This window comes from Amblyraja radiata, chromosome 23 (assembly GCF_010909765.2).
Source record: "Amblyraja radiata isolate CabotCenter1 chromosome 23, sAmbRad1.1.pri, whole genome shotgun sequence".
NCBI lineage: Eukaryota > Metazoa > Chordata > Chondrichthyes > Rajiformes > Rajidae > Amblyraja > Amblyraja radiata.
The window spans coordinates 25,640,416-25,784,594 of NC_045978.1; the positions used below are offsets into that span (position 1 = coordinate 25,640,416).

Sequence of the window (144,179 nt, forward strand, 5' to 3'; positions counted from 1 at the left end):
TGAGTTACTCCAGCACTTTGTGTCTATCTTCGGTTTAAACCAGCATTTGCGCATTTCGCTGCAATTTTTTGCGGTCTTGGGCTGTGCAGCTGCCATTATCAAGCTGTGGTTATTCTGATGATGCTTTCTCAGGGAAAGAGTAGAAATTGGTAAGGGTGATTGGGGACATGCTTTCTCCTCCCATGGAATGAAGATGAGGCACAGGAGAATGAGAGACAATGCTAGCAATGCATGGTCAATTAAAACGGTGAATTGCTCTCATTTTGTGTGTCCAGATGTGTCCATGTTGTCCGTCTCATTATGTTACTAAGACGGAGCAGGCTTGAAGGACTAGAAAGACTATCCCTACTTCTATTTCTGATGGAGACACAAAGAACAGCAGATGCTGAAAGCTGGAGTGAAACATACAGTGTTGGAGTAACTCAGTGGGTCAGGCAGCATCTCTGGACAGGTGGCATTTTGGGTTGAGACCCTTCTTCAGACTTAAGGCAATAAATGGGGTAAAATAGGGTTGGTTGTAGAAACATAGAAAGTAGGTGCGAGAGTAGACCACCAGGTCCGTCGAGCCCGCACCGCCATTCGCTCATGGCTAAACACTAAACAGACACACTTACCCACAAACAGTAGACACAAGACACAGAACTCAAGACACTACCCTCCCCTTTATACCGCTATCACCCCTCTCCACCCCAAGAACCGCGTGATCTCCTGGGGGAGGCAAAAAAACGGATAAAAACCCAGGTCCAATTCGGGAAAAAAATCCGGGAAATTCCTCTCCGACCCCAATCCAGGCGATCGACACTTGTCCAGGAGATCACTCAGGTCTTACTATACTAACCATACCTAGGTCCATATCCCTGCCCTCTCCCCGTAGCCCCTTATCCCCTTGGCAGCTAAAAAACCATCTATTTTAGACTTTAGGTTGTGTAGAATTCAGAGCTGTATTCCTGTCAGGACCTCAGTGATGGACGTGTGTGTACATCACTGCCAACAGCACCCCCTAGAGGAAATGGCATCTTCCACCAGGAATCCCCTGCTGTGAATTCCATAGACTATTACTTTCACAAAGGCACAAGGAACTGCAGGTGCTGGAATCCCTCTCTAAACAAAAAGTACTGGAGGGACTCAGCCGATCAGGCAGCACCTGTGAAGGGAATGGATAGGCGATGATTCTTCGGTCTAAAGAAGGGTCCCAACCCGAAGAATCGCCGCTAATTCCCTCCAGCATTTCGTGTTTTGCTGTTACTTTCACAGCATTTGCTGGCTAGGTTCAATGTTATTCCAAATGTGCCTACAAGATATTAAACACACTGGATGCCTTAACTTCTGCTGTCAAGCATCACACCACTTGTACCTTATAACGCAAGAGTTGGTATTTCAGTAGGGAGAACCAGCTGGTCCGATACACTTAGAGAAATAAGACCATTAAGATATATATAGCCCCAGATAGATGTGTTTACAACATCCTTTTCAGAACATAGGAAATGGGGGAGGGAGAAATTGGATCCCAAATTAGTTCAGCACAAGAAGCAAAGGGTGCCTTTATGTGAAGTGCAAACGCACAGTGACATTCTTGGCTTAGAAACATTCCAGTAGAGTATTGCCATACCCAAGCACTTCCCTGATTAGCAATACAGAAGTAATCCACTGAGCCCGCATGCAAGAGGCGCCATGTTTTGCCACCATTTTCAAAGACCAGTCCACGCTCTAGTTGTTATGAGCGGTGCCCATTCCAGGCGAGCCCCAGGCTGCTGCGGGCCTCCAGCCGTCACCTTCCTTGTGCGTGTGGATCGACCAGTGAACTCACGTCCCTCTCCTCGCCCATTCACCTTTGTTCGAAGGGTGGCTTTGTCACAGGTAGGTTGTCACCTCTGGTCCTCTACAGTATTTAGTACTTGGATTCTTGATGTATGTTCATTACTATGAAGGTTCCAGCATCTGCAGTTCATTGAAAGTCCACATCACTGCAGCAGTTCCTCAAGGCAGTGTCTCAAGTTCACCCATATTCAGTGTTTCGTCAATGAGTTTCCTTCCATCATAAGGTCAGAAATGGGTTTTCCCCCACATCTCTCAAATGAAGCAATCCGTGCCAGTGTACAGCATGACCTGTACAACAATAGACACAAAATGCTGGAGCAACTCAGCAGGTCAGGCAGCATCTTTGGAGAACATGGACAGGTAAACTGTCAGGTTGGGACCCTTCTTCAGACTGATTGTAGTAAGGAGATTGGGGGGAAAAAACTGGAAGCAAAAGAAACCAGGGCAAATCAAGGCCGGCCACAGATGACCCCAGGCAAGGAGGCTCCCTGATAGACCAGTGGTTGGATAGTGAGAAGTGTGGAGCCCAAGAGCAGTATATAGTTGTGAACTGTGGAACTGGTTTACAGACAGTAGAGGAGTGGGCAGGAAGAGGGAAGGGAATTGGGAGGGAGGTGTTTGTAAAAGTTAGAGAATTAACCAGGACAATACTAAGGCATACATTGATATGTGGTATAGATATTTGTGTCATGAAAGTACAGGTCCACCACTGATTTTCCAGCACCCTTGGTTCCAGAGCCTTTCTGGATTATCCATTTTGCTGGAAGAACAGAGGTCACGGCCGAGATACTGACCGCAAAGTTGGCCGCGGGAGTCGACTATGTGGACGGATCTGCTGGCTCCGGCTGGGCTGGAGTTCCAGACCCCCGGCCACAGGGGACAAATTCAACCCGCCGATTGGCCGCGGAAGTCCCAATGAGGTAGAGATTAGCCGCCTCACTCGGCCTAGGCGCCACATTTTTGGGGAACATCGGGGGTGGGAATGGATTTTGTCTGGATTAAAGGGGAGGGGGGGGGGACCACCTGTTGCAGGAAAGTTGGTGGTGGACCTCCATCAAGCAATGGCAACCTCCAACAAGAGAGAGTCTGACCATCGATTCTTGACCATCAATGACACAATATCCCTGAGTGTCCCATCACCCACATCATGGGATTCACCCTTGACTAGAAACTAAAGCGGACCAGCCATAAATACCATGGTTACAAAAGCAGTAATGAGATTGGGCATCATGTGGTGTGTGACTCACTACTGACACCCCAAGGCCTTTCCTGCAACCACAAGCACATCAGGAGTATAATGTCCCACTGTACGAGGTAATTCACGAGTTCTCCCGAGTTTCTCCCCGATTCGAACTTGGAGAATGTCCGTAGCTGATCCGTAGGAATTCGAGGATGTCTCGTAGCGGCTCGTAATGCTAATGGTAGGTATAAAAAGTAACCATTTTTTTCATCACGAGGATTTTTTTGCTCGGGAACATTTTTTGCAGAGATGAAAAAACTTCACGAGTTACTGGATGTCCCGAGAACCTACCGTTAGCATTACGAGCCGCTACGAGACAGCCACGAACTCCTACGGACCCACTACGGACATTCTCCGAGTTTGAATCAGGGGAAAACTCGTGAGAACTCGTGAATTACCTCGTACAGTGGGACAGGGGTAAGAAGACAGACACAAAATGCTGGAGTAACTCAGCGGGATAGGTAGCATCTCTGGAGAGAAGGATTGGGTGATGTTTCAGGATGAGACCCTTCCGCAGAGTATAATCGGTCTGCAGGGTTCCAGTCCGAAACATCACCGATCCACAGTTGTCCAGAGGTCTCCATCTCAGAACATAGATACAAGGCTATTTATGCCTCCAATAATTTTATATACTTTTATCAGATCTTCCCACACCCTCGTGTTCCAGAGATTTGGATGCACTTATCCAAGAAGCTGTAGAATATTCTTGTATGTCAGAAAGACACAACGTTGCCCCTCAGCTCCCTTAAGTCTTTCCCCTCCTACCTCCAATCTACGCCATTTAATTTTAGATTCCCTTACTTTGGGAAAATGACTAACCATTCACCTTTTCTATGCCCCTGATGATTTGTATGCACCTCTACAAGGTCACCAGTCAGCCTCTTACAGTCCAGGGAAAAAAGACCCAGGTCCCCCATTTACAGTGTAAGTCCTGCCCTTGTCTAACTTACCAAAATGCAACACCTTGCACTTGTCAGAGTTAAATTCCATCTGCCATTTCTTATAATAAAAAAACATTTGACTGACATTGCTATAGCAACTTATTAGTTTAAAAAGATGAACGTCATCCTTTAAGTGATCAGGAGTCAGTTATTGGCAACAGCTGTAAACTTTGAAACATAGAATAGGTGCAGGAGTTGGCCATTCGAGCCACTACTGCCATTCAATATGACCTAGGCTGATCATCTAAAATCAGTACCCCGTTCCTGCTTTTCCCCTATATCCCTTAATTCCTTTAGCCCTAAAAGCCCCGAACACTGACCATACTGACCTGTGCATTCCAACCAACAGTGGAGGAGATGAATGTTCTGAGTTGGGGAACTAGGCAAGCTGACATCAGTTCTACAGGTATCATCGGTGTTGGCTTTGATTTGTCCTTTTCATACCTTTCATTCATTTGTTATTTGTACCTTTTCATACCTTTAGTTTCCCTCTCCCCTGACTCGTATCTGAAGAAGGATCTCATAGAAACATAGAAAATAGGTGCAGGAGTAGGCCATTCGGCCCTTCGAGCCTGCACCGCCATTCAATATGATCATGGCTGATCATCCAACTCAGTATCCTGTACCTGCCTTCTCTCCATACCCCCTGATCCCTTTAGCCACAAGGGCCACATCTAACTCCCTCTTAAATATAGCCAATGAACTGGCCTCAACTACCTTCTGCGGGAGAGAATTCCACAGATTCACCACTCTCTGTGTGAAAAAAGTTTTCCTCATCTCGGTCCTAAAAGATTTCCCCTTTATCCTTAAACTGTGACCCCTTGTTCTGGACTTCCCCAACATCGGGAACAATCTTCCTGCATCTAGCCTGTCCAACCCCTTAAGAATTTTGTACATTTCTATAAGATCCCCCCTCAATCTTCTAAATTCTAGCGAGTACAAACCAAGTCTATCCAGTCTTTCTTCATATGAAAGTCCTGACATCCCAGGAATCAGTCTGGTGAACCTTCTCTGTACTCCCTCTATGGCAAGAATGTATTTCCTCAGATTAGGAGACCAAAACTGTATGCAATACTCCAGGTGTGGTCTCACCAAGACCCTGTACAACTGCAGTAGAACCTCCCTGCTCCTATACTCAAATCCTTTTGCTATGACCCGAAGCATCACCTATTCCTTTTCTCCAGATATGCTGCCTGACCCGCTGAGTTACTCCAGCATTTTGTGTCCAACATCACACCAGAGATAAGGCAGGAATGTAGAAATCCTTTTGAACATGGAAGTTAATCCAAATGAAAGGAAGGGAAGGACTTCCCCCAGTGGCTGCATTGGCAATAACATTCTTGGGTGTCAACAAACAATGCAGATAACACAATCCCGAAAGCCTGCTCCTTCATAGAACATAGTGGGACGGCACTGTGGCACACTGGGTATAGTTGCTGCCTTACAGTGCCAGAGACCCAGGTTCAATCCTGACTACGGGTCTGTATGGAGTTTGTACATTCTCATCAGACTTGCAGTGAGGAAACAGGCTCTTCGGCCCACCGAATCTGCACCAACCTGCAATCACTCCATACACACGATAGACAATGTACAATTTTTACTGAAGCTAATTCACCTACAAACCTGTGTCTTCGGAGTGTGGGAGGAAACGGAAGAACCCGGAGGATACCCACGCACAGAGTGAATGTAGAAACTCCAAACAGACAGCAGCCTTCGTTGGTATCGAACCTGTGTCTCTGGCGCTGTAAGGCAGCACCCTTAGTCGGTATCAAACCCATAGGGTTAGTTACGTAAAATTGGAGAATTCAACTTTCATACTGTTGCATTGTATTCTACCCAAGAGGAATATGAGAATATCTTACCAAATTACTTGTACCACTTGAAAGGCCTTTGTGACAATCTCGCCGCTGTATCTGTTGCCCTTTGTTGAGGAAAGGATTCACTGACTCCACTAGTAATCTTGACCAAACCCATTGTACAGGTAAATGTAGCATTTTCACATAGCGTCAAGATGGACACAGAAATGCTTGTGCATTTCAAACATTTCAAAAATCTAAACATTTCATATTAATAACATTAACAAACACACAATTGCTGCATTCAGAGTGTCTAACGTGTTTATTTAAAAATGTGTGGTAAGGTGTGGAAATAGCCACAAAACGCAGCAGGCACAGACACGAGTAGAGCCAGAATCAATGAACGGTTTCAAGGTTATGGCACACTTCATGCTACTTGTGGATTTGACATTTCAGATGTTTTCTGGCCAAATGCAGTCTCGCACTCGTACAACATGTTCAGTGTTTCAATCTCATGGCACTTGGGAGTTTATACCCACATTCCAATTACATGTGGACATATAGACACAAAGTGCAGGAGTAACTTACGGATCAGGTAGCATCTCTGGGGGAAAAGGACGGGTGATATACTTCAGGATGAAGAAGGGTCCCCACCTGAAATGCCACCTATCCTTTTTCTCCAGAGATGCTGCCTGACCTATTGAGTTACTCCAGCATTTTGTGTTTATCTTTGGTATAAGCCAGCATCTGCAGTTCTTTGTTTCCACACGTGGAAATGTTGACCTTCTTTTAGTACCTCTAGATAAGATTATTCCGATGTTTCTTTTGGCCAACTTCCAACCTGTTATGCTAGATTTGTTCATCCAAACCTCTCCCACTTCCCAAACTCAATATAATAACATTGTCTTCATGCAAGGTGGCGCATCAGTTATTTCTGCGGTTTCACAACTCTGGGGACTGTCCGTGTGGAGTTTGCATTCTCACCGTGACCTTGTCTTCCACACAGGCGCTCCACCTTCTTTCCACATTCCAAAGACACGCGGGCAAATTATCTACTGTAAATTAGCCCTAGTGTAGGTAAGTGGCAAAGATAGAAGACAAATTCATAAGGCTGTGCATGGAAGATTAAGCAATGGGGAGGTGGATTAAGACTGAGAGGACTTTTTTCTCTCAAAACCAGCATGGAATTGATGTACCAAATGGTAACTGTCTATTTAATAGTCAGGTTGTTTCCCAAATGTTGAGCATTTATGATGAACAATACCCTTCCTCTTCATCGTGCATTCCATTTAGACTAGGCTCTCAAAGGTGATGTATATTTTGGGCATTTTTGTAGTTTTGGTGGTCTTGTAGATACCACTTGGCTTGCTTCAGTCAGTACTTTACTCCGATACTGCAAAGGAATGAGGAGTGTCAAGGGCAAGTCACAGTGGTAGAGTTGCTGCCTTACAGCACCAGAGACACGGATTCAATCGTGACTACAGATGTTGTATGTACGGAGTTTGTATGTTCTCCCTATGACTGCGTGGGTTTTCTCTGGTTTTCTCCCGCATTCCAAAGACATGCAGGTTTGTAGGTCGATTGGCTTCTGTCAATTGGCTCTGGTGAGTAGGATAAAGCTAGTGAATGGATGTTTGCTGGTCTGCGTGAACTTGGTGGGCCGAAGGGCCTGTTTCCACGTTGTATCTCTAAACGACAGTCTTGACAACACTATCATGTCATTCACATGCAGCGTGTAGCTTCTTCACATTAAGATTACAAGATGGGTGCAGTAATCGTTGTGTTTCAAAAATCTAAACATTTCATTCCAAAAACACGTTAACACTCTCGATTGCTGCATTCATAGTGTACAATGTCTTTATTTAAAAATACAAATGAGCACAGTTCATCGCAGTATGTTAAATTTACAGAAATAATCTGTAAAAAAAAACCTGGTGCACATCAGTCTGTGAATACTAGCTCATCGGTTAAAGCACACACTAAAGAGAATTCTAGGCAAGAGGAAAAAAGAAAAATGTAAAATTTCCTCAATACAATTCAGACTGAATAAGCATCTTTTAATATATATTTATATATATGTTGGCCAGTTTCACAAGTACATGATAAATGTGCTACAACAATGATTCATAGACAGGGAACAGGAAAACCTAACTGGATAGCTGTAACACAGGAACATGCTAAAATTGGTGCCCAGATAAAATCACCAGCACAGTGGCATACTGTGTAAATGCTAAAAAAGAACTCCAGTTTAAATTATAAATTAAAAAAGCCTGCAATTCAAAACCAAGCAGCTCGATTCATACATGGCTCAACAACCTATCGGGTAAGGTCCAAGGGTCAACTCATTTCCCACCCACCCTCCCAACATTGAATTGCAAAAATATTTCCTCTCCTAAAATGAGTGTGTTTTTATAACACCCTTTTTTCCAAGGCAACAAAGAGATTTTGTTTTGGAGGATGGAGAGGGGATTCGGGGGTGGGCTGAAGGAAAAGGGAAGGGGGGTGGGTGGGGAAATAAGGGTTCAAGAGTTCAAAAGGGAAGCAAGGGGAAGGATGGACAAGAGCATGGCATGTTCAATGCAAGGTTCTATTTGATAACCACCCCGATTCCCATGTTCAGCTAGGACATAGAGAGTCTTGGAGGTTGGTTGAAGAGCAGCACTTGCCAGATTCATTGAATTTGTAAATGGAGGTTGTCCTAACAGTTATCTACACCTTTTTTGGAAAGTGTGGGCTCGGCCCGTTGGTAATTTCAAACAGCAGATTCTATTCTGTATCTACAATGAGGCAACAGGGTTAAAACAAAAAGCAATTTACTTAGCGTGGTGGATCAAATTTAAATATTGGCGCTGCTTATGGTATAATTTGAAGTCCCAATGGTCGATATTTTAGACTTGGATTGATTTCCCACCCGCCACGCTATGATGTGCCACACTGGGCAAAGTAGAAAGATATGCACCAATTGTTACCAAGGTTCCCTGTGGCATAAGTCAAATGTGAAGAATGGACAGGATGGTGGGAAAAGGAGATCTGGATCTCAGCCAGTCCCACTCCGTACCTGTAATTTCACTATCTAGATTTTAATTAATTCTAGGTTACATGATAAGCAAAGAATTGGCTTTCAAACCAGATGGGCAATAATGGTGTGCGTTAGCCAGCCACACATATTTCTCACCATTCGACAAGGTTCCTCACTGCATGCTTATGCGGCGCTGGTCCTGAGCAATTAACACTTTCTCATCCAGTGTCAGCTTCAAGTAATGTCAGTTCACATGTAGCACAAGCCAAAATGCAAACAAAAGCTTTCTCTACAAGGCCCGAATGAAATGCACGGCTTTATCCCCAAAGCCAAAAGATCGGCCCCCTTTCCAGCCACCCCACTCCCGAGTCAGGCTACCTCTTAATGTCGAATTGTGTGTTTGGCATCTGTGGGTGTATTATCAACCGAGAAGTCACTGCAATCTACCCCAAACTTACTCTACAGGTGACTCTTCATGGTTAACATTGCAGGGCAGATTTGAGTTCGAGTCTGAACAGCAAAGGCATTCCAGTCACTATGCTTGCTCTGCTCCCATTCCTTAGTTTCCCATATCAGACAAATTCAAGTCCCAACTCAAATCCATTCCCCTAATTATCATCAGGTAGAATTCTGGGTGGCTATTGCAGTGGTCAACACCCCACCCCCTGCTTTGTATTGGTCTGACATTTTTTATCCTGCATTATACCCTCTTGAAATGACTCTTCCCTAATAATTCCCCAACACTTAAAACAAAGAAAGTCAATTTCCAAAGAAGTGTTCTTAACAATGGACGCATCAAAATTTGATTTTAAAATGGCTCGGAAATTGATACGGCATCTGTCAAAAATCCATTATTTACTTAAGAACAGGGCAACAGACTCTATACTATGAATGTCAGGAAAGCTCTGATAGGGAGAGGGTGAACTCGTGCCAATGACATCAGCATCAAGTGAGTTGGGTGGCCACGTCAACAAAAATTGTCAGGCAGTGTGGCGAAGGGTGTGTGCATGTACTTGGGTTCGGGGATCCGGGAGAAATGTTTTCTCACCAGGCGATCTCTTAAGCTGAATGCTCTCTTAACTGAACAAGCACCACCTTATAATAGACCCCTTCCTAATTACAGCAAATGTTTACAGCATCTAAAATTGAGAGAGAGAGAGAGAGATAGAGAAAAAATAAATAATGACGACACTTCTGTTTCAGGTTTCTGGGCCAGCTGTCCAGTTAGGCTAAAATGATGTGGAGTTTTAATGGGAAAAAAATGTCACAAATACTGGAATTGTAGGCAAGTTCATTCAGGTACCCTTTCTCACTCGCACGTGCACTCTCTAACCTGAGTTGAAGCATTAAAAAGTTGCATGTCTCATAAAACAAAAAGGAAAACCATTCACAGTTAAAAAAAAAAAAGAAAAAAAAAAATCACCTTAAACCAGTGGACACATTTAAATCAAGTCCCCTTACTCTTTGGTGACAGGGCCTCTGAATGAGTTAACTTGTCTACTTCTGTTTTCCCCAAGTCAAGCTGAAATGTTTTTTTTTATTTTATAAATACAACAAAATACATATTCACAGCAATAAAGGCCTCTTAAGATGTCCTTTTCTCAAAATGGTTCAAAATATCGGGGAATAATTATTCAGACAACCCAAATAATTACTCGATGGAGTGCAAGGAGCCTTTAAAATGCACGAGGAAGAAGGTACTAATTAACAGCACACTTTTAAAATTAATTACAATCGTAGTAAATTAAACTGAACTGTAGATACTTCCCCCATTGACAAAAGTCCCCCAAACCCCTAAACATACAGCTTGCAGCTACGCAAGTCCCAATGGGCACGGAGTTGCTGTTGGGTGTTAGTCACTATCCAATAACTCTGTCTAAAAAGGATTTCATCTCAGTCACAGATAAGGAAACCTTTTTTTTTTTAAAGGGTAAAGAAACTCAAGTACACACCAGATCAAAAAGGTCACTGCTTAACAAATGCTCAGACAAAATTGCTCCCCAACAGCACAGATCACTTGCACTGTTGGCAAGGGAGATGGAGCAAATCACTTACCACATATTATTAGTTTCACAGTTTTTAAATGTTGCTCTGGGGCTATTCTACTTCTCCCCCCACCCTCAAACCCCCTCAATGATGGTCAATTTATTTGCTACAAATTTTATAAACAGGAAGTGTCAACATCTTCTTTGACCTGGTAAATCTCTACGTTCTCCCCCTTCCTCCTTAGAAAAAACGGCGTCAAACAAAATTCCCAGAGCAACAATCAGAGACTGATAGACCATGACTGTCCAAGCACACGGCTCACAAGGCACTAGTCATGGAGCACGAGCTAGACGCCCCGACCCCAACACTTCGACAAGTCCTTAAAGTTTCCCTATTCCCCTGGGTCAGACGACACAAAATTTATTCTAGTGAGCTACGATTTAAATCCATTTCACCTGTAAATGGGCAACTTCTTCCAAACAATTCAACTCAATAAAAAATACAAGGATTTTGTTTTAAAAGCATTACAGCTTAGAAATTGATACAGGCAATTCATCCATTAAAAAGTTACCAATTTACATTGGGTAAGAAAAGAGGACTATGCATAATTTCAGTGGCGGAACAGGTCAGGGGAGAGGCAGCCATATAATGCCAAACCTCTCTGAGGTTGTTCAAAACTGCAGGAGAGGAGAGAATTTCTTACTTGTCCAAATATGACTACTCCCGACTTAGCCTTGACAAGCCAAGCTGCCACCCCAGCTCAGTGTCTTGCTCACACAACTACTTTATCTTTGGCTCCAGGAGCACACGATTTACTATCCTAGAAATGCCGGAAAGGTAATCTACCATCTTTAAAAAATGGAGCAAGGATATGGCTGTTCTGCCCACAGGACAATTCTTACAGATTACACCAGCAACTAACCTACCACTCCAAAAGCCCCAGGCTCCATCAGAGCAGAATTCTTTAAAAACATATCACGTTAAAGATCATCTTTCTGGTAAAATCTCACACCATTCGTGTTCATTATTTTGAAGTTCAGAGTCAAACGTATGTTAGGGTTAGTGTTCTAGCTAGTTGGTTAGGGCTTGGGTCAGGGACAATCTTTTTCTTTTAATTTCTTTAAAACATTAAATTAAAAAAAAACCCACAAGATTGCAAGAATGCAGTCTCCAGTTCTGGCCAAACAGTCAATGATTCTCTCCCTGGGCTCAGCAGTGACCAGTTTTTAAAACAGGTGCACATTTGATTTTATTTTATGTCAAAACAGGACTGTAGTTCTCAATTAAAAAAAAAGTTATTGCAAGGTTCTAACAGTATAAATGCACCAATCTAATCAGTGCGAATATATATATATATATATTTGCTTTGCTTTTCTTCCTCTTAAAACAGTAGCTATGGAACCACAGAGTTCTCCTTTTCTCCTTGTTACATAAAAACGGATCTCCTCCAGCACGGAGGTGGCCTGGGCTGTGTCTCACTCGGTGTCAGTCACACCAATGGTTAAAACTCATAGTCTTCGTCTGACATGTCAATGGCCCAGGCAAACTTCTCACGCTGGGTTTTGTTGTAGATCTTCTCCACTGGAATCTCATACTTTTTACACCTAAGTACGAGCGGAGAAAGGGACAGGAAAGAGGTTAGGAGAGAACGTATAGGTAGAAAAAGTCAATGCTGAATTAACAATTAAAAAATTCACAAGTTACAGGAACAGAATTAGGCCTTCTAGTCTACTGCGCCATTCAATTATGGGCTGATCGATCTTTCCCCCTTAACCCCCTTCTCCCGCTTTCTCCCCATAACCCCTGACACCCATGTCAATCAAGAACCTGTGAATCTTCACCTCAGAAATGTCTAGCGACTTGGCCTCATAGCCGTCTGTGGCAATGAATTCCAAAGATTCACCACAAAGTCAACAAGCTTACTGCTCCAATTCCCTTCGGGGAAAATACAGCAAACCCTCTCAGTTACAGACCTCTATATAACGGATTACAGCCATAGTGGATCGAGATGTCCGTCCCTGGTGGCTGTCGACGGACAGCGCAGGGTAGGGAGAGACGATGGCGGGGGTGAGGAGAGCGAGTAGTAAAACACTCTTGAAGAGCGGCGCATTGGACACGGGTTTGCAGCAGCTGCACAGAACGAGGTCCCGAGGTGTTGGATGCAGGCGCACCGCCAACCACTGTACGTACCTGTGTCGCCCTCGCAACGCATGCCTCGGTTGCCTGGTAGCGGATCCTGTTGCACACCCGCAAGTTACCTAATAAGCTGGCGCCATGTGGGAGGGTTCCCGGTTGTGGGAGCGGAGAGGGGTAATACTGAGAGAAAGGAGGCTGACCCACAACCACTTACAGAGCCTGACGTTCCTGCACAGTTGGGGTTGGGGACAGGGCGAGTGAGGTGTCTCTCTCGGTTCGTCATCTAAAATTGGAAAACTCAATGTGGCCTCACTTGGGCAATGGTGGAGACTCTGGACAGAAAAGTCAATTTAAAAGGTTACCAGGAGATTCAGCAGGTCTTCGCAGACTGAGAGTATGTCTTTGGCAAAAAGAGAGTCTAGTATTTGCTTGGTCTCACCGAAGTAAAGGATGAAAAGTTTTGGGAGGTGGTTAGGAGATTGACAGAAGTATGTGGCACTAATGTGTCTGCTTCAACCACCACCCCTGGCAGTGGGTTCCAGGAACCTCCAGGTAAAAAAAAAACCTGCCCCACACATCTCCTTTAAACTTTGCTCCTCTCACCATAAAGCTATGCCCTCTATCATTAAATTTCCCCTAAACTTTTTGCATCAGGGATTAGATGCAGATCAATATGTAAATTCCAAAGTAATAAGAAACTAGATCTATTCTTTCATCCATCAGATCAAGTCTGGAAGTTTCACTCTGAATGTTCCAGTTACTAAGCGGTCATTTGGCCCCATAGCAGAAGCGTCCACATCGTGGGGCTGGAGACTGGAAGTATCCTGAGCTAATTCTTCAACCACCATCATCTACTGTGACAAGTGATGGCTTCCACTGATTGTCGCCGGAAGCTTGCGTCCTTTTCAGGACGGACGATGACAGCGAGGTCAACATTTGTAACAGGATGAACACGAAAAGAAGAAACATAGAAAATAGGTGCAGGAGTAGGCCATTCGGCCCTTCGAGCCTGCCGCCATTCAATATGATCATGGCTGATCATCCAACTCAGTATCCTGTTCCTGCCTTCTCTCCATACCCCCTGATCCCTTTAGCCACAAGGGCCACATCCAACTCCCTCTTAAATATAGCCAATGAACTGGCCTCAACTACCTTCTGCGGGAGAGAATTCCAGAGATTCACCACTCTCTGTGTGAAAAAGGGTTTCCTCATCTCGGTCCTAAAAGATTTCCCCTTTATCCTTAAACTGTGACCCCTTGTTCTGGACTTCCCCAACATCGGGAACAATCTTCCTGCATCTAGCCTGTCCAACCCCTTAAGAATTTTGTACGTTTCTATAAGATCCCCCCTCAATCTTCTAAATTCTAGCGAGTACAAACCGAGTCTATCCAGTCTTTCTTCATATGAAAGTCCTGACATCCCAGGAATCAGTCTGATGAACCTTCTCTGTACTCCCTCTATGGCAAGAATGTCTTTCCTCAGATTAGGAGACCAAAACTGTACGCAATACTCCAGGTGTGGTCTCACCAAGACCCTGTACAACTGCAGTAGAACCTCCCTGCTCCTATACTCAAATCCTTTTGCTATGAATGCTAACATACCATTCGCCTTCTTCACTGCCTGCTGCACCTGCATGCCTACTTTTAATGACTGGTGTACCATGACACCCAGGACTCGTTGCATCTCCCCCTTTCCTAATCGGCCACCATTCAGATAATAATCTACTTTCTTGTTTTTTCCACCAAAGTGGATAACCTCACATTTATCCACATTATACTGCATCTGCCATGCATTTGCCCACTCACCCAGCCTATCCAAGTCACCTTGCAGCCTCCTAGCATCCTCCTCACAGCTAACACTGCCCCCCAGCTTTGTGTCATCCGCAAACTTGGAGATGTTGCATTCAATTCCCTCGTCCAAATCATTAATATATATCGTATATCGTATAAGAAGCGGCCATTTCATCTGGAATTTTAGAACGGGGGCCCTCTTTCTCCACAGGTGTTTAATATAACATTGGACGGCATGGTGGCGCAGCGGTAGTTGCTGCCTTACAGCGCTTGAAGCGCCGGAGACCCGGGTTCGATCCTGACTATGGGTTCTGTCTGTACGGAGTTTGTACGTTCTCCCGCTCACCGCGTGGGTTTTCTCTGAGATCTTCGGTTTTCTCCCACATTCCAAAGACATACAGGTTTGTAGGTAAATTGGCTTGATACAAGTGTAAATTGTCCACAGTGTGTGTAGAGTAGTTAGTGTGCGGGGATCACTGGTTGGTGTGGACTCGGTGGGTCGGTTTCTGCGCTGTATATCTCTAAACTAAAACTAAATTAGATTGCTGGGGAAAAAAGTAGCACTTTAACAGAAGAATGCTGACTGAATTACATTCACAAAGTGCCTTATGCACTTACCAAGCAATGCTGATCCTAGGATCCAGATAGTTGAGTTTGGAAGTCCCAAGAGCTATCTGTTTGTTTTCTTCTCGGTCAGTAGCTTGAACTTCCAATTTCATCAACTGTTCTTCAATTCTCTGGAGAGATTTCTTCTTACTTTCCACTAATCTGTAGAGAAAGCAACAGCTGTTATTTCTGCACAAAGGACTGGCAATACACTCAAACTGAGGAGAAAAGTGCAAAGCAAAGCAGAAAGTCCAAGGGGCAACATACAAGGGACAGGAGAATTTAACAGGGGATTTATGTTGGTGAGCAAACAGCAATGCGGTTAATTAAAGCTAGGACACGCAAAAGAAACAGAGTTTTAGGGAATCCACTAAAACAAATTGTTATTTTCCAGATTTCTTAACTTGCCTAATTGAACTCTAAGTCTAGCAATTTATAACAAAAGTTAAAACAATTTAAATCCCTCTAAGTCAGTGTTAGTTAAAAAAAAAGGATCTTAATGCAGAACACAAATTGCACAAAACAAGCTTTGATTGTTTACAAGTAATAATTATTTGGTTATCTTAGGATGTCGCAAGGTGACAAAAGGTGATAAGCAAATGCAAGTTTGTTTTCTTTCCAGAGCCTGGGAGCTCTATGGATGTTTTACTACATGAACCCCAAGCCATAAATTGGGACAATCTGAATCAAGGTGTAAATGTATTTTAATAGATTGTAATAATGGACTCGTGACAGGAAAAATGAGCAAGGAAAGTGCACATCATTTACACTGTGAACTCAGGGCATGGACAGGTATGCGAGGCCGGGTTACTAAAGCCATTACAGAAACATAGCTAAGAAAGGTTCAAGACTGCAGGCAGCAGAGAAGGTGGGGGGAAGAGAGGAGTGGGAGCTACAGTTTTAAATAAGAATATCACATTAGTAGTCTGAGATGAATTTACTAAGGAATCATTTTAGTTTAGTTTAAACGGCGTGGAAACAGGCCCTACGGCCCACCGAGTCCTCACTGACCAGCGATTCCCGCACACTAACGCTATCCTACACGAGGGACAATTTACAATTTTACTGAGGCCAATTAATCTATACACCTGAACGTCATTGGAGTGTGGGAGGATACTGGAGCATCCCGGGAAAACCCACGCAGGTCACGTGGAGAATGTACAAACTCCATACAGACAGCACCTGTGGCCAGGATCAAACCCGGGTCCCTGGCGATGTAAGGCAGGAAATCTACTGCTACACCACTGTGCCATCCAGTGAGACCTTACGTGTGGGACTGAGAAATATGGGGGTGATCACCTTGCTGCGATTGTACCATGGGCCCCCAAATTGTCAATGGTAATTAGAGCAACAGATATGCAGGGAGATTGCAGGATTTGCATGAGAATGTTTGAAGTATGGTTAGTAAGTTTGCCGATGCCACAAAATTAGGTGGTTTCGTAAACAGTAAAGGAGATTAACAAAAATTACAGTGGGATCTTCATCAGATGTGTGAGTAGCCAAGAAATTAATTCAGCAAAGTGTGAGGTGTTCCATTTTTTGGAAGTCAAACCAGGGTGGGGCTTTCAAAGTGAGCAGTCGGGAACTGGGGAGTGTTGTGAAACAAAGGAACCTAGGTGTACAAGTACACAGTTCTTTGAAAGGTGTCACAGATGGACAGGGAGCTGAAGAAAGTTTTTGGCTTTCATCAGTCAGGAATTGCGTATAAAAGTTGGGATGTTATGTAACATTTGTACAAGATGTCGGTGAGGACACACACAGGGTATTGTGCTCAGTTTTGGTCACCTTGCTTCAGAAAAGATGTCATTAAGCTGGAAAGAGTGCAGAAAACATTTGCGAGGATGTTGCCAGGATGGAGTTACAGAATAAGGTTGGGCAGTGTAGGACTTTATTCCTTGGAGTGTAGGATACTGAAGGGTGTATAATACTATGAGGGGCATAGACAGTGTGAATGCACATGGTTGGGGAATCAAAAACAAGAAGGCAAAGGTTTGAGGTGAGAGGGCAAAGATTTAATAGGAACCCGAGGGGAAACATTTTCCTCAGAGGGTGGTACATATATGGAACAATCTGCCAGAGGAAGTGGTTGTTGCAGGTACTATTTTAACATTTAAAATACATTTGGACAGGTACATGGACAGGAAAGGTTCTGAGGAAGGATTTAGCTATTTGTTCCACTGTTGCATCACCAACTGCCGGCAACTATTTAATACTGTTAACAGAAATAAAGTACAAGTAAGAATTGGCAAGAACACTTACTTTCTACACCTTTCATCTCTTCTGACTTTAAGGTCTACTTTAGCACTCTTTAGCTCTCTCCTGGCTTGACCAATTTGGTCTTTCTTTGCATCAATCTAAAGACAAAACAGTGAGGAAAGAATTATGGATATAGATCCACACAAAGCAAGGATAGACACAAAAAGCTGGAGTAACTCAGCGGGTCAGACAGCATCTCTGGAGAAAAGGAATAGGTGATGTTTTGGGTCGAGACACTTCTTCAGACCCTTCTTCTGATTGTCACCTATTCCTTATCTCCAGAGATGTTGTCTGACCCACTGAGTTACTCCGGCTTTTTGTGTCTATCTTCGGTTTAAACCAGCATCTGCAGTTCCTTCCTAAACCAAGCAAGGATTCTACTCATTGTTACGTCGGTGGTAGCAGGTGGGGTTGCCTCATTCAGTGCATTTGAAAGGCGTGATCAATAAACCTATTTTACTACTCTTTGGCTGAATGGGACCACAACAAAACCACTCGCATTCCCAGACTCTTTAACACCACATCAAAAGTTGCTCCTTTCCTGTCGCAATAGCCTAGTTCGTTTAATGGCTGGTTTACATAAAACACTTGCAACATGCTATTGGTAGTATTTACTGTTATTATCCCTGAAATAAGCGAACAAAATCAATTTTTGCTCTTTTATTCTGTTGCTGAGCGCCGTAGCACTGGGTGAATATCTTCATCGTAGGGATTGCAGCAATTCAAGGTGGCTGATCACCACCCCCTCAATGGCAATAAAATCTGCTCTTGCAACAATCTCATAATCTTCGATCAAATTAAAAGGGAATATTAACAGCATGTAGCAACAAAAGGGAATAAGTCAGCCGGGCATTCGTCACACTTACACCCATAGTTCCTTGTTCAAAAGGGAACTGCAGATGCTGGAATATCGAAGGTACACAAAATTGCTGGAGGAACTCAGCGGGTGCAGCAGCATCTATGGAGCGAAGGAAATAGGCGACGTTTCGGGCCGAAACCCTTCTTCAGACTGAAGAAGGGTTTCGGCCCGAAACGTCGCCTATTTCCTTCGCTCCATAGATGCTGCTGCACCCGCTGAGTTCCTCCAGCAATTTTGTGTACCTCCCATAGTTCCTTACTGCGCAGGGAAAGGCTATTTTAGTTTAGGTTAGGGATACAGCATGAAAACAGGGCCTTCGCCCCACGCCAACCATTGATCACCCGTTCTATGTTATCCACTTTCTATTCACTTGCTACATATTAGGGGCATTTTGCAGAGGCCAATGAACCTATAAATGCAAAACTTTGGGATAAAACCAGAGCACCTGGAGGAAACACACCCTGTCACAGGGAGACCGTACAATCTCCACACCCGGGGACAGCATCCGTGGTCAGAATCGAACTCGAGTCCCTGGCACAGTAAGGCAGCAGCTCTACTGCTGTGCCACTGCGCCACCCTTTCTTGAGATTGCATGGGAAAGCAGTAATTCCCAACTGGATCATCAACCAATCGATGTATAGATTTGATAGAATCAAATGCGTAGGTGGAATTGCAGGGTGCAGGTAGGAGTAGAAATATGGGCTGATAATTTCTCTTACTGGCATATTTGGATGGGGCTTCTTGTTGGCCAAATACCCACTTAACCCAGACACTGAATGCAATTCAAACCGCCCAGCGTTGCTCCCGGTGGAATTTACAGGGTCCTTAACAAATGGTTACTGTATACACGGACTGATGTGGTGGTGGGGTGGAAAAACTCTTAACTCACCTTGATCTGCAGGTTTTGCATTGACTTCTCAAATGTTTTGGGGGGTGCCCTTTGATGGTTACAAAGGATAGCGACTGCTCGGTTGGCACGATTGTAAGAAAGTATTTTTGCTGCAACATTTTCATCCGCTATAAACAAAACAAACACAGATTATTAGGAGCTGTGTAGTCAGTGATTAGTGATGAAGGAGGCATTGCTACAGTGCAGTGCATCGTAAATTTCTCTCCTCACCACAGTATGGCCCATGCACTGGGCCTCCACTTCCTTAGAAGGCTTAGTAAGTTTAGTATGTCCCCAACAACTCTCACCCACTTCTACAGATGCGCCGTAGAAAGCATTTTATCGGGATGCACCACAGTATGGTTTGGGAACAGCTCCATCCAAGACCGCAAGGCCACCAGCATAATGAAGCCCGGCCACTCCCTCTTCTCCTCACTCCCATCGGGCAAAAGGTATAGAAGTGTGAAAACGCACAACTCCAGATTCATGGACAGTTTCTTCCCAGCTGTTATCTGGCAACCAAACCATCCTATCACCATCTAGAGTGGTCCTGAGCTACCATCAACCACATTGGAGACTCTTGGACTACCTTTGAACATACTTTACTGGACTTTATCTTGTACTAAAAGTTATTCCCTTTATCATGTATCTGTATATTGTGGATGGCTCGATTCTAATTATGTATTATCTTTCCACTGACTGGCTAGCATGCAACAAAAGGTTTTCACTGTACTTTGGTACATGTGACAATAAATTAAACTCATCTTGGAGACAAGGAATTCCATATTTATGCCAATAAAATACCATGGTATTAATCCCAACACCCCCCATTCCCGAGCTTTGTCACTGCTCAGGTCTGTTTCAATTAAATGTGCTGAGATTTCCTCTTGTAAATGGCCCTCATGATCCCTCTGGAAGATCGTTGGTTTGGCACCATTACTTTAGAGTTAAGTGTCACCAGCTGCATTGGGGTTTGGACTAAAGTAATTAAGAAAAATCTGGTCCATTAACTAAAGCATTAAAAGTACTCTCTTGGTAACACATCTGGGGAATGATTCTTCAGTACATCCTGGCAACGCAGTACCGTAGCTAAACCTGTACTTTGTTCAATTTCTTATGTCAATGGAAACAGTGATAAAAAGTAGCAAAGGGATGAAAGTAGCCCCAACAGCCAGAGTGATGCTAGATCACAGATACCAGTGTAAACGCCACTTACGGTTGGTCAGTTCCTTCAGCTGCTGCTGCAGGGTGATAGAAGCATTGTAGGTACGGAATACTTTAGCCGTAAGTCCGTCCATTAGCTCCTGGAGATGTTTGTTGAGGATTGAAGTCTATATATATATATAAATAAAAAAAAATAAAGCATCAGAAATAGAACCGGCAGGGTAAAAAGCAAACCCTCAAGTGGTTACTTTGAAAGACATGGGTCAGTTGGTAGCACACTGTTTATGTAATAAAAATCATACAACAGAATGGTGGCTGGCACACAGAGAAAGGGAGCACTGCCATTGGATCCGTGCAGCAATAAATGTAAGCAATGGCAATTGGCCATATCATCTCAACAGATCTGTAAAATTCAGTGGCCCACAGTTCATAGCATGGCTACTTACATTGAGTCGGTCAAAAAGGTCATCTTCAGGTTGCTTGTTCTCCATAAATAATTGAAGGTTCTTGAATACCTATGATAAGAACATAATGAGATGCATCAACCTCACTTCAAACTTTACTTACCCAGTTCAAAAATAACCCCCACCCTTCTTGTTATTCTGGGTCCCTTCATTGCCCTATGCCCTCTCTCTAGTTGGTAATTTCTCATCCCTTCTTTTATAATTCAGGCAATTTTATTGAATATAATTGCAGCCAAGTCCTGTGCTAGGTTTAACAATCTGCAGTCCATTTTATTCTGCAAATTCTATTGTAACTTAAAAGTATTCTGTGATACCCATTTGATCGAAAGATACTGCATGGAAACAGGCCCTTCAGCCCACTTAAGATAGACACAAATTGATGGAGTAACAGCGGGTCAGGCAGCATCTCTGGAGTAAAGGGATGGGTAACATTTTGGGTCGGGACCTTTCTTCAGACCTTCATCCTTGGGCCCACGGAGGCCACGCCGACAATCACTTGCCCGTTCACATTAGTTTTATGTTATCCGACTTTCACATTCACTTCCTAAACACTAGGAGGCAATTTATCAACGTCAACTAACCTGCAAACCTGCACGTTTTGAGATGTGGGCAGAAACCGAAGCATCCAGAGGAAAGCCATGTGGTCATTGGGAGAACATGCAAACTCCACACTGACAGCACACCCAAAGTCAGGATCGAATCAGGGTTTCTGGTATTGTAAGGCAGCAGCTCATTCACATGCTTCTAAGAGCCATTTCTCTAAGAGTTTCCTTCATTTTAATAATGTGACATACCAATATACAGACCATCTTAAACAAAATGTAATAAACTAACACATAATATAATTTTCCCCACGGGACAAGAGCTTCACTTCTAGTTTCAGGAGTAATATATGGAAATCCATTTGACGCTCCACAGCAAAACGAAGTGCTATGGCAGAGGTAAGGACTGTACTATGCGTCATACATGAGGTGTACAATGAGGGTTGATAAACAGCGGGAGAAGCCAAGTTTTCAGAGATGGAAGTGTTGGTGAAAACAGATCGACAATTCTGAATTGGACCATGCAGATGTCATCTACAGGTCATCAAACTCTTTAACATGGCTCTTTAAACTCCTACATTACTTCGAACATGCAAGAACATATACACTATCTGTTAAACAGATAAAACCAGCATGTGTTCACAGTACATTGGACTACATAACGCTTGCTCCAATATGGGAAGATAGGAATTTAACCTTGCTTTGTTGACCTGGAAACATTGGTTTATGGCAGTATAAAAACAATAAACTCCAATTGTCATTGGCCAAGGGCTAATTAGCCAGGAAACATCTCCACTTCAATCAACAAACAGCTAGGTAAAGCATACTTTTTTTTAAATCAGTCTGCATCGAGTCTCACAGAGAAACAGGACATACTTATCTGAAGTGCTAGAAGTTTACTATCCCATGCACAATGAAGCCTACAATGGACAAAGCACGATTTCTGAACTTAACAATATTCAAATCTTTATCATTGGATTATGTATCCAAGCCAGGGATCCAATACACACCAGAGACATAACAATGATCTTTAAGTTAAAATTTAAAAAAAGCTGAAATAAAACAAATGGTGGAAATATCACCAGATCAGGTGGCATCTGTAGAAAAAGAACCAGAGATAATGCTTCTAATTAATCAATTTTAATTACATTCAGAGAAAGTATTTTGTACTTCTCCTACTTCCGATAAAAACGCTAATGTTGTCTCTCTTTCTGCAGTTGCAGCCTGGCTTACTAACCATTTCTAGTATTTCTTAGTTTCAGGATTCCAGCATCAGCAGTTTACTTACATCACTGCCATAACATTCAGTCTGACTGCTTAACTATCTTTGTTTGTTGCTAAACAATTACTGCTGTTGCAAAAATAAAGTGTTATTCCCAATTTATTTTCTCTCCCTTCTAGATTCTGCATCTAATGGCAACACTGTAGTAAACTACCTATACTGGCAAACGAGGCATCATTACTGGACAATTTAGGGTGGCACAGTGGTGTAGCTGGTAGAACTGCTGCCTTGCAGCGCCAGAGATCCGGTTCAATCCTGCCCTCAGGTGTTGAGTGTGTGGAGTTTGCATGGGCTTCCTCCGGTTTCCTCCCACATCCCAAACATGCGCGGGTTTGTAGGTTAATTGCACTCTGTAAATAGTCTCAAGTGTGTATGGGGTGGGTGTGAAAGTAGGATAACATAGAGTAGTCCGAACAGGTGATTGATGGTTGGCACAGAATCGGTGGGCTGATGGGCCTGCTTTTGTGCTAAATCACTAAACTAACCGTAAAAATCATTTCCAGAGTACGAACCATGATTCTGGAACCAGGAATCATCTAGAAACAAAATCGGGTAGCTCAGTGGCACAACTAGTAGAGCTGCTGCATCAGAGCACCAGAGACATGGGTTTAAACGATCCTGACCTCTTGCTGTCTGTGTGAAGTTTGCACATGCTCCGTATGAAATCTTTTTTTTCCCCTGGGTGCTCTGGATTCCCACCCCCCATCCCAAAGGTGTGCGGGTTTGTAAGTTAATTGTCCTTTGTAAAATTGCCCCCAATGTCAACTTGGTGGTCAAAGAGCTCAGTTTCCATGCTGTATCTCTAAACTATACTAAAACCCCAGGAGAAAATCCGGGGGGTGAAAACAATGGGGAGATCATTCCTAGTTTAGCTTGGTAACACTTGTAGTTATAAACGAATAGGGGAGTTAAACAATGAAAGAATCAACAGCAGTACCACAAGATCTTACCCTTTTTTCCACAGGCACCTTGTTGTAGTATCGAATGGAATCTTTACCCAAGAAATCAAATTCAACCATGAATTCCTGACCGTCAAGCTCAGTGTGCAGGTTAATATGTTCCACTCGCAGGGAACAACAACCTACTGTGTCCGCTGTCTCCCCTTCTTCCTTCTCATTCCCAGCTCTCAATGCCAGCTACATTAAAAGAGAAAAAAACAAAAGTAGAGATAATTGTTTGGAAGGCAATGGTTGCGTTGAAGGATTCAGTAGGGAAACGATTGTGCTGCAGAAGGCCAGGTTTATATGGAAACAATCAGAAACTGCATACGACCGAGTATTCTGGCAAATGAACAAAACACTAAACGAGTCCAAGATTGAAGGAATACGTCACCCGCCACTGATTTTCTGGCACCCTTGGTTCCAGAGCATTTCTTGAATATCCGTTTTGCCGGACCTTCAGAGGTCAGGGCCGCGGAGCAGAGTCAAATGGTACCGGAGTGGTCTGCCTAGGCTGCAGAGATTTGGCCTGCAAAGTCAGCCTCAGATATTGGGCTATGGGAACTGATCTGCCGACTCCGGCTGGGCCAGAGTTCTAGACCCCGGCCGCAGGGTGCAAATATGACCCGCTGATCAGCAGCGAAAGTCGGCTATGTGAATACTGTTTATGATCTGCGACTGTTTATGATGTGCGCTGTCCTAATTTTGTCCGGGTTAAAGGAGGTGCAGGATCACCAGCTGCCGGAAAATCGGTGGTGGATCTGTACTCCATCTCTGCCACCCACACCCATCTCCAACAGCACAGGCAACACGGCTTTCACTCACCTTGTCAATAAAGTAAAGTGCAACAGCACGCTGCCGGACTTTCATCTCCTTGGACTTCCAGTCTTCCCTGTACTGGGCACGTATCTTGTCGACAAGTTTCTTCAGCGTCCGAGCAGTCTCGTATTTCTGCCAATCCTTTTCACCCTATTTAAGCAGAAAGTATCATTAGCTTGTCCCCACCATTGACTGGCACCTCAGATTTGGGGTCATAGTCAGCTAATAGTTCACAAATGCGTAAGATGGCACCAATGAAAATCATGGGTTTAACACAGGTGGAAAATAACTAATCTCTGACACCTGGATGTAGTTGGCAGATCATAATGGTGAAAACTAACAGGTCCTTATTCCCCAAGACTGCATAATCACATTATGTATAACACGTAACTATCGCAACTTATAAGAAACAGTTAGACATGTACATTGCTAGGATAGGTTTAAGAGGGATATGGGCCAAATGCAGGCAGGTGCGACTAGTGTAGATGGAACATATTGGTCGGTGTGGGCAAGTTGGGCCGAAGGGCATGTTTCCACGCTGTATGACAATGACAACAATGGATTAAAAAGCAGTAACTTTACTTTTAATAAGGCAAATAATTTATTGAACGATATTTTATGATTCAATAAAAGGTGGCAATTGTTCAAGACAAGGGCAAGACTTATCACAAGCTGATAGCTTCCAAATGCAGCAGCAAAATTTGCAAAGCTATTGACGGTGTGGGAAAGAACTGCAGATGCTGGTTTAAATCGAAGGGAGACACAAAAAACTGGAGTAACTCAACAGGTCAGGCAGCATCTCTGGAGAGAAGGAACGGGTGATGTTTCGGGTCGAGACCCTTCTTCAGACTGACAGTGATACTGCTTATTTTAAATGATTGTGTTTGTATTACTTTTGTTCCCTCATTGCCCCCATCTTCCCATCCTCCTCACAACAGGGAATTGGGATCTTGATTATTTTATCAGAGTATAATAATTTCCACAGTACACCACCTCCAAGCAGTGATGAATCCAGCTACAGCTCTTTGCCTGTGACTAACCACTAGCTAGTTGCTGTTTTAGCCTCAAAAGGTCTCAACATACCTTAATTCTGGAGCTGGGGTTCAGCATGATGTATTTGATAGAGCCCTGGATATTCTCCGTCCACGAGACCAGCCAAGTCACCTTGTTGTCATGTCGGACCTCTTTCCACCTTTGGCCTGGAGGTGGTTGTGGAATCTTGGAGCCCCTGGGGATAATGGGGAACAGCTCAATAACAGGTCAGTGGGAACTATGCTGCCAACATTTTCCAAGTCTCATCTTCACCAGCCTCACTGTACGGTTGAAAAACAAATCACTTACCAGTCTTCATAAAAGATCAAATAGTAGATAGCCCTAAATGACAACAGCAAGCGAATAATCACAGTAAGCAGGCTCACAGTTCGTTCTGCAAATTCCAGTTCTTTCCCACGTAATTAGTAAAGCAGCAATCACCATTCATTTCTATCCTATTTCACATCTATCCTTTGATCTCTGGCCTTTATCCACCATTGCCAATCAACCCCCCCTCCCCAACCCCCTTCATGTGTATTAACCTGCCAGGCTTGTCCTGCCCCTCCTCTCTTTCAGCTTTCTTTCCCCTCCTACCACCAGTCTGAAGAACAGTCCTGACCCGGTGTCACCAACCCATGCTCACTAGAGATGCTGCCTGTCCACCAAGTTACTCCAGCACTGTGCGTCTATTTTTGTAAACCAGGATCGACAGCTCCTTGTATGCACCACTCATCATGCCAGACAGCTTTGTCTGCATTATTTCTGAATTTAAAAAATGTGATATTTTCCATTATCTAAAATATGGCCTTAACAAGATGCTCAAATGGTGTCAACAAATGCAGTTTGGTCCCTGGTTCAGAATTTCGTGCTGGGGATGGCATGAAGCAACAGGTATTTGTCACCACTTGAGGGAGCACCAAGATCGAGCAATGGAAGGAGATCAAATGGGTTTATGCAGTAATAGCTAACTAGCCCACACATCTCCCTGCAAAACACTAAAGGGCCTGTCCCACTCGGCGATTTTTTTCGGCGACTGCGGGTGTCATATCAGTGTTGCCAAAAGATTTTGAACATTTCAAAATCCAGCGGCGACAAAAAAAACGTTGCAACACTTGAAAAAACATCGCCCATCATACGTCATCACGCCGCGTCATACATCATCACACCGCATATTGTTCGGTGACCAGATACGTCAGTCAATGATGCCGGCAGTCGCCGAAAAAAATTACCAAGTGGGATAGGCCCTTAACACAGCAGGTCAGGCAGCTTCTGAGAAGGGAATCTTTGGGTCAGGATCCTTCTTCAGACTGAAAAGGGGTACTGAAATGGAACATCAACTATCCATTCTCTCAACAGTTTCTTAAGCACATTGTGTTTGACTCAAGATTCCAGCACGTGCAATTCTTTGTGTCTCCACACATCTCCCTTATTTACAGGGCATTTGACTGGTTTGGAACCATCTGGTAGCCACTCATCTAGTAACCTATAAACCTTTCAAAATCATTTTGTTTTCAGGATCTAAGATTTAAGAATTCCAAGATTCCAAGGGGCGGCATGGTGGCGCAGTGGTAGAGTTGCTGCCTTACAACGCTTACACCGCCAGAGACCCAGGTTTGACCCCGACTACGGGTGCTGTCTGTGGAGTTTGTACGGTCTCCCCGTGACTGCATAGGCTTTCTCCGAAATCTTCGGTTTCCTCCCACACTCAAGACGTACAGGGTTTGTAGGTTAATTGGCTTGTTATAAATGTAAATTGTCCCTTGTGTGTGTAGGCTAGTGCCAATGTGCGGAGATCGCTGGTCGGTGCTGACTCAGTGGGCCGAAGGGCCTGTTTCCACGCAGCATCTCTAAACTCTAAAATTTAGACCAAGAATTTCAAGCTTCCAATGGGGAAGAAGGAATGATAATAAATGTTGGACTTGCAAGAATTCCATTGTCACAAAAGTTACTGATGAAACGTCAACAAAAATATGTTCTTCAAACTTTCCTTGGAGCATGTGGGGTGATCTTATCGAGGTGTATGAAATCATGAGAGAAATAGATTGGGTAGACATACAGAGTCTCTTGCCCCGAGTAAGGGAATTGAGAACCAGAGGACATCGGTTTAAGGTGAAGGGGTAAATATTAAACGGGAACCTGAGGGTAACTTTTTCCACACAAAGGCTGGTGGGTGAATGGAACAAGCTGTCAGAGGAGGCAGGTACTATTGTAAAGTTTAGGAAACAATTAGGCAGGCACATGGATATGACAGCTTTAAAGTGATATGGGCCAAACACTGGCACGTGGGATTATTGTACATGGGACATGTTGGTCAGCGTGGCCAAATTGGGCTGAGGGCCTGTTTCAACGCTGTATTTGTGACTCAAAAATCATTTCCTGCTTGTAAAAGTGAGTTGGGAAAGTCCCTTAGTTGGGGAAGTGATCACCTCGAACAGCGGCACGGTGGCGCAGCAGTAGAGTTGCTGCCTTACAGCCAATGCAGCGTTGGAGACCCGGGTCCTATCCAGACTGTCTGTACATAGTTTGTACGTTCTCCCTGTGACCTGCGTGGGTTTTCTCTGGGACCCTCGGTTTCCTCCCACACTCCAAAGACGTACAGGTACGTAGGTTGATTGGCTTGGTAAATGTAAAAAAATGTCCCTAGTGGGTGTAGGATAGTGTTAATATGCGGGGATCGCTGGTCGGCGCTGACCCGGTGGGCTGAAGGGCCTGTGTCTCTAAATAAACTCTCCAACAACCCTCGACAAATAAGGCCTTCTTTGTGTAAAAGGCACAAAATGGCAAGTGACATTTCCATAAACATTCATGACACTTTCACCCAATGTTCACAATTCGCAAGCAGTAGGAACCAAGTGAAATTTATGAATGAGAACCTTTAAAAAAAGTCCACAACCCAACTTAGCAGTCCAATCCAGAGTTAATAAACAACTGCACGCAGTCCAAAAGGTGCTCTAGCAAAGGAAGGCGTCTCAGTGCAATGAATCAAACATGTTATTCTGTAATGGTCTGCCCTGTACTGGGCTTCAAATGTTATTTACTGGATCATGATCCAGAAGATTTTCCAAATAAACTTTTGAGTTGTTAATGATGAATTGGCAAAGCCCTAGTTTATCCTCTGATACTCACTTACTACAGTTGATGATGATGTCCTGAGGTCTGCTCCTTCTCTTCAGCATGCCCATCTTTGGGTGGTTCCCACGGCCACGGAAAAGCCCTGGCGGCTCAATCCTGAAGTTTGCGATCCGCTCTTTGTGGTTGTCCATTATACAATAACCATATTCCTGTACAAGCTTCTCATTATCTTCTTTCAATTTCTAGAATAAAGGGGAAGAACAATCATTTAAGAAAATGTAGTGATTCAGAAAATTCCAAATTTAACCCCTCTTTCCTACAAGTCTAACACTCTACTTAAATTTAGGGAGGCACAGGGGCACAAACGGCAGCAATACAGCACCAGAGACCCGGTTTCAATCCTGACCACGGGTGTTGTCTGTACTGTGGTTCTCCTTGCGACCGGGTGTTTTCTCCGGGTGTCTGGTTTCCTCCCATACTCCAAAGATGTATAGGTTTGTTGACTAATTAGTTTCTGTAAATTGTAACTTGTCCCTAGAACGAAGGATAGTGCTAGCATATGGGGTGATCACTGGTCAACATGGACTCAGTGGGCTGAAGGGCCTGTTTCCATTCGGCATCTCTACACTAAAATCTAAAGTTTCAGAAATTTATGACCACCCAATCTCAGATTTTGGAAGTTCATCAGGACTCAGTGTCTCCATGCTCCCTTTCAGTGGCTCCCAGCGGTCACTGGCTTTCAATGCTACTGACTTCAGCAGGGGTCAGAGAATGTAGGCTGGGTACTAAATGAGTGCTTTGCATCGGTATCCACCAAGGAGGACGTGGACGATAGCGAGATCAGTGTTGAGGTATACTAATATGCTAGGGCGTTTGAGATCAAGGAGGTGATGTTGGGTTTTTTGAAAAACATTAAAGTGGATAAATCCCCAGAGTCTAACAGGATCAACTCCAGGTCATTGAGAAGTGGGGGAGTGATTGCAGGGACCTTGACATAGATCTTTGAATCATTTCTAGCCACAGATCAGGTTCTGGTCACAATGTCATTCATTTGTCTAAGGGAATTATTAAGGAAATTATAGGCTGGTGATCCTCACATCAATGGTCGGGAAATTATTAGGGAGTTATCTATGGGATAGGATTCACTTGGATTTGGAAAAGAATGGGCAATTAGGGACAGTCAGCATGGCAGCTTTAAACCGAATTTGAGTGTTGTGAAGAGGTGTGAAGGCAATTGGAAACACAAGAAACTGCAGATGCTGGAAGGTTGAACAATTGTCTGTTGCTATTGTCTGTTACTATTGTAAAGCGACTTTGAGTCTTAGAAAAGCGCTATAAAAATTAAATGTATTATTATTAAAACACAATGTGCTGGAGGAACTCAGCTGGTTGGACACCAACTGTGGATGAAATGGACATTCAGTGTATGGGTCAGGATCCTTGTTCACACTGCGGAAGAAGAGTCTGAAGGTGAACCCGGACCCAAAATATCGCATGCCCACTCCCTCTACTGATGCTGCGTGTGGGAAGGAACAGAAAATGCTGTTTACACCGAAGAGAGACACTAAATGCTGGAGTAACTCAGCAGGTAAGGCAGCATCTCCGGAGAAAAGGAATAGGTGACGTTTCTGGTCGAGGCTAGGCACAAAAAGCTAGAGTAATTCAGCAGGACAGGCATCTCTGGAGAGAAGGAATGGGTGACGTTTCGGGTCGAGACCCTTCCATTTGAGGTCTGATGAAGGGTCTTGACCCAAAACGTCACCTATTATTTTTCTCCAGAGATGCTGCCTGACCTGCTGAGTTACTCCAGCATTTTGTGTCTACCCTCCACAGATGATGCCTGACTGACAGTGCTCCTCCAGCACTTTGTGTTCTGCTGTTATTGGCAAAGGTGATCGATGCGGGTAGGGTGATGGACGTTGTGTACATAGATTCTAGCAAGATATTTTATAAAACCACTCATGGTAGGAAGATCCAGAAGATTAAGATGCATGGGATCCAGAGTGTGGCATTTGGATTCAGAACTAGTTTACTCATTGAAAGTGGGTAATATTGCAAGGGTGCCATTCTGGTTGTAGGTCTGTGACCAGTGGTGTTCCGCAGGGCTCAGTGGCAGGACTTCTGTTCTTCAAAAATGACTCGGACAAAAATATCGATGGGTTGGTTTGTAAAGTTGCATATGACATAAAATTTGGTGGAGCTGCAGGTATTGAAGATAGTGTCAAAGGATGCAACAATATATAGATCAGTTACGGATGTGGGCAGAGAAATGGCAGATGGAAGTTTAAACTGATCAAGTGCGAGATGTTGCACTTTGGGAGGTCGAATGCAAGGGGAAAGTATACTATTAATGGCATGCTCCTTAATAGCATTGATGTACAGGGCCATCTTGGGGTCAAAGTCCATGGCGCCCTGAATGTGGCGACATATGTAGAGAGAGTGGCAAAGTAGATGTATGGCATGTTTGCCGTTATCGCCCCTAGGTAGTTGAAGTCATATTTCACAAAGATTTGGTTAGGCTGCATTTGTACTAATGTGCATAGTGGAGTCTTTGGGGAGGGCACAGAAGCGATTTGGTGGATGCTGCCTGGATAAGCTGGCATTCGCTTTAAGGACCTGTTGGACAATCTTGGATAGTTTTCTGTGGAGCTTTGGAGACTGAAAGAAGACTTGAGAGCAATGTATAAAATTATGAGGGTTATAGATAGGGTAGGAGTCAGAACCTTTATCCCAGGCAGTTTACAGTATACAGTGTCCTCCATAATGCTTGGGACAAAGACCCATCATTTATTTATTTGCCTCTGTACTCCACAATTTGAGATTTGCAATAGAAAAAAAAAATCACATGTGGTTAAAGTACACATTGTCAGATTATAATAAAGGCCGTTTTTATACATTTTAGTTTCACCATGTAGAAATTATAGCAGTGTTTATACAGCACCCCCCCCCCCCATTTCAGGGCACCATAATGTTTGGGACACAGCAATGTCATGTAAATGAAAGTAGTCATGTTTAGTATTTTGTTGCACATCCTTTGCATGCAATGACTGCTTGAAGTCTGTGATTCATAGACATCACCAGTTGCTGGATGTCTTCTCTGGTGATGCTCTGCCAGGCCTGTATTGCAGCCATCTTTAGCTTGTTTTGGGGGCTAGTTCCCTTCAGTTTTCTCTTCAGCATATAAAAGGCATTCTCAATTTGGTTCAGATCAGGTGATTGCCTTGGCCACTCAAGAATTGAAGCTTTGAAAAATAATTTAGCTTTGAAAAACTCCTTTGTTGCTTTAGCAGTATGTCTGGGATCATTGTCCTGCTGTAGAATGAACCGCCGGCCAATGAGTTTTGAGGCATTTGTTTGAACTTGAGCAGATAGGATGTATCTATACACTTCAGAATTCATTAAGCTACCACCATCAGCAGTGAATATAAGTGAGCTAGTACCTTAAGCAGCCGTACATGCCTAGGCCATAACACCCCCACCACTGTGTTTCACAGATGAGGTGGTATGCTTTGGATCTTGGGCAGTTCCTTCTCTTCTCCATACTTTGCTCTAGCCATCACTCTGATATAAGTTAATCTTCATCTCATCTGTCCACCATAACTTTTTCCAGAATTGTGGTTGTTCTTTTAAGTACTTCTTGGCAACCTGTAACCCGGCCAATTTATGCGGCTAACCAGTGGTTTGCATCTTGCAGTGTAGCCTCTGTATTTCTGTTCATGAAGTTATTATAGAGAGAATTCTTCTGTCATTAGCTGTGAAGGTTTTCCTTGGTCTGCCAGTCCCTTTGCGATTAGTAAGCTCACCAGTGCTCTCCTTCTTCTTAATGATGTTCCAAACAGTTGATTTTGGTCAGCCTAAGGTTTGTCTGATGTCTCTAACAGTTGTATTCTTGTTTCTCAGTTTCATTGGCACAACTTTGGTCCTCATGTTGATAAACAGCAATAAAAGTTTCCAACGGTGATGGAAAGACTGGAGGAAAGACTAGGTGCTGCAAGCTCTCTTATACCTACATTAAGGAGGCAATTAAACACACCCGAGCAATTACAAACACCTGAGAAGCCATGTGTCCCAAACTTTACGGTGCCCTGAAATGGGGGGACCATGTGTAAACACAGCTGTAATTTCTACATGGTGAAACCAAAATGTATAAAATACCCGTTAATAAAATCTGTACTTTAACCACATATGATTTCTTCTCAAATTGTGGAGTAGAGGCAAATAAATAAATGACGGGACTTTGTCCCAAACATTATGGAGGGCACTGTAACAGGCACAGCATTCATGACTGGCAAACACAAGGGGAAGTACGAAAACGTGTCACATGGGATGCTCATCGACATTCTCATTTGAGAAATTGCTTAACTCGACTCATCTCCTACGGTGACACAGCGGTAGAGTTGCTGCCTTACAGCAGCAGAAACTCGGGTGTTTGTACGGAGTTTGTACGTTCACCCCGCGACCGCGTGGGTTTCCCTCGGGTGCTGCAGTTTCCTCCCACACTCCAAAGACGTACAGGTTTGTAGGTTAATTGGCTTCGGTAAAGATTGTAAATTGTCCCCAGTGTGTGGGGCAGTGCTGTTGTAACGGGGATCGCTGGTCGGCTTGGAATCAGTGGGCCGAAGGGCCTATTTCCACGCTGTATCTCTAAACCTAAACACAAACCTGTTTCTCTGCTTTGGACATCAGCTTGCGAGCTTCTGACTGCGCCTTGAAATGTTGGTTCATTTCTTCAAAGTTGCATTTGTTGAGATCCGTTATTACCACTTTCTCTTCTGGTTTCATTTCCTACATTGGAACAGGACTTTAATTAATGCTCTCAGCGGCAAAGACCAGTGTAACAAAAACTTGACTTGATTCAGTTGTGTTTATTGCCATGTGCACAATTACGGTCAGGTACAGTACGATTCAAACCTTACCTGTAAGCAGCATCACAGACATATAAACAACACATAAAAACATGTTTTTCATAAATTATACAAGAGTGAAAAGAAAAAGGCTGCAAATAATAAGGCACCATAGTACAGATACACAATTAGAGAACAAGCCCATGTAGTGCAAGAGGTGGACTGTAGTGTTATGTTTTTGTGCAAACAAATCCTAATGCAAAAATCAATGGTTGCTGTGTTAGTATATTAGTCTATATATTAGTCCTCAAGCCTCGAGCCAACACTCCCTACCTCTACTCCGGATCTCTGCAACTCATTCCTCCACTTTTTCGCTGATAAAATCAGCACCATCTATCAATCTTTATCCCCTGTACCCGACTCCCCAGCATCTACTCCATCACCTACCAAGGCCCCTCCTTTCAACATCTCCACTGACCTCCTTACCCCTCCTCCACACTGCTTCCTCTCCCAGTTTGACCTGGTCACCCCTATTGAAATCTCCAAATTCATCAGCTCTTCCAAACCCACTACCTGCTCCCTTGACCCTCTCCCCACTCCCCTGTTGAAGTCCTGCCTCCCCGTTCTCTGCCCCTACCTCACTAATCTCTTCAACTCCTCATTGTCCCAAGGAATTGTCCCCTCCGCTTTCAAAACTGCTGCCGTTACACCAATCTTAAAGAAACCTGGTCTTGATCCCTCCTCTCTCATTAACTACCGCCCAATCTCAAACCTCCCCTTTCTTTCAAAAACCCTGGAGCGTATCGTTGCGTCGCAACTTCATTCCCACCTCCTTGCGTATAACCTACTTGAACCCCTCCAATCTGGCTTTCGCCCCCTCCATAGCACAAACTGCTCAAAGTCCTCAACGACCTCCTCACCTCTGCTGACACACTGGTTCCCTCAACAACCTCATCCTCCTCGACCTGAGCGCAGCCTTCGATACAGTGAACCATAACATCCTGCTCACCAGACTCAAAGACCTCGGCATTGAAGGCTCTGCACTCAGCTGGCTCCGTTCCTACCTTTCCAACAGATCCCACTTCATCTCTCTCCACAACCACACCTCTGCTACAGCCGCAGTCACTCAAGGCGTTCCCCAAGTCTCCGTACTCGGCCCCCTCCTCTTCATCATCTACATCCTCCCCCTTGATCAGATACTCCGCCACTTCAATCTGGACTTCCACTGTTACGCTGATGACACCCAGATTTACCTTGGCACCAAATCCCCCCACAACCCCCCCCTCACCCATATCAACTCCTGTTTGTCAGCTATAAAAACCTGGATGCAACATAATTTCCTCAAACTCAACAGCGATAAGACAGAATTCCTCCTCATAGGCTCCAAAGCCACACTCAGCAAAATCAATAACCCCACTCTCACCATCGACGGCACCACTGTCTCCCCATCTCCCCAGGCCCGCAACCTTGGCGTGATCTTTGATTCCACCCTCTCCCTTGAGCCTCACATCCACCATGTCATTAAAACCTCCTTCTTTCATCTCCGCAACATCGCCAAACTCAGACCCTCTCTCACACCGCCTGCTGCTGAAAGACTCATCCATGCCTTCATCTCCTCCCGACTGGACTATTGCAACTCACTTCTCCTTGGCATCAGCTCCACCTACATCAACCGACTCCAACTGGTCCAGAACGCAGCCGCCCGACTCATCACCCACACCAAATCCTGGCATCACATCATTCCAGTCCTCAAAAAACTTCATTGGCTTCCCATCTCCCACCGGATCACCTACAAAATCCTGGTCCTCACCTACAAAGCCCTCCACCATCTGGCCCCCCCATATCTCACTGACCTCCTCTCCCCCTACCAACCCTCACGGTCCCTCAGATCCACATCAGCCGGTCTCCTCTCCGTCCACAAGTCCAACCTCCGCAGTTTTGGGGACAGAGCCTTCTCCAGGGCAGCTCCCAGGCTCTGGAACTCCCTCCCCCAACTGATCCGCAATTCCGTGTCCCTCACCATCTTCCAGTCCCGCCTCAAGACCCATCTCTTCACCTCTGCCTATCCTTAGCCCCACGTCCCCGTCCCTTTTCATCTGTGCATTAATTGCCTCATACTGTGTTTTGTATTAAATTCTGTCTTTACTTTGTGTACTAGTCATGTCTCTACTATTTATTTCATTCCCCTTACATGTTTTTCCTCTACATGCTCAATTTTTGTAAGGTGTCCTTGAGACTCTTGAAAGGCGCCCATAAATAAAATTTATTATTATTATTATTATATTTCAAAATAGCATTGGGCAAAGAGAAGAACTAGGTCAACCAAACACGACGGTAGAAGTTGTTAAAGAGCAAAACAGTGGTAAGAGCAAGCAAAATCAACTGCTGTATAAAGATATATTAGTCTTGCTGAACTGTCAGTGGGAATGAGGGAAAGCACATAGATCATCCAAATTTACTCAACCCAAGCTTTACACAATTTCAAAGTGCGCAAGCAATTTTGGGGAAAATCAAGTCAGGACTTGAGAACCTTGTTTAAGATAAATTATCCCTTCTCAGTTACAAAGTTTTTCTGAACCACACATCTTCCTACCCAACCCCCTAAAAGAACAGCTTTCATCATTTCTCAAGCCTTGTCCAACTCTGGTCTCAGCTTCATAAATTGGGAAGATTGTACAATCTATCTGACAACTATCCACCACAGAAAGAAAGACAAATATGAAGCCTGTCCTCAATATATGTAATTGACCAGACTGCAGCCTGGATTAGGGGGCATTGGGTACAAGGAGAGATTGGACACAGTGAGATACTTTTCTCTGGAGTGTCGTAGATAGTCAGAACTCTCTTTTTCTCCAGGGTATTAGGTCAAAGACCAAAAGTGTCCTCCATAATGTTTGGGGCAAAGACACATCATTTATTTATTTGCCTCTGTACTCCATTATTTGAGATTTGTAATAGAATAGAGTAATAGTTGAGGCCAGTTCATTGGCTATATTTAAGAGGGAGTTAGATGTGGCCCTTGAGGCTAAAGGGATCAGGGGGTATGGAGAGAAGGCAGGTACAGGATACCGAGTTGGATGATCAGCCATGATCATATTGAATGGCGGTACAGGCTCGAAGGGCCGAATGGCCCACTCCTGCACCTATTTTCTATGTTTCTAATATAATAAAATCACATGTGGTTAAAGTGCACATTGTCAGATTTTATTAAAGGGTATTTTTATACATTTTGGTTTCACCATATAAGAAATTACAGCTGTGTTTATACATAGTACCCCCATTTCAGGGCACCATAATGTTTGGGACACATGACTTCACAGGTGTTTGTAATCGCTCAGGTGTGTTTAAATGCCTCCTTAATGCAGGTATAAGAGAGCTCTCAGCACCAAGTCTTTCCTCCAATCTTTCCATCACCTTTGGAAACTTTTATTGCTGTTTATCAACACGAGGACCAAAGTTGTGCCAATGAAAGTCAAAGAAGCCATTATGAGACTGAGAAGCAAGAATAAAACTGTTAGAGACATCAGCCTAGCCTTAGGCTTACCAAAATCAACTGTTTGGAACATCATTAAGAAGAAAGAGAGCACTGGTGAGCTTACTAATCACAAAGAGACTGGCAGGCCAAGGAAGACCTCCACAGCTGATGACCGAATTCTCTCTATAATAAAGAAAAATCCCAAAACACCTGTCCGACAGATCAGAAACACTCTTCAGGTGTGGATTTGTCAATGACCACTGCCCGCAGAAGACTTCATGAACAGAAATACAGAGGCAAACCACTGGTTAGCCGCAAAAATAGGATGGCCAGGTTACAGTTTGCCAAGAAGTACTTTAAACAGTTCTAGAAAAAGGTCTTGTGGACAGATGAGACGAAGATTAAGTTATATCAGAGTGATGGCAAGAGCAAAGTATGGAGGAGAGAAGGAACTGCCCAAGATCCAAAGCATACCACCTCATCTGTGAAACACAGTGGTGGGGGTGTTATGGCCTGGGCATGTATGGTTGCTGAAAGTACCATCACTTATCTTCATTGGTGATACAACTGCTGATGGCAGTAGCATTATGAATTCTGAAGTGTATAGACATATCCCATCTGCTCAAGTTTAAACAAATGCCTCATAACTCATTGGCCGACGGTTCATTCTACGGCAAGACAATCCTAAAAAATACTGCTAAAGCAACAAAGGAGTTTTTCAAGGCTAAAAAAAGGTCAATTCTTGAGTGCCCATCACCAGATCTGAACCCAATGCCTTTTATATGCTGAAGAGAAAGCTGAAGGGGACTAGCCCCCAAAACAAGCCTAAGCTAACGATGGCTGCAATACAGGCATGGCAGAGCATCACCAGAGAAGACACCCTGCAACTGGTGATGTCCAGGAATCACAGACTTCAAGCAGTGATTGCATGCAAAGGATATGCAACAAAATACTAAACATGACATTGCTGTGTCCCAAACATTATGGTGCCCTGAAATGGGGGGGACTGTATAAACACTGCTGTAATTTCTAAATGGTGAAACCAATATGTATAAAAACGGCCTTCATTAAAATCTGACAACGTGCACTTGAACCACATGTGATTTTTTTCTATGACAACTCTCAAATCGTGGAGTAGAGACAAATAAATAAATGATGGGTCTTTGTCCCAAACATTATGGAGGGCACTGTAGCTTTAAGGTGACAGTTTAAAGGAGATGTGAGTGGCAACGTTTTTTTTCCACACAGTTGATGGGTGCCTAGAACTCACTGCCAGGAGTGTGGAAGCAGATATGATAATGGTGTGAAGAGGAAATGGATATGCAGGGAATGGATCATGTGCAAGCAGAGGGGATTAGTTTAACCTGGTACCATGTTTGGCACAGACATTCTGGGCCGAAGGGCCTGTTCCTGTGCTGCACTGCTTTATGTTCCAAGAACTAGCAAGATCAAACCACAATCAATTTGTTCTTTCAAGTTACTAGCTTCGGTTGACCAAGTCCTCAGTTAGTAATGGATTTAATTTATTAGAAGACTTTGGGTTAGAGCCTCACTACTGAAAGCCAATCTCAAAATCCAGGCAAACGTTCCAATACAATACTGGGGGATTTGTGCATTCCTGTTATGATTGCAGCCTGAAAAACTGCCGTTTCCACCTGTAAAGCAAGGCCACATCTGTGATGATCCCAATTAAGTGCAGCAGTGGATTCTGCTTTAGAATGAATTCGCAATCCAAAAGAAGCCTGCACTACTCTGCGAACTTACCTTTCGCCAGTCTTTGAAAAAGTTCTTCCTAAAGATATCTTTCGTTGTATACTCGTGATCAAGCATTTTACCAAAGAATGTCGCAACCTCTTCACACTGAGGGCTCAGCTTCATATGCTTCCCTAAATATATTAAAAAGAAGTGTGAAATCAGGCACCACACATAAATAAGCTGCCTTGGAAGCACAAGCACAGCTGAGCACCAATTTAACTTACAAATGTTTTAAACAATATTCCGTTCTATTTTAGCTCAATGCATTGCCTTGATGGTATTGTGAGTACACAAGTATTGAACTGTCACATGGTACCAGCCCACCAGCGATTTTCCGGCACACTTGGTTCCAGAGCCGTGATGGATTATCCGTTTGGCTGGACCAACAGAGGTCATGGGTGATTAGTGGCCGGCATGAAGTTGGTGGGCCTGGTTCTGTGCTGTATCTCTAAACACATCAATTTCTACTTCTACGGTTTAACCAACATATACTCCTATCCAAAACAAAATGTATTCTCTATCTTTCCGCCTGAAGAAAGGTTCTCTTACAATCCAGCGGGATGAATATTGATTTCTCTACTTTCAAGTAGCCCTTGCATCCCCTCTCTTTGTCTGCCCGTTCCTCACCCACCCTAGTCATTGTCTATGTAACTCGTTATTACGCTGCCCACAGCGGGGTGATTCCTTGATCATTGTTGCTTTTTCGCAAATCTTTCATCCATTTGATCTATATCTCTCTCTATCTCACCATCTATACCTCTTGTTTCCCTTACCCCAGACTGTCTGAAGAAGAGTCTCGACCCAAAACAACGGCTATTCTTTTTCTCCAGAGATGTCCTCTGACCCGCTGTGTTACTCCAGGCTTTTGTGTCTATCTTCAGATTTTGCAATCCTAACCCAGCAAGTGAACTGTGCTTTTCTCTCTCCCTCCCTCTCCACTTCCCCCCAGAATTCATTTCAGGTGACGACCTCCCCATTCTAATTCCTTTGCTTGGTTTCCCTGCAGAAGGCAATGGTAATGAGGCACTATCTACAATGGTTTAAGAGGTCTAATTTAAACAGACATGCATGCATCATATATTCCACAAACAGGTCTCTTGCTCAACCCAGAACCTCCTGTTCACGCAAGTGAACAATCGGGTATGTGTGCACAGGGTACATTTTAACTGTAACTGGAGATAAGTAAAAAGGGAAATAGAAAAGACCCCAAATATAATCGGTTATCAAATCAGAGATGAGTGGAACTGAACATCTGTTCATGTGTAAAAAAGGCCAATCATTCTGCTAGCAGATATGGAGTAATTCAGTCTCAATGTAGCAACTCCTACATTCTCTGCTATTGAGCCAATGACTCACTAAAAATCAGACACATTAAAATACTGAAAAACAATTAATTGAAATTAGCATATTGGGAACAAAGTCTCTGACAAGAGGTGAGGACTGAATGAGAGGAGATGCTGATACAATCTGGAGTCTCAACACCTGATGCTCCACATTCAATTCCCCTGCTTCAAGAATATATGATTTTATTGTCCAAATACCTTGTGCAGATCATCTAAGCGACAAATGCCCACTTTAATCAATTACACCCTGGTTAACATCCATGCGAAAAATAACACCTTTTTGATGGGAGAAAAAAAATAAAACCCCTACAATCAGAGTTTAAAGAATTGTTTATTTTGAACAAATACTTCATACACAAAAATGTTTCTATTTTAAATACCCAATGCACTGCCTGAAGTTCCACTTGCTTCGAGTATCTTTTTCAGTAACCAGAGTACAACGTTAGAGATACAATGCGGAAACAGGAAAGAATTGCTTCGCCCCTAAAGGACGCAGAGTACTGGGGTATCTCAGTGGATCAGGCAGCATCTCCGGAGAATGTGGATAGGTGACATTTTGGGTCTTTACTTTTGCCCAAGATGCAGGACAGAACACTACAGATCCATCTTCCCTGTGGCTATCAAATATTGCAGCTCCTCCCCCTTCTGTCGTGGGGTAGACTGAGACTGCCACCCCCCACCTCCTCAATCTTTGCACATCCCCATAGCCTTTCCACTAATCACTTTAATTTGACGTTTCATGCATTTTGTGTTTTGTGTTTTTTTTTATGGCTGTTGGCAAATTAATTTCACTCGTGGGATAAATACAGTTCTATCGTATCGTATCTTATTTCAGAGATACAGCGCAAAAACAGACCCTTCGGCTCACCGAGTCCACGCCGACCAGCTATCACTCCGCGCACTATCCTACACACTTGTGCCACTTTTACCAAAGCCAATTAACCTACCTATCTATCTATATTTAAAACTCTGTGTGTGTCTGGCTGAGTGGCTGAGTGCGTTTCTGACTTGTGGCTGCCAGCCATTGATTCGTTGCTACGCCAACACCCGACCCACAAACGCCCTGATTTTTTCCATTTCGGTAGAAATTTCACTTTTCATTCCGTATCCACTCCTCATTAAATTTCGTCGTGTTTATGTACACATTTTTAATAAAATCCTTCTCCCCCTCCCCCCCACACTCACTCATTTGTCGCCTCCTGCTGGCCAGCGACCATAACGGCTGCTGGTGCCCCCATCTCGCCTCAAAGACACCATTTAAAAACAGCCGCACTGCTGATTCCTGAGCCGCTTGAGTTGGAGGACCATGTCTACCGTGGGGGCTACGGGTAGGGAACAGCTGCGTTGGGGGAGCAGACCCAACGGGTCTGCACTTGGCCTAGTAAACCTGTATATCTTTGGAATGTGGGAAAAAACCCACGGTCACAGTGAAGGCGTACAAACTCCATGCAGACAGTGCCCATTGTCAGGATCAAACCTGGGTCTCTAGTGCTGTAGAGCAACAACTCTATCGCTCTGCCACTGTGCCGCCCAGAAAATGGAAAAACATAAAATAACCACAGAAAATAAAATAACTAGTGCAAGGCTCTCTCCAACAAGATCTGCTTTTCTTTTTTCCCCCTGAAAAACCACAATCACTACTTATAGTAATGAAACAAAATAAATTGTCTGTATCCCACATGCCACATTGACTCAAAATATGTGAGGGGATTGGTATCTTCATTGGCAGCAGAAAACCAATTATAGCTGCTATGGGTAGAATAACCCTCGACACAACTTTGAAACATGGTTGTGGTGCTGTCAGATCCGGACCTTCATATGAACACAAGAGTCTTCTTGTATTGGGACACAAAGTGCCGAAATAACTCAGCTGATCAGGCAGCATCTCTGGAGAACATGGATAGGTGACATTTCGGGTTGGGACCTTGCTTGAAAACATCACCTATCCATGTTCTCCAGAGATGCTGCCTGACCCACTGAGTTATGCCTTTTTTGCAAACCAGCATCTGCATTTCTTTGAGTCTATATATTACACTGTCTCCCAAAAAGGACACAGCACTATCACACAAATACTGAGGAGCTTTCAAAATCGGCAGGTTACATATTTCACTGAAGACATCCAGTTGATTCCACATAAGATACCAAATTGCTCGAAATATGAACAGCACCTCAGAGTATCTGGAATCACAAGTGGTGATGAACACGAGCCCTGGTGTTATCAGCCGATATGAAGGGAGGATAACAACAATCGCCTTGCACCTCACGACCAACCACAGGTCCACCACTGATTTGCCAACACCCTTAGTTCCAGAGCCTTTCTGGATTATGTGTATTGCCAGACCAAGAGAGGTCACGGCTTTGAGGAGGGGGCCTAAGATACTGGACCCCAAAGTTTTTCCAGAGCCCCGACCATGGGAGGCAAATTTGGCCTGCATATTGGCCGCGGAAATTGGCTACGAGAACTGATTTGCGGGCAGTTCTAGAGGGGGTAAATTCGATGCAGATGCCCCGGGGGGTGGGGGTGTGTGAGAGAGACAGCTAATTGTCGGAATATCGGTGGTGGACCTGTATTTTTCTAGTTACGGCCATTGGCATCATGTTGAGGGCAGTCACGGACTAATATTTCCTGACTCGCAGCACCACTTTCTAATAACATGTCTATATTGTAAATATATTCACAACTGAAACATAATGATAAAAGTTTCTTGCATTCAGCTCCCCAATTTGCTTTTCTCAGCCACCCCTCCTCTATTCTCAATTGGATATTATAAATGTCAACATGCTTATTCTGCTCTCTTACCATCGTAATAGAATTTAACTTTATCTGGGAGAGGAAGGTAGGGCGGTGCAAACACTGGGCCCCTGTGTTCCAAAAATTTCCATTTCACACCATCTGTATAGCGTTCTTCTTCCCACCTGCACAAAAGAAAATATGCTTGAGAGATTTTTATATAACTTAACTAGGCTGCTGCCATCATTGAACTATCAATTCACTTCCCTCATCAAAAGGCTTATTAAAAAGACTGTTGATACAATAACTTTTTCTTATACCTTGCATGAACCTCTGCAAATTCAGGAGCTTTCGACAAAAGCAACTAAACATTGTGCCATTTTCTAAACAATTTAGATAGCGAGTGCCAAGAGAATCTGCATGCACCCACATGCTAAAAAGCAAGCAGTCTCTCTCTTCTTCGATCAACATACCATGCAAAACTCGTCTTGCTTCCATTTCTCCAAATTGCTGCCATCACTTCCTTATGACCCAGTATAAAATGGCTGGCAGGTGCCGTGCACTTAGTTAGGCTTCCTACCAGTCTCGCGCATATCTCTCTGCACTTGGTTATTTGAAAAGGAATGGATGTTAACAATTACATATCTGTACAGCAAACCTCATTTTGTTATATTCGGTGTTTAATTTATTTTTTAATGCCTTGAAGTAGTCTGAGATATTATAATTATTTAAAAAAATTAAAGTGCATGAAGCAACAAGTGAAATTCAGGTAGACAAAAATGCTGGGGAAACTCAGCGGGCGTGGCAGCATCTATGGAGCGAAGGAAATAGGCAACATTTTGGGCCAAACCCCTTCAGAGTAGTTTTCTAAATCATGTTTCAAAGTGATCACGGTTACAATTAATGGTTTGGCTCATAAAGTCTTTCCCACTTCCACTATAATTGTACCACCTACAATCTAACCAGCTGCTTTAACAGTTGTCCGATTCTTGGATTGATCTGATTCAGTTCCATTCCTGGAACCCAAATTAATGCCCTCTGATGGAAATTAGAAGCAACACATTTAAATTCATGTGTGACCAAGGGGTGTGAACAGCAGGAAATAAAAGCAGCTCTAAAACTGCTGCTAGTCAAGTCCGACAAAAGCTCAGTGCTGTGTTTAGGCTGAGGTTCATTACTGTCACGTGTACTGAGGTACAGTGAAAAGATTTATTTTGCATGCCATCCAACCAATCAGAAATATCATGCATAAATACCATCAAGTCAAACTCAAGTACAATAGAGAGAGCAAAGGGGTAGTAGATACAGTGCAGAATATTTTTCATCAATACCAGTTGGACCAGTTCTATAGGCCTCAGTGAGAAAGTACCCTAGCTCATGGAAGGACGGTTCCGAATCCTGATAACAGGTTGTTCAGAAGCCTGATAACAGGGGAAGAAGTTGTTCCTGAATCTAGTGCAGTCAAGTTTGTGGCATTCTGTCTCTTTACCATTCCTGAGTAAGAAATGAGTCAAAGCATCTTCATAGTGGAACGGCACAAAACGGACATTGTGGGCTTGTTCCTATTCAGTTCTACGTTAAGAAACGGTAATGTGCCATCGGCGCTGACTACAATTTGACATTGAGAAACCCTTCTTCATTCTTCAATGCTCTAGTTTAAGATGGCTACTGAAGGAGATGCTGATTAAGAATATACCATCTAAATGATGCAGCATAGGCAATATTTAAAAAAAAAGGATAAATACTTGGAATCTGAAAGGAAATGTCCACATCATTATGGAAAGGACAATGGAATGAGGTGAATTGGATGGTTTTTCAAAGAGCTAGCACAAGCACAAATAACAAAATAATTTATTTTGCACAATGCTAACCTAAAATTCTAAGGTGCAGCATTGGGTTTTATTTACCAGGATGAACTAAAATCTTTGAAGAAGGCAGAAATGAAAACTGTTCATTTATGTTGCCAGGACCAATTCACACACCAACGCTGACCTGTTTGTTCCAACAGTAGCAGTAATGGGGAGACACCAGACACTGTACAGGGATTAGAAACACTGATATTGCAGCAGTATTTTAAAATTAGTCACAAAGCCATGGCACCCCCAGAATATTTAATAATGAAAATAATGATTCGTTTTTGACTCAATTCCCTATTTCAACTAAATTACTTCAACCTCATCAGAACAACTTCTGGTGTTTAACTGAACGACTAAATAATCAAAATAGGAAGAGCAGAGGGTCACACTGAATAAACCAGTAGCTTTTTAAGAGGAAGCCACATTTTCAGGGCTTCTGGGGGAGGTTTCAAGTGCGCTCTTGTAATTTTGTCTAGATCAGAGGAGGTGCAGTTGGCAGAAAAATCTGTGGTGGACCTGTATATAAAATAAGCATTCTCATTCATGATTCCCTGCACCTCCATAGGGAGTTGTTTGGCCTTTACAAATGAGTGGATTACAAGTTAATATTCACAAACCATTTACCTGTAACGTCTAATTCGCTAGCACCCCCCCATCCCAAGTAACTAAGTCAAAATCGGTAACCAATAATACATAGGGAGTACCACCTCAATGGGGGCAATGGTCCCAGAAGAGAACAGCTCACCAGCACCTCTTTTAACATAATGAATGCTGGCCTTGCCAGTGATAACTGCATGCAGCAAGTTGTATTCACAGTCAGTTGTATAGTTATATCATTCATCTCAAGTTCTTATGCAATGTAATAATTAGCAATCCATTATTCTGCTGAACATTGGACCCAAAATATTAGCGTAAAAACTATGAGCGTACCCCTATTGATGTACGTTCCAATCTTTATTTGCTGGACTGTCAAGATATTAATTAAAAGTTGCACTTGTGTAAAAAAATTTCAATATGATTCCTAGTTCAGAAAGCATAATTGGCCACCAGAAATCCCATAGCTTGCACTAGACAATGAAGGCCATTGGGAAAGTACAAATCTGTATCAGAGATTGCTACATCTTTGTAGGCAGGTCTGAGACTATCTGCAATGCCAATAACAATTATCTAAGCACAAATCGTAATCTTCCCCCAGAAATGTTTGGGAGCAAACTGGCTGCTTAACATGATTTGCTTGGGTGGGACACGAGGTGCAAGGTAGAAAGCAGCAAGCAATATGATTTGACCAACTGTTCCATCAGGCCTCACCATTTCCACTTATCTTCTTCCTCTTTTTTCTTCTTCTTTTTTCCCAGCCCTTCATTTCCCACATTAACTTTGGATTTTTTGTTCTTTGATACCTATAAGGAAAGGAAGTGTGCAATTACTCATTACGCAAAAGGCATAATTCTAAAACTGAAACCCTACTGATTATTGTACTTCCTGGGTGTAAGAATGTTAACATGCTTAACACATAATACAATGGTATTAATGGCAGTCATCTGGTGCTGTGGACAGCAGGATGAACAAATATAGATTACAAATAATCAGATGAAAGGTGAAGCAACTAGCATAGATGGGGCATCATGGGTCGGCATGGGCAAGATGGGCCGAAGGGCCTGCTTCTGTGCTGCATGCTCAAAAACAGATTAGACAGGCATGTGCACAAATCTCCAGGGTGGTGTAAATAAGGATGGCCAGCAATAGGATAAAACAGGTTTATGGAATTACAATAAAGTGACAGCAAAACTCCTGGCCATAATGGGAAGGAATGAATATAAAATATTCTTGGCTAATTGTCTGGAATCACAGTTTCAAGATATGTGGCAAGACATCAGATGATTCAGATGTACAGAATTTCAGAGGGTGGTGAACATGTGGGATTCTATACTACAGATGGTTAGCCTTTAATTGTGCTTACAAAGGAGGCAGACAAATTTCTGGTTACAAAGGGATTCATGGGTATGGCACAAGGGAGAACATGAATATGTTCAGATCAAGCATCAGTCATGATCGAATTGCATAGTGGAACAGGTTTGAAGGGCCAATTAACTTCTGCTAGTAGAAACAAGGAACTGCTGATGTTGGCTTACAAAAAAAGACACAAAGTGCTAGAGTAACTCAACGCCATGCGGCATCCCTGGACCACATGGATAGGTGATGTTTCAGGTTGGGACCCTTCTTCAGACTTTTGCTCTTAATGTAACTTCTGTTCTATTGCCATGTTTCAATGTAAACCACTCAGGGAAGATTGAGAGAAAACAAAGGAGCCATATGACAATATTATTGAAATATATTATCTGACAAGGGAACATATATATTACAGGGAAGGCTGCCAGAGTATACAATAAAGGGTACAATACGAGAGATATTTACTGGCGTGAGAATGTAAATTACAATTACCTAACCTAAACTTGGATGGTAACAGCATTTAGTTAACGTTTAGTTTAGAGCTAGTGATAGAGCATGGAAACAGGCCCTTCAGCTCACCAAGTCCATGTCGACTGTTTATCACCCATTCACACTAGTTCCATGTTGTCCCACTTTCTCATCCACTCCCAACACACGTCTTTGGGATGTGGGAGAAGACCGGAGGAAACACACATGGTCACAGGGAGAATGTGCAAACTCTACACAGACAGCACCCAAGGTTAGGATTGAACCTGGGTCTCTGGCGCCGCGAGGCAGCAGCTCTACCAGCAGTAAGGGGAGGAATTCTAAAAATAAGCAGAACTCCCTCTTGATTAAAACTTTTTCATCTGACGAGGAGTCAAGCAGACTTGGACCTGATTCATGGGAATGTATCATTGAGACAGAAAATAGAGAACACATTAGTCCTTCTGTCAATTAAAAGACTTGGCAAATAAAACAATAGGTGAGAAAAATGGAAGCATAAAAGACAATAATACAAATGCTGACTAATAGCGACACATGAAGTGAAAAGGGGGCTTCTAAAGCATGAATGATGGCAAGATCAATTAAAACAAAACAAAAAACGGATATTTATGATGACCGGTTTCCAATCCAGTAAACTCAGAAAGTGAAAACAATGTACAAGCACATATTAGTAGATAACACGTGTATGAAGGAACTGCAGATGCTGGTTTAAACGAAAGATAGACACAATGCTGGAGTAACTCAGCGGGTCAGGCAGCATATGACCCGCTGAGTTACTCCAGCATTTTGTGTCTATCTTTAGTAGATAACAAGTTGAAATCCAAAAATGTATTTTAGAAGCATAGTAAAGATGGAGTCAAACAAAGAGTAGGTCGATTGTGGAGCAATAAGGAAGGCTGAGCTCCTCAAATAGTTGGCAAACATCTTCCCAGTGGTTTTTATTAATGCATTAAAATAAAACAGATTATAGAGGTATTTAAGGGACCAGATATATTTACTGCTTAAAATTACACATGGGATGCACACTACAGAATGCAAGGTTAAACAGAGCGAAGGCTCTGACCACATTTCCCAATCCTCCTTTGATATAGCATGTTATGTTTCAGAAAAAGAGAGTTCAATGGGGGCAAAAGTAAACCAGTCGAAAGTCTGGAGACAAACAAATAAAAACCCAAACAACACTTGGTAAAATATTGGTTAATAAATCAAAGCCAGGGGGCATTTGTTGAAGAAAATCTAAATGATGCAATAGTCTGATTTACACTGCTTATATGCACTTTTAAAAAGAGTTAAGTACTTTACTATGTAATAAACTTGATAGCGAAATAAAGTTCGTAAGATTAAAGGGACGGCAACTGTCAAATTGGCAAACGCAACATGATGCACAACCTAATAAGTGTCATACAGAAGCGAAACAGGCCCATCCATGCTGATCAAAATGCCTCATCTAAGCTAGTCCTACTTATTCGCGTTTGACCCAAATCCCTCTTCTTTTCCTATCCAGCACCTTGCCAAATGTTTTCTAAATGTTGTTACAGTATCAGCTCCTTTCATATATCTGCCATCCTGCGTGTGAAAAAGTCGTCCCTCGGGGTTCTATTAAATCTTTAGCTTTAACCGATGCTCTTTGGTTCTAGATTCCCCTCCACTGGTTAAAGACTTTTTGCATTCACCCCATCTAAATACTCTTTACAAGATCACCCCCTCAGCCTCCTGTGCTCTAAAGAATATACTTCAAAGAATATAAACCCAGCCTGCCCGACCTTTCCATGTAGCTCAGCCTTTAAGATATCATGTTAACCCAGCAGTATGAATGTTGGTTTCTCTAATTTCAAGTAACTCCTGCATTCTCTCCACTGGTGAAATCCTTGTATCCCACTTGTAAGCACATTTCCCCAGCCAACATTATTCGCTCCCCGAGGTCATCTGTTGTCCTGATTTGTTCTGGCCCTTTCCTGCGTCCAGTTTATTCCCCCCCACCCCCAAATTTATAATTTTAGTATGAAGAAGGGTTCTGAGCCGAAATGCCACCTATTCTTTTCCTCTAGAAATGCTACCTGAACTGCTGAGTTACTCCAGCATGTTGAATCTATCTTTGGTATAATCCAGCATCTGCAGTTCCTTCCTACACATTTAACCTACGAATCTGCACATCTTTGGAATGTGGGAGGAAACCAGAGCATCTAGAAGAAACCTATGCAGTCACAGGGAGAACGTACAAACTCCACACAGACAGCATCCGAGATCAGGATCGAACCCAGGTCGCTGGTGCTGCGGGGCAGCAGCTCTACTGCTGTGCCATTGTGTTACCCTCAAGGCTGATACACATGGGGCATTAGGGAAGGCTCAATGCACTATTCACTCTCTCACTCCAACAATAATTGCCAAAACTGAATTCATGAAAAACATTTATTCAATTCAACTGTTCCATTTCTAAAAGTACAGGATCCTGGAGAGAGAAAAAACTCACCACTTCAAGTTTTCGTTTTTTGGCTTTCTTTGCATCTTCTATTTTGATCTTCTTGGGTTTAAAATCAGCGCTGTGATAGAATTAAACATTGAGTACAGTCAAAACATTTCATAAAAGATAACCATCACCTTTTGCCATACCTGCCTACAGGTTTAACAACTTAAGGCCTCAGGATAATTGTGTGCGACACAATTCTTTATTCTAGGCTCGCATGGCAAGTTGTTTTCAAACAGGGTAAACATAATTTGCTCTACAGTTGCATTGTACCACAAGAGTGTTGCGGTTCATTAAAACCACATGCTTGTTGTTCCTTTAAAGATTGGAAGCAATAACAAAAAGAGGCCAGCAAAGATTTATCTCCCTGTAGTGGTAATGTTTCATGGTTCCATCATTGATTTGAAGCTGTTTATGTTTCATTCGTTTCTGAGTTTTAAGGATGCAGGAATTTATGCTTTTCCCTCTTGCAGTCCTGCAATAGCCCATCTTATGGAACAATTCCGATTGAACAGTATAAAGACCATTTCCCTCTCGAAAGCAGAATTTAAAAAAAATCTAAAGGATTTAAAGTTATATTGGCAGGTCAATTGCTCAGTGACTCTAATCAGGCCTGCTAATCTACTGTTAGCAGATGACCAAAGCCAGACTGGAATGCTCTTCTATGAAGATCAAAAAATGCCACCCATGAAGAATAGATGTTGTAACATACCAAACAGTTACCAATGATTCCCGTGCAAACAAGCAGGAGATATTTAGTCCTATGACATTTTTGAAGTAAGATGCATGTGGGACAATACGCTGTATGTGATTTAAGGTCAAAGTTCATGTAACAGCTTTGAACAATGGCTCTAAATTTTTGTTTTCATCAAGAAGGGGAAGCATGCAAATCTTTCAGTGAAAATCACCCCATTATGGATTTCAGCCTTGTTTTAAGTTACCACTCAACCTCCAGAATTAAAAGATTATGGATCTGAACTCACTTCTGAGTCTTGAGACTCAAAACTATGAACTGCTTTGATTGCACATGGGACTTGGGCTTTGTTTTTGCAATTGCACTATATTGTTTTTCCCCCCAATTTAATTGCCGATTGAACTGTTTTTTGTAGTTTATTATGGTAGACAATAGACAATAGGTGCAGGAGCAGGCCATTTGGCCCTTCGAGCCAGCACCGCCATTCAATGTGATCATGGCTGATCATCCCTTCTCCCCATATCCCCTGACTCCGCTATCTTTAAGAGCCCTATCCAACTCTCCCTTGAAAGTATCCAGAGAACCGGCCTCCACACTCTCCAAGGCAGAGAATTCCACAGACTCACAACTCTCTGTGTGAAAAAGAGTTTATCGAGTTATTTAAGGACTTTAAGATTTTTGCCTTCCATCACAGTGAGGAGGTGCCTGGTGAACTCACCGTGGTGGATGTCACATTTGTGTTTATTGTGTGTTTTTGTCATTTTTATCATATGTATGACTGCAAGGCAACAACATTTCGTTCAGACCGAAAGGTCTGAATGACAATAAAGGCTACTTTGATTTTGACTATGATTATGTGTACATTCCTGTTGTGCAAGGAAGAATTTCATTGTTCTATTTACGGGGTCATGTGACAATAAAGCACCCCTGACTCTCAAGCTAATATTAGGCTAACACTTCAGTGAAGTTTCTTAGGACTGAATCATTAAACCAGGGCTCCTCCTGCATTCTCAGGTGAATGCAAAACACCAACTCATTATTTCCCACTGTTGTTTATGGGGCCTTCCTGAGTGATGAGAGTACTTCCAACTACCATCTGTAACATTTCTTTAATGTGGCCATTTCCTTTCTCTCCCCTCAGAAATTGTGCCTTTTCTCTTTGTTTCTACAGGTGCAGAATGTTCTGGTCAACGTACAGCTTCAAGGAAGAAACTTACTCATCATCTTCACGGGCCCTCTTCATTGGCTTATTTTCCACTTTAATGGACGGGACGTAATCATCTTCTGGCTCTTGTTTAATACGAATAGGGCTAAAAAGGATGAGAAGGCAAGAAAGGGATCAAAATAAATATTGAGTGCTCATATAACCAGTAGTTCATTTTATAGACCAGACTACCTTTAATAATACAAGAATCAGCCCTTGAGAGTCAGCCCAGATAGCCCATGAGATCTAAACTATGCATGCATGCTGGCAGACATTATTGGAATTCAGATGCATCTTGTTCCAAATTAATTTACTTATCCTAATACAGGTCCAACTACTACAAATGCTGGTAATAGCCAGTATGATCACTCTCTTTTCCCAGACAGAAAGATTAAACATTTATATTTCAGATATCCTGTCAGCACATACTGCTTTTCAAAAATCAAATGGCTTGACCCTTGTTAAGCCCAACTCAGCATTCATATTTTGATGGGCAGAAGATAAAACAATTATTCGACGTGACCAGCATCCTTGACCATCTGAATACGAGGGACTTATCTGCAAAAGTAGACAATAAATGCCGGAGAAAATCAGCGGGTGAGGCAGCATCTATGGAGAAAAGGAGTAGGCAACGTTTCTGGTTGAGACCCTTTTTCAGACTGACGTTGGGGGGGGGGGGGGGAAAGAGGCGGAGACAGTAGGCTATGTGGGAGAGCAGGAAAGGGGGAGGGGAAGGAGGGAGAAAGCAAGGACGACCTGAAATTAGAGAAGTCGATGTTCATACCGCTGGGGTGTAAACTACCCTAGCGAAATATGAGGTGTTGTTCCTCCAATTTACGCTGGGCCTCACTCTGGCAATGGAGGAAGCCCAGGGCTGAAAGGTCAGATTCAGAATGGGAGGGGGAGTTGAAGTCTAGGGCAGCCGGCAGATCAGGTTGGTTAGTGCGGACTGAACGGAGGTGTTCGGCGAAGCGGTCGTCGAGCCTACGCTTGGTCTCGCCGATGTAGAGAAGGTGACACCTACGACAGCGGATACAGTAGATGAGGTTGGAGGAGACTGGAAAGACTGTTTGGGTCCATGGATGGAGTCGAGGGGGAAGATAAAGCGACAGGAGCAGCATTTCCTGCGCTTGCAGGGGAAAGTACCAGGGGAGGGGATGGTCTGGGTGGGCCATGGAGTTATGGAGGGAACGGTCTCTACAGAAAGCAGAAAGGGGAGGAGATGAGAAGACGTGGCGAGTGGTAGGATCTCGCTGGAGGTGGCGAAAGTGTTGGAGTATTATATTTTGCATGCGCCGGCTGATGGGGCGGAAGGCGAGGACAAGGGGGACTCTGTCCTTGTTACGAGTAGGGGGATGGGGAGTGAGAGCGGAGCTGCGGGATATAGAGGAGACCTTGGGGAGAGCCTCATCTACAGTCGAAGAGGGGAACCCACGTTTCCTGAAGAATGAGGACACCTCTGATGCCCTGGTCTGGTACACCTCATCCTGGGTGCAGATGCGGCGTAGACAGAGGAATTGGGAGTAGGGGATAGAGTCCTTACAGGGAACAGGGTGGGGAGAAGTGGTGGGACTGATCTGCGAACTGTTCAATGCCCACAAGTGTTACTCTTTCCCCCATCCCATTGCTCCCATCATTTGAAACAGCTTGCAACATCCTGGAACAGGATCTCACTTAGCTATAAATACACGTACCAAAACCAATGGGTGAAACAGACTCACACGTATCATTAATTATTAACACAATTTAAGGGAACACCTACCTTGTGAAGCCATTTTCCTTCTTTATTTTGTCTCCAGTACTACTCGAGGTGTTGATCTTATCCTTGTAATGGAGAAGAAAAATCAATTTGCATTGCAAGATCCGTATGGCAGACCATTTCAAATCAAGCACAGCTACTTTTAACGAACTACTTAATAGCATCTCTGTACCCAACAATGCTCCCTTCAAACATCTAACCATAGAACCCTTCTCTCGCGTCATGGGTACAGCACCTCTGTACTTTGTGCAAAAAGTCCTTCGATGTTTTAAAAAATATGAAAATAATATTTTATTTGTAATCTCATAAAACTGTCCTTTGCCAGTTTTGCTTGGATTAATCTAGATACAGTGCGGAAACAGGCCCTTCGGCCCTCCGAGTCCAGTGATTCCGGCACACTAACACCATTGTACACACACTTGGGGCAATTTACAATTTTTACCAAAGCCGATTAGCCTACAAACTTGTATGTCTTTGGAATGTGGGAGGAAACCGGAACACCCGGAGAAAACCCACGCAGGTCTTGGGGAGAATGCAGACCCTTGTTAAGCCCAACTCCACATCCATTTTTTGATGTAGACAGCTTTCTGACTGCTCGGGCGGACAGGGACTGCAGAGAGTGACAGCTGTCGGTACAACTCTGGTCACATCACGGTGAAGGAGCGTGTGTGTGGCCTGAACTGAATGCTGTGGATCTCCGCTTATGCTGTGTGCCCTAGAGATTCTCACACGCCATTGTGGTGGCTGTTAATGTTTAATCTTTATGTAATTTTGTATCTTGTTGTTTTTTTGGTATGACTATATGGTAAATCAAATTTCACTGTACCTTGGAACATGTGACAACAAAGGACCATTGAACCATTGAGTCTCTTGGTGGAAGATAAAATATCTTCACGGTTGAAATAAATGACAACTGGATAATGGGTGGTTAACTCCAACTTAGATACCTTTTCTTCCTTTCTTTTTTCCTTGTCCTTGTGTTTGTGTTTGTCAGAGCTCCCATCTCTGTGCTTTAGTCTGTCTTTTTCCCTTTCTTTATCTTTGTGTTTCTTTTCTGAAGAATCTTTGTGCTCACTGCAAAACAGAGGGAGCAAGGTCACACAACCCACAATAAACATTTACAAGCTATACGAGGTATACCATTTCTGCCAATTTTTTTTCCATTTCTCTCCTTCATTGGTGATTGACTACATCTCCAAAGTTCTTCAATTGAATGAAAACGACAGACATTTGAAGCATGTATCATTGCAACAGAATCAGACCTTTACAAATGCACAAATAATTGAATATTAATCAAATACTCGTTAATACCAGCCCTACAACTCGCAATATTTTTGCCCAAAACACACTAGGTTTTGGGGATTCAAATCTAGACTGATGCTCCAGTGCAGTAATGAGAATACTGCATATTGGAAGACATTTTTAATCTTTCACACAGAATGTCAAAGATCCCATGATTTATTGAGAAGGAGCAAGAAAGTCATTCTATGTCCTGGCAAATATTCTTCAATTATGATTGCCAAGAAAACAATATTTAGCATCATAATGCTGCCTTTTGAAACATTAAATGCAAATTAGTTAATGAATTTCCAAAATTAATCAAAGGGTAAAATTATATATATTTTTTCCCTACGTGAATATGGCGGGGATGCAGAATAGTTTAATTTGTCATTTTTGTGGGAAGGGGATGCGGAAGAACTGTAGCCTGCCAAGTTGGAGAGATGTTACAGAACTGAATTCATGCATTGTAGGAGTTAACTCTTCACTTATTAGTTTAATTTAGAGATGCAGCGTGGAAACAGGCCCTTCGAGCCGAGTCCATGCCGACCAGCAATCACCCTCAATCCTTCACAGCAGACTATACACAAGCCAAGTAACCTACAAATCTGCACGTTCTTGGGATGTGTGTGGAAACCGGAACACCCGCAGAAAACTCATGGAGAACGTACAAACTCTGTACGGACAGCACCCGTAGTCAGGATTGAACCTGGGTCTCTAGCTCTGTAAGGCAGCAACCCTACCGCTGCACCACTGTGTCGCCCTGATATGGATTGCATGCAGGCAGATAAAATTAGTTTAACTTGGCATCATGTTACATACATAGTCATTGTGGACTGTAGGGCCTGTTTCTGTGCTGTACTGTTCTATGTTCTTAAACTTCAGAACAACGGCAAATGAATTATAAAGCTCACCAATTTCTTAATTATGCATGCCTTCCACATTGCAGGGAGCAGAACCTCCAGATCTTTACATAACAGGTGAAGAAAAAGCAATTTCTTAATGGATATGCAACTAAATTCACAGGGAAAAAGCATTGGAGGCACAACTAGAAAAAAAAAATCAAAATTGATAGCAAGAAGGATGCAAAAAAACTAATTGAAAACATTATAGGCCTTCATAAACTTGATTAACCTTGCTGATTAAACTGATGCATCAATGCATGCGGACCCGCTTTCATATAACGTTATGCAAAATGCAGCAAGGTAACAGTGCCTGGTAATATGGAACTTGAATATAAACGAACATCTAGTCTGACAATACATTTTAATTGTTTTCCTTAAAAAGCCAGCAAAGTTCAAACTCATCGACCAAAGATATTAGGTTTTAGTACATTCTTCTTGAATTCGTCAGGAAAGAGTTAATGCAACATCTCCACAGACAAGACTGTGAATACACAGGGTAGATCATGCTGACTTGAGCCCTGAGCTTCCACACACAGGCCTCGGGCTAGCCGCTGTCATTCCATTTCACAAAGACAGCTAAGACTGTAGCCTCCCTGGCTGACTGCTGCTTGTTGCCAGCTTGGTCATATTTTTGCCAACAGACCATCCAGTTACAAAAACAGTGCCTCATTGACACCATCGTCCTCTCAAAGTCCACGTTGCTGGTCTCACAGACGGCTGTCTGCCCATCAAACCTACATCCTGGGGAAAATAAACAGTTATCTAAAAAGCTTAGAAACAAGACACCAGGAGAGCAAAAATGATTCAAATTATTAAAAACCAGCACTTCTGCCACCTCAGTTCTCCAGTTTGGAATTCAACTTCCAGTACCGTGCTCAGGAAACGGTTCTAAACATTTATCTGTCAGTATGAAGATTCATAACTAATTGAATCTTTAAACTTTTTGCCAGTTATGTCTTCTGATCCTACTGTCCAAGGAGAAGCCAAGATAGATCAGCCACGATTGAATGGCGGAATAGACTCGTGGCCTAATTCTGCTCCTATGACTTTTGAACATAATCTTTATTAACTTTATCAACTTATAATTACTTAAGTTAATTATATTAATTATATTATTATATTAATTAAGTTAATTACTTAAGCTACTTAAATAGCACGTTGGGCCAAAGGGCCTGTTTCCACACTGTATAACTGCACTTATACTTAAAGTAAATAAGTATTACTTATTTAATATCACTTAAAATCCAAAACCATTGATGACTTGTACGGAATAACTAATATTCAGCCAATACAGAATTATTTGCACACAGGAAACTGGGAAGGTGCCCAGTAGAACAATAGTAAGGATTGATATGAAGGCAAACCAGTTCGGAGAAATTGGGCAGCCTTTAAGGATCGCTAACTGTCTGGCCAGTTGTTTTTTTTTCGGGGAGGGGGGGGGGACACAGAAGGATAAATCATGCCAATGAAACCCAGAGAGCTCCACAATGCCCTTAGCACCAGTAGACCAGCTGTACTGAAAGCTCATTTTTGAAGCCAAGTTGGAGCAACAGAGTTAAACTTTTAAGATGGAATTTAAAAATAAGAAAGTAAAGATTTTCAACAATGTACCATGAAAAGAGTACGTTTCACGATAACAAAGATGGATTAAATTACATTTGAGAGAACTTGTATTGAGATAAATTACATTTGAGAACTATGGATAATGAAGACCCAAGCAGGAATCCAAGAAACGAGGGAAATTGATTGAGGAGAATCAAAAGAACATTTGAAGCAAACCAAAAGCGTACTCTAAATATTAAAGTTAGAAAGAGTGCCGCAAAATGAGAGTAGCAGGTTAGCAGATAATAAAAGAAAGATTAAACAGAATATGAAACTATTAAAGCTGGTTAAGCCAAAACAAAACATTGACTATAATTAATTAATCTGGAAACTGAGGAGAGTAAAACAGCAATTTGAAAAATATGCACCAGGGTGCTATTGATTCCAGTTCATGCAATATTCAAATTTACACACAACTTCAGCCAATGAATTAGACATAAAATGAGGTGGAGAAGTGTATTTTGCTTGGAAAAATCATGATATTCTCCCAGCAGAAGGCAATTTCTCAAAAAAGTAATAACGGGAGGTTCACATATATGTTACAGATGTTATATGCATGACAATTACTTAATAGCAGTACTGTCAACAAGTTTGATTGTAAGAGAGCCAGAGTAATCTAGATAATTGCATGGCAGCCATTTCATGTGGCAGTAGCATTTCATTTACAAGGTAGTTAATGTGAAAGTAGTTAATGTGAAAATGTACAAAGTAGTTAATGTGAAATTCAAGAAGGAAAACTGCTCTTGACTCATTACTTACATTCTGAATGGAGATCACATAAATTGAGGGTAAAGGAAATGCAATGGACAGGGAACATACAGGCCGAGTACATTTTTATCTAAGAAGCTAGTTCAGGAATTTAGGTGAGAAAGTAAGGAGTATTACATTTTGGGGGTTTTGATTAAAACAGGTTTGAACTACCAAGGCATAATAGGAAAACATATGGGAAAGAGATAGAAAAGGCAAAAACACATGTCAGATGAAATTCAGGCCAGTAAACGCAAGACTGCACAATATTAACAAACAGTGATAACCAAAGATTATAGAGCAGAGCAAGATAGACCACTCCTCCAAAACCCAATGGACTGACGTCTAATACGTAACGGAACGTCACGCTGCCATTTATTTATGCCAAACGCGACATCTTTGATAGTGGGGACGGACTCCACTGTTCTACAATCTGCTCTTACATCAGGTCGCAGGGAAATGCAAAGATGCTAGAGGATCCTCCGCTCAATCATCTTTGGTGTAATCTGTGTTGTAGGGAACAGTGTTTTATAGAGCAGCGATCACTTCACATACTTAGTTAATATTATTGTAAATTTTATTAATATTATTGTAAATTGCTGCTCAATAAAATGGCGTCATGTCATACCCATGTCACACTACGCTTTTTTCGCAGAGTGGCGCATCTTGCTCTGCTCTATAATCTTTGGTGATAACTATACCTTTAATAAGAAAAGACTGGATTATATGGAACAAAGGAACTTGGAGCTTCAGGTTTACAAATGTCTACTACAAGCCACTGTTAAGAATCCACAGGCGAGGCGCGTGTGTGCGGGCATGTGTGCATCTGTGTCTGTGAGATTGTGCGCACGTGCGTGGGTGGGGGGGGGGGGGGAGGGGGGAGGGGGGATGAGGACTAGGAAAGGATGGCATTAGACAGTGAAGTTCATAGTAGACAGCAGTTGTGTCTCATACTAGCTCCCGAGGCCCTTTACAATAGCAAAGCAACTACTGATGCTGGAAATACTAGTTAAAACCAAAAAATATTAGAAATAGACCAAATCAGACCAAGTACATAGAGAAACAGACAAAAAATTTCATTGATGACTTTTCTGCTTGATCTACTATTTCAGTATCTTAAGTTTTGATGTCCATTCGACATGCTATTGGACACATCATGACACAGAGGTTCTCAGGATACCGAAAGATATGCAAATTACACTAGAAATTATACCAGATACCAGAAATTATACCCATTCTTTATTCCTTATACACCTATGACTGCACAGCCAAATATAAGCCCAACTCAATTTATAAATGTGCACATACCACCGTAGTGGGCCGGATATCAAATAATGATGAAATGGAGTACTGGAAGATGATTGTAACCTTTAACCTCATAACCTTTTTTATTTATATATACAATCATTAGTCACATGTACCATGGTACAGGTGCACAACCTTTTATCCGAAGATCCAAATAACGAAAACCTCCGAATAGCGGCCATTTTTTCGGTCCTTGAAGAAAGGTCCTTGAAAACGTTCACTGAGGGCGGCCCGCAGAGGTGACAGCGGAACCTCGGTCGGTCCTTGAAGAAAGGGGAACTAAATCCCCATTCATAAAAGAGAAGGTGAGGGCATATTGCGCGGGAGGGTTAATAATTGACAATATGCTGCTGCCTGCCCGCTGAGTTAATGCGTTCCCACGGTAGACTCACGATACACAGTGTATCGAGCAACAGATTGTCGCTCACTTCAGTTTCACCCCACCTACACCCCTCTGCTTCCCGGCCATGTGTGTGACCCCTTCCCTCCCCTCTCCAGCTCCCCGCTCATTGCACCGGCGCGGGGGCTTTGCACTGTCTTCAAGTCGGCGATACCAGCAGGTCAGTGCCAGTCACCGGAGACGGGACACCGACCCCCAGGCCTACTGCAAGCACGGAGATCCCAGAGACCCACAGCCAGCAGCAGCCCAGCCCCGTTCCAACTCCAGAGGAAAACTGCAAACTGGCCGGAGACGTCAGGACCACCAGAAGCCGTTCCCCGAGCTGCGCCCCCTCATCGGGACACCGACCCCCAGGCCCACTGCAAGCACGGAGATCCCAGAGACCCACAGCCAACAGCAGCCCAGCCCAGCCCCGCTCCAACTACAGAGGAACCTGGGTTGCAGATGACGGGGCGCAGCTCGGGTCGTCGTAGGGGCCCATCGGGGAGCGGGTTCCTGTTGGTCCTGACGTCTCCGGCCACCTGCCATCCTCCGGGAACTGTACCACCCTTGCAGGAGAGTGGGGTTGTTTGCAGTTGCAGAGGGAGGGGGCAAGGGCGGTACAGTTCCCAGTCTCAGCTCCAGTCCAGGGGGGTGGCCGGAGACGACAGGACCAACGGGACACCGACCCCCAGGCCCACTGCAAGCACGGAGATCCCAGAGACCCACAGCCAGCAGCAACTCCAGCCCAGCCCCGCTCCAACTCCAGAGGAACACGTAGGGGCAGAAGCTGATGGTGTGCAAGGTACGTCTTGTTCTTGGGGTGGCGGATGAGGGGGCGCAGCTCGGGCTGTGGGCAAACTGCCACTTGTCGCCGTAGCGGCCCATCGGGGAGCGGATTCCTCTGGAGTTGGAGGGGGAGGGGGGTATTGTGCTGTTTGATCGCCCCCTGCTATCCCAGGGACAGGGAGACACAGCGGCTTTTTAGACTGGTGGGCAATCACTTCCAACGTTCTGCCCATACAGTCAGTACACCTCTCCTACACTGCATTTCATACAAACATTTATTCTGCAAGAAAAAACTACATTGAAGACTCAAACTCGCGACCGAGTAACTGCCGGGATCAAGGCGCAAACTCGCGACCTTGCGGATAAGAGCCGAGCACTCTACCACTGAGCCAGCCATTAAGATCTACGCTAAAAAATTTCCATTCCGAAAACCGACAAATTCTGAATTACGAAAAGTGTCTGGTCCCAAGGCTTTCGGATAAAAGGTTGTGCACCTGTACAATGAAATTAATTCTTGTATACAGTTCAGTACAAGAATCACAATGCATAAGCACTTAGATACATCTTATAAAAGCATCTCAGATACAGTACGTGTATAGTACTAGTACACTGAGATAGTATACAGAGACACGTTCACAAGTTATAGGAGTAGAATTAGGCCAATCGGCCCATCGAGTCCACTCCACCATTCAATTAGGGCAGATCTCTGCCTAATACCTACCTTTTCCAATCTTCTCCCCATAGCCCTTCACACACGTTCTATTAAGAATATGTCTATTTCTGCCTTTAAACATATCCACTGACTTTGCCTCCACAGCCCTCTGTGGCAAAGAGTTTCACAGATTAACTACTCTCCAAGTAGTCACCAGATTCCCAGTTGTTATAAGTGCTGGGTTCTTGACCTGACCATGTAGACCCATTGTCATGGCTGCGTTGCAGCGTCGGACTAAACTAAACCTAACCGTGGTTTCCTCTGTTGCTCCTCTTCCGCTGCAGGCCACGTCCGGTTCACACGTTCAGCCTCTTGGAGCGGTGCCCGGTCCAGCCGAGCCCCAGGCTGTTGCAAGATTTCCAGCAGCCCTTCCCATCGTTGAGGCAGTGCATTCCCTCTCGCAGCTGGTCTGCTTACCGGCCCTCAGTCCAACTCTTTCCTCTCTGGGCAGGCAAGACAGGCCTATCAGGTGGGTTCCCTATCCGCGCGCGTGGTGTGGGCGTACAGTCCACGGCGGGCGAGCCAGACCTGCTGGTGGGGTTGGCCATGGGTTGCCGGGATTCTCCTGATGCCAAGGCAAAACCTCTTCCTCAATGTCAGCAAGACAGACTTCAAGAAGCAAAGATGGTTGAAAGCTTCAAGTTCCTAGGATTAAATATCACCAGCAACTTGTCATGGACCAGCCATATAGAAGCAATGGCCAAGAAAGCACACCAATGCCTCTTTAGAAGGATTAGGAAATTCGGCATGACCCCAACAACCCTTCTTCTTCTTTCGTGTGGCGTGCACAGCCTAAAGTTGTTGGACAACTTGTTCTATTTGATCTTCCGTTTGTGCACGTCGAGTTGATTGCATTAGTCGAAACAGGGCAGACCACGTGAAGGTTGCAATCTCCCCCCCCCCCCCCCCCCCCCCCAACTACCATCACCAGCTTTCACAGATGTGCCGTCGAAAAGGATTTTATCGGGATGTATCACAGCATGATTTGGGAACAGCTCCATCCAAGACCGCACAAAATTGCAGAGAATTGTGGACGCAGCCTAGACCATCACGCAAACCAACCTCCCTTCCATTGACATACATTTGAACACACACCTCCAGATTCAGGCAACTGAACCTCATTGGAGACCCTCAGACTAACTTTTACTGGAATTTGTCTTGCACTAAAGATTATTCCCTTTATCCTGTATCTGTACACAGTGGACAACCTGATTGCAAATCTTTCCGATGACTGGATAGCATGCAACAAAAGTGCTTTTCACTGTACCTTGGTACATGTGACCATAACAGAAACTAAAAAAAATCTAGGAAGATACAAAGTTTTCTAACAAAAATTAGTAACTGATGGGAGTACTTTCTCATGTGCTAAACTCATGATAAAAAAAATGCATACAGATTATATTCAAGTTTCTAAAACCTAGTTGGACCAAAATCAAACTTTAGAATTGCAACCCATATGCATTACTATATCGGGCATTGAGCAATTCTGATATGGAACAGTACTCATCTATAGTTTTCCTGCAAAAGAGGAAGAAAAGGATGTGGGAATAGTCTGCTCACACAAAGGACTGATTGGTGTGATCAACTATTTCAGTGTTTTTTTGTTTCCACCATGAGTTGTGCTCTGCTTTTTCTTACATTGTGTCAAGAAGCCAATCTCAAAGTATTTTGGCATGTAGGGTGATAACATACACGCCAAATTTCTGGAACTACTGCAGGCACTTGGGGCAGAAAGGACATGATCCAACTAAAGATTCCTGGAAGAATACTTTCATCAAGCAGAAAATTCAGTTTAAATTACTGAAACCAAGAGATGCAGCTGAAGCAGTAAGAACTGCATGTTGGGACAAAGCCAAACATCTATACATGCCAAAGGAATCCGGCAAAGGCTACAATACGATTTCCTCACTACAAATATTCAAACCTGCATATTTAATTGATATAATGGTATGGGAGGAGTTGAAGCAGGTCTTCCGTCATACAGTAAATGCTGCCCCACTAAAGGTCAGGACGTGTTTTTGTTTTACAGTTTTTTCACCTAATTTAACACTGTCAAAGCTAGCACCAGCACACTGGGCTGCTGGTGTGTGGGTCAAACAAGGGATGTATCAGTGGCGGCACGGTGGCACAGCAGTAGGGTTGCTGTCTTAGTGTCAGGGACTCGAGTTTGATCCTGACTGCAGGTGCTGTCTGAACGGAGTTTGTACATTCTCCCTGTGTCTTGCAGGGGTTTTCTTCAGTTGCTTCGGTTTCCTCCCACACTCCAAAGATGTACAAGCTTGTAGGCTAATTGGCCTGGTCAAATTGTAAATTGTGTGATGGTTAGTGTGCTGGGATCGCTGGTCGGCGCAAACTCGGTGGGCTGAAGGGCATGTTTCCGTGCTGTATCTCGAAACTAAACTGTTGGAAGATGAAGGTGGTTGAACTTCATTTATACTGCAAGTTTGTACTCTGTCACTATTATTTGGAAGTCAATATCTGCACTAATTTCCTTACTTCATTTTTTATTAAAAACAAGGACCCAAGTTTCAATAACAGCACAAGAACAAACTAGCACCCTTGTTTTTGTTGGGCCTAGTTGTCACACATCTGGAAGAGACATTCCAAAAACTATTAGCAACTAAATTTTAGATTGTCTAGGGGAAAAAAAAAATGCAGCCAACACTGACAATTTCAAGAATGTTCAAGAAAAGAGCACGGACAAAAGGAAACTAAAAAGTGTAAACTCCTCTCCCACAACATGCCCTCCATCCTGTCCTTCACCCCCAATAGGGCAGCACAGTGGAGCAGTGGTAGAGTTGCTGCCTCACAGAGACCAGAGTGAGATTGTGACTACAGGCGCTGTCTATACGGGGTTTGGATGTTCTTCCTGTGACAGCGTGGGTTTTCTCCCACACTTCAAAATCATACAGGCTTGTAGGTTACTTGATTTCTGTAAACTGTAATTATCCCTTGTGTGTTGGATAGTGCTAGTGTATGGGTTGATCGCTAGTTGGTGCGGACTCGAAGGGCCGAAAGGCCTGTTTCCACGCTGTATCTCTAAAGTCGAAAGTGGCTACTTTCAATTTGAAGAGAACAAACAATGAAGTCACAGACTTCACCATAAGATGGTTAAGAATATTTCCAATCAGGTCCTTGACTGAATTTGATTGCAACATTGAAGAATAGCTTTATGAGCATCATAATCCAGTACCTTATAAATCACCTTCTAATTTGTTTGTCTGCATTGGTAACGGAAATTGAGATACGTAAAAAAATGCAGGTATTAAATGAGCTTCATGTAGGAGCTACTGCTTTGAACTACCCAAAGAAGATTTTCAGTAAAGCTACACAAAAGGCTTTGGCAAATAAACCTCTCATTTATTTGAACGACACAAGTGTCAGGAACACCTCACTTCCTGGTAATACCAATTTGACTAGCATTTATTGTCCATTCCGTAATTGGCTTCAGATCGAGCTGCACTGCTATTGCTATGCTACTTCAGAGTATACCTCTGTGTGTTTAGATAGTGCCAGTGTAGGTTTTGGTAGGTTTCAAGACTTGGGCCAGACTAGAAAGGAGAGATGGATTTTTTCCCCTTGAATGACATTAAAGCATTAAGTGTCATTATAAATGATGATTTTTTTGCAAATCCAGAACTGACGTTATATTCCACCGGGCTGCACAGGGGTAGTTGCTGCCTTACAGTGCCAGAGACCAGTGTTCGATCCTTACTACGGGCGCCGTCTGTACGAAGTTTGTACATTCTCCCCGTGATGTGGGGTTTCCCTGGGTGCTCCAGTTTCCTCTCACACTCCAAAGTCGTGCAGGTTTGTAGGTTAATTGAGTTTTGGTAAAAAACTGTAAATTGTCCGTGTGTAGGATAGTGCTAGTATACGGTGTGGATTTGGTGGGCCAAAGGAACCGATTCCATGCTGTATCGCTGAAGAATATGCCAAAAAGTTTAAAGTATTGGCCTCTAGATTACAAAACTTGTAATTTAATCACCATGACTATTCACCATACAAAAATGTTCAAATCTCTCATTTTAGAAGAGGAAATTAGTGAGATAGTCCATGTTAAAGTTCCTTACGGCACAAGGTAGACGCAAATTGCTGGAGTAACTCAGCGGGTCAGGCAGCATCTCTGGAGAGAAGGAATGGGTGACGTTTCGGGTTGAGACCCTTCTTCAGTCGATTTAAACCAGCATCTGCAGTTCTTTCCTACACATTCCTTTTGACACAATTCTCTGCAAGGTGAAAATGAGCCAGAGACAAGTATTCCGCATCCTTGACCAAGAATAGTGTCCCTACTATTCTGCGGAAAAGATGTGCTACGAGCATGCACAAGGAAGTAAAAGTGTGAATAAGTAATCTGGATTGGGTCGCTCACAGAACGCAACCAAGTAAGCCATGTAGGTTTGGTTATGAACTGGTAGATAGGGGAAATGAGCCTGGGATTGATAGGGCTTATACTTTGCAAGTCTATAAATGGCAGTAACGTGGAGAGTTTAGTTTAGAGATACAGCGTGGAATCCGGCCCTTCGGCCCATTGAGACTGCGCCGACCAGTGATCTCAGCACACTAATAGTATCCTACACACACTAGGGAAAATGTACAATTTTACCAAGCCAATTAGTTTACCAACCTGTACATCTTTGGAGTGTAGACGAAAACCCATTCAGGTTACGGGAAGAACAAACAAACTCCATACAAACAGAATCCGTAGTTAGGATCGAACCCAGATCTCTGGTGCTGCCATCGTGCCGCCCATTAGAGAGAAAGACGTACATGTACAGCTTCTACCGTAAAAGATTTACCAAAATGCAGTGAAATCATGTATATGAATAACTTAAAGGAGCAGAAGGAATATACCATCTGTACAAATGAACTGACAGTCTGCTACTGCTATAATGCCGCAAACCTTTGTAAAATTTGAAGCTCTTGTAAATCTGACTACAATAAAATCATATGCTAAGATCACTCAGACACGTCGTTAACAAGATAATGCCAATTAGCATTTCAAAAGAGAAAGGGGTAGGCCATTCGACCCTTCGTGCTTGTTCAGCCCATTCACCCAGCCTATCTAGCCCTTAAGCAGAACAAGTTGAAGATTTCCACTACCACCCGTGTGCGAAAATAATTTCTAGCACATCTGATTTACCCTGCTCTAAAATATTACATCCCTTCTGTCTAGCTCTCCTGGCAGAGAGAATTGTACGCACAGTATAAAGTGGCTTAGTACACCCACACACAAAGGTGTATACTTCTCCTGCAATTTATTCCACAGTGGAATCAGAAAAATCCAATCTCAACCATTTAAACACGCAGCTATAATTATTCCCATACAGCAGAAAATGACTACCGTAAAGAAACAGATATCAGATGTTTATTCTAGGCCCCCTTGTTTTGTGCCTACACACCTGCTTTTATGATAGCACAAATGAATCATCATAGGTCATAACTTTCTGTGAAAATGAGTGGAAACAACTATAAACAGTGAAAGATGCCATCTATGAAAGAAGAGATTTATTAACACCAATCACAACCGTATAAATGTGATTAAGTGGGGATGTATACTTCCTGCATTCTTAAATTAACCAGTGGGAAAGAAAAGGGTCATCATTGTCATCAGATCATATGAATGTTGTTTCGTATTCAAGAGTTCAATAAAGGCCCACCACCAATTGGGGGTCCGCGCCCCCTCTAATCTGGACAACTCCCCTGGGGGCTGGGCGAGGCGGCCGATATTGACCTCATAGAATAGAATAGAATAGAATAGCCTTTTATTGTCATCCAGACCGAAGTCTGAACGAAATTTAAGCAGTCATACATATAATATAATACAATACAATAAAAAACAACAATAAACACATATTAACATCCACCACAGTGAGTCCACCCAACATCTCCTCACTGTGATGGAGGCAAAAGTCTTAGGGCTGCAGTCTCTTCCCTCCTCTTCTCCTTCTGCGCTGAGGCGATACCCCCCGGGCGATGTTAAAACCTGTCCTCGCGGCTCAAACACCGCGGCCCGGGGTAGTCGAAGCTGCCGCTCACCAGACCTGCTGACGCAGCCGCTGGCCCGCGGCCGAACCCCCGGTCTCAGGCCACCGCCACCAGAACTGCCGTCCCAGCCCCCGGAGCATCGTTCCAGCCCCGAGCCGGATCGCCCTCACGTGAGTACTGCCACCGTCTCAGCCTCGCGCCAGGCCGCCGCTCCTCCCTCGCGCCAGGCCGCCCCGACTGGGCACCGCTCCTCCCTCAGGCTGGGCCGCCCCGACCGGGCACCGCTCCCCCCTCAGGCTGGGCCGCCCCGACCGGGCACCGCTCTTTCCTCAGGCTGGGCCGCCCCGACCGGGCACCGCTCCTCCCTCGCGCTGGCTACGCCGACGGGAGCACCGTTCCTTCCTCGGGCCGGCCGTCACAGCCCCTCACGAAAGCCCTGTTCCAGCCCCGAGCCGGGCCGTCCTCACGGGAGCGAGCTCAGTGCGAGTCCCGGCGGGCTCTGCCTCCTGAGCCTCGAGGTCGCCAGCTCCGCCATTAGGCCTCAGCGCAGACGGAGGCAGAGAAGGGGAATACGACATAAAAGTCGCATTCCCCCGCAGGGAGAGACAGCAAGCCCCGTTTCAACCCCCCCCCCCCCCCAAAACACAAACTAAAAACCAAAAACTAGACTAACCAAAACGAAAATAAACAACCAAAATGGAGAATTCCGCGCCGATTATCAGGTCGAATTAGATCCCAGTGGCCGGGGCTCTGGATCCCCAGCCTGGCCGGTGTAGGCAGATTTGTTCCCATGGACAGTTTCTGCAGCCGACTTTGCGGGCTGGTACATCGGCGCCCCCAAGGCCATGACCTCTATGGGTTTGACAAAACAGATAATCTGGAATAGCTCTGGAACCATGCGTGCCAGGTAATCTGTGGTGGACCTGTATCACTAATGATCAAAATGGCCCCTGGTAAGTATTCTGGAGTTTCCACCAAACAATGACACATATGATAGTGGGCAAGAGTTTATTTCACAACTGGAACTTGCTGTACTAGATTATATATGTACTATAACAGGTTAATGAATGCGAAAAGAAAATACTCTGGACTTTCCTTATTGACAAAATAAATAAATTAAAGAAAAGGGCAGGCAAACAAGAGTTCCAGGTTCAATGTGAACTCTTTTGGTGGAAATAACCGAGAAACTCTTGATAAAAAAAGACGAAGAACTTGAGTAACTTAGTGGGTCAGGTAGTATCTCTGGAGAACAGACTCCAGTCTGAAGATGGGGCCTGACCTAAAACGCCACCTATCCATGTTCTCCAGAGATGCCGCCTGTCCCGCTAAGTTACTCCAGCACGTTGTGTTCTTTTTTTTTGTTTTGTTTAAATTGTAACCCAGCATCCTTCCATCTCCAAGGAACAATTAATATTGCCTTTGGGTGATATGGGGGAGAGGGAAAAATTCCAGAACTTCTCCAAATTATATACCCATCAGGTTAGGTTTAGCTTCAATGTGCACAAAACGTACACATACCTCCTTCACACTCCAAATGAAAACAGGTTAATCTCTTCAGTTAAGTATCAGGTCTATTGCCACATTTGGCAAGAATAAATAAGGGACTTTCAGAACAAACCCGAGCAGTTTATAATAGAATAGCTGCACACAGTTAACTTAACAGCCAAGATTGCCAGCTTTCTACTCCAGGATGAGCCTGAAAATAAGGCCTTTGCAAGAAATGCTTCTGATGTTAAATGGATAAGAAGAGAGGAAACAAGAAAGTCAAGTTACAAGTTTGTAAGCTAGTTCTAGACTACAGGGAAATATTAATTTGAGCTCTTCTTCCTCGAGCAAGAACTATTGCAGGACGCCTTGAGAAAATTGACCAAATGTCCACAAGCACGACGTATATTGTTCTATCTATAGCTACGGCATTGGTAAAGATTTCCTGCAGAGCTCATGGCTTGTCATTTAGCACTGAAAAACAAGAGGCAATAACATAAAGGTATTCCCCAGATAGAGAGCTCAGCATTCGGTACTATTTAAATCCACCAACAACCTGTGCAGGAAGCTAAAGAGGGCTGCTTTCCAAACAAGTGTAAGATTCAAATTCAGAAATCAACATTTGCAGTACAGGTCCACCACCAAATTTCCAGCGCCCTTGGTTCCAGATCCTTTCTATCTGGATTAACCATTTTGCCGGACTAACAGAGGTCCCGGCACAGGAACAGTCCGCCTCGGCCGAGGTCCCGGCGCACGGAAGCCGGCTATGGGAATGGATCTGCCAGCTCTAGCCAGGGGATTGCAAGTGCGCTCTTGTAATTTTGTCTGGATTAAAGATGGTAACAGAGCACCAGTGGCCAGAAAATCAGTGGCAAGCTTGCATGATACAAGCTTCCATGCAACAAATATGCAAGAGATGACACAGATACATAAAATTATAAGAGGTGTAGATACGGTAGACAGCCAGATCTTTTTTCTCAGGGTGGAAATGCCCAAAACTAGAGGACATAGCTATAAAGGGCGTTTTTTTTGGGTTTTTTTTACATTGAATGGTAGAGGTCTGGAAAGCACTACCAGGGACAGTGGTGGAGGCAGATACGATAGTGGAGTTTAAGAGCCTTTTGGATAGGCACATGGAATGTAGGGAATAGAGGGATAAGGATAATATACAGGCAGATGAGATCAGTTTAATGGCATCATTTACAGCACAAACAATATGGGCCAAAAAGCCTGTTCCTGTGCGGTATTCTTATGTTTCATATCTGGCCCAAATTCTCCACATTTGCTCCCACAGCTCAGATATGTCAACTTAACCAAACCTGCCCCCATGTTGTATAAGTGTTTGGAATTGTTGGAGCTGCCTGTGACTAGGGTTAGCACTCGCATGTTTTTGTTAATCTTAATCCATTCTTTCCAAGAAAAACTGTTGTTCCAGTCAGTGGTGAACATCAGGGTTTTGAGAAAGGAAGGGCTATTTTGTCTGTGAATACGAACACCAACTGTGTAAATCTGATGGGAATCACAACCAAGCTGGTTTCTATCTTGTATATAATGCATTACACCACATGCATAGATCCAGGTCTGGTGGTACCTGCCCGAAGGCTTGTCAGTCGGCCGCACCGGTAACCCGCCCAAAGGTTCGTCAGAGGGCGTAACCAGGAGACGTCGGGCGATAAGGAGGAGGGTGAACCGAGGTGATGCTTCCAGCAACTTTAAAGTCGGCTGCAGGAGGTGCCCACGGGACACAGACAACCAGACGAGGAGAGGAACGCCAGTTCACAGGAACTGTTCCTGGACATCGAGTGGGTGGGCCAACCAGAGTTTGGACTTTCAAAAATGGCACGGGTGCAAGTGTAATATATGCAAAAAGAATTTCACTGCATATTTACTGTAGCTACATATGTGACAAATAAAACACCACTAAATCATTGATAAAAGAGAACGCGGTGTTGTTGTTGAATGCAGTTCCATCCTTTAGCAAGAAAGTGAGTGCTAGCCAACGGCAGTTCCACATATCTCCACAGTCCACCACCCTGGCACAACAAAGATATTTGACGATTGAATCAAGTTTGCTTTCGCCTTCCTTCCAGGCCATGAGCATACAAAGTCTGAGCTGGTCAGTCTCCAGCCCTCTGCGCTCTAACCGAGTTGGGTAGATAACAAAGTCAAATGTACTGAGCCACAACTGTGTAGCTGCATCCTGCAGTTCTGTTTGCTCTAAGCTACTAATTTCTACAACAAAATAGCTGACCTCAGCCAGACTAGCACTGGAGGCATTATGGACCATGGAGCAAGAAATAAATAGTTTCTATTCCATCACAATCAACCAAATCAGATCCATAACTGACATCTTACAGACATGATCACCAAGGTCATGGAAAGTTAAAATTATCCCACTGCCCAAGCATCCAAGGTACCCTTGACACCACACCCCAGAAAAGTGAACGTGGGGGATATCTGCAAATACACCCATCAGTGACATCGTTTATGTACGCAGTTTTCATTTACTTACCAGAACAGCATTAACAACCCAGTATACAGCCATGATAACAACCTCAACAGGCACTGTGAATACATGTTAATCAGTCACTTTACTATGTTACCAATGCAAAGCCTAATCAAATACAGCATATGGTCAAGTTTCAATTTCTGTTCACACTCAAATATGGCAAGAGATTGCAACAAAACAAAAATGTACATGTGATCACAGCTACCTGTTGCTATGGTTCTTGGAACTGGAGGAGCTGTGCTTCGTTTTCGCACGATCTTTATCCCGATCCTTTGATTTGTGCTCCTTGTGCTTGTGCTCTTTATGTTTGTGTTTTTCTTCACCTTTACTGGACTTATGGGAGTCTATATTGTAACAAAAAGAAAAAAATGGTGGTCATTGTTTTGGTGCATATATTCGGCATATTTCTATCCAATAGTCCTGGTAGTAATGCTATTACAACAATCTGTGTTCATACCAATATCCTTGGTTCATCTTCTGATGCTCTCAATTCTTAGCTATCACAAGGGTCCATGAACAGTTACCTTTCGTCACATTTTTATTAAGATTGTTTCTTGTTCCTAGCCCATTAGTCTGAGACGAACTATTAAACTTCAGCCAACTCATTCCAAAGTAACAATTAAAATCAAGGAACTTTTTGGTCTTGACTATCTCGAGAATTGCATTAGACCATGGACTTCCTACCATACTTGTGATGTTACACCAACAGCACAGTGCTGCAACTAGCAGGGCCGTCGTCCTGCTAGTTCCACTATTTGCATTCATATAAATCCCCTTGTTATCACCTCTTCCACAGCCAACAAATGGACCATTGGGGGCTCCATCTTTCCTTGGTCATATCGGTGCGGACTCCGATTTGTACCAAACCTTTTCGTACCTCTAGTTTCCTTCTCCCCTGACTCGCAGCCTGAAGAAGAGTCTCGGCCTGAAGCATCACCTATTCCATTTCTCCAGAGATGCTGCCTGGCCAGCTGAGATACTCCAGCATTTTGTATCCAACCAGTCGGGCTGCTGGATTCATTCCTATGTGGAGCTCCCACATTTACCCAATTAATACATAGGCTCCATCCTTGTACTCAGATTTCCTCCCACATCCTTTAGATGTACGAATTGGCTGGTTAATTGGTGTGTAGGTGAGTAGCAGAATCCGGGGGATGTTGATGTGAATAAAGGGCGAGCAAAATATAAAAGGACTAACGTCACTGGGGAATTGAACATGTTGGGTCAAAGGCTATGTTGACTCTAAATATAGTTATTCAAATCCGTATAATCCTTCAATCAACTATATTCATAAACTCACATTTGCAAAAGGAAAAAGTGACACATCCAAGATATATTCAAAATCAAAGAAAACCATTTTCAGATTTTTTAAACTCTAGACCACAGCCTCGAGTTCAATGTCCTGGTCTGGATGCAGAAAGCAAGCTAATATTAAAGACCTGAAGGCAGTTCAAAGAGTTCAACTCTGGCTAGCCCTTGGCAAGAGCCATTATATTTAGGCTTTTTAAACAGTGATTCCAAAAAATTAACCCAATGCAAAATAGTAAAAAGGATGCAGAACAAGGCCACGGGGACAGATTCAACCCAAAATTATGGCCGACGCCTGCCTGTGGTGAGCCTATCCTAACCATGTACCTGTCTAAATGTTTCTTAAACACAATTCTACCTGCCTCAACTAGCTCTTCCGGTGGCTCATTCCATACACCAATCACCCTTTGTGTGGAAAAAGCTACCCCTCAAGTTCCTACTAAATCTTTCCCCCCTCACCTTAAACCTATGTCCTCTGGTTCTTGATTCCCCTACACTGGGCAAGAGACTCTACGTGCCTACCTGATCTATTCCTCTCATGATTTTGTACACCTCTATAAGATCCCTTTGGATTATTATAGGATTACATGGATTGGATGTTTGGGTGGAGTTTTGTCTGCTGGAGATTGTGGGGGAGAGAATCAGGGAGAGTGTTTGAAGGCTAATTAAAATCAATTGTAATTTTTCAAAATGGCCACCACTGCCCCAAGCAAGTGTGATTTCTATAATTGCCATGCCTTGGGTGTCAGTCTGTGAAAACCAGAATATTGACAATGAAGAAATGTCAAAGTTAACACTGGATTCTGTAAACCTCTCCAGCTTTACTCGAAATAGCAGGTGAGAATTTTTTTTAAAGCATTAAAATTTTTAAAAAAGATACAAAGGTAAATACTTCACACCCAGATTGGCTTCATTTTTTTCTCCTGAAATCAGAGACCACCACTACATAGACTCAAATCAATCCCAGTACTGGAACAGTAAACTCAAGGTCAGATACATTTGTTACAGACTCAGTTCCATTCAAACTAAGGGGGCCGCAAATATATTTTTGATGAAGTTATAACGTGACTCTTGTTCATTGAACACCGTCCAATCCCTCAAAATGCGTTGCAAAATAAAAATAAAAACTGCATTTAAAATCTTACTGTAAAGCACAATCTGACCTCATTAAACATTGTTGAGCAGGAAAGAAACTGGTTCGTCTTCTGGCCCACATTGCTGCTTGAACTAATCAGAGAAAGGACTTGAAGAAAAGCAAAAAAACTAAGTCAGAATACAGCAGGGAAACAGGCTCTTTGTCCCAACTTGTACATGCCAACATGCCACGAAAAAGAAGGGTTTTCACTGTGTCTCGGTACATGCGATAATAATAAACAAATACCAGCCAAGATCACCATCTGAGCTAGTCCTAATCTGCCTGCATTTGGCCCATATCTCTCCAAACCTTTTCTATCCAAATGTCTTTTAAACATAGTAAAAAGAGGCTAAAGCTCTTACAGCTTCCTCTGGCAGCACATTCTATACATGGCACCTGTGTGGTCTGTGGAATAAAAATGCCTTTCAAGTGCCTTTTAAACCCCCCCCCCCCCAACTTAAATCTATGGCCTCTAGCTTTGGACGTCCCTAGCCTGGGGAAAAACTGTGACCATCCATCTTATCTAAGCCCCTCACAATTTTATATATCTCTATAACATCACCCCTCAACTTCCTACACACCAGTGAAAGGTTTCAGCCTTTGCAGCCTCTCCTTTCAACTCAAGCCTGGCAACATCCTCGTGAATCTTTTCTGCACCCGTTCCAGCTTAATGACATCCTAACAATCAAAGAACTTCTTAGATGTTAATTGTCTTCTGCAAATTGCCCCTATTGTAGAATACAAAAGTGGGATAACATAGAACTAGTGCAAGCGTGATCATTTGACACCGCAGACTCTACTGGCCCTTCAAGCCCACCTTTCACGCTGTATCTCGAAACTAAACTAAAATTAAGCTCAGTCTTCACTAGGAAACATGGTTAGAGAGAGGAAAGGTGGAGCAAGGAGTGGAATAGAAGAAATGTCAGGACAACAATCCAGCTCTTAATGTCAATAAGATGAAACAATTGATCATCAACCACAGGAAGCAAGGGGAAGAACGTAGCCCTGTGCTCAACAATGGAGCTGTTGTAAAGACGGTCGACATCTTCAAGTTCCTCAGTATCCATATTGTCAGCAACATCACCTGGTCCCGTCACATTGATGGGGTGGTAAAAAAAAGTACACCAGCATATTTAATTTCTTAGGCGCCCGAGAAGATTCGGCAGGTCCAGAGGAAATTCTACAGATGAGCTATAATAAGTATTCTGACGAGATGCCCCTCAGCCTGGTTGGCAAGTGCATTGCTCTCAACTGCCTGCATCTGCAAAGAGTCCATCACAGCGTGAAACTTTCTTCTATTCAGTCCACCTTCACGGTGCGGTTCCTCAGGAAAATCGAAATATTGTCAAGGGTGCCTGTCACCCTGGCCATTCTCAATTTCTCTCCCCTAACTGGGAGAAACTAAGCAGCTTAAAAGTTCAGATGTCCAGACTTAAGAATGTTTTTTTGGGGAACTAAGGAGTAAACTGAAAAAGGAAATCAGAAGGGCAAAAAGGGTCCAGCAGATAGCTCTGGCTATCCCAAATCCCAAACGATTTTACAAATACATAAGGGGGAAAAGGGTAACTAGAGAGAGAGAGTGGGACCTCTCAGGGATCAAAGCGGTCACCTCTGTGTGGAGCCACCGGAGATGGACAAGGTCCTCAATTAATATTTCTCCTCTGTGTTTATCGAGGAGAAAGACAGTAGAATGGAGGAACTTGGCAGTCAATGGACATCTTGAGCGCAGTCAGCATTACCGTCAAATAAACACTGATGGCACCATCTTGTATGAAGGTAGACAAATCTCCAGGGCCTGATCAGATTTGCCCGAGGACATTGCGGGAAACTAGAGAGAAATTTGCAGGAGCCCTGGATTAAATTTACGAGTCGCCCGTAAATACAGGAGAGGTGCCAGAAGACCGGAAGGTGGCAAATGTTGTGCCTCTTTTCAAGAAGGGCTGCAGGGAAAATGCTGAGAACTATAGGCCGGTAAACTTAACATCTGTAGTTGGAAAGTTACTAGAGAGTATTCTGAGGGATAGGTTATACAGGCATTTAGATGGGCAAGGACTGGCTAGGGATAGTCAGCATGGTTTTGCTGATGGTACAAAAGTGAGTGGTTTTGCATAGTGAAGATGGTTGTGAAAGATTGCAGCAGGATCTGGATCGATTGGCCACGTGGGCGGAGGAATGGTTGATGGGATTTAATGCAGAGAAGTGTGAGGTGTTGCAAATTGGGACGTCTAACAAGGGCAAGACCTACAAAGTAAATGGTAGGCCTCTGGGGAGTATTGTAGAGCAGAGGGATCTAGTAGTGCAGGTGCATGGTTCCTTGAAGGTCGAGTCGCAGGTAGATAAGGCGGTCAAAAAAGGCTTTTGGCACATTGGTCTTCATCAGTCAAGTCAAGTCAATTTTATTTCTATAGCACATTTAAAAACAACTCTTGTTGACCAAAGTGCTTTACATCAGTGTAGGTACTAACATGCTACAAACAGTGGTACATAGATCTAACAATACATACATAAATACATACATACAGTGCTCCCTCAGAGGACCTCGAGAAACGCTTGTGAATAGAAATAAGTATTAAGTCTAGACTTAAAAGAGTCGATGGAGGGGGCAGTTCTGATGAGAAGAGGGATGCTGTTCCGCAGTCTAGGTGCTGCAACCGCAAAAGCGTGGTCGCCCCTGAGCTTATACCTGGTCTGCGGGATGGTCAGTCGGCCGACCTGAAGGTAGAATGGTGTGGTAGCTGATTTTTGATGTAGGTGGGGGCAAGCCCGTTAAGGGCTTTGTATACATAAAGGAGGAGCTTGAAATTGATTCTGAACCACACTGGGAGCCAGTGGAGAGAGGCCAGAATCGGGGTAATGTCGTCCCTTTTCCGGGTGCCCGTCAGAAGTCTCGCTGCGGCGTTTTGGACCAATTGCAGGCGGGACAGGGATGATTGGCTGATGCCAGTGCAAAGGGAGTTGCAGTAATCAAGGCGGGATGAGATAAACGAGTGGATGATCTTTTCAAGGTCATAAAATTGGAGGAATGGTTTGATTTTAGCTATCGTGCGAAGCTGGAAGCCAGCTTTTACCACAGCATTGACTTGTTTGTCCTAAAAGCTGGCTTCCAACTTCAATGCGGAGTCAAATATCACACCAAGGTTTGAGTAAGGGTGTAAGGCTTCCAAGGCTGCCTGCTATCGTTTTGATGGATTCCGAGGGGCCGAGTATGATGACCTTAGACTTGCTCTTGTTTAGATGGAGGAAGTTCTGGGCCATCCAACACTTTATATCCTCGAGGCAGTGCTGAGTATTGAGTATAGAAGTTGGGAGGTCATGTTGCAGTTGTATAAGATGTAGGTGAGACCGCATTTAGAATATTGTGTTCAGTCCTGGGCATCATGTAAGAGGAAAGATATTGTCAAACTTGAAAGGGTTCAGAAAAGATTTACAAGGATGTTGCCAGGACTAGAGGGTTAGCTATAGTGAGAGGTTGAGTAGGGGTGACTCTGTTCCTTGGAGCACAGGGGGATGAGGGGTGATCTTATAGAGGTGTACAAAATCATGAGAGGAATCAATCAGGGAGGCGCATAGTCTCTTGCCTAGTGTAAGGGAATCACGAACCAGAGGACATAGGTTTAAGGTGAGGGGGGGAAAGATTTAGTAGGAACCCAAGGGGTAACTTTTCACACAAAGGGTGGTAGGTGTATGGAATGAGCTGCCGGAAGAGGTAGTTGAGGCAGGTACATTCATGTGTTTAAGAAACTTTGAGACAGGTACATGGATAGGACAGGCTCGGAGGGATATGGACCAAGTGCAGGCAGGTTGGACTAGTGTAAATGGGACATTGCTGGCCGGTGTGGGCAAGTTGGGCCAAAGGGCCTGTTTCCACACTGTATCACATTCTATGCCTCCTGAACCAATTACCTATTTCACACCCCATTCCCATAGGTACGGCTATGTACTTTTAAGTCTACTTCATTTGGTTATTTTATTATTGTGCATGAATATTCATATGCACTACTCAGTTTTTGCACTACCACTGTGCACTATTCTGCTGTTTTGTACTAATTACTGTCTGCATGTTTATAAGCTTCACCCTGTGCAAGGAACTTCATTGTACCCTGGTGTATATTACATTGAACAAATTTGTAATCAGAAAAGGAAACAAACAATTTTGCCAATGTGCAAACAGCAAAACATGACAAACATCTTCCTGAATTAAACTGCAGAGCACAGAAGTGGATCCAAGTATCAAGCATAAAAAGCACCACAATTTGCCTTGTGCAATCACCATTATTTGAAGGTCAAGGTCTCTAAATATGTTATTGTATCAGCACATTCCAGGAAAAAGATGTGGGTTCATAACTCTGCTTCCAGTTCCCTCTCGAGGAAAGTAGGAGGAACAAAGCAATGCAACGGATAATCTTCATTAACTCAACTCTTGGTCATAAAGTAGAATAAGGAACGAGTTTCTTACGCCATTAAAAAAAAGTTCTACTGCAAAGACAACTGACTCGCTTGCCCCCGCATATGTGGGCCATTTCAGGATAATTGTAAATTGTCCTTTTACATTCTGGATAAGCTTTTTCACAGATAAGTGTTTTCAATCCTTCTGGTGAAGGCAGACCCATTCTGTTTCAACCTGCTGCAAAGCGAACCATGTGGAAGTCAGAAAAGGGCACAAAGTGCTGGAGTAATGCAGCTGGTCAGGCAGCATGGAGAACGTGGATGGGCAATGGATGGGGTGGATAAATTGGCGGAGGAACTCAGCGTGACAGGATACTGAAGGGCCCCGACCTAAAACGTCACCCCCCCGACACTGCCTGACCTGCTGAGTTCCTACAAGCATTGTGTTTTGCTCGTAATTTCAGCATTTGCAGTTACTTGTATCTCCTCCACCACATTCCTTTGCTCCGGATTCCAGCATCTGCAGTCTCTTGTGTCTCCAGATACTGTGGGAGAATACTTTGGGTAAGTACGTGCAGCTGATCTCTTTATCTTTACCAAGACTGTCACCAAACATGCAGAATCATCTATTCAGATTCCAACAAAGCGCTACTAATACAGAAATACAAGGACAGAACAACTCACCATTGTCACAAGAGCATTGCCTGACCTCCATCTATAGACATGATTCAGTGCCCATCCCCCAAGACATGTTCTAACGTGACCTCTTCATTGTCCACATCAGGGAAACAGACCACCAAAACTACCAATTCAATGAGGCAAGTTAAACTGTTACATTTTGAGCCAACTGAATTAGTCAGTCTCCACTGGCTCGGGAAAAGAGCATTGATGCATTAACCACATTCTTCAAACAAACTCACCAAAAGTTATTCTTTGGCATTTTTTTTATCAATGAACCTTGATATTTGATGGACAAAAATAAAATCAGGGATGGGTCATTTACAGAGACCAACTAAGAGTGATTTGGATTGCAACCTGTCAACATAATTACGTTGCAAAAGGCTACTGGACAAAAGACCTGTTCCCATCTCACAACAGGTAGCAGTCTATCCAACAGAGGTTTACAGATTTAGAGGAAAAACAACAGATATCTACATGGCCACACGAAAACACATAGGAAATAAACAAGACATCACCTTAAAATTGAAGGCAATATCACTACTCATGCAGACTTGTCACAATGTGGGGCAAAAACTAGCCTACTACCATCCAACCTATTACAATTTCCTCGTGAAGTTCAAAATGCACTGATAATTCCAATCAGACGTTCCAAAACCCTTTGCTCAAGCACCAAAGCTAAGAGTTTGAATATTTGTATTGACATCAGGACAAATTTAGACCTTGGGTTTTATCAGTTTCAATTTATTTGGATTTTTGAACAACAAGAGGTAAAATACCCAAGCATACAAGTTACAAATGCAAGAGTGTGGATAAAAATAGAAATATTAACTTCTGCACAAAGTAAGTGGATGCAAGGGAAAGAAGGAGAATGAAAGGTCTGGCAAACTGATCGAACATCAGAAATATGTCCTTGCCGAAATAAATTCGGCCCACTGAATCCGCACGGACCAGCAACCACCCAGACACTTGCACTATCCTACACACTAGGGACCATTTACAATTCTAACGAATCCAATTAACCCACAAACCTGTACATCTTTGGAATGGGGGCGAAAACTGGAGCACCTAGAGAAAACCCATGCGGTTACAGGGAGAATGTACAAACTCTGCACAGACAGCACTCGTAGCCTAACCCAGGTCTCTGGTGCGTAAGGCAGCAGCACTACCGCTGCGCCATTGTCTCACCTCTTACACTAAATGTAACACATCGGAAGAGAAGTACTTAAATACTTCCGTAATATTCCTTTCTCTCTAAATTTAATTATATCCATGTAAAAAGGGCTACGTGACCATGTTCCACAGGCTCCCTGCTCACATCTAAATCTTTAAATAGATTTCTCATCTGTCTAGAGATGGATGCTCATCATTTGTTGTTTGCCTTTACACTGCAATGCCTATATGGGGCCGAGCAAATTACGCTTTCTGCAGGTGCAAAATCAAATCTATATCACACTTCTTTACTCCGCCCATCTGCTCCACCTTCAAATCGGAAGCATTCAATCCTCTTTATTCGTCATCTATTTCCTGTACCATCATCAGGAAAAAAATTGAACAGGCCAGAATTTACAGATTTATTCAGATGGATTACATTGTTCTCCCCGCTGTGTACACCCAACCTATAATAATGCAGAACATTAACACCGCCACAACAGGTGTTGGCACAACTATTTATACAATATTAACTTAGAGCTATGATATTGGTGTTAGGTTTTGATCACGATTTGCCATCAATCCTATTGATCAGTTCAAGTTCAAAGGACAATTTGTTAGTTGGGGCTTGTAATCTGAAGAAGGATCCCAAACCCGAAACATCGCCCCTCCATTCCCATCAAAGATGCTGCCTGATCCACTGAGTTCTTTTGTTTTGCTAATTTAAAAAAAATGGCATTAAGGGGGATGTAAGAGGAAGAAGGAGCATGAAAGGTCTGGCAAACTGATTGAACATCTAAAACATGTCTATGTGTAGAAAGGAACTACAGATGCTGGTTTAAACCGGATAGAGACACAAAATGCTGGAGTAACTCAACGGGACAGGTGGTATCTCTGGAAAGAAAGAATGAGAGACTTTTCAGGTCGAGCCCCTTGTTCGGACTATGTCTATGCTGATGTAAAAGCCCCTCAATGCAATACAATGGAAAAGAAGTTGAGTGTTTTTAAAAACGCAGGTAAATGGATTGAACCCGATTTGAGCAGAGTGACCCCCATCACGCAGCTGGTGGGCATACCAGTGAACTGAACTCGAAATGGAGTGGTTATATCCAGAACCAAGCGAATGGCCACCACAATCCCTTTTACCTGCACCCACTCATGTCTAAAATAAAATTGCCTTTAATTCAAACGCAACTCAGGGTGTGGATGATGCTCCATGATAGTCACAAACTCAACAAAAACGCTAAGAGTGGAGCCCGAGCTCAGTAAGAGTTGAAGAGTCAAGACTTTTAGTGTCGTATATGTCCCAAATAGAACAATGAAATTGTTACTTGCCCCAGCACAACAGAATATGTAAAAATAGTCGTGTAAACAATATAATAAACAAGAGATAAATACATACACACATATATATATATATATATACACACACACACATATATATATATATATATATATATATATATATATATATATATATACACATACACACACACACACATATATATATTATATACATATATAATAATGTTATATATTATATACACACACACAAAATAATCAAAACTAATGCCCTCAAGTCTATGTAGTTATTTGGAGGTTGCAGTGTTTAATTGTAGGTAAGAAGTTGAAGTAATAACAGATGTCAGAACACCATTGGGCAAACAACCACATTGCCAAGTCCAAACCAAATTCCCTAACACCATTAAAAGCTTATTTCTCAAATGGATAACGGATGGTACGCTAAGCAATCTAAAGTCTCCTCCAGATTTGATCCTTGGTTTCCGACCTGGCCCGATCTCACTTCAATAAAGCACAACAGGTCCATAACACACTCATGGAGTGACCAGTAATTTGCTGTGTTGTCCCTAATGGAAGTCAGATGCCTACAAATCACACTGTGAGGCCTGGTGGAAAGCTGTGTCAGAGGAATCTTATCACACCTTGATTTAAGAATATAAATTTAAAACATTTAAACAAATGAATTCCCTTATTAACACAATTGGTAAATTGACAGCTTGGGCTTACTCCAGCTTTGATCTTCAGTCAACAAATTCTTTATCTTTAAACTAAATACCGCTACGAAAATGTATTATCAATTGTACACCGCAGGATTACTCTCAAGAATGTAATGCAAGTCAGAAATATTCTTTTCTGCCACATTGGCGCTGATAAATGTAGCTCCCAGCTCTGAATGAACTAAACTCCTCACAGATTCAGTCCACATCTAATGCTGAAATAGCTGATCCAAGTGTGGAAAGTAGGTAGCTGAAGCCACATAGCCCATTGCCTCAGGGTTCCAGCTTCTCATTCCCTTCCATTGACATTCGCTGAAATGTACAAGTTCAAAAGAACTGGCCTAAGCTCCTCGGTGATAGTTTAATTTTACTGCAAACTCGCAAGCGGCATGGTCACAAATGATCAAAAGGACCACAGAAATGAAAACACATGACGAATGATTGGGGGAAGAGTAATCCTTGGTCCCTGGTGTTGGGAGTATAGCAGCTGTCAATTGTTTTTACACCACCTAGTCCGTTTCCCACCCACCTCTCCAAAAACATGCACATTCAGTTCCACTAACTTCAATGGATCCTGCTTGACCCAGGATAACCAGCAATTGCACACGTTTAGGATTCAAGACATATGATTAATTTATTTCCTACCTCTGTCAAAGTAATTGAGAGCAGCCTTGAAACCACATCCCACTCTGTGACCAATAAATCACTGATGTTCAAATTGGTAATAACCCCCTCAAGCAATATCAAACCTTGCTCTATAGATGAAAAGTCAAATCTAAAGCACACCTGAGGCTATAACAAGTCACTGACCAGCAATATTAACTGAGGGATGGTACCTTTCACCCAACAGATCCTATTTTTAATGTGTAGGAAGGAACTGTAGATGCTGGTGCAAAGACAGGCAGCACCTCTGGACAAAAGGAATAATTGATGTTTCGGGTAGAGAGCCTTCCTGACCCGAAACGTCACCTATTTGTTTTCTCCAGAGATGCTGCCTGACCCCGCTGAGTTACTCCAGCATTTTCTATTTACATTTTATTTTGAATGGTCTACAACCACACTACACTAGTCTCTCTCCACGATAAAAACCCTAATATATTGGGTATCGGCAATACTAAAATCGATAAATAAACTCCTATAACAAGAGTAAACGATCTTCTCCCTTCAATTTTCTTGTCAAAATACTTATAAGTCTCACGAAACCTGGTGCTATTTTACAGGATAGTTTTGGTACAGTGAAACTCAGAACCCAATTGCTATCGTGTAGTTTGAATCTAAAAACAAGGAACTCTGTACTTAATGCTAACTTAGCAATGAACGTAAACCCTGTCACACTAAAATCTTATTATGATTTTTGGTGAATATTAATTCTCAATGACACATAAACGCAGTCTGTAACAAATGTTGTAGAGCATCCATGCCTAATTCACCTGGGATTTCTTTTTAACAGATACAGCCTGGAAGATTATATTTTTGTTGAAGGAGATTTTTCATGTAACAACTTCTAATTATAAGTAAAACAATATTTTCATACAAAATCTTGTAATCTAATCAGCACTGAATATAATGCTCCAATGTTTAGTAGGAACATACAGTGTACTCCCATCTGATGTGAAGGTGGAAAAGCGTTAAAAATAATAAAGATCACAGACATATTTTTAAAAACTGGCTTATTGCCTTTGCTGCAGTTTTTTTTAGCTGTATCCACGACTTTAGTAAAGGTGGAAACACTTATTTTGCCCTTGCAAAGCAAACAAAAAAGTTTTAAAGATCTCCCAACAGCTGCACGGGACCTTATTACAAACTTTGCACGTCAGTCCGATGAAGATGTGGAGATCACTATCGCAATTTCAGATCTGTCTTTAAAAATTAAAAACATCTGAACAATAAACTCTGGGACACCTTCTGGAAGTATATGCATCTTAGTATGGTAGCAATTGTTTTTGATATAATATAACCCAATTGTTTTTGATACAATATTACCCCGGGAAATTCAAACACCCGGCTTTTATCCGTACAGGAAAACGATGCTTATAACCTTTCATCTGGGAAAACATGATCATACCAAATACTGTTCTTTTTATAAAAAATAATGCTTTCACGAATTATTAATGCAAATCAGCAAGTGCTGGAATTTTAGTTTGCTTCCCCTAGCAAAAAATAATTCAAATGCAACAAAACTATAGTTTTTCAGGCAATTTAAAGCACCGTGGTGTTGTTTTTTTTGCAATTTGAAAGAATAAGCCTGTTGTGGCTCTGCCAGGGCTTGTTTAAATGCCCTGCTACGTTTTGTAGCTCCAGTGTGGGAGCCTCGCTCTTGCAACATGCACGAAGGAACCCAGAGAGAAGGGCAAAAGAAAATGGCGCAGAGACTAAGTCCTAACGGCCGAAAAGCCGGCTTTTCCCTCGCCATCACGGCAAGACGAAGGATACCAGAGACCATCTGAGCCCCGGATCCCGGACTCGGGCTGCTGTAGAAGCGATTGAAGGAGGTTTGGGGTCCAGGAGGGGTTTGCAAGGCGGTTATTTTAGGGCTCGGTTTGAACAATAGGGCTTGCGGGCACGTCGACGGGACTTAGTCTCTGGACGCCATGTCTGATCTTCTTGTTCTCCACATTAAAAGACAGAATAAAACATCACCTGCACCCCCTCGGGCCCAAATACTCACCGTTCAACCGACAATCCGTGTTGACCTACAACGAAAACCAAAAAAAAATACAGGTTACAACTTTTTTTTAAAGCCAACAGCATCAAAAATGAGAAGGGGAAAAAAAAAATGTCCCCAAGTTTCCAAAACTGGGGGTGGAATTAATGAATTCACCTACCTGGGAGTGATGATCAAGGCTCATTTTTTTCAGATTTATTTTTATGCGCTTCCCACCCCCCAACTTGGGCCGCTGAGAGTTTTATAATAGGAGTTGTAGTCGCACCAAGGAGCTGCCTCAGATTGAGCCGGTCCAGCGCACGGCGCAGAGACTAAGTCCCAGATTCAGCACACTGCGCATGCACCGCAGATGGAGGGGGGGGGGAGCGCTCGCCGCGCAGAGACCAAGTCCCAGATTCAGCACACTGCGCATGCACCGCAGTGATGGAGGGGGGGGGAAGCGCTCGCCGCGCGGAGACCAAGTCCCAGATTCAGCACACTGCGCATGCACCGCAGATGGGGGCGAGCGCTCGCCGCGCAGAGACCAAGTCCCAGATTCAGCACACTGCGCATGCACCGCAGTGCTGGGTGAAGGGGAGCGCTCGCTGCGCCGTCCAAAGCCGCGCAGAGACCAAGTCCCAGTTTCAGCACACTGCGCATGCACCAGTGTGCAGGATGAGGAAAGTTTCACTTTCGGTCCACCCACATGTCAATCTGACAAGCTCCAATTTCAAGACATGCACTGCACTTCCTTTCTCTCTCTCTCTCTCTCTCTCTCTCTACCCTCCTCAAAACCCCTTCGCATCATCAAACTCCTTGCCCAGAAACATTTCCTAATCTTTCGCCTGAGAAGGATTTGAAAATAAATAATCCCAGTCTTTCAAGCAGCTGCAATCATATTTTGTGTGTATATATATTTAAAAACACAATCCTTTCCCTCCTTATGAAATAAAAAAATATCTAGCAGCATTATCCATTAAATAAAATGATGTCACAGTTGTTTCAGCTGATGTCAGTACCTAATCATCATAAAAGATGGTTAATTTGCTCCAGATTTTACAAGTAATTTGCATTTACCTATTACCTTTACCTAATTTCAGTAAAGCAAATTCAGGCAATAAAAATTGTAAGTGTAACAGCATATTCCAATGTAGTATTTGTCAAAATGTACATTTGAAAACCATACACAAAGAAGTTATCAAATCAAATTTAACACATTGCAATGTAGAGTCTTAGATTCACGCAGCGTCGAAACAGGCCCTTTGGCCCAACTCGTCCATTGACTAAGATGCCCATCTAAGTTAATCCCATTTGCCGGTGGGTTTGTTTGGCCCATAGCCCCTTTAAATCTTTCCTATCCATGTACCTAACTAAGTACAGACACGAATAGCTGGAGTAACTCAGCGGGTCAGACAGCATCTTTGGGGAAAAGGAATAGGTGACGTTTCGGGTTGTGACCTTTCTTCAGACTGAGAGTCAGAGGAAAGGGGAATGAGAGATATAGACAGCTTTTAGGATTAAATGAATGGAAGATATGCAGAAAGCAACAATAATCAAGAAAAGGTGGGGCCCACGTTGCTCCATTGTTGGCTGTGGGATAGGTGATAACGAGTCAATAGACAGTGGAACTTAACAGGATGACAGTAAAACTAGTACGATGACTATGGTGGGAGAGGGAGAGAGAGAGAGAGAGAGAGAGAGAGAGGGGGAGAGAGAGAGGGGGAGAGAGAGAGAGAGGGGGAGAGGGAGATAGGGATGCAAGGGTTACTTGGAGAGAGATAAATCAATATTCCAACTGCTGTTCCTCTAATTTAAATTTGGCCTCACTATGACAATGGAGGAGGCCCAGGACAGAGAGTGGGAATGGGAAGGGGTGTTAAGGTGTTTGGCAACCGGGAGATCACGTAGGCTGATGCAGGCTGAGAGAAGGTGCTCAGCAAAATGATCGCCACATCTGCTCTTGGTCTCGCCGATATATAGGAGTCCACTCCACACCTGGAACAGCGAATACAGTACAGGTAGGTTAAGACGGACTGAGCGAGGGTGTTCAGCGAAATGATTGCCAAGCCTACGCTTGGTCTCGCTGATGTACAGCCGGTTTACAGCATATAATCCTCCAACACTTTCTCCACCTCCAACAGGATCCCACTACTGGCCACATCTTCCCATCTCCACCGTTCCCTCCGCAACTCCCTGGTCAACTCATCCCAAACCACCCCCTCCCCAGGTACTTTCCACTGCAACTGCCTGTCCTTTAGCTCCCCCCTTGACTCCATCCAAGGACCCCGACAATCTTTTCAGGTGAGGCAGAGATTCACTTGCACCTCCTCCAACCTCACATACTGTATCCGCTGTTCCAGGTGTCAACTTCTGTCAGGCGACGCATTCTATCTCTGTTCCGCCCACTCCCCTGACATCAGTCTGAAGAAGGGTCTCGACCCGAAATGTCACCCATTCCTTCTCTCCAGAGATGCTGCCTGTCCTGCTGAGTTATTCCAGCATTTTGTGTCTACCTTCGATTTAAACCAGCATCTAGTTCTTTCCTACTCACTTTGAAGCGTCCTTACAGGCTCTTCTCCATTTATAATCCCACTGAATGTTTTATTGCCAGTAAATCTGGAAATATACCACTTGACTCCCTCAGCTATATCATCTATCTATCTTCTATCTATATTAGTAAAAGTCTGTTCTTGACCGGTTTTGGCCATCTGTGCTGCGATTTCCGAGAGAATGCCGCCACCTACGGCCGTCATTTTTGGCCACCTTGCTCAGAGCCCCCCTCCGCCGCATGTGTGCCGAGGATTTTTCCCGTCGATTAAAAATGACAGAGATATTAATATTTTTACAAAATTCCCCATTCTCTCTGCTGCCCCCGCTGGCGGCAGGGTGGAGGGACTATAAAACCAGGAAGTGGTGTGTCACACAGTCTCTTCAACATGGAGGAAGGCAGAGGGTCACGTTTCTCTGACCTGTGAATAACACTGAACACATGTTTACTCAAATGTAAGTGCCCTTAGTGGTTCTAAAATCCTTGCAGAATGTGTCTATTGGTTCTAAAGCTTGCAAAAAGTGCCTCTATTGGTTCTAAAGCTTGCAAAAAAATGACTATTGGTTCTAAAGCTTGCAAAATAAATGTCTATTGGTTCTAAAATGCTTGCCAAAAAATGTCTATTGGTTCTAAAATGCTTGCCAAAAAATGTCTATTGGTTCTAAAGCTTGCAAAAAAATGTCTATTGGTTCTAAAATGCTTGCCAAAAAATGTCTATTGGTTCTAAAATGCTTGCCAAAAAATGTCTATTGGTTCTAAAGCTTGCAAAAAAATGACCCCCCCCCCCCCTTCCTCTTGGTTGGCTTGGCTTGGGTGTGTCTTGAAATTGAAAGGCACTACTTACTGCAAATGGGGGGTGTGGGTGCATTGGCTTGAAGTTGAAAGGTACTACTTACTGCAAATGGTGGCATGAAGTTGAAAGACACTACTTACTGCAAATGGTGGCTTGGGTGCTTTGGCATGAAGTTGAAAGGCACTACTTACTGCAAATGGTGGCAGGAGCTTTAGTTTGAAGTTGAAAGGCACTATTACTGCAAATGGTGGCTTGATTGCTTTGGCTTGAAGTTGAAAGGCACTACTTACTGCAAATGGTGGCTTGGGTGTGGCTTGGTTGAAAGACACCACTTACTGCAAATGGTGGCTTGGGAGCTTTGAAGTTGAAAGGCACTACTTACTGCAAATGATGGCTTGTGTGGCTTGGGTGCAATGGCTTGAAGTTGAAAGACACCACTTACTGCAAATGGTGGCATGAAGTTGAAAGGCACTACTTACTGCAAATGGTGGCTTGGGAGCTTTGATTTGAAGTTGAAAGGCACTAACTGCAAATGGAGGCTTGGGAGCTTTGGCCTGAAGTTGAAAGGCACTACTTACTGCAAATGATGGATTGAGTGCTTTGGCTTTAAGTTGAAAGGCACTACTTACTGCAAATTGTAGCTTGGGTGCTTTGGCTTGAAGTTGAAAGGCACTACTTACTGCAAATGGTGGCTTGAGTGCTTTGGCTTGAAGTTGAAAGGCACTATTTACTGCTAATGGTAGCATGAAGGTGAAAGGCACTATTACTGCAAATGGTGGCTTTGGCTTGAAGTTGAAAGGCACTACTTACTGCAAATGGTGGCTTAGGTGTGGCTTGAAGTTGAAAGACACCACTTACTGCAAATGATGGCTTGGATGTGGCTTGGGTGCAATGGCTTGAAGTTGAAAGACACCACTTGCTGCAAATGGTAGCATGAAGTTGAAAGGCACTACTTACTGCAAATGGTGGCTTGGGAGCTTTGACTTGAAGTTGAAAGGCACTACTTACTGCAAATGATGGCTTGGGTGTGGCTTGGGTGTGGTTTGAAGTTGAAAGGCACTACTTACTGCAAATGGTGGCTTGGATGCAATGGCTTGAAGTTAAAAGGCATTACTTACTGCAAATGGTGGCGTGGGTGCATTGGCTTGAAGTTGAAAGGCACCACTTACTGCAAATTGTAGCATGACGTTGTAAGGCACTACTTACTGCAAATGGTGGCTTGGGTGCTTTGGCTTGAAGTTAAAAGGCACTACTGTAATCCACTTCCTGTTTGCACTGTATATTGATTTTAGATAAAACGCTACCACTTACGGCTGTGATTTTTGGCCATCTTACTCAGTCCCCATCCGCTGAGCAGATGCAGAGAATTCTTCCCATCAATGAAAAATAAAAGTGTTATTAGTTTTTTTTTAAAATGTTGAGAATCTCTCTCCTGTCAATCACTCCATGAAAGCCACACCTTTTCCGGTGGGGGAGGGGTTATAAAACCCGGAAATGTGGGTGTGGCTCAGTCTCTGCAAGATGGAGGAGGGAGAGGTCACGACTCGCTGTCTTTAGTGGCTTTGCACCCTACTTCAAATGGTATGAAACTGCACTTGAATTTGGTGGCTTTGCACCCTGCTAGAAGTGGTAAGAAACTGCACTTGAATTTGGTGGCCTTATACCCTGCTTGAAATAGAATTTCAAGGATTAGCCGTGAGTCAACTACCAGCCCACCAGCCGTGAGTGAGTGAGTTGCCAGCACAACAGGCTTGATTGACTGAGACGCCAGCCCAAGAATCCATTTGGCGCACAATTTGCATACAACCCATCTGGAAACCGGTCCCTTCAGCCCACAACACCCATACTAGTGCTCCAGAAAGCCCCCCCCCCCCCAACTGGCCACCAATATTAGAATTGGTGGAGAGGTGGAATATTGCGTTGGATGACCAGCCCTCTTGTGTGATGCTGGAACTGATGCCTATGATACTACACCAAGAACTGATGCCTATGATACTACACCAGTCACAACCTGCCAACCCAAGAAAGACTCATTTATTTACACTTCGACCTGATACCAACTTTCAATCCATATCAGTATATTGACCCCACATTATGTGCTTTAAAGAACATGAATTACTGGAGTAACTCAGTGGGTCAAGCAGTATCTCTGGAAAATATGGATAGGTGATGTTTTGAGTCGGGACTCTTCCTCAAACCTGTACGTCTTTGGAATGTGGGAGGAAACTGATCCTGACGACGGATGCTGTCTGTACAGAGTTTGTACGTTCTCCCTGTGACTGCGTGGGTTTTCTCTGGGTGCTCCAGTTTCCTCCCATATTCTAAAGATGTACAGGTTTGTAGGTTAGTTGCCTTCTGTAAATTGTCTCCAGTCTGTAGGATAGAGCTAGTGTACGGGGTGATCGCTGGTCGACGTGGACTCGGTGGGCCAATGGGCCTGTTGCCATGCAGTATCGCTAAGTTAAAGAGAAGTAAAGACTCTACTAATCCAGAGGTCTGATCTGAATTCAAGGGTTCAAAAATTTTCATTAAATTAAATAAACTTATACCTAAATTAAATTTACCATAAGTTATTGTGACTATGGAACTACTGAACTACTTCCCAAACGTACCATCCTTGCCTAGTCTGCGGTATGGAAGGGGAGGGGAAGGGATGAACTAGTTAGTTGGCTTCTGCAAATTTGTCCCGAGTGTGTAGGATGGAGATCGTGTGCAGGGTGATCGCTGGTTCGGCGAGGTTTCGGTGGGATGAAGGGCCTGTTTACACGCTTTATCTCCAAAACTAAAACTAATAAGCCATCTTCTGTCTGCATTGTCCAGTGGAATGCTGGGAGGTTGGCATGCCCTGAATGCAGCATAGTGTACCCGTCCCATGAGATAATGAGCACCAAGATTGAGCACCTGAGCCGCAGGTGCATGGTTCTCCTCGACAACAATAACTGAATGGACATCCTCTCCTCGGTGGAACGAGGCCCAGGGTCAACCTACCATGAACTACCTGACTGATAGATGCTGCCTCACCCCCGCTGAGTTTCTCCAGCATTTTTGTCTACCTTCGATTTTTCCAGCATCTGCTGTTCTTTCTTAAACAACTCAAGAGACCCTCATCATTTCTTTCAAGTAGGCTCAGTCAACTAGTCTTTACTACTGCTGGTAGCATCCTGTTGGGCCACAATGTGAAGACCATGAATTAAACCAAACACTACTCTCAGCACCAAAGCACAGATTTCATTCACTGCTTATTTCAGTGCTCCTATGGGCAAAATACAACATGATTTTATTTCATTATTAAATAATAGGGCTAAGTAGTGAATAATCGATTGTAAAAAACAGTGTCCCTCACTATTTAAGAACTTCACCCATACTTTTTTCTAAGGTGAGAGGGGAAAGATTTAATACAAACCTGAGGGGCAACTTTTTTTTTACACAAAGGAGGTAATTCTATGGAACGAGCTGCCAGAGGAAGTAGTTGAGGCAGGTACAATTGCAACATTTAAGGAACATTTGGACAGATACATGGATAGCATAGGTGTAGAGGGATATGGGCAAAACGCAGGCAGGTGGGACTAGTGTAGATGGACATATTGGTCGTCATGGGTAAGTTGTGCTGAAGGGACTATTTCCGCGCCATGACACTATCTTAAATCCACCCTCTATTTTTAAGTCCTCACAATTTTTGTTGCAACTCCTGAAAAATATGATTCGTTTTTACATATAACATGAGTGATTTTACTGTTCATTTCAGTTCCCCACTCATCTACCCTCACTGAAGTAAGTCTGCAGTAATACTCACATGCTGGAAGCTTGAGTGAAAAACATAGTGCTGGAGGAGAGGAGCTCAGCAGGGTTAGCAGCATCTCTGGAGGGAATAGATAGACAACATTTTGGGTTGGGACCCATCTTTACATTGATGGGTGGGTGTAATTGGCAGAAGATGGTGAAATGCTTCCCTTCATCAGTCGAGCGTTGAGTATAACAGTCTGGAAATCACATTGCAAGGATATTGCAAGGACTCTAAGGTAAAAGTAGACAAAAATATGTTATCTCAGGAAAGAAGAGGAATGAAATGTAAAGACAGGGGAAGGGATATGAGGGGAAAGGAAATGGGTGTCAGGGGTTATGGGGAGAAGACAGGAGAATGTGGTTAGGAGGGAGAGATTGATCAGCCATAATTGAATGGAGGAGTAGACTTGATGGGCCAAATGGCCAAATTCTGCCCCTTTCAGTTATGACTTTATAACAGGGGGTGGGGGAAAGAAGGGGAAATAAAGGGAAATGGAAGACCCAGATGGGAAAGGTGGAAGATAAGCTTAAGGAAGAGGATGAAAAACAGGGTGATGGGAGAAACATGTACATACTGGGAGAGGGGGAGGTTCGGGGAAAGAGAAGAGAGTTTGGGGAGGTTTACTTGAAAGAATTCAATGTTTATACCATTGGGGTTGTGGGCTACCCAAGCAGAATACGAGGTGCGGTTCTTCCATTTTGTGTGTGGATTTACTCTGGCAATGGAGGCCAAGGATGGAAAGGTCAGTCTGGGAATAGGAAGGGGAGTTAAAACGCCAATTCTTCAGTGACCTGGCTGTGCTGCAATTTCATTGCAGATGACATTGTAGCCACAGAGGTACGAGATCCGCCACAAAGCTCATACTCTCCCTCTACAACCTCAACCTACAGTCGTGGTAAGCCCGTAAGCAAGAGCAAGTAAGCAAGGAGAACATTATGAATTTAGTCGAGCTCATCTTATAACAGGAAGTGTGCTGCCCAGTCTCCATGTCTTGGAGTCACAATGAAGAAAAGAGAAGTGCTTTCTGAATGTAGTTCCTTAGTTTAATCCGAACACTTGTGAGCTGCTGGGAGGTCATATGTACACAATTCATAGTAGGGAATAAAGAGGAAGAAGATTGGACCTTTTTTTGTCTTCCATCACAGTGAGGAATGTGGGGAATCCGCTGTAGTGGATGTTTATGTTAACTTTTATGTAGTTTATATGTCTTGTTGCTTTTCTTTTCATATGGCTGTATGATAATTCGCATATCACAGTACCTTAATTGTGACAATAAAAGACCTTTGAAATCTTTGAGCTTAACAGTATTGAAATACAGAGGAAACTTGGGTTCCAAGTCCAGAGCTCACCGAAAGTAGCAACACAAGTCGTCACGATTGTAAAGAAGGTATGGTATGGTATGGTTGCCTTCATCAGTCGAGCATTGAGTATAAGAGTCAGGAAATCATGTGGCAGCATTATAAAACTTTGGTTAAGCCACGTTTAGAGTATTGTGTGCAACTCTGCTTGCCCATTGCGAGGAGGATGTGGAGGCTTTGGAGAGGGCACGAAAGAGGTTTGCTAGGATGCTACCTAGATTAGAGAATATTAACTGTACGGGGAGGTTGGACATCTGGAAACTGAGGGGGGATTGCTGATAGAGGTTTATAAAATTATGAGAGGTATAAATAAGGTAGATAGTCAGAATCGCTCCCCCCCCTCCCTCCCCCGAGGTGGAATTGTCAAAAACTAGAGGGCATAGCTTTAAATTAAAAATTAAATTAAATTTCTTTATTTATATAGCACATTTTTAGTCAACTTGCATTGACCCCAAAGTGCTTCACATAATTACATCCACACACACAGGCAAAGGTGGGTGAAGTGTCTTGCCCAAGGACACACACAGGCAAAGATGGGTGAAGTGTCTTGCCCAAGGACACAACGACAGTATGCACTCCAAGCGGGATTCGAACCAGCTACCTTCCGGTTGCCAGCCGAACACTTAGCCCATTGTGCCATCTGTCGCAATGGGCTAAGGGGGAAAGTTTAAAGGAATTGTGCAGGACATGTTTTTTTTACTTTACAGGAAGAGTGGTAGGTGCCTGGAACATACTGCCAGTAGTGATGGTGGAGGAGATGAGTATATGTATGAGGTGAATAGAGGGATACAGATTATGTGTAAGAAGGAACTGGAGATGCTGGTTTAAACCAAAGATAGACACAAAAAGTTGGAGTAACACAGCAGGACAGGCAGCATCTCTGGAGAGAAGGAATGGGTGACGTTTCGGGTGACCCGAAACGTCACCCATTCCTTCTCTCCAGAGATGCTGCCTGTCCCGCCGAGTTACTCCAGCTTTTAGTGCCTACCTTCGATACAGATTAATGCAGGCACAGGGATTAAATTAATTTGGCATTCAGTTGGACACAGACATTTTGGGTCGAAGAGCCAGTTTCTGTGCTTTTTCTGATCTATAATCAGTTAGAAGTGCTGCTTCAGTAACATGCTTTAATCCCCGGGGTGTCTGGCACAACCTGGTAGAGTGTGGCAGGAATCAACATTGATCCAAAAGGTTTCAATGAACTCATTAAAACCCATCTTAATATTATTCCAATGGGGTCAAGGAAAGAGCGTTCACGTCGCGCCCCTGTTTCCACCAATCTTTCCACCACCACACTCAAGAAGCAACAATACAGACACCATTGTATGCAAATGCCGAAAAGTGTGTTCAGCTCTGGCTGAACAACTTCTAATCTTGTGTGTGTGATAAGAAGAAGATATTATTCCAGTGACAACTAAAACACAAAATGTTGGCGTCTTCTCCAGGTCTTTAAGGACGAACGTCTCATTGTGCAACATCTCTTAAAGATCACCTAAACTGTCAGAAGCCATCAATAATAATTAGATTCCCTCATTGCCCATCCACAAATGCAACCCTAGTAATTTTGATAAACCAAGAAAGGAGACAAGAAATAAATCTGCAACATTTATTGATGCTCTGTGGGTGAGTATCAATTTTTTTTAACCTAAAAATAAATTGTTCCAGTAATCTCACAATTGCTGTGTCTCAGGTTTAGCTGAAGATGGAAACAAATCGTGATTGAATGATGACAGAATAAGGCCCAACTCCGATGCTATCTGACAGGTAGGGTAGCACAGTGGCACAGCGGTAGGGTTGCTGCCTTATAGCGCCAGAGACCCGGGTTCGATTCTGACTACAGGTGTTGTCTGTACAGAGTTTGTACTCCCCCCCCCCCCCCCCCCCCTCCCCGTGACCGCGTGGGTTTTCCCCAGGTGCTCCGGTTTCCTCATACACTCCAAAGACGCACAGGTTAATTGGCTTCGGTAAAATTTAAATTGTCCCTCGTGTGTAGGATAATGCTAGTGGACGGGGATCGTTGGTCGGCAAGGACTCCATGGGCTGAAGGACCTGTTTCCGCGCTGTGTCCCTAAAATAAAATAAACCAAGAAGAAATGTGAATGTGAAGTCAGAGGAAGGAATGTAGGTGGACGAGGAGGGGAGAAATGGGTGCGCATCCTTCTGGGGTTCAGGGAACAGAAGAGGAGAAAAGGTTGGGGAAAATAGGGGTCGGGGTGGTGATGGTGGTCCTGCAGTTCCTTATTTATCTTTTTGTATATTGAGTCGGGTCGTTCAGCAGTGCACAATAGTTAACGTCACATTTGAGATACATTGAGATCAGGCTTCATGAATTCCTTCATAACAAACACCCTGCCTCCAGCAGTGCAGCTGAAGAATCCGTACGTGTTTAGAAAGAAATCTTGAAGGTTCGTGTTTCCAGGTTGCACCAGTTTCATTAGCTAACTTTTACAAGTATTGCACAAAGCCACATTCTTTCACAGGTTTCACATAAGCAGAGCCTTTGACACATAATTGATTTCCAATGTAAAACACCAGGAATGGGTGACGTTTTGGGTCGAGATCCTTCTTCAGACTGTAATATGTGTGCACTGTGGTTTGGGGGGGGGGCTCTGGAAAGGTAGGAGGGAGGGGGGAGGGGGTAGGAGGGGTAATATTTGAAATTGGAGAATTCAGTGTTCATAGCATTGGGTTGTAAACTGTGGAATATAATACTTAAGTACTTCCAGTTCCTCAAGTACTTATATGAAGAATGTTCACATTTCCTTTTTCTTTAAAGAGGGGAAAATTGTTTGGTATACTTGAGTGTAAATATATGGTAATACATAAGATTCGTCTGTAATAAGTAATATTTTGGTTGTCTTCTGCAGATTATTATACAGGTGCACCACCGATTTTCCGGCACTCTTGGTTCCAGAGTCTTGCCGGATTTTCCGTTTTGCAGGAGCGACTGTGGTCACGGCCTCCGAGAAGAGTTGAACGGTACCGGAACAGGCTGCTAGGCCCGCAGAGCCGGCCTCAGAAATCAGCTTTGGGAACGGATCTGCCAGCTCCAGCCGGGCTGAAGTTCCAGAGGCCCAGGCCGCAGACGGCAAATTCGACCCACCGATCGGAAGTCCTGTCGCAGATGTCCCGATAAAGTCAGGAACGGCCACCTCATCCGGGCCTGGGTGCCACATTTTCGGGGGGGCTTTTGGGGGTGGGGATTTCAGGTGCACTCTCATAATTTTGTCCAGATTAAAAGAGGTGCCGGACCATCGGTTGCCGGAAAATCAATACAATACAATACAATATTTATTCATTGTCATTTGAAGCTCAAATGAGGCTCAAACGAAACTCTGCTTCTACAGCCATACAAACATAAACCATTTCTACAAGACACACAAACAATTCAATTCATACAAACATCCATCACAGTGAATCTCCTCCTTACTGTGATGAAAGGCAAAGTCTCCCCTGTGTTCCATTTTTCTCCTGATGTTAAAGCCCCAGGCGGGCGATGGTAAGTCCCACGGCCGTTAAGGCCGCGTGGGGCGATGTACAGCCCCGCTCCAGGTCTTAATGTCTCAATGTGGGAGTCCCCGGCGGGCGTTGGCATGTCACGCGACCGTTAAAGCCACGCCGGGCGATGTAAGGCCCGGCTCCGGGTCGTTACAGCCCCGCAACACGAGCGGGAGAAGTTGCGTTGCGGGAGCTCCGAAAAGCGGTCTCCCACCTGGCACCCACGAGCTCCCGATGTTCCTGTCCACCGGGCCTGCGGCTGGAGCCTCCGAGCTCTGGAGTCGGGCCGCAGCAGCGAGCCACCACCGCTCCCCACGCTCCTAGGCCAGCCAGCTCCACGATGGTGAGTAGTCCGCAGCTCTGCGACTGGAGCCCCCAGGTCGTTCCGGTTGGAGGCCGCTCCACGGTACTAGGCCCCAACGACAACGGAGACCCGACAGGAAAAAGGTCGGGTCTCCCGTGCAGGGAAGAGATTTTTAAAGTTTCCCCTCCCGCCCCCCACATATACACAGCCAAAAACAGTATAAAAGAACACAATAACTACATTTAACTGGACAAAAAAAGAAAAAAAAAGACAGACAGGCTGCAGGGGCCACTGCAACGTCGGTCACGCCGCCAACTGGAGGCAGTGGTGGACCTGTATTTAGAAATGACCAGCATTGCAAGACTGCAGATATTCACTCAGTGCAAAACTAGTTGCAAGATCATTCTCAAATGCATTATATCGATGAGGTATTGATAACAACTTGCAATTGATTTTATGCTGCAACCCAATTTCATATTACTTTAAGAACTGAATTTCTACACCTTTATACCTCAGGGACATTTCTTATGATTCAGTGCTCATACCAAGAAAACTTAAACCCTGCTCCAGTTGCCACAAGACAACAACGTCTCCCTCAATGTTAGCGAGACAAAGGAGCTAACTACTTAAGGAAACAAGGTAATGTACAGGCCCCATTGAGTAGAAATGGTGCCGAAGTAGAGATGGTTCTGAGCCTCATATTCCTGGGCATAAATATCATCAACAATCTGTCCTGGACCAACCAAATTGAGGCCAGGTCCAAGAATAAACACCAAAATAAGGGTGACACGGTGGCGCAGCAGTAGAGTTGCTGTCTTACATTCAATCCCGACTACAGGTACTGTCTGTATAGAGTTTTATTTTCTCCCCGTGACCTGTGTGGGCTTTCATAGAAATTTAGAAAATACTAGACCAAGTGCAGACCCGTTGGGTCTGTTCCCCCAACGTGCGGTTGTGGGGGGGGAGGCGGCATGCAGCGTCACACACACTAACTATCCCCCCCCCCGCACTCACGATAATTACCCCCCTTGATATTATATTAATATTATTAATTTGCTCCTTTTACCCCATAACCACCCTACCTACTGACACATAGCCCACAACTTGCAGTCACATCTAGAGAGGGGGGGGGGGGGGGGGGGGGGTAGAGAGTGAGGGCAGAGAGAGAAGGGGCAGAGACAGAGACACAGAGAGAGGGGCAAAAAGGATAGGGGGGTGGAGAGGAGGAGAAGAGGGAGGGTGGGTGAGAGGGGAAAGGTGAGGGAGGAGGAGAGAGAGAGGGGTGAGGGGGAGAGGTGGGGAGCAGGGAGGGGGAGGGAGAGGGGAGGGTGGAGGGGAGGGGGGGGTGGAGGGGAGGGGGTTTAGGGGAGGGAGGGAGGGGATGGAGGGGAGAGAGAGAGAGAGAGAGAGGGGGGAGGGGGGAGGAGAGAGGGGGGAGGGGGGAGGAGAGAGGGGGAGGGGGGAGGAGAGAGGGGGAGGGGGGGGAGAGAGGGTGTGCTGAGAGGGGGGTGAGATGAGGGGGAGGGGAGGGGGAAGGGAAGGGGCAAGGGAAGGGGGTAGGGGTGTGTGGAGGGGAGGGGGGTTTAGGGGAGGGACGGTGGGGGATGGGGATGGAGGGGAGGAGGGGGAGAAAAGAGGGGAGAGAGAGAGAGGGGGGAGTGGAGAGGGGGGAGTGGAGAGGGGGGGAGAGGAGAGGGGAGGAGGAGAGGGGGGAGGAGGAGAGGGGGGAGGAGAGGGAGGGAGAGAGGAGGGGGAGGGGGAGAGAGAGGGATAGGGAGAGAGGAGGGGGGAGAGAGAGAGAGAGTGAGAGAGAGAGAGAGAGAGAGAATGCCTTTTTACTTCAACCCAAACCCAAACAACCATTTGCAGGCAGTGCTTTTTTACCTCAATCTAACCATATTTTCATTTTCAAACCAAATTAAGGGTATTCACAGTGCTGTAGACATTTGTGTCATTCAGAGCTCTGATTGAGGCACACCACTTGCAGAGACTGATTGAGGCACACCACTTCCTGGTTTTATAGTCCCTCCCCCTCCCTCCAGCAGAGGCAGCAGAGAGAATGGGGAATTTTGTAAAAACATGAATATCTCTGTCATATTTAATCGACGGGAAAAATCCTCGGCACACATGCGGCGGAGGAGGGCTCTGAGTGAGGTGGCCAAAAATGACGGCTGTAGGTGGCGGCGTTCTCTCGGAAATCGCAGCACAGATCGCCAAAACCGGTCAAGAACAGAGTTTTAGTAATATAGATGTGCAGGAGGAGGCCATTCGGCCCTTCGAGCCAGCACTGCCATTCATTGTGATCATGGCTGATCGTCCCCTATCAATAACCCATGCCAGCCTCCTCCCCATATCCCTTGACGCCACTAGCCCCTAGAGCTCTATCTAACTCTCTCTTAAATCCATCCAGTGACTTGGCCTCCACTGCCCTCTGTGGCAGGGAATTCCATAAATTCACAACTCTCTGGGTGAAAAAGTATTTTCTCGCCTCAGTCTTAAATGACCTCCCCTTTATTCTAAGACTGTGGCCCCCTGGTTCTGGACTCGCCCAACATTGGACATTTTTTTCCTGCATCTAGCTTGTCCAGTCCTTTTATAATTTTATATGTTTCTATAAGATACCCCCTCATCCTTCTAAACTCCAGTGAATACAAGCCTAGTCTTTTCAATCTTTCCTCATATGACAGTCCTGCCATCCCAGGGATCAATCTCATGAACCTACGCTGCACTGCCTCAATCACAAGGATGTCCTTCCTCAAATTAGGAGACCAAAACTGTACACAATACTCCAGATGTGGTCTCACCAGAGCCCTATACAACTGCAGAAGAACCTCGTTACTCCTATAGTGAAATCCTCTTGTTATGAAGGCCAACATTCCATTAGCTTTCTTCACTGCCTGCTCCGGTTGCCTCTCACAATCCAAAGACATACAGGTTTATAGGCTAATTGGCTTGCTAGAGTTGTAAATTTTCCATAGTGTGCGGGGATCGCTGGTTGGCGCAGACTCAGTGGGCAGAAGGGCCTATTTCCGTGCTGTATCTCTAAATTAAACTAAACTAAAATTAGACTTCCTCAAAAGACTAAGTAAGTTTGGCATGTCTCCAATGACTCTAACCAATTTTTATGGATGCGTAGTGGAAATTATCCTATCAGGATACATCACAGCTTGGTGTGGTAATTCACATGTTCACAAGTTATAGGAGCAGAATTAGGCCATTTGGCCATCAAGTCTATTCTGCCATTCAATCATGGCTGATCTATTTTCCCCTCTCAACCCCATTGTCCTGCCGTCTCCCCCTAACCGCTGACATCGGTACAAATCAAGAATCTGTCAATCTCTACCCTAAAAATACCCACTGAAGTGGCCTCCTCAGCCATCAGTGACAATGAATTACACAAATTCACCATCATCTGACGAAGGAAATTCCTCCTTATCGCCTTTCTAATGGCAAGTCCTTTTATTCCGAAGTTATGACCTCTGGTCCTGGACTCTCCCTCGAGTGGAAACATCCTCTCCACATCCACTCTATCCAGGCCTTTCACTATTTGGGTAAGTTTCAATTAGGTTCCCCCTTATCCTTCTAAACTTCAGTGAATACAGGTCCGGGTCTGCCCAAGACAGTAAGAAAATGCAGAAAATCGTGGATGTAGCTTGCACCCTCACAAAATAGCTTTCCCTTTTTCGAATCCAACTACACTTCATGCTGGCTTGGGAAAGCAGCCAACATAGTCAAGGACCATTTACACCCCAGTCATTCCCTCTTCTTCCCTTTGCCGTCGGACAGAAGATACAAAAGTTTGAATGCACCTCTTCACTGCTGTTATCAGACTACTGAATGGTCCTTCCATAAGCTAAGGGTGTAGCTACCCATCTTATCGCATTGAGGCCCTTAGGCTTGTTTTAGTCTGCATTTTCTCTGTAACTAACACTATAACGCTGTAATACTATATTTTGCACTGTCGTATTTTTCTCTCACTACCTGTTATACTTGTGTCTGGCTTGTATAGTATGATTTGAGTGGATAGCATGACAACAGAGTTTTTCACTGTATGACAATTACGAACTAATGCCAATATTCATCAATCAATAAGTCTGAAGAACCTCAGAGTCTACAGACGAAGGGTCTTCCTGACGAAAAACCCAAACTTTCACCTATTCCATTTTCTCCAGAGATGCCCCCTGACCCGTGGACTTACTCCAACACTTTGTGTCTATCCTCGTCATTCAACAATGTGGCTTAATTTCTTTGCTGCATTTGTATCAGTTTGTATTGAAATTTTCAGACATGAACTGAGAAAAACACATTGTGGATATAAAGATTCTTCCTCCCTGTAGAACACGTGCTCTCACAAATTGTACCTTGTAAGTAATTGCCTGCGGTTTCAGTAGACAAAATATCACGAAATTCTGAATACAGATTCCAGGATTAAGTGGAAGATCAGTCGTCCAAAAGCACCTGGGATCCAAAACATCATGAAACAAGTGACTCTTCAAGGCATTTATTTCCTTTCTTTGTTCATCTTAATCTCTAGATCTGGGCAAGACTAGCAAATCCAGCATGTATTACTTGCCCCAACTTGACCTGGAACTGAATGTCTACCCAAACCATTTCATCTCCGGCGAAGAGTCAAACATGTGGGTGGGTTTGGTGCCAGGATAAACTAATGTCATCTGCCTGCACATGTTTCATATCCCTCCATATCCATATGACAATCTAAAAGCTCTTAAAACAGCCCTATCGTATCTGCCTTCACCACCACACATGTCCGCACATTTGAAGCACTCACTGCATTGTGTGAAAAACTTGACCCCCGACATCTCCTTTAAATTTCTCCCCCGCTTGTCTTAAAGTGATGTTGTTTAGCCTTAGGTATTCCCACCCTGGGATGAAGGTTCTGACTGTGTGCCCTAGTTATGACTCTCATGGTCTTATATATTGGCAGTTTGGCAGTTTTTCTTCCCTGAAGGATGTTAATGTGCCAGATGGGTTTTTACCGCAATCTTGATAGTTTTGTGATCATCATCGCACGTTTACCAGCGATTTTACAGCAACTGATGGTCGGGCACCTCCTTTAATCCGGACAGAATTTCAAGAGTGTACTTGGAATCTCCGCGACCACTAGACCGGTTCACTGGGCGGCCACAGATGGCGCTGCGTGTGTCGGGCGCCCTTTCGCGACGTATCCCTCCATCCTGAAAAGTGCTAATTGTTTAATTCAATTGTTTTATTTAGGTTTCTAGCAGTCCGTGGTCCTTTAGAGACACGGGAGGGGTATAATTAGAGGGCCAGAGGTATACTGTTGAATTATTATTACATAATCTGTATTGGTCCGGAAAAACAGATAATCTGGCAAGACTCTTGAGCCAAGGATGCTGGGAAATCAGTGGTGGACCCGTAACTATCATTATTGATTTTAAAATTCTAGATTATTAACATTAAAATCCATACCCTTAATGATGGCAGCTGAAGTTATGTTATGCGTATAAATCAATCTAATAATTATATACAACTAAAAAATGTTCTTAAAGTTTCATATAATTTCATTGTATTTATTTATTTGCGTGCTATAATAGCATAACATATAACATTGAAAAAATCCACAGATTACAGAAAAGACCACTGATCTAAAATCTCAATTAAATTGTAATCCAGATATTGCTCCATCACAAGAAATCAATTTTAGGGATCTTCAGTTGCAACTATTTTATGTTCAGGTTTAGGTTTATTATTGTCGCATGTACCAAGGTACAGTGAGAAGCTTTGTTTTAAATGCTATCCGAGCAGAGGGCAGCACAGTGGTAGAGTTGCTGCCTTACAGCGCCAGAGACCCAGGTTCGATCCTGACTGCAGGTGCGGTCTGTATGGAGTTTGTACGTTCTCCCAGTGAGCGCGTGGGTTTTCTCCTCGTGCTCCAGTTTCCTCCCACATTCCAAAGATGTGCAGGTTTGTAGGTCAATTGGCTTTTATAATTTGCCCTTTAAGTGTAGTATGGAACTTGTGTACGGGTGATCATTGATCAGCGCAGAAACAGTGGGCCGAAGGGCATGTTTCCACACTGATTCTCTAAACTAAACTAAGATCAGATATACCATACATAACTAAAATCAAGTCAAACTCGAGTACAATATATCAAGGAAAAGGGGAAGATTCAGAGTGCAGAATATAATTCTCACCATACATCAATACAAACTCAAGTACAAGTACCTTACAACACGTAAAATAGACATACAATGCTGGAGTAACTTAACAGATCAGGCAGCAACCCTGGAGAACATGGACAGGCAAAGTTTTGGGTCAGAACCCTTCTTCAGACTGGTAGCGTCTCTCAAAGAACTACACAGAGTTATACCAAAAGAATATGGATATGAAAGCAATAGAAGCAATACCCAAAGCTTGATCAAGAAAATAGGTGTTACTTAGATGCAATGACACAGAAAGAGACCATTCGGGCAATTGGGTCCATGCTAGCTCCCTGGAGAACAATCCCTCCATTTCCACTCTCTTCTTATTTCCAAGTATCCAACTCCTCGTCTCGGACATGTCCATCAATTCCCCTTTTTGGTTCTTTTTCCACGTTATACCACGCTAAGGGAGTCATTTACAGCAGCATTTAACCCACCAGCACGTGTTTTGAATACGGAAGCACCTAGGCAAAATTGTGCGTGCAAACTCCACACAGTCAGAATCAAATCCACATTTTAAGAAATGTCGGCGGATTGAACTCGTGAGATGCAGAGGTTTAACGACAGAATTCTAGACATCATGCTTTATTCATCCTGGATGCATTTTTTTAAAAAACACAGCATTTCCATGGATACAAATGATCTGGAGAAAAGGAGCGGAAAGAGAAACCTGATTGTCACCAGATGGCAGTGTGAGGCAGCTGGTAGCCCGAGGCAACGTGTGGGGACCACTACTGTTTTTAATTTACATCAATGATTTGGATTCCAGAACTGAATGCAAAATAGCCATATTTTCAGACACTAAACTTAGACGGAGAAGTGCAATCTTAAAGAGGCAGTATCGATTTACAGCGGCGGTATAGATTTACAGCATTAATCAGAAATTAAACCCAATCCATGCAGACAGCACAAGTGCAGATGAAATTTAAAATGGAAAATAGAGTAGGAAGCAAGCAGCCCACGTATTTAATCATATTTAAAGTTCTGGAGTAACTTAGTCGGTCAGGCAGCGTCTCTGGAGAACATTGACAGGCAATGTTTTGAGTTGGGATCCTTCTTTGGACTGAATCAGACAGTCAGTCTAAAGCACCATGTGTTTTACTCAAAGTTCCAGCAGTTTTCTGTGTTTGATAATCAGTCTGATGAAGGGTCCCGACCAGAAACATCTCCTATCCATTCCCCACAGAGGTGCTGCAGGACCCGCTGAGGTACTCCAGCACTTTTGTGTGTCCCTTTTTCCCCATAAACCAGCATCTGCAGTTCCTTGTGTCAACAGGGCACTTATTTCAAGCATTAATACCCAAGAGTAAAGTTGAGAGATGTAGGATTTTTCCAAAAATATACACCAAATTCAGACCAACATTAAACAGAGTAAGTGTAATGGAGACTCAAGTATTGCAGATGCTAGAAACTTGAATAAGTGTTGGAGTAACTCAGCGGGTCAGGCAGCATCTGTGGAGGGAACGTACAGGTGACCTTTCGGGTCAGGACTCTTCAGTACTCTTCAGGTACACCTACCCTTAAAATAGTAAAACATAAAATTGAGGAGAAGACAATTAATTTGCAGAGTGCTTTAAATACTGTGGCGTGTGTAATCTGCCAGTGGAATGTGTGAACAGGTATAAAGTGAATGGAGGGAGAAATGGAGCTAGAGGTGAAAGATTACAATAGTAAAAATTATTACATAGCAGTGATCTTTTAAATGAGTGGCCAATACTGCTAACATGTTAATATTTAAGTAATTCAAGAAATTGGTTAGACTGCACATTGTGTATAGTTGTAAAATGTATGGTCTTCTGAACCGTATTACAGTGTTGTGTGCACTGTTCTGGTCACCACACTACAGAGAGGATACAGTAACAATGGAGCTAGTACAGTAGAGGTTCATTAGGAAGTGAACCGGTACACTTACCCCAGTATACATTGATGGCGCCGAAGTAGATATGGTTGAAAGCTTCAAGACCGTAGGAGTAAATATCACCAGCAACTTGTCGTGGACTAGCCACATCGAAGCAATGGCCAAGAAAACACACCTTCGCCTTTGCTTTCTTCGAAGGCTTAGGAAGTTTGACACATTCCCAACAACTCTAACCAATTTGTACAGATGCGCTATGGAAAGCACTTTATCGGGATGTATCACAGCATGGTTTGGGAACAGCCCCATCCAAAACTGCAAGAAATTGCAGAGAATTGTGGACACAGCCCAGACCATCACACAAACCAACCTCCATTCCATTGATCAGAGGAAAGTTTAAAGGAGAGTTTTTTTGTTTTTTTTTACACAGAGTGTTGGTAACTGGATTGAGCTTCTGGAGATGAGGGGAGTGGTGGAGGCAGATAGGATAGTGATGCTTAAGAGGCATTTAGATAAGCACATGAACAGGTACGGAAAGGAGGGAATAAACAGTGAAGCTCCTTGGTGTAATGTGTTGTTAATGTAGTGAAGTTTGGGTAATCTTATACAGTCTGGCCTACTGAAATGTGCTGAGCAGACCAGAATATACAAATGAAACAAAAAGGGGGTAACAAATGGTCAGTGTAAATGTCTAGTTCTGATACAAACACAGAGGGTGCTGTTTTTTTACATAGAGGGTGGCGGTGTATGGAACGAGCCGCCAGAGGAGGTAGTTGAGGCAGGTACTATTGCAACCTTTAAAGAAACATTTGGACAGGTGCATGGATAGGATAGGTTTCGCGGATATGGGCCAAATGCAGGCAGGTAGGACTAGTGTAGATGGGACATGTTGGTCGGTGTGGACAAGTTGGGCCAAAGGACCCATTTCCACACCGTATGACTAAACAGAAAGAGCAAGTTATCTGAAGTTGGAGAATTCAGTCGTTTGGGTTAGTTTATTGTCACGTGTACCGAGGTACTGTGAAAGGTTTTTTGGTAACTTGCTAGCGTGCGTCAGTGAAAACATTACACACAATTACAATTAAGCCTTCCGCAGTGTACAGATACAGGATAAAGAGAATAACGTTCAGTGCAAGATAAAGCCCAATAAAGTCGGATTAAAGATAGTCCGAGGGTCTCCAATGAGGTAGATCGTAGCTCTGGACTGCTCTCTAGTTGGTGATAGGATGGTTGAGTTGCCTCATAACAGCCGGGAAGAAACTGTCCCTGAATCTGGAGGTGTGCGTTTTCACACTACTGTACCTCTTGCCTGATGGGAGAGGGAAGAAGATTGAGTGACTGGGGTGAGACTGGTCCCTGATTATGCTGGGGACCTTGCCGAGGCAGCGTGATGTGCAGATGGAAGGAAGGTTGGCTTGCGTGATGGCCTGGGCAACGTCCACAACTCAGTACAAAGTACTACAGCTGCAGTGTGTGGATGGTAGAATGAATGAAACAAGCTGGGTATTAAACTCCTGGTCTCTTGTCCTCTGGCACTCAGTCATCTATTCAAGGCTTGAATAATTGTTTCAACCTGTAGTCACGACGTCCTTGAGATGTATTACAGTGAATGATTAGCCTAGTTATGAATGGTGCTTACAATGTTCATAAATATTTCCAAGAACTCTTGAACTATGCAACAAAAATTACAATTGCAAATAAATATCAATAAATAAAACTGACATTTTGGGAAGCACACCGATCATAAAGATGCATAACAACTATCAATTCAGCATTGGCACATTGTGGCTCGGCCTTAATGCCCCTGTCATAGAAACATAGAAACATAGAAAATAGGTGCAGGAGTAGGCCATTCGGCCCTTCGAGCCTGCACCGCCATTCAATATGATCATGGCTGATCATCCAACTCAGTATCCTGTACCTGCCTTCTCTCCATACCCCCTGATCCCTTTAGCCACAAGGGCCACATCTAACTCCCTCTTAAATATAGCCAATGAACTATATAGCCAATGAACCTTCTGTGGCAGAGAATTCCAGAGATTCACCACTCTGTGTGAAAAATGTTTTCCTCATCTCGGTCCTAAAAGATTTCCCCCTTATCCTTAAACTGTGACCCCTTGTTCTGGACTTCCCCAACATCGGGAACAATCTTCATGCATCTAGCCTGTCCCTTAAGAATTTTGTAAGTTTCTATAAGATCCCCCCTCAATCTTCTAAATTCTAGCAAGTACAAACCGAGTCTATCCAGTCTTTCTTCATATGAAAGTCCTGACATCCCTGGAATCAGTCTGGTGAACCTTCTCTGTACTCCCTCTATGGCAAGAATGTCCTTCCTCAGATTAGGAGACCAAAACTGTACGCAATACTCCAGGTGTGGTCTCACCAAGACCCTGTACAACTGCAGTAGAACCTCCCTGCTCCTATACTCAAATCCTTTTGCTATGAATGCTAACATACCATTCGCCTTCACTGCCTGCTGCACCTGCATGCCTACTTTTAATGACTGGTGTACCATGACATCCAGGTCTCGTTGCATCTCCCCCTTTCCTAATCGGCCACCATTCAGATAATGACTACTTTCCTGTTTTTGCCACCAAAGTGGATAACCTCACATTTATCCACATTATACTGCATCTGCCATGCATTTGCCCACTCATCCAGCCTATCCAAGTCACCTTGCACCCTCCTAGCATCCTCCACACAGCTAACACTGCCCCCCAGCTTCGTGTCATCCGCAAACTTGGAGATGTTGCATTCAATTCCCTTGTCCAAATCATTAATATATATCGTAAATAGCTGGGGTCCCAGAACTGAGCCTTGCGGTATCCCACTAGTCACTGCCTGCCATTGTGAAAAGGACCCGTTTACTCCTACTCTTTGCTTCCTGTCTGCCAGCCAGTTCTCTATCCACATCAATACTGAACCCCCAATACCGTGTGCTTTAAGTTTGTATACTAATCTCTTATGTGGGACCTTGTCGAAAGCCTTCTGAAAGTCCAGATATAACACATCCACTGATTCTCCCTTATCCACTCTACTAGTTACATCCTCGAAAAATTCTATAAGATTCGTCAGACATGATTTACCTTTCATAAATCCATGCTGACTTTGTCCAATGATTTCACCACTTTCCAAATGTGCTGCTATCCCATCTTTAATAACTGATTCTAGCAGTTTCCCCACTACCGACGTTAGACTAACTGGTCTGTAATTCCCCGTTTTCTCTCTCACTCCCTTTTTAAAAAGTGGGGTTACATTAGCTACCCTCCAATCCTAAGGAAATACTCCAGAATCTAAAGAGTTTTGAAAAAATATCACTAATGCATCCACTATTTCTGGGGCTACTTCCTTAAGTACTCTGGGATGCAGCCTATCTGGCCCTGGGGATTTATCGGCCTTTAATCCATTCAATTTACCTAACACCACTTCCCGGCTAACCTGGATTTCACTCAGTTCCTCCATCTCATTTGACCCCCGGTCCCCTGCTATTTCCGGCAAATTATTTATGTCTTCCTTAGTGAAGACGGAACCAAAGTCACCTGTTTCTGACTGCAAGGGACCTACATTTGTTTTAACTAATCTTTTTCTCTTCACATATCTATAAAAGCTTTTGCAGTCAGTTTTTATGTTCCCTGCCAGTTTTCTTTCATAATCTATTTCCCTTTCCTAATTAAGCCCTTTGTCCTCCTCTGCTGGACTCTGAATTTCTCCCAGTCCTCTGGTAGGCTGCTTTTTCTGGCTAATTTGTACGCTTCATCTTTTGTTTTGATACTATCCCTAATTTCCCTTGTTATCCATGGATGCACTACCTTCCCTGATTTATTTTTTTGCCAAACTGGGATGAACAATTGTTGTAGTTCATCCATGCAGTCTTAAAATGCCTTCCATTGCATATCCACCGTCAACCCATTAGGAAACCTGAATGGAAGCCTCTGGAGACTTTGCGCCCCACCCAAGGTTTCCGTGCGGTTCCCGGAGGTTGCAGGTGGTTGCCGGAGGTTGCAGGTTGTGGAAGCAGGTAGGGAGACTGACAAAAACCTCCGGGAACCGCACGGAAATCTTGGGTGGGGTGCAAAGTCTCCAGAGATTTCCGTTCAGGTTTCCTAAGTGGGACAGGGGCATTACAGTGACAAAGACCCGGGTTCGATCCTGACTACGGGTGCTATTGTATGGTTTATACGTTCTCCCTGTGACTGCATGGGTTTTCTCCGGGTGCACTGGTTTCCACCCACTTTCCATAAATGTGCAGATTTGTAGGTTAATTGGCTTTAGTAAATCGTTCCGAGTATGCAGGATAGAACTAGTGTACTGGGGGGGGGGGGGGGGGGGGGGGGGGGGGGGGGGGGGTGGTGATTGCTGTTCGGTGCAGACTTGGTGGGCTAAAGGGCTTGCTGTATCTACATGTTTTCATGCTGTATCTACTAATCAATATTGCTGCAGATCTCTACCTTTTGAGGCTTCAGAAATAATTGCTCCCTCATCCACGATTAGATTGAGAAATCTTCATTGTATTTCCATTTCTATATATATGCTCTCTCTTTCTACCCCCCTTCTATCTGTCTCTCATCTAGTTCTCTCACTCTCTCTGACTCACTCTCTCCGACTCCCCCTCTTGCTCTCGCCGACAATACAGACAACATGACTCAGCAGGTCAGCTGGAGTGTTCTAAATGAAAATGCTTCAGTAATAAAAAAAAACGCAAGTCTGCATTTTTCTACAACCTATACGTTTTAGGTAAATTCCAATATTTCCTTTGTCTAATTATCTATTCAGGAATATGAAACGTTTTCATTCACAAACTAGATTCAAACTATTATTTTAATATCTTTGAAAGGAAAAAGGTTTTGTAGAAGCAATAAATTCAGGAGAACAGCAGAACTACTGCATGTCACATGTAAGCTTTCCAACCCAGTATAAACATCCACGTCAACTCTCACCAATTGCCTATCAGACCAAACCCTCACCTTATTGTAGCAATTATGTAGCAATGATCTCATACAGGAAATAACATGCTGTACAATGCATGTGTAACCTTAGTCAAGCAACCAGGCTGCAAACAATACACCAGTCATCAGTACAATTAAACATATTAATACACAGACGTTGTAAATAATTCCAGGAGAAAAGCAGGCCATTCGATTCAATAAGTCCACGGACCACTTGCGCTGTATACGGGCCATCTCCTGTCCCTCTATATCTAGGCATCTCAACAATATCTCCTTTTCCCATTCACAGTTATCTGTATTCTCCAGCAAGACTACTCCCTGAGAGCATCAAGTTCCAATTCAAACCACACCCTAGGAAAAGAGGTTTCTCTTGAATTCCTATTTATATTTACAAGTGACCATCTTACAGAGCTCTCTTCCAGCATTCTCCCCCTTCCCCGACAGGAATCCACTGAAGGGTTCATGGAAAGTCGCCGAATCAAGTCCTCCAGAGATGCTGCCTGACCCGTTGAGTTCAATTTAGTTTAGTTTATCGATACAGCACGGAAACAGGCCCTTCGGCCCACTGAGTCTGGGCCGACCAGCCATCCCCATACACTAGCACTATCCTACATGCTAGGAACAATTTACAATTTTTCCAGAAAGCAAATTAACCTACAAACCTGCTCGTCTTTAGATTGTGGGAGGAAACCGGAGCACCCGGGGAACGCGGTCACGGGGAGAACGTACAAACTCCGTACAGACAGCAGCCGTAGACAGGCTCGAATCAGGGTCTCTGGCGCTGTGAGGAAGCAACTCCACCGCTGCGCCACCTGCTGCCCTCCAGCACATTGTATTTTTTTGCTCCAGATTCCAGCATCTGCTGTTCTTTGTGTCACCAAATGCTCCCAGTTCCGGCTATGCCTGCAGGTTAATCAAATCTTGTTTATGGGGATAGTGTTTCATTTGGAGAATAGGAGACTTATTTGTTTTGCTGTCTGGGGCGCAGTATTTCATTAAAGTTGGAGATGAGTCATGCATTACAACCGGCAGAGGATCAGCCTAGGATGGGGTTGTTCACATGTAATTACCTGTCCTTTGGTGAGTTGCCTGTCAGAGAACGATAGTTTAATTTAAGATACTGCCTGAAAACAGGCCCTTCGGCCAACCGAGTCCACGCCAACTGTTGATCGCCAGTTCACACTAGTTCTATATTAACCCAATTTTGCATCCACTCTGTACACACTAGGGGCAATTTACAGAGGGTCAATTAACCTACAAACCTGCACTTCTTTGGGATGTGGGAGGAAACCGGAGCGCCCGGTGGAAATCCACGAGGTCACAGGAAGAATGTGCAAACTCCACACAAAAAGCACCTGGGGCTCCGACATAGAAGGGTTGCTGCCATAATGATCATCGCTGTATGAACATGGAACATTACAATGTCTGCGTCAAACATGATGCCAAGATGACTAATCTCATCGACCTGCTCAAGATCTATATCCTTCCATTCCCTGCACATACATGTGCCTAACTAAAAGTCTCTTTAACGCCACCACTGTATCTGCCTCCATCCCTGGCAGTGCGTTCCAGGCACCCACCACTCTCTGTGGAATAAAGCATCTTCAAAGGGGCAGCACAGTGGCATATAGGTCGAGCTGCTGCTTAAAGCGTGCCAAAGACCCAGGTTCGATCCTGACTACGGGTGCTGTTTGTCTGTGTGGAGTTTGCATGTTCTCCACGTGACCGCGTGGATTTCCTCCAGTTGCTCCGGTTTCCTCACGCATCCCAAAGACACCAGGATATGTAGGTTAATTAGCACTGAATTGACCCTGGCGTGCAAGAGTGGATGAGAAAGTGAGATAACATAGAACTAGAGTGAACAGATGATCGATGGTTGGTGTGGACTTGGTGGGCCAAAGGGCCTGTTTCCATGCTGTATCTCCAAACTAAAATGACCACACACTTTCCCTGGCCGACATCTGGCATCAACTACTTATGCTAAAATCCCATGACAGCTCGGTTTAAAGTTGTACATCACTTTTAATTATATACCCGTGGGTAATGGGTGTGATACTGTCGGCAGTTGTGCTTCCAATTTCATGCGCTCCAATTATAACGTTCTCTTGCAAAACCTGTCTGACTCTCAACCTCTCCTTCTATAAAACATTAGCCGTGTTGTCCTAATGTCACTGTGGGTTGGCGTCACGTTTTGTTTGTTCTAGCACTATGAAACATTCTTTAACTACAATGGAGACATCATGAATGCACGTTGTACAGCGTTATAAAAACACAGTGGTGCAGTGGTAAAGTTGCTGCCTTACAGCTCCAGTGACCCGGGTTCGATCCTGACTATGGGTGCTGCCTGTACAGAGTTTGTGCGTTCTCCCTGTGGGGTTTCCCCAGATGCTTCAGTTCACTCCCACACCCCAAAGCGTACAGGTTTGTAGGTTAATTGGCCGCAGTAAAAATGATAAATTGTCCCTAGCGTGTAGGATAGTGCTAGTGTGCAGGGATCGCTGGTCAGCGTAGACTCAGTGGGTCGAAGGGCCTGTTTCCATGACACATCTCTAAACTAAAACTAATAAACTAAATTAGTCCTTCCCAAACAGTTTGATTTTAGTATAATAAGATTCAGGTCTCAGATTTCTGCTGTAACTTTGCCTTTTTAAAGAGACTTTACTCTGTATTTTAAATATCCAAGATATGCCTGGCAACCTCAAGTGGCTAATTAATCCTGGATGAGCTACTTAAAGGGACATTTTCACCTGTAAATAAGCAGGTAGTAAAATGATCCACACATCTGTAGATCAATGTCACTCGTGTTATGAGTCATGGAACGTTCTTACGGAGCTAAATCCGATGTATTCCTGGATCTGCTCAACTTACGCAACATCTCCCGTGACCCCCATCTTGGGTTCACCCGCTCAACGTTTATTGCCGAGGCAGACCCGTGCCCCAGTGCCTGTAGCGGATCAGGCATTGATCCCACAAGTGATTCCACATGAGGAGGTTCAATCCAGGTTGCAACAGAAGCGTGACATTCAAAAACAATGGTTTGACAAGACGAGTGGACCACTGCCACTGCTGGCCAAGGGGCCCGTTTAAAGACTGACAAAGGCCACAACCTTATTGGAGTGATTTCTGGAATTGCTTCAGAGCCACACTCGTATATCATCAGTGCCGATGGCGGCACCTACAGGCGTAACGGGCAACGTATCCTGCCTGTGAACGAGCCAGTTCCTCCTCCGTACTATCCAGATGGTCCAAGTTCACTTCCGTCTGCATCTAGTGGCACTCCCATGCTTCTACCAGCACAACAATCCATGTCTGCAACGGCTCCTCTGCCTGCGCCTCAGGATGTTGGTCCAATCTCCCTCGCCTCTGAAACTACCCTCCCCGGGGGGGGGGGGGGGGAAAGAATGGAGATGGTCTCTATCGTACCTGTGCTTGTCATGTTTGTAGGCCGGTTGTAGGCCGGCTGTATGTTTGACTTTTCTCCAGTGTTATTATTTGCTACGTATGCCTTACTTAGTTAATGGGTTTGTCATGTTATTGATTCTTTAAGAGGGAGGATGTGGATCAGTGTCACTCATGTTATGAGCCATGCTTTGGTAGTTACTCCCACTTGCTTTTTACATTAATCTTCCCTGCCTGTTCCTTTTAGAATTAGAGAGACGTGCAAGTCATATATGCAATATTGTTAATTAAGTCTTTGGACCTTTATCATGGTATAAGGCTTCAGTTATTTACAACAGCCAATAAACAACACCTGGGTACTATTAGTGAGAGGCGATCACATTACATTCTCCAGCCTTCTCCCCATAACCCCTGACATCCTTACACATCAAGAATTTGTCAATCTCCACCTTAAAAAACATCCATAGCTTCTTCTTCTTGCCTATGGTGTACACAGCCTAAAGTTGGACAACTTGTTCTATTTGATCTTATTTGATTGTGCACACCAGGTTGATTGCATTTGTCGAAACAGGGCGGACCACATGAAGGTTGCAATCTCCCACCCTACCTCCACAGCTGACTGTAGAAATGAATTCCACAGATTCACCACCCTCTGGCAAAATACATCTCTCATCATCTTCCTTCTAAAAGGTACATCCTTTTTTTTGAGGCTGTGCCCCACTATATTCTTCCACAAGTGGAAACATCTTTTCCACATTCACTCTATTCAGGCTTTTCACTATTCAATAAGTTTCAATTAGGTAAATTGTAGAGCCACTTTGTAATCTCCAGAGACCCAGGTTCAATCCTGACCTACAATTTTAGAACATGAAGTATAGAACAGTATAGCACAGGAACAGGCCCTCGACCCACAATGTTTGTGCCAAACACAATGCCAAGCTAAACTGATCTCCTCTGCGCGTACACAATCCATATCCCTCGATTCCCTGCACTTCCATATGCTTATCTAAAAGTCTCTTAAACACCAGTCTTGTTTCTGCTGTCACCACCACTAATGCATTGTATTCCAAACCCCAATTGCTCTCAGAGTAAAATAAACTTTCCCCCTCTCACCTTATAGCTATGTCCCCTGAAATGTTGGACATTTCCATCCTGGGGAAATTAGTGCATTGTAATTAGTGCACTCCTGGATCTGTCATCAAACATGACATAGGGTGTGCCTCGTTATTCATCAAATGGGCAATCAGGGAATCAACAACATGCATGTGTAACCCATTGCAATGAATTTGACCCTTTTGTTCTGAATCTGCACATCACAGAGAGACTGGAGCCACCCAGTTGACTGATCCAGATACCCAAAGTGCTGCACCAGTTATATCTTTCATTGTTTTGTCCTGTGCCACTGTGTTATGTTGTGTCGTGGAGTTTCACTGTTTGTGCTTTTTTTTTTTTTTTTTTTTTTTTTAATTCTATTTTATTTTTAATATGTTTTATTATTTATTATTATTTATTTCTTTTTATTTTTATGATACTGCCTGTAAGGGAAATTAATTTCGTTGTCTCTAACTGAGCCAATGACAATAAATTTGAATACAATACAATACAATACAGTCATGTATGAAGAAGTAAAAGGATCTCAGATAGTTATTTCTCTTTCTTTTCTTTTGAGATACAGCATGGAAACCGACCCTTTGGCCCATCGAGCCTGTGCTGACCAGAAATCACCCCCATACACTAGCACTGCCCTATACACACACACACTAGGGACAATTTACAATTTTTACCAAAGCCAATTAACCTACAAACCTGTACGTCTTTGGAGTGTGGGAGGAAACCCACGCCGGTCACAGGGAGAATGTACAAACTCTGTACAGACAGAGCCTGTAGTCAGGATCGACCCCAGGACTCTGGCGCTGTCAGGCAGCAACTCTACCGCTGCACCATTGTGCCACAACTGTGCTCGAGTTATTTGAGGCTCATGACCCAATCATCAAACCCAGAGACATTCGAAATAACCAAGAGAGCGAGGTCTTTGGAGACACAAGAGACTGCAGATGCTGGAATCTGGAGAAAGGAAACAAACTGTTGGAAGAGCTCAGTGGGCCAGGCAGCATCTGTGAAGTGGACGGATGGCGTTTTGTTTCGGGTCCCTTCTTCAGAGAAACATTGTCTACTCATCTCCCTCCACAGATGCTGCCTGACTTGTTGAATTCCTCCTGCATTTTGTTATTTGCTCAAGTTTCCAGCATCTGCAGCCTCTTTTGTTTTTAAGTGCAACGCTGCCTCCTTGTTACCACGTGGGTTCCCTCTGGGTGATCCAGTTTCTTTCCACAGAGGTGCGAGTTTGTAGGTTTGGCTGCAAATTACCCCTATTGTGTAGAGAGTGGATGAGAAAGTGGGATAACTTAGTAATTGGTGTGAACTGATTGTTGGCGTGGACTCGGTTGGGCCTCAGGACTTGTTTCCATGCTGTGTTTCTAAACTAAACTAGAGTGCTGGCATAACTCAGCAGGTCAGGCTGCATCCCTGGAGAACATGTTTCAGGTCGGAACACATCTGAAATCTGAAGAAGGCTCCTGACCTGAAATATCATCTATCCATAGTCTCTGGATATGCTGTCTGACCTGCTGAGATACTCCAGCATTTTGTGTCCTCTCTGTAGAAAGGAAGTGCAGATAGAGTCATAGAGTGATAGTTTATTCAATGCCTTAACGCTATGCACTGGTAACCACATGAGAGGCATGATGTGACTTTCATCGGGTAAGACTTACTATATAGGTTGCATGTGCTTTCTCAGGGGGATGTAGTACAAGTTGATTAGTACGGGTGTCAGGGGTTATGGGGAGAAGGCAGGAGAATGGGTTTGTGAGGGAAAGATCGATCAGCCATGATTTAATGATGGAGTATACTTGATGGGCCGAATGGCCTGAATGTGCACAAATAATATATGACCTATATATGTAAAATAACCCACTGGGATTAGGTTAAAAGTGGGGGAGGGGAGGGAATGCAGGAGTACTCGAGGTTAGAGAAATTAACATCAATACTGCTGGGTTGTAAGCTGCCCATGCGAAATATGAGATGCTGTTCCTCCAATTTACATGTGACAGTGACAGTGTCTGACAGTGGAGGAGGCCCAGGACAGAAAGTTCAGTGTGGGAATGGGAAGGGGAGTCACCGGGGGATCACCTTGGTCAAGGCGGACTGTGGACTTCAGTAGAGAGTCAACCCTTCCTGAGGTCACCTGTTGCCGGTCCCGTTTTGTTCTGGCCTTCTTTTCCTTTCAGTCCAAAGTAGGGTCTTGACCTGAAACGTCAACCTATTTATTTTCTAGAGAGATGCTGCCTGACCCGTTGAGTTACTCCAGAATTCTGTATCTATCTGCTGATGGTGGAGTCGGATGGGAAAGGAAGGTGAAGTCTTGGGCTAAAAATGGGAGATGGAGTGGGCAGACGGGAACAGAGGGAAGAGGGAATCTGTTCCTTCAACCCAAAACTTCATGTGTCCATTTCCCTGCAGAAATGAACTACTGACTGACAGGAGGTGAGGAGGACCTTCTTTAGTTAGAGGGTAGTTAATCTGTGGAACTCATTGCCACAGAGGGCAATGAGTTGCAAGTCAGTGGATATCCAATATACAGAGGGCAATATCCAAGTCCGTGGATATTTTTAAGGTAGCGATAGACAAATTCTTGATTAGAATATGTTTCAAGGGTTATAGGGAGAAGGCAGAAAAATGGCATCAGCCATGATTGAATGGTGGAGTGGACTCGATGGGCCAAAAGGCCTAATTCTACTCCTATAACTTGTAAAGTTGTGAAATATTTTGGATAATGGATGTTCTAACATTCAGAGCAGCTGAAGTCTCTTCATTATGTTATAGACTCGCTGTCACCATCGTTGTGCATGTTAAAAGAACATCTATATTACTAAAAGTCTGTTCTTGACCGGTTTTGGCGATCTGTGCTGCGATTTCCGAGAGAACGCCGCCACCTACGGCCGTCATTTTTGGCCACCTCGCTCAGAGCCCCCCTCCGCCGCATGTGTGCCGAGGATTTTTCCAGTCGATGAAAAATGACAGAGATATTAATGATTTTACAAAATTCCCCATTCTCTCTGCTGCCCCCGCTGGCGGCAGGGGGGATGGACTATAAAACCAGGAAGTGGTGTGCCTCAATTAGTCTGCAAGCTGGAGGAAGGCAGAGGGTCACGTTTCTCTGACCTGTGAATAACACTGAACACATGTTCACACAACTGTGAGTAAGTACCTTTAATGTGGTTTGAAAATGAAAGTAGAAATGCACTGCCTGCAAATGGTTGTTCGGGGGGCTTAAGTTGAAATAAAAAGGCATTCTCTCTCTCCCCTCTCCTCTCTCCCCCCCCTCTCCTCTCCCCCCCCCCCCCTCTCCCCCTCTCCTCTCCCCCCCCCCTCTCCCCCTCTCCTCTCCCCCCCTCCACCCCCCCTCTCCTCTCCCCCCCTCTCCTCTCCCCCCTCTCCTCTCCCCTCTCCTCTCCCTCTCCTCTCCCCCCTCTCCTCTCCCCCCCTCTCCTCTCCCCCCCTCTCCTCTCCCCCCTTCTCCTCCCCCCCCTTCTCCTCCCCCCCTTCTCCTCCCCCCCCTTCTCCTCACCCCCCTTCTCCTTCCACCCCCCTTCTCCTTTCCCCCCCTTCTCCTTTCCCCCCCTTCTCCTTTCCCCCCCTCTCCTTCCCCCCCTCTCCTTTCCCCCCCCCTTCTCCTTTCCCCCCTTCTCCTTTCCCCCCCTCTCCTTCCCCCCTCTCCTCCCCCCTCTCCCTCCTCTCCACCCCTGCCTCTCCTCCCCCCCTCTCCCCCCTCCCTCTCCTTCCCCCCCTCTCCTTTCCCCCCCTCGTCCTCCCCCCCTCCTTCCCCCCCCCTCCTCTCCCTCCCCCCCCTCTCCCTCCCTCCCCCCCTCTCCTCTCCCCCCCCCTCTCCCTCCTCCTCCCCCCCCCTCTCCTCTCCCCCCCTCTCCTCTCCCCCTCTCCTCTCCCCCCCCTCTCCTCTCCCCCCCCTCTCCTCTCCCCCCCCTCTCCTCTCTCCCCCTCTCCGCTCCCCTCTCCCTGCCTCCCCCCCTCTCCTCTCCCCCCCTACGTCCTCTCCCCCCCTCTCTCCTCTCCCCCCTCTCCTCTCCCCCCCTCCTCCTCTCCCCCCCTCCTCCCCTCCCCGCCCCTCTCCTCTCCCCCCCTCCCCCCTCTCCTCTCCTCTCCTCTCCCCTTCTCTCCCCTCTCTCCTCTCCTCTCTCCCCTCCCCCCCCTCTCCCCTCTCCCCTCTCCTCTCCCCCCTCTCTCTCTCCTCTCCCCCTCCTCTCCTCATCCCCGCTCTTTCCTCTCCCTCCCCCCCTCCTCTCTCCCCGCCTCCCTCTCCCTCTCCTCTCCTCTCGTCCGATCCCCCTCCTCTCTCGCTCGTCCACTACCGCCCCCCCTCTCTCTCCCCCTCTTTGTCTCCCCCTCCTCCACTCCATCCCCTCCCCCACCGTCCCTCCCCTCACACACCCCTACCCCTTCCCTCCACCCCCCACCACCCCCTCCCCCTCCCTGCTCCCCACCTCTCCCCCTCCCCTCACCTCACCCCCCTCGCCAGCACACCCCCGTCACTCCCCCTCTCCTCTCTCCCCGCCCCTCTCCTCCCCCTCATCCTCTCCCCCTCTCCTCTCCCCCCCTCTCCTCTCCCCCCCTCTCCTCTCCCCCCCCTGTCCTCAACCCCCTCTCCTCTCCCCCCCTCTCCTCTCCCCCCCTCTCCTCTCCCCCCCTCTCTCCCCCCCTCTCTCTCTCCCCTATTTTTCTCCCCCTCCTCCCCTCCACCACCGTCCCTCCCCTAAACCCCCCCTCCCCTCCACACACCCCTACCCCCTTCCCTCCACCCTCCCTGCTCCCCACCTCTCCCCTCCCTCCCTCACCTCTCCCCCTCCCCTCACCTCCCCCCCTCCCCTCCCCTCTCCCCCCCTCCCCTCGCCTCTCTCCCCCTCACTCTCTCTCCCCTCCCCTCCACCCCCACCTTTCCCCTCTCACCCACCCTCCCTCTTCTCCTCCTCGCCACCCCCTCTCCCTCTTGCCCCTCTCTCTGTGTCTCTGCCCCTTCTCTCTCTGCCCTCACTCTCTATCCCCCCCCCCTCTCTAGATGTGACTGCAAGTTGGGGGCTATGTGTCAGTAGATAGGGTGGTTATGGGGTAAAAGGAGCAAATTAATAATATTAATATAATATCAAGGGGGGTAATTAGCGTGAGTGCGGGGGGCAGGGGGGGGGGGATAGTTAGTGTGTGTGACGCTGCATGCCGCCTCCCCCCTCACAACCGCACGTTGGGGGAACAGACCCAACGGGTCTGCACTTGGTCTAGTTGAATATTAAAATACTAATCCTATTTACCATGACTTACTTCTATGTCTTGACGATTTAGTTCATCGAAAAATTGAGACTGTCTCCACCCTCCCCGCCCTCCCCTCGAAGCTTGACTATTCTTGTTGTATGTGATGACATTAAATGACAGCCTTGCGACACATTGAAGCCTTCTCTGTTTGACCCTGTACGAGAGTCAGAGGAACACCAGCATCAAGGGGTCAAGGCAAGAGGGAGAAAAAAAGAAAAAAATGAGAAAGAGGAGAAAATGGAGGGAAAGAAAGATGGATGAAGTTAAAAATAATGTAAAAGAAAGCAAAAGTGATGCTGGAGGGGAACAGTTGTTGGATTTATACAATAACTTTCATCACCTCAAAGCCTGTTACACTCAGTGAGGGATATGGGTCAAATGCAGGCAGAGATTAATTTAGCCTCTTCGGCATGGACATTGTGGGCCGAAGGGCCTGCTCCTGTGCTGTACTGCTCCACCTTTATTGTTTGAGTTTAGTTTATTGTCAGGTGTACCGAGGTACAGTGAAAAGCTTTTGTTGCGTGCTAACCAGTCAGCGGAAAGACAATACATGATTACAATCGACACATCCACTGTGCACAGATACAAGATAATAAAGGGAATAACGTGAATATCGATTAATGCAAGATAAAGTCCAGTAAAGTCCGATCAAAGATAGTCGGATGTTCTATGAATTGCTTCTATACGGAAGTTATTGTTGGTGTGCAGAATGTGTGAGTTTCAGTCAGTGTCTCCATCTCAATCTGCTTTTGGCACCCCATTCTTAGTCACGTGTGTGACCAAAAATTTGTGGAATAGATTTCTTCTAATTCTGAAAGCATTACAGGTGTATTGTTTTGTACTGTGTATATGATTCATATTTTTTTTCAAAGTTTATCAAGTGAATTTTTAATGTTATGCTGACAATGTTTGTTTAGGGTCAGAGGTCAAATATGACTGGTCACGTGTGTGACCTCACACGGTAGCATTTGTGTCATAACTCGGTTTTATCTTACAAACTCTTTGTGAATTGTGAAAAGCTAGAACGTTCATATCTTTAGCAGACATGCATTACAGTTCTGTCGGTAGGAAAATAGCAATGAATAAGATGAATCTCTTACAAGGATTTTTAAAAATGTATCACTTCATGTGATGCCATGTGGTCACGTGTGTGACATTTTGGTTCACTTTCCAAGGAATGGCCCTTTTATTTCAGATATCTAACATCTGCAGTTTTTTGATTTTCTGTTTCTGAGAACGGTTGGCTGGAGTATAGGGATTGGGGCAGAGAATTGAATGGCACAGAACATAGGACATAGACCAGTATAGCACAGGTCAGGCCTTTCGACCCACAATATCTGCGCCAACCACTATCCCATCTGCCATGATACATATCCCTCCATTCCCTGCACATTCATGTGCCTGTCTAAATGCCTCTTAAACATGGCTATTGTACGTGCTTCCACCAACCTGGGCACCCACCATTCTTTAGACTTTACTTTAGACTTTAGAGATGCAGCGTGGAAACAGGCCCTTCGGCCCACCGGGTTCATGCTGATCAGCGATCACCCTGTACACTAGCGCTATCCTACACACTAGGGACAATTTTACCGAAGCCAATTAACCTACAAACCTGTACGGCTTCGGAGTGTGGGAGGAAAGCTGACACCCGGAGAAAACCCACGTGGTCACGGGGATACGGTACAAACTACTTGTAGACGCCACCCATAGACAGGATGGGATCCGCGTCTCTGGCGCTGTAAGGCAGAAACCCTGCTGCTGCACCACTGTGTTGAAAATGATACCTAGGAGCAAGTACTCTGAGGAATAAAACTCACTTCGCACATTTGGTTTGAACTTTTCTCTTCTCCCCTTAAAGCTATGCCCTCTGGTATGTGACAATGTGATATTATCACCCTGAATCCTATCAGACTTTGACAACCTTTGATCAGGTTTCCCCTCAGCTGACAGGAGACATGGCGTAACTTCCTTACTAATGCTTCACAATAATGCCTCGCAATATGGGCAGTGGCAGTGTTTATTGATCGGCTGGTATTTTGCTCACCAGTATCACTGAACAGATTCCTGGAATTTCTTTGAGGAAAGTCTGAATCAATCGGAAGAGCTTAATGGGTTTGTTACTGTACAGGGAATCGTGAAGCCTTGGCCTTGTGTCAGACCGAAGTTCCTTGATTCTGTACCTGCAGATTCTGTAAGCACACCTCCAGATTCAGGGACAGTTTCCTCCCAGCTGTTATCAGGCAACTGAACCATCCTCTCACTAACTAGAGAGCAGTCCTGACCTCCATCTACCTCATTGAAGACTGTTGGACTTCGCACTTTACTGGACTTTATCTTGCACTAAACATTATTCCCTTTATCCTGTATCTGTACACTGTGGACGGCTTGATTGTAATAGTGTATTGTCATGTATACTCTATACATGCATAGTCTTTTCGTTGACTGGATAGCGCCCAACAAAAAACCTTTTCACTTGACCTCAGTACACGTGACAATAATAAACTAAACTAAACTAAAGATCTCTTGAAACATCAACAGCAATAATTTAGTTTATTGACACGGGTACCATGGTACAGTGAAAAACCTTTGTTGTGTGCTAACCAGTCAGCGGAAGGACTATACATGATTATGATCGAGCCATCCACAGTGTTCAGATGCAGGATAAATGGAATAATGTTTAGTGCAAGATAAAATCCAGTAAAGTTTGATTAAAGATAGTGCGAGGGTCTCCAATGAAGTAGATAATAGCTCAGGACAGCTCTCTAGTTGTTGATAGGAAGGTTCAGTTCCTGAATCTGGAGGTGCTCATTTTCACACTTCTGTTCCTCTTGCTGGATGGGAGAGGGGAGAAGAGGGAGTGACCGGGGTGAGACTGGTCCTTGATTATGCTGGTGGCCTTGCTGAGGCAGCGTGAGGTGTAAATGGAGTAGATGGAAGGGAGGATGGTTTGTGTGATGGTCCGGGCTACACAACTCAGTACTGAGTACTACAGCTTCAGTGTGTGGATGGAAGAAAGAATGGAACAAGCTGGATATTAAACTCCTGGTCTTTTGTCCTCTGTTATTGGGACATGACGGACTTCCTAAGTAGAGATGTCAGTGTGCTGTCTCTGAGGAGTTCCGTTCCATTCGAGCACCAACATTGAATGCTGTGAATAGAACAATCTATGGTCAATATTTGTCTAGTTTCTGCAGGTGAGTGTGAAACCAGGGATAAATGTAACCGTGTGGTTGTGGCGCCATCTCCTGGCACTTGTGATACACAGCAGACATCTCTGATTTCAGTTCTGAGAACTATAGAGGGAAAATATTGCAGTCTCTTTATCCTTTGACCAACATTGCTGAAAACGGTGATATCTCACATACATCTGGTAGATATTTGGGGTACTGCCAAACCATAATTGACAGTGCTATGGGGAATCCCAAAGGATGGCACAGTGGTAGAGTTGCTGCCTTGTAGCGTTAAGAGACCCGGGTTCGATCCTGACTACGGGTGCTGTCTGTACTGAGTTTGTACATTCTCCCTATGACCATGTCGTTTACACTGGGTGCTCCAGTTTCCTCCCATATTCCAAAGACATACAGGTTTGTAGGTTAATTGGCTTCTATAAATTGTCCCTAGGATAGGTAGGATAGAACTAGCGTACGGGTGCTCGCAGGTCAGCACGAACTCGGTGGGCCAAAGGGCTTGTTTCCATGCTGTATCACCAAAACGAAAACAATTAAATTAAATTCTGGTCATTCCTTCTTCTCACCGCTCCCTTCAGGCAGAAGACACAGAAGCTTGAAAGCACACACTACCAGACTCAGGAACAGCTTCCCCCCCCCTCTATTATCATATTTCTGACAGTCCCTCCATAAGCTAGGGTACCATCTGATTTCCCTCTACCTGATTGTGGACATCGGACTTTGTCTCTGGAACTGGTGTCCTGCAATGAAAAAAGAAGGAACTACAGATGCTGCTTTACACAAAGGAACACAAAGTGGTGGAGCAACTCAGCGGGCCAGGCAGCATCCCTGGAGAACATGGACAAGCGATATTTTAGGTCAAGACACTTCTTCAGACTGGTTATAGGTGGGGAGAAAGAAACCCCCCCCCCCCACCTGCAGGACTGAGCAGAGAAGGTTTAGTTTAGTTTAGAGATACAGTGTGGAAACAGGCCCTTCGGCCCACCGAGTCCAAGCCAACCAGCGATCCCTGCATATTGACACTATCCTACACACACAAGGAACAATTTACATTTATACCAAGGCAATTAACCTACAAGCCTGTACTTATTTGGAGTGTGCAAGGAAACCAAAGATCACAGAGAAATCCCACGCAGGTCATGGGGAGAACATACAAACTCTGTACAGCCAGCATCCATAGTCGGGATCGAACCCGGGTCCCTGGCACTGTAAGGCAGCAACTCTATTTCTGTGCCACCCTGCCGCCTGGTTTAGTTTAGTTTAGATTAGTTTAGTTTGTGTGGGGGGGTGGGGATAGGTAGATGGTGTGAGACAGAAGGATTGAAGAGATGCAAATTGTGAAGCCAGAGGAAAGGAAGTAGGAGGAGGGCAAGAAGTGCACTACGATACTAAGAACTATATTCTGCACTCTGTATCTTTCCCTTTGCTCTGTCTATTGTGGTGAAGTTTGGCTTGATTATATTTATGGGCAGTATAAACTGATTTGATTGGATAGCTTGTAAAACAAAGCTTTTCTGTGTACATCATCACAATAATGAACCCACACAGAAACTTCAGTGAACGGGAGGAAGTGAAGAGAGGAGAGTTAGATGGAGGGGTTTTTTTTGAGAGGGAACAAGGGGTAAAGAGGTCTGAGGCAAGTAAGGATAGACATGGAGGGGAGAATAGGGATGTGTAGGGGTCAGGGGGGTAAAGGGTTGAGGAGGGCAGAGAAGGGAGGAAATGAGGGGGAGGGGTGAGGAGCTGCGGGATTGGAATGGTATGGGGAGAAGGGGAGGGTTGGGGTGCATAGGGGAGAGGATGAGCGGAGAGCATATGGTAGAGGGCGGCAAGGGACGAGGAGAATAGCACGGGGTGGGGAGAGGTGGATAAAGATGGCAAGTGTGAAACAGATGGCCAATGGGAGACCAAGACACATACAGTAGGAAAGGCAAGGGTGAAGTGTCGGAAAGGGGAGGTGAAAGGTCGGAGGTAATAGGTGGACGCAGGCGAGGGGGTTATTTGCTGGACAGAAGTTTGGAACAAAGGCCTGAAGGTGTGAGAGAGAATGATTGAAGAGTTGCAAATTGTGAAGCCAGATGAATGAATGTAGAAGGGGGAGGGGCACTACAATACTATGTTCTGCATTCTGTATCTTTCCCTTCGCTCTATCTATTGTTCCTGATTTAAACATTTCACGAAGTGCTCAATGACTAAAGTTGGTTCTGTAATATAACAGCCAAATATGTTAAAAAGGAAAAATGAAACCCATTAACAAGATGAAACTTATGTAAAGGAATTGCAAGCCATGTATGTCATTAATGTTTTTGGGTCTGAGAGGCTGTTGAATCTCGGCTAAATCTCACAATCATCTTATGTAATGGCTGGTACTGTATATGGTTTTAATATTTTCAGCTAATTTTGATTTGAAATGTCCAGGATCTCACATGGCAGTACAGTGGCGCAGCAGGTAGAGCTGCTCCCTCACAGTGCCAGAGACCCAGGCTTGATCCTGACTTTGTGGTGTTATCTATGCGGATTTTGCATGTTCTTCCTATGACTGTGGATGCTCCGGTTTCCTCCCACATCCCAAAGACATGCGGGCGTGTATGTTATTTTGCCTCTGTAAAATTGCCCCTAGTGTGTAGGATATGGATGAGAAAGTGGGATGATGATGATACTTTAATGTCAGTTGTACCTGTGTACCTATGTACAGTGAACTTCTTTGTTTTGCATACGATCCAGTAAACTCATACTAAAGATACACAATCATAGATAAGTACAAAAGTGCATCGATTGTAGTGTAATAGTAGACTTCACTGTGACAGTACACAAAGAGTCGCCACGTTTCTGGTGCGCACAAAGTTTCGAAGTTCTGAAAGGTGCAGTCTTATCTTGGCCTTAAAGGCCCGTTGTCCTGGTGACACCAATCTTCTCCTCCATCCGCCGCCATCTTGAAAGTGGCCCTTTGCCCCTCCAGCAGCTTGTTTCATCTTCCCACCACCCTTTAAAATAAATTGCCCCTCAGGTTCCGGCTAAACTTTCCTCTCCTCTCAGCTTAAACCTGTTTAAAGTGAGTTAGTAGAAATGTGGGGTAATTAAAAAGGGATTAAAGTAGTTTAGAGATCTTCTCCTCCATCCGCCGCCATCTTGAAAGTGGCCCTTTGCCCAGCGCTTGCTGCTATCGTCGAATCCCTCCACCACCCTCCATTCTCCTCCACACTCCTCCCTCCACCACTCGTCCACCCTCCACACATCTCCTCTCCTCCTCCACCCTCCCCCTCCACTCTCATCCACCCTCCTCCCCCCACCCTCTACTCTCATCCTTCCGCTCTCCACCCTCCTGTTGTGCCCTAGAGTCACCACTAGAGGGCGCTGCCTCGAGATGAATGTTTCCTAAGGGGGTTTCCTGGGCGATGTCCAGGGGTTTTCGGCGGCAGCCATGTTAGGCTTGAAATAAACACGCTTCGGGTTCTGTACACCAAATGTAGATTGTGAATTATTTAGCCCTCGAACACAACATCTGGCGACGAGGATGGCTGGTTTAACCCTCGCTGCCCCATCTCCATTCTTGGAAACTCCAGGAGAGCCTCCGGTACCATGGATACGCTGGTATGGAAGTTTCAAGACTTACCTGATCGCAAGTGGCCTGGACGGGGCGGCCATTTCAGACATTCGACGCCGAGCGATTCTGCTGCATTGCCTCGGAACGGAGGGACAGCGAAGCTTCGCGCAGCTCGACAGTGCTGCAACTAGTGAGTACAGTACTGCTGTTAATGTACTGGGCAAATATTTTGTCCCAAAGACCAGTGTGCTGATGGAAAGATACCGGTTTCGCCAGCGGTCATAGGGACAGGGCGAACCGGTGAAGCAATTTGCTTCTGCGTTGATAGCACTGGCTGCAAAGTGCAATTTTGGAGCACTGACGGATGAGCTGGTGAGAGACCAGCTGATCGAAAAGACGTCGGTCCCGCGGATTAGAGAGCGCCTTCTCATGGAGGATGATGCTCTCACACTCGAAAAGGCACTAGTATTAGCTGTGCAAATCGAAAGTGCCATGCATAACGCCGAGGTGCTCAAACAACAGCAGATGGCAGGCTCCGAGGGAGCATTTAGTCCTGCACCCCATCAGATGAACACAGCAGTGCAGGGCATTCAGAGGCAATCAAAACACGGTCGCTCAAACAGGCAGTGTCCGAATTGTGACCGGAAACACGCTCCCGGGGAATGTCCAGCGTACGGTAAACGATGCAACGCGTGCTCAAAGTTAAATCATTTCGAGAAAGTATGCCGGTCATCAAAGGAGAAGGCGTCATCGGTCCGCCAAGTAGACGATGAATCTCCGGGTGGACACGATATATACTCCATAAAGGACAGGGCTGACCAGGATGTTCGGTCAACAGGGACTTTCAAAGACTGCAAGGTCAAGATCGCTGGGACCTCGGTCTGGCTCCTCATAGATGTGGGGGCGAAGGTTTCAATTTTGAGCGTCGACCACTACAAAAGGTACTTTTCGGATTACCCACTTACTTCCCCGAGGGACACTCTTCACGCTTATGATGGTTCAACCATACCCACGAGAGGGCTAGTGACCGTTCCTGTCTGCTACAAAGGAGTTAAGCTCGATCGCTTCACATTCTACGTCGCAGAAGGAAAGAGTCTGATGGGAGTCAATTTGTTTGATCAACTAGGGTTCAAGCTTCAGGACTCAACCGGCATGAACATCAATGTGATCAGTGATGCGGACTATGGACAGGAGTACCCCTCCCTTTTCTCGGGTTTTAGGATAGTTAAAGGGTACTGCCACGCACCTCGTGTAGACACATCAGTCCGGCCGGTTTCACAACGCCTACGGCATCTACCATTTTCCGTTCGCGCTGAAGTCTCAACGGAACTGAAACGACTCGAAAAGGATGGTATCATTGAGCGCATCGATTCATCTCCTTGGATATCGAATCTGGTAATCGCGCGACGCAAGAACGGTGAACTCAGGCTGTGCATCGATCTCAAAACGGTCAACAAAGCCATCATTCCGGACAAATACCCTCTGCCAACAATACAAGAGCTAGCTGCGTCGTTCCACGGTTCAACAGTGTTCACAAAACTGGACATGCGCCGAAGCTACCTTCAGGTACCACTAGCAGAAAGCAGTCGGCAGTTGTCAGCATTCATTACACATGAAGGAGTATTTCAGTACCGTAGGATGCCGTATGGACTATGCTCAGCGCCCAGCGCATTTCAAAAAATCGTGGCGTCGGTTCTGACAGGCATTGAAGGAGCACTCAATCTCCTCGATGATGTCCGGGTCCATGGAAGGGACAAGGAGGAACACGATCGCCGACTGCACGCAGTGTTAGCTCGTCTCACGCAACACAGCTTGACGCTCAACGCAGCAAAGTGCACATTTACAGCATCCGAGATTGATTTTCTCAGGTACAGAGTGACAGCGTCTGGAGTTGAGCCTACTCAGGACAATGTCCAAGCCATCAACGCGATCCCCGCCCCAACTAACGTGAAAGAGCTAGCGTCATTTCTGGGCACCACCAACTTCTACCGCAGGTTTGTGCAGCAGTACGCGCAGATCGCAGAACCGCTACAGAAGCTGCTACGGAAAGACACCAAGTGGGAATGGACGGATGAGCAGGACTTCGCATTCAACACGCTGAAAGACAAAATAGCATCTCCGCCTGTTCTCGCACACTTCGACCCAGGTGCTGAAACGTACGTCACAACAGATGCTTCCGGTATAGCGATCGGAGCAGTGTTCTCGCAGAGTATCGAGGGAAGCGAACGACCGATCGCATTCACATCCCGTCCCTTGACTGCCACAGAACGCAAGTACTCCACGGGGGAACGCGAAGCATTAGCGTGCATCTACGCGTGTGAACACTGGCACGTATACCTATACGGGAGACCATTCACTCTCCGTACAGATCACCAAGCGCTGTTAGACACGTCAGGCTCAGGACACCGTCCGCTCAGGATCTACAGATGGTCCGATCGCCTTCACCAGTACAACTTCAAAGTAGAATACCTCGCAGGTTCACGCAATCGCATCGCAGACATGCTCAGTCGTGTCCCAATGGTGGCACCTGCAAGCACACGCGGCAGTGACGCTTCAAGCGACATCGACGAATATGTTCTCGCGGTAATTTCGCACGCTATGGCGAATCTCGAGACGCGGGGAGAGCTGAAAGCGGAGTCGACAGCTGACGGCACACTGCAAATCGTCTGCCAGTATCTCAGGACAGACTGGCCCAAGGAGACAGCAGACGACTTGGTTCCGTACCACAGGGTACGCCACGAACTGGCTGTGGTTGACGATACATGTGTCACGCGCGGAACTCGAGTGGTTATACCCAAATCACTGCAACACCGCGTCTTACAACTGGCACACGAAGGACACCCGGGCATTGTTAAGATGAAACAACGGTGTCGCGAGGCAGTGTGGTGGCCAGCAATAGATCGTTGCGTAGAAGATTTTGTTAAAAATTGTGAAGCATGCACAAATTAGTGAGAAAGCAACTAGACCATGTCCTGCCCCTCTTCAACCAATCCCATGGCCGGCCAAACCATGGAGGCAGTTGCAACTCGATATCTTCGGAGAGGTGCAAGTTGCGCCAAGATGCCAGCTACTGGTAGTACATGATCTCCACAGCAAGTGGCCTGAGATCGCAACTACTTTCTCAGTCACGACAAGCTCGATCATCGCGATTCTCGAAAAGCTGTTCACTAAGTGGGGACTGCCGGAGGTCATAACGACCTACAATGGCCCTCAGTTCATATCTGAACAGTTCTCCACTTTCCTCGCGAGCTACGATATTCAACATCAGCGGACGTCGAGATACAACCCCCAATCGAACGGCGGGGTTGAACGATTCAATCGCGTGATTAAGGAAAGCAAAAAAGCGAGCATGTCGGAGGGGAAAAAGTTCGAACAGTCAATCCATATTCTCCTCCGATCCTACAGATCCACACCACACACGTTGACTGGGAAAACACCAGCAGAGCTGATGATAGGGCGAAACCTGCGAACAAAATTGAATGCTCTTCAACCATCATCGCACCCAAATCCGGACACGAGCGAGGGCGGAAATGATAGGGCACAGACAAGCAAAAGGGAAAGCGTACTGTGATGCCAAACGAAGAGTACGAGCGCCGCGGTTCAAGGTCGGCGACTGGGTACGGATCAGCCGCCCTAACAGGCAACATAAGCTTGCAAGCGCACTCTCCAAGCCGATACAGATTAAACGGAGGTTCGGCGAGAACGCGTACCTCCTCCAAGATAACACCAAATGGAACGCGAGGCGTCTAATTGCAAGTAGACAGGGACAGGAAGAAGACGAATTGGACACTTTTCCTTTTCCAATATCCAATCAAGACAGTGATTGTGGTCAGCATACAGCAGAGCACACAGCGGAGCAGTCTATTCCCGCTCGACGCTCTCAGCGACAGAGGAGGAGACCTGTATATCTGCAGGATTATCAGCTGTGAAGCCTTAAACGTTATGTGCACCGAGCTGTTATGTTGGACTGATTGCATATGGACATATTTGGGTGGATAACGGGACTTATATGTTAACCTTCGTTTATAAGGAGGGAAATGTGTTGTGTCCTGGAGTCACCACTAGAGGGCTCTGCCTCGAGATGAATGTTTCCTAAGGGGGTTCCCTGGGCGATGTTAGGCTTGAAATAAACCATGTTAGGCTTGAAATAAACACACTTCGGGTTCTGTACACCAAGTGTAGATTGTGAATTATTTAGCCCTCGAACACAACACCTCCCTCCACTCTCCTCCCTCCACTCTCCTCCACCCTTCTCCCTCCACTCTCCCCCTCCCTCCACTCTCCTTCACCCACCACCACCCTCCTCTCCTCCACTCCCGCCCCCCTCTCTCCACTTTCCTCCACCCTCCCCCACCTCCATCCTTCACCTTCCCCCTCGTCTCTCCACCCTCCACCATCCACCCTGGTTCCCGGTCTTCAGGGTCGAGCAGGGGACGAGCTTCAGACAATTCCAGGTGAGTCCCTGGTTGTGCGGCAGGTGAGCGAGGCCTACTGTTGAGGTGTGGCCGCGGCTCACCGGGAGCTTCTGCCGGCCCTCGCGGTAACCGGAAACATAGAACTAGAGTGAACGAGTGATCAATAGTCAACGTGGAGCCATTGGACCGAAGGGCCTGTATCCATGCTGTATCTTTAAACTAAATAACGCTAGATTGACCTCCACTAAGATGTTATAGAAGGGTGAGAAGTAGCGCCACCTGTGGAGGAGGAGCGGTAAATCACTGGTGGAAGTTTTTACTTCCAGTGCAGAGGATGAGTGGTGATCTTATAGAGGTGCACAAAATCATGAGGGGAATAGATCACTTAATGCGCAGGGTAGGGGAAATCAAGAACCAGAGGACATAGGTTTAAAGTTTGAGGGAAAAGATTTAATAGGATCCCGAGGGGCAATTATTTTCCACACATACGGTGGTGGCTTCATGTAATGAGCTGACAGAGGAGGTAGTTGAAGCAGATATAATAATAATAATAATAATAATAATAATAATAATAATAATAATAATAATAATAATAATAATAATACTAATAATAAACCTTTATTGTCATTGTACTTAGAAATACAACAAAATTAGGAGAGCTACTGCTGATCAGCGCAACCAAACCAAAACAAGATAAAAACACATTCAATTACATCTAATATGTTATTTAACTGCTTGAAATAGTAGATACATTATGTTTATCACACCTAGGTAGGACATTGCACTGGGAGAATATTGCACTTTAAAATTTAATAAATACTTTAAAAGAATTAAAAAAGAAGAAATATTAGCTGAGTGGTCTGTTTTATAGTGGAATGGATGACAGCATCTCTCATGTTGTGTGGATATTTGAGGAATTTAGAGTTCTGATGGCCCAGGGAAAGAAACTGTTCTTGAGTCTGTTTGTCTGTTTTTTGATGCACCTGTACTGCCCGCCAGAGGGCAGGAGGCTGAACAGAAACTGTCCTGGATGGGAGGGGTATTTGATTATTTTCCTGGCTCTGCAGAGGCACCGAGAGCTAGAGATGTCTTCCAGGGAAGGCAGAGGGCAGCCGATGATTTACTGGGAAGTTTTGGTCACTCTCTGCAGGGCTCTCCTGTCTGCTGCTGATCAGCCTGCATACCACACTGTGATACAATATGCCAGCACACTCTCGATGGTGGAGGGGTGGAAGGCCACTAGCAGCTTCTCCTCTAGATTGTTCTTCCTTCGCACTCTCAGGAAGTGCAATCGCTGCTGGGTCTTTTTTACCACCGCTGAAGTGTTGGCAGACCAGGAGAGGTCCATGTCTTTGTTAAATCATGTACCTGTCAAGATGTTTTTTAAACGTTACAATAGTAACTGCCTCAACTACCTCCTCCAGCAGCTTGTTTCATCTTCCCACCACCCTTTAAAATAAATTGCCCCTCAGGTTCCTGCTAAACTTTCCTCTCCTCTCAGCTTAAACCTGTTTAAAGTGAGTTAGTGGAAATGTGGGGTGATTAAAAAGGGATTAAAGTAGTTTAGAGTTACAACATGGAAACAGGCCCATTGAGTCCACACTGACTTTCGATCACCCATTCACACTCGTTCAATGTTATCGCACCTTCGCATACACCTTACACACGAGGAGCAATTTACAGAGGCCAATTAACCTGCAAACCCGCACATCTTTAGGATGTGGGAGGAAACCGGAGCACCCAGAGGAAACCCACGCGGTCACAGGGAGAACATGCAAATTCTACACAGACAGCACCCGAGGTCAGGATTGAACCCGGGTCCCTGGAGTTGTGAGTTAGCAGCTCTACCATCTGCGCCACAATGCTACACATAGATTGTCTTCCTCTATGGGAAATTGGTGGAATTAGCGTAAATGAGTGATTGACAATTGGTATTGCAGCAAGGGTGGGCAGAAGGGCCCGTTTCATTCCCGACCCAAAATGTCACCCATCCTTTCTCTCTCTCTCGAGAGATGCTGCCTGACCTGCTGAGTTACTCCAGGACTTTGTGTCTATCTTCCTTATAAACCAACATCTGCAGTTCCTTTCAGTATTTAGACCTGTTAATGCCACTGACTTGGGGTGGCAGATTGCAACCTTCACATGGTCCACCCTGTTTCGACAAATGCAATCAACCTGGTGTGCACAAAACAGAAGATCAAACAGAACAAGTTGTCTTACAACTTTAGGCTGTGCACGCCATACGCAAGAAGAAGAAGATGCCACTGACTCTGTGCTACCAGGTACCACTGACTGTGCGGCAGTGTTGAGGCTATAAATTATGTTCCTGGACCAGTTCCAGCCAAGGCAGCAGATTCCATTTACAGCCAGTGCCTCCAGATTGCAGCAAGGGTGTTATGATTCAGCGCCCAAAGGCATTCTCTGTCAGATTGTTCCCAAGTTCTCACTAGAGTTAGTTGAGCGGATCAGAGTAAAGCAGGTGACTGATGTAAATTAAAGTGTAAAACAGCGAAAAGAAAATGTATTTGAGAGAAGCAACCTGGCAAATGGCTTTTTGGAACATAAACTCAGGGCTGTTGATTACTGGAAGGGGACTGTTTTTCCCAAATGAACAGTGGTTTTCCACACTGCGGACAGGATTAGGTACAGCTCCTGGCTCAGGTAATAGACAACAGATTGAGTTTAAGGAGTCCAATGCTGTAAAACTCTTCCCGGTTTATTGCCAGAGTGAATATTGGCAGAATGGCGCAGTTGGTAGAGCTGCTGCCTCACAGCACCAGAGACTGCGTTCAATCCTAATCTCATGCTCTGTCTGTGTGGAGTTTCCACGTACTCCCTGTGACCATATGGGTTTTCTCCGAGGGCACTGGTTTCCTCCCACATCCCAAAGAAATGCGGGTTTGTAGGCTAATTGCTTTCTGTCAATTACCCCTTGTGTATCGGGTTTACCAGAATTCCGCCTGGATTAGCGGATTTCAGCTACAGGGAGAGGTTGGAGACACATAGATTGTTGTCTCTGGAATGTCGGAGGTTGAGGGAAGACTTGAAATAAGTATATAAAATTACGAGAGGCATAGAAAGGGTAGGCAATCAGAACCATTTTCCCAGAGTGGAAGTGCCCAACACTATGGGGTGTAGCTATAAACTATAAATGGACATGTGTGTGGAATGTTTTTTGCATGGTAGGTGGTGGCTGCCTGGGAAACATTGCCAGGAGTGGTGGAGATGGCAGGGATGATAGCGACGTTTAAGAGGCTTTTAGATAGGCACATGGAAATGCAGGGAATAGAGGGGTATGGATTATGGGCAGGCAGAAAAGATCTGTCTTGGTAAATGGCCCTCTGTAAATTGTCCTGAGTGTGTAGGGAGTAGGATAACATAGAACCAGTGTGAACAGATGATCGATGGTCACCATGGACTCGGAGGGCAGAAGGGTCTGTTTCCATGCTAGCTAAAACAAAATTGTGGTGCAAATATTGCAACACGGTAGTGTGTTCAACATTGCCTGACGTGTTTAAGATGTTGCCTGTTGGGGATCAGAGTGCCACTTGTCAGTGAAAAATCAAGCAAACTAAGTTTGTTTGATAAGTTTCTTGTTACTGTTGGACTGGGTGTGACAGGTTCTCAGCAGACCAGCTTGATGCCTTGAAATAAAGTGACCGGTGTATGTGACACAATGGTTTGTAATATAGCTGCAACGGTCCTTCATGGACAGGTAATATGTAGATACCCCAGAATCGAGGCTTAAAGAAATATCTTTGAGATGAAAAGTGAAGGACAGTCTTCTTTAGGTGGGACCGATGTTCACTTAATCTATTGCTTCCACTAATTGTCCACCCTTCAATCAATATAGTAATCGATATTTACTAGAATAGCATGCAAGCTTTGGGCAGCACGGTGGCGCAGCGGTAGAGTTGCTGCCTTACAGCGCCAGAAATCCGGGTTCGATCCTTACTTTGGGTGTTCCCCCTTTGACCATGTGGGTTTTCTCCGGGTGTTCCAGTTTCCTTCCACACACCAAAGACGTGTAGGTCCGTAGGTTAATTGGCTTAAGTAAAATTGTAAATTGTCCCGAGTGTGTAGAATAGAACTCGTGTACGGGGGGATTGTTGGCCAGCACGGACTCGATGGGTTGAATGGCCAGTTTCCATGCTGTATCTCCACAGTCTTCAGTCTAAAGTTCATTACAAGTCTCTTTATAGATGGTACCTCAGATGGACTTCAGTGGAAGTCCATCTGAGACTTTTGCCTCCATCACAGTGAGGAGGTGCTTGGTGAACTCACTGTGGTGGATGTTAATTTGTGTTTATTGTATGTTTTGTTATTTATTATTATTATTGTGCATGACTACAGGCAACAAAATTTCGTTCAGAACGAAAGGTCTGAATGACAATAAAGGAATCTAAGTCTAAGGAAAGCAGAGACTGTAAACTTACTGCCGTTACTATTTTATAAAAGATACAGGAGTGCTGGAGTAACTTAGCGGGTCAGGCAACATCTCTGAAGAACATGGATAGACGACATTTCAGTTTGGGCACCCTCTACTGTTTGGGTCACCAAGCTGTCTGTGAACTGCTGACAGAGGGAGTACATAGAGGGAGAACAAGCTTCACGGCATCATAAACGTTTTCGTTGAAGCATAGACGGGCATGGACCTTTATATTAAACGCCCGAGGAAAATGTTCATTACAAACCTTATCCTGCCATGTAACAACTCTGCCCACATCTTCTTCTTCTTGCGTATGCCGTGCACAGCCTAAAGTTGTAGTACAACTTGTTCTATTTGTTCTTATTTGATTGTGCACACCAGGTTGATTGCATTCTGTTGGACAGTTTTTACCCCACTGCTATAAAGGCACTAAATGTAGCCGCCAAGGAACGCAGGGGCGATACATACTAATGGACTGTGGTACACTGTGAAATCGACAGAAGGATGTAGGGTTGGGTGTTTATGCGTGCTATTTTCATGATATTTATTTTAGTTGTTTATCTTTTTTAATATTTTACCTTGTATGTATCGTTAGCTTTTAGAAATGTTTGAATGGTGCACTGACTGGCTGACATTTTTAAATTTTGTTGTACATGGTTCATGTTACAATGACAATAAAGAAACTATTCTATTCTATTCTATTCGTCGAAACAGGGCCGACCACATGAAGGTTGTAATCTCCCACCCCAACTACCTACTCATCAGCCAGCAATCATGATCTAGGGTAGAACCATAAAAACATGGATCACTTTCAGTATCTCCAATTCCACCACTGTTTCCGTAGCTGCCTGATGAAAAGACCATTTGAAGACCAAGACCTCAAATATGGCACAAATCGCTGGAATAACTCAGTGGGTCAGGCAACATCTCGGGAGAAAGAAAACCGATGAAGTTTCGGGTCGGAACCCTTCTTCAGACTGGGGACTATTTACAATTTTTTACAAAGCCAATTAACTTGCAAACCTGTACATCTTTGGGGTGCGGGAGGAAACTGGAGCACCCAGAAAAAAACACGAGCGGTAATAGGGAGACTGTACAAACACAGACAGCACCCATAGTCAGGATTGAACCTGGGTCTCTGGCGCTGTAAGGCAGCAACTCTACTGCTGCGCCAAATGAAGGGCCAACTCCTATTTCTTCTAACTCACAAAGTAACCTATCTTATCCTAAGCACTCGTTTCCACTAATGCCCTACCCTAGCACCCTCTGCTCCCTGCAGCAATGCTTCACTAACTGTTTGCCTGCAAAAAAATCAAAGAACACATTTCTCCCGCATGCATTGCCCTTTGCATCCGTTGTCCTGTGCACTATTGCAGTCTGCAGCCTCGCTGCATTTTGCCACCTATGCAGCCTATCGCTCTGCAGCCATATTGAAGCAATGGCCAAGAAAGCACACCAACGCCTCTACTTCCATAAAAGGTTTAGAAAGTTTGGCATGCCCCCCAACAACTCTCACCAACCTCTACAGATGCGCCGTAGAAAGCATTTTATTGGGATGTTTAATAGCATGGTTTAGGAACAGCTCCATCCAAGACTGCAGGAAATTGCAGAGAGTTGTGGATGCAGCCCAGACCATCACACAAACCAACCTCACTTCCATTGTCCCAATCTACACTTCACGCTGCCTTGGCAAGGCCACCAGCATAATCAGTGACAAGTCTCTCCCCGGTCACTCCCTCGTCAATCAGGCAAGAGGTACAGAAGTGTGAAAACGCACACCTCCAGATTCAGGGATAGTTTATTCCCAGTTGTTATCAGGGAACTGAATCATCCTACCAACAACTAAAGAACGATCCTGAGCTACTATCTACCTCATTGGAGACCCGCGGACTAGCTTTAACCGGACTTTACTGGACTTTATGTTGCACCAAACGTTATTGCACCAATCAAGTGTCTGCACACTGTGGACGGCTCCATTTGTAATCATGTATAGTCTTTCCACTGGCTGGTTAGCACGCAAGAAAAAGCTTTTCATTGTGCCACCGTGCAGGTGACAATAAACTAAACTAAACTAAAACAAAACGACACTGCCCTTGTCGATCCCAGTCATCTGGATTCTGCCCCCTGCACACATTTCTCTCTGACTATCTAAGCGGAATTGAATTCCTGACCCATCTTGACTAACGAGTATACTTTGCACGGTATGTTATCCTGGAATTTAATTACCTCTCCAGTTAAGATGTCCCTTCTTGCATCTGTTCTGCATTTAATTCTCATCGGTTTATATTTTGATCTGTCTGACCTGCCTCGTTTTTAACGTAATGTTGGAGAATTACATTAAAAAACCTACTTAATATTACTGAATATATTTTTGACTTAATCATTTCCTCCTGATGTTATAAAGATGGAATTCTTTTAACTTTTTTCTTGAGGGAATCAATATCTTGGAGGACAGGGCTAGTGTTCCAGAGTGAAAGCGACTGGCTTTGATCCAAGGAAGGGTCAGGAGGAGATTAGTGGATTGTTGAGTAACATCACGAGAGTTCCTTGTGCTACAAATTGCCCCAAAATTGGAAGCAGCTGAAAATGGTACTTTTATGTAAAGAAGACAAATGTAGATGAAAGGAACTATTAGTTTAGACTCCAAGGCAGAGAGAGTAAAGTGAATCATGGTTTGGATTAGTTTAGTTTTACTTTAGTTTAGTTTATTGTCACATGTGCCGAAGTACAGTGGAAAACCTCTGTTGCTTGCTAACCGGTCAGCAGAAGTACCAGTACAGAATGAGTTTGGAGGAGTTTTTCGGGCGGCACAGTGGTGTAGAGCAACATGTTGTCAGGAGGAACATAGAACAGTACAGCGCAGGAACAGGCCCTTCGGCCCACAACGTCCGATTCTGGCAGCAAATTCGGAAATTCCGTGTTTCCATTTGTGTGCTCCCAAACCTCGAGCTTGTTGAGCTTACTGCTGGTATTTATCAACAGATTCTGGGCAATGTTCTAGGCAAGTTACCGCAATGTTGAGGAATGTTTTACTGAATGGAAACACTGACTTGTGTTCCAACAGAGAACAAAGAAAATAGAACTGTACAGAACAGGAACAAGCCCTTCGGCCCAGAAAGTCTGTTTTAAACATGAGGCCAAGACCAACTCTTACCTGCCTGCACATAATCCATATCCATAATCCATAATCCATATCCAGAGGGCGGTGGAGGCAAGTTCTCTGGATGCTTTCAAGAAAGAGCTAGATAGGGCTCTTAAAAATAGCAGAGTCAGGGGATATGGGGAGAAGGCAGGAACGGGGTACTGATTGTGGATGATCAGCCATGATCACATTGAATGGCGGTGCTGCTCGAAGGGCCGAATATCCTACTCTTGCACCTATTGTCTATTGTCATATCCCTCCATTCTCTGTATATCCATGTGTCTATCCAAAAGTCTATAAAATACCACTATGGTATCTGTTTCTCCAACCACCCCAGCAGCAGGTTCCAGACACTCACTACCCTCTGGGTAAAAACATTGCCCTGCACATTTAGTTTAGAGATACAGTGCGAAAACAGCCCCTTCGGCCCACCGTGTCCGCGCCGACCAGCGATCCCTGCTCACTAACACTGCCGTTCACACATTAGGAACAATTTTTACATTTACCAAGCCAATGATCAGAGGTCGACACTATATTCTAAGCACGGACTCACAAGTACTCTTGACTAAGTACCATCACCTTTTAGACACAGTGGGAAACAGGATCTTCGGCCCACCGAGTCCGCTCCGACCAGCGATCACCCTGTACACTAGCACGATCCTACACAGAAGGGACAATCTACAATTTTTACCGAAGCCAACTAACCTACAAACCTGCACAGCTTTGGAATGTGGGAAGAAACCGGAGCATCCGGAGAAAACCCACGCGGTCACAGGGAGAAGGTACAAACTTAGTACAGACAGCACCCTTAGTCAGGATTGAACCCGGGTCCCTGATGCTCTCTGCTGTTGCACCACCGTGCCTCCCATTGATGCTGCCAAGAATCAGTTTTGCCAGAGTATCTTGTAGCGATGTTACAATACTCACCTTCAGCGGCGCTGCAGTTCTGCCACTGGCCGTGTGCGCAACGTTGGAGCCTTTGATGGGGGGAGGGGGGACGGGATTAAAATGTCGTTTCCTCCTGCCTGTCGGAGTCGAACTTCCTCAGGCTGTTAAGGTGCTGAAGAATAATCGATCCGACTTGCGTTCGCGGAAGTTTAAAAAAAAAAATCGCGGGACAATTTAATCCCTGTAGTAAAATAAAAAGCTACTTCTAATGCCGTCAACACCGACAACGGGACAGATCTCACGTAGGGGACAAAACATAAGGTAAGTCGTATATTTTACAAATAAACTTGCTTCTTAGGATGACTTTAATCAAAATTTCCTTGGCGATAATGTGATTTTGGCCCCATACGAACCAGCAGTGTGTTTCCTGCCGATATGGGGTTCAAATTCACTGCAACCGCAACGTTCCAATTGATCACGTTCCACAAAAACTCACTCGCATTAAATTCCTTCCATTTGGCCTATAAATTCATGACAATGAGATTTAAAAATCATGTTATATTGTGAATTCTTGTGTGAATGTTATTTGGACACTAAGACTATTTAAAAATGTTAACCTTTTCTTAAGAAATAGATAGATGTTTAGATCTAGTAATTGAATTTTGTAATTAGCTACAATTAGGTAACTAACTAATTATATGCTTTAATTTCAGGTCATCCAAGTAAGATTGTTTCATATTTGTTTCAGAATGCTTCAATCTACAATAACTGAAAATGTCATTCAGTTCTCTTAATTTTTAAGAAAGATATGGGCTTTTGACTGTCCTCGATCACAGCTTTTGAGTTGTCAATGGAAAAGCAATAGGGAACAAGATGCTAATTTCCGAGTATGAAAATGGCCATAACTTTTTTAATACTGAAGATATGAAAGTGAATTATGTGTCAAATTAAACTTCTTTTTATGCTTTATCCGATGGGATAAATTGCAGACTTGATTTTTTAAAATCTCAACATTTTATAACATTGCTATATCTTGCATTGGTTCCGTGACTCATTTTGTTCAGATAGCATTCACGTTAACGACCATTGTATTTCAGTTTATATTTATCAATATTAAATGTTATCTGCCATCTGCTCATTTACACAAATGATCCAAAATCCCAGCTGTGCATTAGTTTTCTTTTTAATCTGGTAGTTTGCAAATCTGACAGGGTTTTATAACCTCCAGTAAGTTCTAGGAATAATTGTTTTAGTGTATCTTTAGTTTTGTGTTATGTGGAGGATGGGGGGGGGGGGGGGGGGGGGGGGGGGTGGGGGGGTGGGGGAAACATTTTAAATCTCATTCCCCCGACGGAGAGGCAACTTTTCCGATTCGTATCTCCGTCCGCACTGCGGCCTAACATCATGAAGTTGGCGCTCCCTTTGCTGGGGATCGACTTCGGGAGCTCCAATGGCGTGAGCCTGCAGACGTAACATCGTAGAGCTCGCGGTCCCTTGGTTAGTGACCAACTTCGGGAGCTGCAACCCGCGGGAGATTTGACCGCCCCCGATCGCGGAGGCTTCGATCGCCCCGATGTGGGAGCTTCGATCCTCGGCTGCAGGAGCTTCGATCGTCCCGACTGCGGATGGTTTGACTGACCCGACCGTGGGAGAAAAGGAGGGAGAAGATAATATGTTATTGCCTTCCATCACAGTGCGCTGTGGTGGATGTTTATGTTAGGTTTTATGCAGCTGTGTGTCTTGTTGCTTTTTTGGTACGACTGTGTGGCAAATCAAATTCCTGGTATGTTTTTACAGACTTAGCTAATAAATTAATTACAATATTTCGCTGACTCCTCTTGAACCGAAAGTAACTTATTGTTGTGGCCCTGATTTGATTTGGCCTTTACTCGCTTCCAGTTTATTCCCCCCCCCACCTCTATTTTCAGTCAATAATAATAGGTGACGTTCAAAATAATAGGTGACGTATCGGGTCGGAACCCTTTGGGTTCCGACCCGAAACGTCACCTATTATTTTTCTCTAGAGAAGCTGCCTGACCTGCTGAGTGACTCCGGCACTTTGTGTTTTACTTCGAAGAAAGTTCTTATCTGAACAGCTCAGTCGCCGATTTTCTTGCCTCTGATGCAGCGGGAGATGGATTTAAGTCGCATTCTTGAGAGTTGAGTATGAAAATCTAGGCTGACACCACAGCATAGTGCTAACCTAGTCATCACAGTCAAAGGTCTTGCCTTTCCGACTGACATTAAAACTGCTCTTCCAAGTTCATGTAAACAGGGCGGCACTGTGGCACAGCGATGCAATTGCTGCCTCACAGCGCAAGAGACCCGGGTTCATTCCTCATTACAGTTGCTGTCTGTACGGACTTTGTACATTCTCGCTGTGATCGCGTGGATTTTCTCTGGGTGTTACGGTCTCTAAACTCCCTCAACCTTCTCCCCCATTTCGGTCAACCTGTCTCCCTCCCCACCCCCCTACAAACTTGTGCATCTTTGGGATGCGGGAGGAAACCAGAGCACCTGGAGAAAACCCAAGCATTTTACAGGGAGACCGTGCAAACTCCGTACAGACAGCACCCATAATCAGGATCGAACCCGGGTCTCTGGCGCTGTAAGGCAGCAACTCTACCGCTGCTCCACTGTGCTGCCCTGTGTTTCCACCTATCACCCAGCACTCCAACCTATTTCATTGTAGTTTAGTTTAGTTTAGTTTAGTTTAGTTTAGTTTAGTTTAGTTTAGTTTAGTTTAGTTTAGTTTAGTTTAGTTTAATTTAGTTTAGAGATACAGTATTGAAACAGGCCATTCGGCCCACCAAGTCCATGCCGACCAACGATCATCCTGACACTTGTTCTATGTTATCCCACTTTTGCATCCTACACACCAGGGCAATTTACTGGAGCCAATGAACCTACAAACCTGTACATCTTTGGAATGTGGGAGGAAACCGGAGCACCCAGAGAAAACCCACGCGGTCACACAGAGAGAATGTGCAAACCCCACACAAACAGCAACTGGATGGAACCCGGGTCTCTGGGCGCTGTGAGGCAGCAACTACCTGCTGCGCCACTGCGCCGCCTTCTTATGAAAATGAAAAACTGGGAGCAAGTGGCTGGAATCTGATGGTAAACCAACACGTTTATTGTCTCCCTCCCCTCGGTCTTCAAGAAGCTAGTGAATCTACATGAAGAGCTGCAGAGAGGCAGGTAGCTCAACAAGAGAATGCCCCTGTAAAGACTACTTTGTGCATCCTGACTCGCTGTATGAATCTTTAGTCAGCAGAGGCTCCATGTTATTCTGGTTGCCTATTCATCTTACATCCTGAATATACCAATCGGTTTGAAATTGAAATCTCTCCTTTTGCAGTTTGCATTATTTATATTCCAGAACAAATTAAACTCTGCTTGCTGGACTCTCACAAACTGGTGTGAGTGCACTCTCATTATTTTATCTGGTGTCACATGCTGTGTTTATTATTATATTTAATAAATATTTAAAGTGTCCTGACATTGTTTCTGTTCATGCCACTTAATTATCGCAGCTTGTCCTCGCGGTTTACCCCAGAGAATTACTCTGATTTGTTAATGAAGAAAAGGGTGATTAATAATTCAGGCCTGTGGTTACTGCTGTGTGCATAGTCCTAATTATGAAAAGGTTTACAGGGAATGGAGACCATCGGAATAACCCTCATGGGTCTGGAAGAATCCATCACTAATTATTGCCCAAATGTAAGCTCCTGGCGGCCATGTTCTATATGCCGGGAGAAGACGGGAAGGCATTGTCGACCTACTTTGGCTCCTGTTCCAGTGATACCTGCATTCGGAAATTCTTCTCCTTGCTCTCAAATAAGTTTAGTTTATCGTCACGAGTACCGAGATACATTGTAAAGCTTTTGTTGCGTGCTAACCAGTCAGCGGAAAGACAATACATGATTACATTCGGGCCGTCCACAGGGTACAGATACATGATAATGGGGATCATGTGAATAACGTTTAGTGCAAGATAAAGTCCAGTAAAGTCCGATCAAAAATAGTCCGAAGGTCTCAAATGAGGTAGATAGTAGCTCAGGACTGCTCTCTAGTCTGAAGAAGGGTTTCGGCCCGAAACGTTGCCTTTCTCCTTCGCTCCATAGATGCTGCTGCACCCGCTGAGTTTCTCCAGCATTTTTGTGTACCTACTGCTCTCTAGTTGTTGGTAGGATGTTTCAGTTGTCTGATAACAGCTGGGAAGAAATTGTCCCTGAATCTGGAGGTGTGCGTATTCACGCTTCTATACCTCTTGCCCGATGGAAGAGAGGAAAAGAGAGGGTGGCTGGGGTGCGACATTCTTGATGATGCTGGTGGCCTTGCTGAGACAGACTGAGGTGTAAATGGATCCATGGAAGGGAGGTTGATTTGTGTGATGGTCTGGGCTGCGTCCACAATTCTCTGCAATTCCCTACGATCGTGGATGGAGCTGTTTCCAAACTAAGCTGTGATGCATCCCGATGACATGCTTTCTACGGCGCAGCTGGAGAAGTTGGTAAGAGTTGTTGCGGACATCTTTCCAATCTTTCTGAGGAAGTAGAGACAAGTGGAGGAAGTGGTTCTCTCAGGCCATCTCCCTGTTCACTCCCCCAGTCCTTCCCCAGGGTATCTCCGAGCTTCCAGCCTCTTTTCAACCTTCTTTCCCCTCTCTCCTCATTCAAGACACTCCTTGAAACCTCCTGGTGTCTCACATCTCCTTATGTGGACCAGTACCAATTTTCCATCTAGTAACACGAATGATGGGTGGCATGGTGGCACAGCGGTAGAGCGACTGCCGTACAGCGCCAGAGCTTCGAATTCGACCCTGACTACGGCTGCTATTCTGTATGGAGTTTGTACGTTCTCCCCGTGACCTGCATGGGTTTTCTCCGGGAACTCCGGTTTCCTCCTACACTCTAAAGACATACAGGTTTGCAGGTTAATTGACTTGATATAATTGTAAATTGTTCCTAGTGTGTGTGGGATAGTGTAAGTGTGTGGGGATTGCTGGTTGGCGCAGACTTGGTGGGCCAAAGGGCCTGTTTCCGCGCTGTATGTGTAATTAAATTAAATGCCCCCTACAAAACACACTGGAATTTTTCAAATGTTTTCACTCTTTGAAAGCTGGAAACATGGAGGTCAAATTATGCACAGCATGCTCCCTCAAATAGCGATGTAATTATGACCAAATAATCTGATTTTTAAATGTAAAATGAGGATTAAGTATTAATCCGCACAGCATGTTGGACAGCATTTATAGAAAGAGAAACAGAGTTAATATGTCAGATCGAACAC

The 144,179-nt window shown here is 44.5% G+C and overlaps 1 protein-coding gene across 1 annotated transcript; it reads right to left on the reverse strand.

Annotated features, from left to right (window-relative positions):
- Window positions 1–7,630: 7,630 nt before the first annotated feature.
- On the reverse strand, window positions 7,631–85,169 carry top1 (DNA topoisomerase I). Its single transcript, XM_033041872.1, has 21 exons — window positions 84,412–85,169; window positions 84,255–84,279; window positions 71,115–71,253; window positions 54,158–54,284; window positions 53,214–53,275; window positions 51,465–51,557; window positions 49,560–49,629; window positions 45,962–46,053; window positions 42,867–42,982; window positions 38,733–38,854; window positions 33,312–33,434; window positions 28,704–28,891; window positions 25,629–25,773; window positions 24,552–24,695; window positions 23,739–23,924; window positions 20,947–21,015; window positions 20,553–20,667; window positions 19,337–19,464; window positions 17,592–17,686; window positions 15,345–15,494; window positions 7,631–12,404 (listed from the first exon to the last, which is right to left on the reverse strand). Exons 1-21 carry the CDS (start codon window positions 84,433–84,435, stop codon window positions 12,302–12,304), a joined length of 2,316 nt encoding a protein of 771 aa, XP_032897763.1. The 5' UTR covers window positions 84,436–85,169; the 3' UTR covers window positions 7,631–12,301.
- Window positions 85,170–144,179: the final 59,010 nt, after the last annotated feature.

Coding starts and splice junctions, on each gene's coding strand:
- top1 (XM_033041872.1), bottom strand. CDS start 84,435: ATGAGCCTTGATCATCACTCCCAG. Junction 51,558..53,213: donor AAGGAAAATGGCTTCACAAG/GTAGGTGTTCCC, acceptor CATCCTTTTTAG/CCCTATTCGTATTAAACAAG. Junction 28,892..33,311: donor TGTCCAAAGCAGAGAAACAG/GTTTGTGTTTAG, acceptor CCTTTATTCTAG/AAATTGAAAGAAGATAATGA.